The sequence below is a fragment of the Carcharhinus amblyrhynchos genome, chromosome 1, assembly GCF_965287045.1.
Source record: "Carcharhinus amblyrhynchos chromosome 1, sCarAmb.v2.hapA, whole genome shotgun sequence".
NCBI lineage: Eukaryota > Metazoa > Chordata > Chondrichthyes > Carcharhiniformes > Carcharhinidae > Carcharhinus > Carcharhinus amblyrhynchos.
In genome coordinates, this window is record NC_137324.1 from 123,303,699 (window position 1) to 123,447,877 (window position 144,179).

General features: G+C 42.2%; 2 protein-coding genes across 3 annotated transcripts; both read left to right on the forward strand.

Annotated features, from left to right (window-relative positions):
* Nucleotides 1-36,757: 36,757 nt before the first annotated feature.
* Nucleotides 36,758-48,920, forward strand: gpr78b (G protein-coupled receptor 78b). The gene is made up of 3 exons (XM_080199330.1): nucleotides 36,758-37,884; nucleotides 38,964-39,077; nucleotides 48,686-48,920. The coding sequence occupies exons 1-3, from the start codon at nucleotides 37,217-37,219 to the stop codon at nucleotides 48,918-48,920; spliced, it is 1,017 nt and encodes a 338-aa protein (XP_080055456.1). The 5' UTR covers nucleotides 36,758-37,216.
* A 97-nt stretch (nucleotides 48,921-49,017) lies between these two features.
* cpz (carboxypeptidase Z) lies at nucleotides 49,018-106,021 on the forward strand. 2 transcript variants are annotated; one of them, XM_080191926.1, is made up of 12 exons: nucleotides 49,018-49,080; nucleotides 49,930-50,110; nucleotides 76,041-76,070; nucleotides 79,005-79,379; nucleotides 82,306-82,509; nucleotides 84,475-84,671; nucleotides 91,563-91,724; nucleotides 96,384-96,542; nucleotides 96,630-96,765; nucleotides 97,784-97,923; nucleotides 104,569-104,668; nucleotides 104,839-106,021. In XM_080191926.1, exons 2-12 carry the CDS (start codon nucleotides 50,023-50,025, stop codon nucleotides 105,171-105,173), a joined length of 1,926 nt encoding a protein of 641 aa, XP_080048052.1. In that variant the 5' UTR covers nucleotides 49,018-49,080; nucleotides 49,930-50,022; the 3' UTR covers nucleotides 105,174-106,021. The 2 variants fall into 2 exon arrangements, with proteins under 2 accessions (XP_080048052.1, XP_080048060.1); XM_080191934.1 differs by lacking the exon at nucleotides 79,005-79,379.
* The last annotated feature ends 38,158 nt before the right edge of the window (nucleotides 106,022-144,179 follow it).

Consider the following 144,179-nt stretch of genomic DNA (forward strand, 5'->3'; position numbering starts at 1 on the left):
ATTGAACCACCCCACCTCCCCACCAGCCCAACCCCTAAGACCCAATGTGAATAGGTCTACATACACAGATTTGACCAAGTATGGTGACAAAGATATTTATTTAACAGGAGTTAAAAAAAAGCTGAAAGCTTCTCACTGTTTCATATTTCTTGGCCCGTGCTGTAAAAATTACATATGGGAGACCTGCTTGTCTTATATTAGGAGGTAAATTTTGTTTCTGAAAGAAACTTTACCTTCTATCTTCTTTTCTCAAGAAAACATATTTAATAACTTCAAGCAAGAAGAAAAGGTTCAAAGATTTGTAGATCTAAATACTAATGCTGTTTTTTATTAAATAAATTGTCACTACAACTAAAATCCATCACTCAAAATAAATAAAAATCTCGTCGATGACAAAGAAAATAAACTGCAAAAACTCAAGTGGGATGCCAGGTCCCAACACTTAAACTTATTAAAAAGGCACTGGACAAATAAAAGAAGCATAATATTAAAAAACTAAATTATTTAATCATAATATACAGTAAAGATAAATGAGCTTGAATCAAAGTTATCAACAGGAGTATCACAAAGAAATCACTGACTGACACAAGCCATTCACTAATACCACGTGGTTAAAATGAATTAACAAATGTTCCTGAGCAATAAGAATATATGCATTCGATAAAAACTAACAAAGCAAAGACAAAATAGAAAATGGAACTGCTCCAGTCTGCCCAAAAAATGCAAGGGTTGTATAAAATTACAAAAAACCTACAGTGAAGGAAAACTCAAAGAGAAGCAATGATCAAATTGACATGCCAATAAAAGAAGCAACTTCAAAGTAAGTAGTCAAAGAACATAGGTGGGCCTGTGAAGATGAATCATATGTTCAGCACAAAGACGAAGCAGAATCAGTCAAATGATCATCACAGTCTGTTCTACCAAGAGAGTCACTCACTATTTAATTAAATGCAGTTTTTTGCACGGCTATTCTCCTGGTGTCTTGGCCAATATTTAGCCTTCACCTAATACCACTAATAGAGGCTATCCGGTCATCTGGGGTGACATGGAAGCACAATGGTTAGCACTGCTGCTTCACAGCACCAGGGACCCGGATTCCTGGCTTGGGTCACTGTCTGTGTGGAGATTTCATGTTCTCTCTGTGCCTGAGTGGGTTTCTTCTGGGTTCTCCCGTTTCCTCCCACATTCTGAAGATGTGCCGGTTAGTTGCATTGACCTGAACAGGTGACGGATTGTGGAGACTAGGGGAATTTCACAGTAATTTCATTGCAGTGTTAATGTAAGCCTTACTTGTGACTAATGAATAAACTTTAAAACTTTACTTGTGAGACTTGTATCTGGACAAATGGCATACCCCACTTGATGGATGGGTGCAGCTCCAACAACACTCAAGAAGCTTGGCACCATCCAGGACAAAGCAGCCAACTTGATTAGCATCACATCTACAAACATCCACTCCCTCCACCACTGATGTTTAGTCAAAGCAATGTGTACCATCCACAAGATGCACTGAAGCAAATCACTAAAGATCCTTAGACAGCACCTTCCAAACCCACAACCACTTCCACCTAGGACAAGGACAGCAGATACATGGGAACACCAGCACCTGCAAGTTCCCTTCCAAACCACTCACCATCCTGACTTGGAAATGTATCGCCGTTCCTTTGCAGTGGCTGGGTCAAAATCCTGGAATTCTCTCCCTAACAGCATTGTGGGTCAACCCACAGTACTTGGACTGCAGCAATTCATGAGGGCAGCTCACCACCACCTTCTCAAGGGCAACTAGGAATAGACAATAAATACTTGCCAGCCAGTGTCACTCATGTCCCACGAATGAATAGAAAAAGAATTGTTCTCTACAACACAATAGTGACTACACTCCATAAGTACTTCACTAGCTGCAAAGTACTATCAGATGTCCAGATGTTATGAAAGATGCAACTTAGTTGATGGCAATTGTTGTGTCCTTTCAATTCTCCTGGTTGTTATCAGGTACCAGATGCCATAGTCTAGTGGTTATGGTCCTGGACCAGTAATCCAGGAGCTCATATTTCCACTATCAAAATATCAAAACTGAGGATGAAGGCTAAGTATGGCAAGTTTTGGGAACCTTGAATAACGAGAGATATTGAGTCTAGTCAAAGAGAAAAAGCAAGCATTTGTCAAAGCTGAGAGACTGGGAACACACGAAGCAAGTGTGGAATACAAGAAAAGGAGAAATAAACTTAAGCAAGGAGTAAGGAGGGCTAAAAGCGGTCATGAAAAAGCATTGGCCAGTAGAATTAAGGAAAATCCCAAGGCTTTTTATACATATATAAAGAGTAAGAGGGTAGCCAAGGAGAGGGTTGGCCCACTCAAGGACAAGGGAGGGAAACTATGCATGGAGCCAGAGGAAATAGGAAAGGTATGAAATGAGTACTTTGTGTCAGTATCACCAAAGAGAATGACTTGGTGGATGATGAGTCTGGGCAAGGGTGCGTAGATAGTTTGAGATCAAAAAGGAGGAGGTATTGGTGTTCTTGAGAAACATTAAGGTAGACAAGTCTCCAGGGCCTGATGGGATATACCCCAGAATACTGAGAGAGGCAAAGAAAGAAATTACTGGGGCCTCAAGAGAAATCTTTGTATCCTCACTGGCTTCAGGGGAGGTAAAACAGAAAGAAATCCCACAACACCAGTTTAAAGTCCAAACTGGCCCACAGGCGATTTTAGTTCTGTTAGAGTGTACAAGGTGCTTTTCATTTATTAGCAAAGGTAACATAGGTGTTTGGTAGCATAGCATGATTGCAGTAGTAGTTTTAACCATGAAACAGCATTATGTGGGAGCTTGTAAAGTGGAGTTGCTGGGATAACTGGACAGATTTTAGCCTCGACAAAGGACACAACAGAAACTGGTTCAGTCCAGCTCACAGCAGAAGTGAACCTAATGATTAGAGATATATAAGTGTCAGTCATTAAAATGGTAAATAAGATGAATTAGGAAATTCACAACATTTTGCACTTACTGGCTGGAATTTTACCGACACGCAAGCCCCGACTCCAAGGGCGGGCAAGGCTTGAAGAGCAGTATTCTCCACTGGCCTTGGGCAGGATTGTATGAACCTCGGGCAGATGTGCCAGTAAAATTTCTCCCAGTGTGACAATAACTGCAGGCAACAAGCCTGGGCTTCTCCGATGTTATACGTCCAATCACCACTAATACTAATGAGAACAGAGAATTTGGCACTCAGCCAAACCTCCATTTACTGCAGCGGGACCAGAGAATCCCAGCCACAGGCAAGGTTGGAGAATTCCAGCCAAAGAATCAGTCACGGGAATGCCAAGGTTCACAGCAGAATGGAACAGTTGATCTGAAACAGATTGTATCTATTGTGGTAGATTGTGAGCCTATATGTGATGAAATACATACACACAGTCATGGCGGGAAAGGGACAAAATATATAAAACGCAATGTAACAACTCGGAGAGCAAGGTATTGACTGAGATTGGATTGAATAAGGCAAAACTTCCCTGCATTTGCTTGAATAAATGATTGAAAACTTTACCCGAGTTTCCTAGGTGTTTTATTACACCACAACAGTTCCAGATCTTGTGGTTGATTATTGCTGCTCTCAGGACAATAAAAGATAAAATCCTTGCCCACATGCCATGGTCAAATGTAGCCTGCGGCCACCTGGGTCCACATGAGTTACCAGTAAATCCCTGCTACTCTAAGAGTAGAAGTTGGAATCCAAAGTAAAATGGACTCTTCACAGTTAAATCTTCTCTGAACTGTTACCAATGCAAGTAGATCTTTGCTTAAGTGAGAAGACCAGTAGTCTAGTTGTGGTTTCACCAAAACGCTGTTTTAGCAAGACTTCACTGTTTTTATCCTTCATTCCCCCGCATAATAAAAGTCAACATTCCATTTACTGTTCTAATTACTTGTTATTACCTGTATTTTTTTTTGGGCTAGACTCTCTTCCTAGAGGCAGGAAATGGGAGTCTGTAAATTTCCCAGATTGGCCTGCCCACCCTGGGAGAAAGTGCCAGCAAACACAGGAATTTAGTCGATGACGGTGGTGGTTGGAGTGGGGGATAGGATGTGGTAACAGGAATCTGGCCTGTGCACCTCCCTTGCCTGGAAAGAGTTTGGAGGCAGCCACAGTGACTACTGCATGCTGAGTTGGTCTTGTTAAAATGCCTGCTTCGGCACTCTAGCACTTTGCCTCAGTAATGTTGACAACAAAACAAAGAACAGGTCTCAAGCACGTGACATCTCTTAAAACTAGAAGCACTTAAGCACTTAGCATCTTCTTATCAATTGTAAATTAACCATTGCACAATTGAGAAAATTACTGGGATTCTACCACCATGGAATTGGAGCGGGCAAGGGACGGACAATAGAAATGTCTGGTGACCCTGGTCGGGAATTTCCAGTCTCGCTCGAGCGAGGCTGTAAAATCCCATCCAATATATCAGATGGCAAGACATGTCAATCAAATAATATTTTTCCTGTGGTTCAGCTGTTTCAATAAACTAATCGATATCTGGGCTTTCAGTCAAGCTTCATTATGTATTCTTGGCTGACAGACCAGACATCTATTAGATTGTTACTAAATTGTTATTAGATTGACATCTATTAAATTTCACCCCATGGAAAATATTACTTGATTGAGAGCTCTTGCATTCTGATCTATTTTGTCAATTACATAATGCTCATTTACACAAGATCAAGAAGCTTCAACTGCGCACAGTTTCTACTAGTTATACTTAAAGAATCTGGTTGATCAATACTTCTATTGGGCTTTTTAAGGAAGTACAAAATAGTGAATGAATGACTTTAAAAAAAGATTTTCACACATCTTGTTGTTACAATGGGCGTCAATACTCAATACTCATTATAATTGGCATTTGTTGATTCAGAGCTTAGAGGCCAGGAACTACAGCTCCCAGAAGGTCTCTGGCTTCCTGTGCACGCGTTGGCTGGGAGATGGCCTCACAAGCATAGTTTGAGGTGTTTTTTTGCATTCTTCAGCCAGAAACTGGCACTAGGCACCTGCACAGAAGAAAAAAGAAGGAAAGTGATACAGTGTGAAACTGCAGGTCAAGTGACCTGAACAGGAGCACCATTTAAGAGAAGGGGCCCAAAGCGCAGGACATGGGGATGGGGGTGGGGGTGGGGGTGGGGGGGGAGTGGGGCAGAGAAATTATTCCAAACAAAGGAGAGATTATCAAACCAGGGACCGGGGTAGAAACAGATCTCAGAAAAACATCCCAGGTAAGGGACAAGGACAGTAATCAGAAACAGGAAAGTTTTAAGCTAAGTTCAGAAAAAAGAAGGGAACTAGAATTAAAGTGGGAGAGCTATAGGAGCACACTTGAAAGAAAGCTGAAATCAAGAGGGCAGCCAAAGATTGGCCACGCTACAGACAATAAGGGCAAAAGTATCATTTTTCTGCTTGGCACAACCAAAGATCTGATAGTGTGCTTGGAAGATGAAACTCGAGTTTACACAGAGATCCTAAGGAAAGGAATCTCAGAAGATTGAATCTCTGGAGATAGATCCTGGTTGAGTAGAGTAATACTTAAAAAGACTTCTAAGGAATTGTGGAGACTTAAAATCCTTTTGAGAAAGTTATAATTTTATTAAGACTGGTTGGCTCATAATATGATAAGCATTTGGCTGGTTGTTGAGAAATCCATAGAAGCTTCTTTAGCCGCTTCTATCATTTACTTTGGAGTGTGGTATGTCTGACCACAGTTGTTTCATATGTACAGCATAATTATCCTGAATGTTAGAATGTAAAATAGCTGTGGTAAATTATTTTATCTTTCCAAATTTGTATATATCTGTAAAGATACGGCTGAAGTGAAGGAATCATGAATATTTAAATAATTTTCTTGTGTCTGTATTGAGAACTGTCCAACCTTTTTGTAATATAGTTCTCTTTTCTCGTTTAATAAATGCCTTAATCTTTTTGTTACAGTTGCATCAGTAGGCTCTTGTGAATATTTTTAGTAACTTACCTCCTGACAAAAAAGAAATGATAGCATTCATCAAGCCAGGTTTCACTGTGGAATCTGTCTTGCCTAGTAATAATGTCAGGTGGGATTGTAACACTAAACAGAGTGTATTTTCGGCGAATGGACATGGAAGTGTAATACACTGACATGGAGGTTATGAGGGGCCTTAGGGATAGATAGAGGAGCATAGCTTGGCATAACTGTAAGGGGGGGGGCATAGGAATGGATAGAGGGGCATAGCTTGGCATCACTGTATGGGGGGGGTGCATAGGAATGGGTAGAGGGGCATAGCTTGGCATCACTGTATGGGGGGGGTGCATAGGAATGGATAGAGGGGCATAGCTTGACCTGAAAGGTATGAGGGACAAAAGAGGAAAAATGGGGTGGGCATAACTTCGAAAGGGGGCATGTGTAACATCTTTTAAATTTACCTTTCAAATGGTTCCCTTACCCAGACTTTGTTTCATAACATTCCTGAAGTTCTGTGAAGCATGAGTCCTTTAAAAGCTGGCATGACTCCATGAAAATTGCCGAGGGTTAGGAAAATTCCAATCCACAATGGAATTGGCCAGGTAAGGAGCGCAGGGTGCGGGCTCATGACTGTCACCGAACAGCAACCTTAACCACAACGGTGAAAACCGAGGTTTGCACTCACTCTTCACTCACCTGAAGAAGAAGAAACAGCCCGAAACCTTGTGCTACCAAATAAATCTGTGGGACTTTAACCTAGTGTTGTGAGACTTCTTACTGTGAAAGCTGAGGGTACAGGGAATGGGATTTGGAATCCTAAAATCTGATTTGGAATGATATTTGTACACCTGTATGGAATCTTCCCGTCTTGATGAAAATCCAGCCTTTTGTGATTCAAGGATGCCCAGATCCCTCTACACTGCAGCATACTGTAGTCTCCCTCCATATAAATAAAATTATTCTTTCCTTCTTGCCAAAGTAAATAACATCACATTATTCCACATACTCCATTTGCCATTTTCTCCATTCACTTAACCTATCTGTATGGCTTTGAAGACCCCTTTATCCTCCTCACAACTTGTTTTTCTACCTAACTTTCTATCCTCTGCAAATTTGACTAAATACTGTCAATCTCTTCATCAAAATAATTATTATAGATCACAAATAGTTGAGATTTCAGTACTTAGGGCATTGAATTTACCAACCTGGATATTATCCACTTGTGTCGCCTACTCAATTGACTCTTTGTCCCCCATATGATTGACGTGTAGTTAACAGGTATAAAATTAAGAACTCTTCTAAAAATATCAGAACAATATTTAACAATTTTGTAACATATGTTTAATTAAAAAGGACATCACAGCTTCCTTTGTTCTTAATCTCCCAATGCCTCAAATATAAAATTCTCATGTATTCAAATTCCTCCCACTGTCTTTTCTAACCTTCCCCAATCCTACATCTTCCCCAAACTCACTGGCCCTTAAACTTCTGATCAGAGTAGATGCTAATCAGACAGAAAACTACTCACTACCATCCTGATTCTGACTTTCAATCCACCATGCAGATAAGCCTCCTCAGCACAGGAAATGTTGCAGTGAACAGTGAGGAGAATCAGCGGAGAAGTCATAACCTCTTTCTACAGCTCTTGCCGCTGTATTCTGGGAAGGTTTTAAAGGTCCCCAAAATTCAGTGTGTTAGTGAGTGAGTGTCAGAGTGAGTGAGTGAATGGCTTAGTATGTAGATGTGGAAGTAGGTAGGTGGATGGGGTAAGTGGGTAGGGGGATAGTTGGATAGGGGTTGCAGAGGGCTTGGGTGGCAGATGGGCAGAGTGGCAGGTGGGTAGAGTGGTAGCTAGACAGGGTGACAGACAGCCTTGGCCTTTGTCAAAATAATTATTGGCTTGTATGACAGGTGGATACAATTGTTAAGTTGGTAGGGGGAAATTGGATGTGAGGCAGGTGGGTAGGGGCAGCTGGATAGGGATTGGGTTGGTTAGACTGGCAGCTGAATAGGCTGATAAGTGGGTGAGTAAGGTACTGGGGCAATAATTAAGTAGATGAGTTGGGGGTATTCGGGTAGGATCCAGAGGGGTTGTCAGGTTGATCAAGTAGGGTCATGAGGGGGCTGGAGAGGTGTGGGGGAAGGAATAGTGGTGTCAGATTGAGGAGATGTAGGGTCAGGTAGGGATGTGGGGTCAGGTGGGGATGTGGGGATCAGGTAGGGATGCGTAGGTCAGGTAGGAAATCAGGGGTCAGAGTAAGTCTGGGGGCTAGTAGATAAAGTTGGAAGGGAGGATGTTGAAGTTCTAGGCAAGGTTGTTAGTTGTATAGTCAGGATTCAGACTAGAATGTTTCTGTCTCGTATTTCTTAAGTAAATGTCTGGATAAGTATGTCAGAATTTCCCAAAGTTTCTGACTCTAACTTAAAGTTTCTGGGGAACAGGGCAATTGTCATCAGAATCCCCAGGCTATTCTGATGGAGTCATTACATCAGGACTTTCACAGGTCCTCAAGTGCATCTTGGAGGGATACTGAAGACCAGAAGACCTCTGTTCCTTATACTCTGGCTTTTGGTGCATCTTCTTCTCCTTTCCCACCAATAAGGCTGAACCTTTATGCTTTACGCACCAATTGCCTTTCTACCGCTCTTTCCTTTCAGCGCATCCTCAAAAGCCATGTCTTTGGCCAAATGTTTGCACATTCCTGCCAATATCTCCTTCATTATCTTGCCATCTGTTTTTGGCTGATTATACCTCTGCGAATAAACTTGGGACTTTTTTTTGCCATGACAGTTGCTGTACAAAACCAAATTGCTGCTTCTGCTGTAGTTATCATCATTGTCATCATCAACCCTTAAATAGTTTCAGATCGATTCCATTTAGCTCCATTTCTTTTCACTAACGAACTACTTAAATTTTTTATTCTGGATTTCTCCATTAATTTCTAATTAGGAAACAGAATTTGAAAGTGATTCCCAGCCAAAAGTTATATTGAAAAATGTTCTCCCTTCCATTGCTGTAACATTACCTCATATGTACTTCAATCAACTGTTCATCTTTCATGTATATGGCTGGACAATGAAATGCTAAACAACTGTTGCCAGTCCCCCCAGTCTCATTCAGTTGCAGCAGGAGAAAATCTATAGACTCCCAACTTTCCGATGTTAATAGCCTGTTCAAGGATCATAGCTGAGCCAAAAACCATCTCCAATGCAAAACATTGAATACTAATTTTAAATTGAGATTCTTACTCCATTTGTCTGTCCCTAGCTTGGATGTGCTGAGACCAATTGTATTGCTGGTTGAAGTGTCTGGCAAGCACCAATTAAATCATCACAGATTCTGACATTTATTGAATCACAGAATCATAGAATTGTTACGGCTCAAAGGAGATCATTTGGCCCATTGGGTCTGCATTGGCTCTCCAAATGATCAACTCACCTGGTTTCATTCACCTGCCTTTTTCCCAAAACTCTGCACATTCTTCCTTTTCAGGTAACAATCTAATTTCATTTTGAGTATTTCAATTGAACAAATCTCCACCACACTCTCAGGCAGTGCATTCCAGATCTCTTGTTGTATGTAAAGTTTTTTTCTCATATCACATTTGCTTGTTTTATTAATTACTTTAAATCTGTGCCTTTTTGTTCTCTAAACTTTCACAGTTTTCCCTATTTACACTTTCAAGACTCCTCATCATTTTGAGTACCTCTATCAAGTTTCCTCTCAGCCATCTTCTCCCTAAAAATCTCTATAGTTACTTCAAAGTTAACTCATTATAGTATCAAGCAATAATTGATTTATTAACAATACAATTAAGGGTCTGACAAAATTGTAATACAGTCTCTGCTCCTCTCCCCCTCGCTCCAACTGAGGTTCCTTCAAGTCACAGGATGCATGCCCTTACTCCTTATTGGCTCAGCTGCACCGCCTCTCCATAGGGTCCAGCCGATCACATGGCTCTCAAAGGGTCGTCCCCTTAAAAGGGTCCACGTAACCATATAAACAGTCCGATCTTTTCCAATCTACCTTCATAACTAAAATTCTTCATTCCTGGAACCATTCTTGCGAATCTTTTCTGCATTCTCCCCAATGCATTCACTTGGGATCATTGAATTCAAGATCCTTCTGAAAAGCATAGTTCAGTTTGACACAAAGCATTGCATTTGCCAGCTGACCTATGAGAGCAATTAGAAACTAAGGCCTTCTAATTCTTAATGGAGCTTGTGAGAACTAGGTGCCCTGATCACCTACCATAATTCAGGTGGGAGATTTACAGAGCCCCAAGAAAGGGATATTAGTGGTGATTTTGCAGTTTACACCATTTCTCTTTGGGTAATGTTGGTTTTCCACTCGAGATTTGGAAGGAAATGCGATAAAACCAAATGGAAATTCAAGTCCCAGGTTTTTCAGACATATACCCTGTGAGTTTTGCCTTATTTTATTCCACTGCCATAAATATAATGGAAATAAAGTCTACTTGTTTTTCCCAGTCTAAATCCACTAGTTGTGCCTTTAACCATAACTCATGTTGCACAGTCAGAGACATATAAATATTTCAGTCAGGCATCTGCATTCATTTTTGCCATTACCAGACAAAAGAACATTACTGTTACATCTACTGTACCCATATTGGTCTGACATTTAAAAATATTGAAATAGGCTGGTTTCCAAGGTATACACAGAACTTACATTTCCATAGGGCCTTTTGCAATTTCAGTGTATCCCAAAGCACTTCACAAGCAATAAGGACCATTTGAAGTGTCGTTGGAACTTAAGGAAACATGAAGCCAATTTGCAAACTAAGTCATATATATACCAATGAAATGAATGTTTCTGACAGCATTACTCGAGAGAAAAATGTCGACTAGGGCACCTGAAAATCTCTCCAGTGCTTCAGATACCGCCCCATTACTGCTGCAAATAATGGCATCTCCAACTGCATAACATTCCTGCAGTGCAATACCTAACTCTCAGCCGAGATAACAGCCAGGATTTTGCGGTTGCAATGATGGGAACACAGTCATCTTTAGCCATGATTGCAACTTGGAAATGTGCAATCCAGGGGCAGAATTTTATCATCCCCTGCTGATGGGTTCATAGGTGGGGTGGCATGAGCGTAAATTTTCTCGGATGGATTTCACGCTAGCTTCTCTCCTGCTCCAACCTCTGTGTAATTTCAGGCAGGGGTGGATGAGGCCTCAGCTGACCCACCCATGCTTACTACATTTGAGGCCCTGAAGTGGCCAATTATTGACTACTAGGGCCATTCCCCATTGATACAGTTGAAACTCTGAAAGCTTTGTCTGGTCTATCATGGGTGCAAAGTATACGTTGCACCCAGATAGTGGGTGAAATTAACAGCCTTTTATTCATGCTATAGTGAGGAAGTCTGCCCTCCACCAGATGGTGTGCAGACTTATTGAGTGTTACATAGTATGGACAGGTATATTTTTGCTAACCTTACAAGTGTAACAATGTAACAATCACAAGCGTACATTTGTTTTGAAGTCACTGATATCCAATTGTGATGATACTGTGTCTTTAAGAAATGTATTTGTGTCATGTTTCTTGTGCAGGATTTATTTTAGCAGTCAGCTCTATTAACTGGTTCCACTTCATCTGTAACCAGGAGCCCTGTTGTTACTGCAGCAGAATTGATCTTAATTGATCTTAATGCTGCAGTTGTATAGAACGTTGGTTAGACCGCATTTGGAGTACTGCGTCCAGTTCTGGTCATCTTACTACTGGAAGGACGTGGAGACCCTGGAGAGAGTGCAGAGGAGGTTTACCAGGATGCTGCCTGGTGTGGAAGGACTGGGTTAAGAGGAAAGATTGGGTAAATTGGGGCTGTTTTCCTTAGAAAGACGGAGATTGAGGGGGATCTAATAGAGGTGTATAAGATAATGAAGGGTATAGATAGAGTAAACAATGGCAGGCTTTTTCCTAGATTGGAGACAAATATCACGAGGGGCCACGAGCTAAGGGTGAGGGGGGAGAGGTATAATTTGGATGCTAGAGGGAGGTTTTTCACACAGAGGGTCGTGGGGGTATGGAATGCACTGCCAAGTAAGATGGTGGAGGCAGGCACGCTGGACTTGTTTAAGGTTTACTCAGATAGACACATGAGTGAAATAGGGATGGAGGGTTATAGGAGACTGTTTTAATTAAGGATCAGAGCCTCAGGACGTTCCTGGAAATCAACTGTTACATGTGTTGATGTTTTTTCTCTTTTACTCCACAGGTGTGTTTGTCCACCTTGTTGTCTAACGAGGGGCATACACGCAGTGGGTCGTGCATGGGCTGCTCTTGGATGTTTCGAGAGTAGCCTAGTACTTCGCGTCATTTGTGTATGCTTAAACTGGACCAGCAGATGGGCACCATAACAGCTCAGTGACTATCACTGCTAGCTGTGCAGATACATGGATTTGGGCCAGTGTCTGTGGGAGTTTGCGCATTATCCCTATGGTTGCGTGCATTTCCTCCGGGTGCTCCAGTTTCCTCCCACACCCCAAAGATGTGCTCTTAGGCTGACTGGTGTAACAAATTGTCCCTAAATTATTCTCCCCTTAATCTGGTTTCCAATAGGGATACCATAAGCATAAACATGGGTCAAGGGTGGAGGAGGAAAAGCACATTGTTAAATTGGCAGTGCAGGCTCGTTGGGCCAAAGGGCCTGTTTCCCATGCCGTGTTGTTCTTTGTTCTTTGGTGAAATGATTGTTTTAATCTGGGCTAATGCTGTGTTGTTATTTTAGAGATTTCCCTTGAGAGTTTTCTGAGTGGAGTTTGATCAGGTTAAATGACAGGAAAATCACGTAAATGGTTGGGGTTAGGCTCACCAAGAGAGACATAAGCTCAAGTTGCTGCTTGGAATTGTTAAAAAGAAGTGTTCTTCTTTTTCCCTCTAGATTTGGAGACTGGAATTTATCAGGAAATAGATATTTTTCTCTGGAGGTTACTGTATGGGAATCAGAAGACAGATGCCTTTCTGTATCTGTTCAGGGGGCTCAAAAGGCAGGAAATCCATGTGAGCCTTTTTTTTGTGCTAACTTATTCTGAAAAGAATTTATGTCTGTGGGGATATTGCTTACATTGGAACTGTAGAGATAGCTAGTTGATAAGAATTATCATGTTTCATTGTTTCAACTGGTAAAAGTTACATTAATTCTGTTTGTTATATTTTAACAGTATTGATAAATAAAGGTTGTTTTAATAAAAGCTTCCTGGTGGGTCAACAGAATCATACCTGTAGTGAAATACCTTGCGCTCACGCTAATGCCAAAATCAAGAAAGTTGGGGTTGAGGCGAACTTCATAGTATACCTGGAGTTTAGTCCCTAACACAATTACAACTAATAGTTCTTATCACATCATAATATAGTTGACCAGTTACAGCTACTCTATGCTTGTCTAATTATAATGATATAATCACAAATGAAACACACATACATGGCTACGTTATCCAAATATGACACCTATTCTAATGACAATTACCCTATGGCCATCAGAGTTCTCATTTCCCCTGCCCTCCTGGCCTTTGTATCAGCTTGTTTGTGTTTCCAGCTGTAAGTGTGAGAACATATCCATAGCAGCTTCCCAGGGAACTCTGTGCTGTATTCAATCCATAGGGAACTTTGCTGCATTCAAAGATTTGAGTGGTTTTAATCTTTTCACCCATCCAGGTTCAATTTTCAGGCTAGGGGGAGGAGTTTCAGTGGAGTTGAGGACTGTCCAAAAATAAACCGGATTCACGCTTGGACCTCCCCCACCTCCCCCTCCCCAGCCGCTCCACTGACACCCCAATCTTCCTCTATACAGGCATTCCACCATCCACCCCCACCCCCCCTGGTCCCCTCCCCTCAAGGTCTCCCTTATTCCCCCCACCCTGGGGTCCCCAAAATCTACCTGTTCCTGGAATCCCGGGACTTTGGTTCTGGGGATTGACTGCAACTCCAGTCTTGTCCACTGCAGCTTCTATATGTCAAGCAATCAGATTGACCAGCATTCTCTAAGGCAGGGAGGGTGGAAGTCCATTTCCTGTCAATTAACGTTTGCTGGAGTGTAAACTTTCTGCAGGTTCAGCAGTATTGGATAGTGAGAAGGGAAATCACACCATAATAACAATCCTGACCCAGAAGTTGCAGACATGATTTCTGTCTCCTCAATAGGGTACAAGATGAAGATTTCACAGATGGAAATCTTAGAAATTGTTTGCATTGACATGAACGTTCACTTTTACAATAGTCATATAAATGTAAGCATACGTGAAAAAGTTATACCTTGTTGAATGAGGTGCCATTGAGTTTTTAACAGCAAACTATGTTCATTCTAATTCCTGACCAACCTTTCCGTCTCCGAAAATCTAAATTTTAAGGTTATGAAATGTTCAATATCTCCACCGGGGTAAAAATAATTCATAGATTTTTAAGTGTGTTTGTTAATCATGTTTCAGCTTCTATCTTTAATACATGGGTATTTCCCAACCCTTGTCACTAACTGTAGAATTATTAAAAAGCGAAGAATAATTGATGCTTTTTATTTCCTAATTTGCTGTCTGTGAGATTTCTTCAATATTATTGGCTACTCAGCATACTTGACAAATCACTATTACTGCATACCTAGAATCCACTTGCACTAACGTTTTCAAATTAACAACAGGAAATCCATATGGTACAGATGGCTGGATCTATGTGGACAGTTTTCTGTAAGGCCAGTGGCACTTGTCGACACAATATAATTTATTGCAAGATCTGCTGCCTCACAGCGCCAGGGACCCAGATTCAATTCAGCCTCGGGTCACTATCTGTGTGGAGTTTGCACATTCTCCCTGTGTCTGCATGGATTTCCTCCGGGTGCTCCAGTTTCCTCCACAGTCCAAAGATGTGTGGGTTAGGTGGACATGCTAAATTGACTCTAGTATCAGGGGGATTAGCAGGTTAAATATGTGGGGTTACAGGAATAGGGCCTGGGTGGGATTGTGGTTGCACAGACTTGATGGACTAAATGGCTTCCTTCTGCAGTGTAGGGATTCTATGATTCTATGTAAGCATTTAGATAGCAATTATTCTTTTTGTAGTAATATTAAGTGTGTTTACTTTGTCTCGTGATCTCAACGGCAGCACTGTGATGGGCAAGCAATTCAATCCAATATATTTGAATGTTATGCAAAGTAAATCAAGAGATGACCAGAGGTGGTTTACAACTTTGCGCAAAATAATATAAATGCAGATGACTACAGAGCGTTTTGAAGCAGATGGAATTCTTTATTGTCTTTCTTTAATCCTCTTCACATTAGTTTGATTGACAGTGTGTAAATCAAACATAAATAATTAATAGCAGCACAATATGGCATTTGCTTCATTCTTTTGGATTGAAACAAACACTCACGCACATTCTACACACAAAGACCATTAATTTAAATATCTTTTATTGAAGAGCAAAAGTATTCGTCAATATTTCTTCACAATTAACCATCAGAGGAAATTAGACATCAGTTGTGGCACTAGCAACTAATGTAAGAGGGTTTCAGTCTAGAAAACAGCTGAAGAGATTCTATTTCACACACAAAATTAATCTACGATGGTGCAAAGACAGATACAAAGTATTTGTATCATAGTTGCGCCTTTTCGGTATTCCCCATATTAATTTCTCCTGTCTCTGACTTTAATGGATCAACATTCATCTCTTCCTTTTTACGTATCTGGAGATTTTTTTCAATCTCTTTTCAAATCTCTAGCTGTTTTACTCTTTATCATATTTTCACGTTATTAATTTCTTTGTCATCCTTTGCTGAAATTTAAAATCCTTCCAATCCTCAGGCTTACTGGTTCTTTCTGACAGGATTATAAATTTCAATCTAATATCACGTTTAACTTTGTCATTCAGGGCTGGATCATTTTTTCCTCACAGGGTTTTTATTCCTTGAGAGAATAAAATGATTATTGGTTGCAGATTTGAAATAAATTCTTTCAATATTTGTCATTGCTTTTAGTGTAGTTTTCCAATCTCCCTCAGGCAACTCATCACTTATATAAAGAACAAAGAATGGTACAGCACAGGAACAAGCCCTTCAGCCCTCCAAGTCTGCACCGACCATGATGCCTGTCTAAACTAAAACCATATGCACTTACAGAGTCCGTATCCTTCCATCCCATCCTATTCATGTATTCGTCTAGTTGCCCCTTAAATACCGCTATTGTATCTATGTAATTTGCTTTAGATTATTCAGATTTAAGAACCTAATCTCAGAATTAACTAAATCACTTTCAAACTCAGTGTAAAACTCCATCATATTATGGTCATGTTTCCTGGAGGCTTCTTTGCTACAAGGTTATTAGTTTACACAATCTCACTGGACAATACAAATACTTTTTTTAAAAAAAGCCCATTAGCTATTTGGTTCCTTAATGTACTGATCTAGAAAACTATCTTGAACACATCCTCCATACATCTACTGCTGCTAACATAACCCAAGCAGAATGGGGCAGGATATGGAGCAGGACCTGGTTACATCTTGCTCACCTGTCAAAATCTTTAGTACTTAAGGGCCTGCCACAATATCACTACCCACATACAGAACAGAATCAGAGAATCCTTACAGTGCAGAAGGAAGCAATTCGGCCCCTCGAGTTTGCAACGACCACAATCTCACCCAGTCCCTATTTCCGTAACCCCACATATTTACCCTGACAGACCCCTAACACTAGGGTCAATTAAGCAGGGCACTTGAGGCAGCAGTACCAACCACTGTGCCACCATGCTGTATAGGGCACTGGTGAGGCCGCAGCTGGAGTACTGTGTGCAGTTTTGGGCGCCGCACCTGCGCAAAGATATTTTGGCCTTGGAGGGAGTGCAGAGGAGGTTTACTAGGCTGATACCGGAGTTGAGGGGGTTGAGCGATGAGGAGAGGCTGAATAAACTGGGCTTGTACTCGTTAGAGTTTAGAAGAATGAGGGGAGATCTCATTGAGACGTACAAGATGATGAATGGGATGGATAGGATAGAGGTGGAGAGACTCTTCCCGCTCAAAAAAGACAGTAGGACTAGGGGGCACAGCCTCAAGATAAAAGGGGGGCGGTTTAGAACGGAGTTGAGGAGGAACTTCTTCACTCAAAGGGTGGTGAATCTCTGGAATTCTCTGCCCGTTGAAGTGGTGGAGGCTGCCTCGCTAAATATTTTTAAGACGCGGGTTGATGGGTTTTTGATAGGAGAGGGGATTAAGGGTTATGGGGAGAGGGCGGGAATGTGGAACTGAGACACGACAGATCAGCCATGATCTTATTGAATGGCGGGGCAGGCTCGAAGGGCTGGATGGCCTACTCCTGCTCCTATTTCTTATGTTCTTTCTTATGTTCTTATGCCCCATATAGATAAGATATAACATAGGAGTAAGATGAAAACAAATATTTTTGGCCTTAACTTTTAAATTTGTATTAAATACTTTTTGTTGTAATATCAGTACTCTGGTAATGAAGCTACCTCAATCCTACAGGGCGGGGTGTTTCACATTATGCTCCCCTTCCACCCACTCCCTCCCCCCTTCCGCACATAGCATATTTTGTGGCTGTGGAGGATGCCCACCATTGGCCGGCAGCAGGATCTTCCAATCCCACCAGTATTAACAGAGTTTTCCACCGTTCGCACCTTCCACCACAAGGAAACTGGAAGATTCCATCCGTGTATGAGTATAATATGAAGAGATGCTGGAGTTGGTCTTCGATTCCACCTCAAACGGGCTCAAACTCAATGGAGCAGCAAGATGCATGCCCTAAAGCTGACGTCAAGAGGCCTGAACCAGTTTTGCTTTGGATTTCCTTAAGCTCTGTTGGTGAGCTATAAGTATCAAGAAGGCATGAACTGCATTACATTGGAAGAATGGCAAACAAAGGGTGAGCCAACCAGCAGCTCTGCCTTGGGATGGAGAGGGGAGGGAATCTGAAAGGACATTGTCGGTGGGGGGTGGGGAGCAGAGCAAATGAGCCATGTGGTCTGACAGCAAAACTAATCCAAAGATGTGTGGGTTAGGTTGATTGGCCATGCTAAATTGACACTAGTGTCAGGGGTATTAGCAGGATAAATGTCTGGAATAGGGCCAGGGTGGGATTGTGATCAGTGCAGACTTGATGGACTGAATGGTCTCCTTCTGTACTGCAGGGATTCTATGAAAATAAAGTATTTATTAGATCTAGGAGAGTTCCAACTCCTTCTGTTCTCACAAGAATCAATTCAAAATTTTGTCATCTGTTTATCAAAAAGCCTCCTTTGATCCCCTTGAGGAACACAGCTTCATCCACCCAGCTGCAAATGGTCACAGCCACACCAAATGTTCTTCCTTTTTGTGCCTGAACATTGGAATTGAGGTCCTCGAATGAAATTTGTACATTAGAAGCAGATAGGTCCTCCTGAAAAGTGCATTAGATAGGTTTTGAGCATTAATAGATTAACTGAGGTGTCATTCCACCCCACTGCCCCCCCTACTCACCCCTTCATCACCTGATTTTCCAATTGCTGGCCATGTCGTTTTCAGGTGGGAAACAAATAGCAGCAGTTTAAATCATCTTCATGTTGGATCATTCAAAATAGACAAGTCTGATCAAGGAGTTGTAGGCACTGCAAGGGTTAAAACTATTTTCACTTCATAATATTTGAGGCCCCAGAGAGATTACAAAAGCTCTTTGTTGCCCCCAGTCTAAACCGAGGATTCCTTTAAGTCTCAAAACACTGTACAGTCTGATAATTATATCTTTAAAACGAAATTTGATGTATGAAATAGGATCTTTTCAGCTGTTTTGCAGCTCAAGGCCCTCCCTACTAGTACCACAACTGAAGCCTCATATCAGCTGATGGTTAACTGTGAAGAAATATCGACAGCTATTTTAGCTCTTCAGCCAAAATATTTTAACTGTTTGATCCCACTGTATAGCACACATGTGTGTGCGTGCTTCCACTTAAATATTGAAGCAAGCACCATGTTGCTCTGCTATTTATTATTCATGCTTAATTTACTCACTGTCAATCTTTGTATTGTGAAGAAGAAAAACAAAAGAAAAGAAAATTAAATCGGCTAACATTAATAATGAAGTATTTGCATTTATATTCTCTCATTGTGGTGTGGCAAACTACTATTTGGCCCCATATTTTGTCTTGAATAACTTTTCAGAATGGATTGGATGTGTTGTGTTGAATTGCTGCCATCGAGGTCAGAATGGAAAGGGGACAAGAAAGGTATTACTTCAATAAGAATAATAACCATAGTACTGTGGAATAACTGAAGGCTAAATTTTCATCAGATATGGTTCATGTTGTTTTCTGCCATAATGGTTTCAGCCATATGGATACATGAATTGTAACAGATTACAAAACAGGTAACTGATTGGTCAATAGCAAAGAAATGTACATTATATACTTACATTACATTCTAGGACTACTTTCACCATAAGACTGGTTTTCTTTTTATTTAATCTGATGCAATCGTGCATAATTTAATGAGCGGAGAGCTTTGAATTCATTTGGATGTAATAATTCCAAGCCTTAGCACCACAGTTATTTTGAGTAGGCTTATTATTAACCTCTTGACTACTGACATTTCAGATAATCTACATTATCACAAAATTATATGGTAATATGCAATACACATCAGCACTGAAGTACATAGCTGCAAGTATTAATCCATGGGATAATGGCAAGTACAATGACTTTCACAACTTAATTTCGATGTTGGAGTACCACTCCCAATAACATTCATGGAGATTTGAAGCTTCCAATTGAAAGTTGAGAGCTTCTTGTTCTCAAATAATTGAGAAAAAATTTGCAACTTGCTGCCATCCATTTAGAACTGTCCATATGAAAAACGAACACTTCAGAAACTAGATATCTGAAACAGTGGCCTTTACAAATGCTCTGATCATTTCTGACCTCTGGTAATTTTCAAATGTATCAGTGCATGTTCTGCTAAGAAAAAGAAATATAATGTTAATCTAAATGTTCTCAGGATTTATATATATTTGACTGTGAAAGAATGTCAAACAGAAGGAAAGGTATTTCTTTTTGGGAAGGGCATTGGCACTGGGTTTAAATCTGGAACCAGCACCCCATCTTTTTGGATTTAGTCACCTGACATGATTTTTATAAGGAACGAACGCCCAAGGGCACATTCACTGTTCAATTAACGACAGCGGGAGGCTCCCAGGAGGCTGGCTAGGGTGACTGTTGGACTCTTAGAGGATGAGAGGGGGGAGTTAGTGGTGGGGGATGAGGAAATGGCTGAGGCCTTAAATAAGTTATTTGCTTCGGTCTTCACGGAGGAGGACGTGAGTAGTTTGCCGGGTATTAAAGATAGAAGGATGGTAGGAGTTGAGGGCCTGAATGCGATCACTGTCACTAGAGAGGTAGTGCTCGATAGACTAGCGGGACTGATGGTGGACAAGTCCCCAGGACCGGATGGAATGCATCCCAGGGTTCTGAAGGAAATGGCAGAGGTGATAGTAGATGCCTTAGTGCTTATTTTCCAAACCTCGCTGGATTCCGGGGAAGTGCCGGAAGATTGGAAAACGGCTAATGTTACGCTGCTGTTTAAAAAGGGTAGCAGGCAAAAGGCAGGGAATTATAGGCCGGTTAGTTTAAAGTCTGTTGTAGGAAAAATGCTTGAATCTGTCATCAAAGAAGAAATAGTGAGGCATCTTGAGAAGAATTGTTTGATTGAGCAGACGCAGCACGGATTCGTTAAGGGGAAATTGTGTCTGACAAATTTATTGGAATTCTATGAGGATGTGTCTAGTGCGGTGGACGGAGGGGAACCAGTGGATGTGGTGTTTCTCGATTTTCAGAAGGCGTTTGATAAGGTGCCGCACAAAAGGTTGTTACAGAAGGTTAGGGGACATGGAGTTGGGGGTAAGGTGTTAGCATGGATAGAGGATTGGCTGTCTAATAGGAGGCAGAGAGTAGGTGTCAATGGGTGCTATTCGGATTGGCGGTTGGTGACTAGTGGAGTGCCCCAGGGATCGGTGCTGGGGCCTCAGCTATTTACCATTTATATAGATGATCTGGAGGAGGGAGCTGAGTGTAAGGTGTCGAAATTTGCTGATGACACAAAGATAAGTGGAAAAGCAAATTGTGCGGAGGGTGTAGAAAGTCTGCAGAGGGATCTAGATAGGCTCAGCGAGTGGGCGAGGACCTGGCAGATGGAATATAATGTTGGCAAGTGTGAGGTTATCCACTTTGGCAAGAATAATAGTAGGAGGGACTACAATTTAAAGGGCGAAAAGCTGCAGCATGCTATGGTGCAGAGGGACCTGGGGGTCCTTGTGTATGAGTCGCAAAAACCCAGTCTGCAGGTGCAGCAGGTGATCAGGAAGGCGAATGGGATGCTGGCCTTCATAGCGAGGGGGATTGAATATAAAAGCAGGGAGGTCTTGCTGCAACTGTACAGGGCACTGGTGAGGCCGCAGCTGGAGTACTGTGTGCAGTTTTGGTCGCCGCACTTGTGCAAGGATATTTTGGCCTTGGAGGGAGTGCAGAGGAGGTTCACTAGGCTGATACCGGAGTTGAGGGGGTTGAACTATGAAGAGAGGCTGAATAGACTGGGCTTGTACTCGTTGGAGTTGAGAAGGATGAGGGGGGATCTTATTGAGATATATAAGATGATGAATGGGATGGATAGGATAGAGGTGGAGAGACTCTTCCCGCTCAGAAAGGACAGCAGGACTAGAGGGCACAGCCTCAAGATAAGGCGGGGGGCAGTTTAGAACGGAGCTGAGGAGGAACTTCTTCACTCAAAGGGTGATGAATCTCTGGAATTCTCTGCCTGTTGAAGTGGTGGAGGCTACCTCGCTAATTATATTTAAGACGAGGGTAGGTAGGTTTTTGGTAGTCAAGGGGATTAAGGGTTATGGGGAGAAAGCGGGAAAGTGGAACTGAGCCACGACAGATCAGCCATGATCTTATTGAATGGCGGGGCAGGCTCGAGGAGCTAGATGGCCTACTCCTGCTCCTATTTCTTATGTTCTTATGTTCCAATGCTGGACAGCCAATAGGAAGCTAATTTCAAGTCAGATGTGTGCCACCCATCTTATTGTTTCAGGGGCTGGAACCTACATCACTCCTTGAAGGGCCCAGTGAACACCAATCAAGTATTCAAAATATACTTAGTTGAATGTGGAACTGGTTGGAATTAGGGTGCCAAAATTACCTTGGCCACATGCTAAGTAGGGGGTGCATCCAAAATCTACCTAGGATTGCCACAGTTGGTCGCTGATATGAAAATCTTTGGCCCAATATTATTTATTGTAATAACTAGTCATCCATGGTATGTGGATGTTGCTGGCTAGGCCAGCATTTATTCCCCATCCATAATTGCCCTTGAGAAGGAAGTGTTCAGCCACCTTCTTCAACCACTGCAGTCTATCGTATTTGGGCACAACCACAGTGCTGTTCGGAAGGGAATTCTCAGAGTCTGATCCACCAATAAAGAAGTTCCAAGTCAGGATGGTCTGCAGATAGTGGTGTTCACATGTACCTGCTACCTTTGTCCTTCTCGATGGTAGAGATTGTGAGCAGAGGTTTCCACCTCTGAGAAACCCATGGCAGGTCCAACAAGCCACTGAAGTCTCCATTCACAGTGTGAAAGGCTGGAACATTCTGGCCTGTGTGCCTGGAAGCTGCCACCAAAGGAGCATTAAAGAGTTGGTACAGTGCATCTTGTCCATAGTACAGGCTGCTGCAACTGTATGTCGTTGGCAGAGGGACTGAATGTTTAAGTTGGTAGATGGGATGCCAATCCAACTATCTTGGTTGGTGCTGAGCTTCATGAATTTTGTTGAAGCTTCATGCATCCAGGCATGTGGAAAGTATCCCAACATACTCCTGACTTTTTTGATTCATGTACAGGATGTGGGCATTGCTGGCCAGACCAGCATTTATTGCCCATCCCTATTTGCCCTTTTAGATAGAGGGCAGACTTTGGGGAATCAAGGGGTGTGTTATTCTCTACAGAATTCCCAGTGTCTGACCTGTTCTTTTAACCATAATATTTATATAGCTGTTCCCATTAAGTTTCTAATCATTGGTGATCCCCCAAGGTATTGATAGTGGGGGATTCAGTGATGGTAATGCCATTGAATGCCAAAACAGATGGTTAGACCCTCTTTTGTTGGAGATGGTCATTTCCTGGCACTTCTGTGACATGTATGTTACTTGCTGCTTACCAGTCTGAGCCTGAATATTGTCCAGGTCTTCATGCATTTGGACATGAGTTGTTTTAGTATCTGAGGAGTCGCAAATGGATAGTTGCAATCATCAGCAGGCAACTTCATGTTGGAGGGAAGGTCATTGATGAAGCAACTGAAGATGGTTATGCTTAGGATATTATGTTGAGGAACTCCTTCAGTGATGTCCTGAGACTGAGATGATTCGCCTCCAACAACCTTCTTTCTTTGGGCTAGGTATGACTCCAACCAGCAGAGAGCTTTCCTCCTGATTCCCATTGATTTCCATTTTGCTAGGGTTCTCTGATGCCATACTCAGTCAAATGCTACCTTGAATTCAAGTGCAGTCACTCTCATCTCACCCATGGGATTTAGCTCCTTTATCCACACGTGGATCTTAATGCTGTAAAGAGGTCAAGAGGCTAGTGACCCTCTCAAAATGCACTCTGAGCATTGGCGAGCAAGTTACTGATGACTAAATACCTCATGAAAGCACTGTCAATCATATCTTTCATCAATTTGCTGATGAGTAGCCATGGGTTGATGGGGCAGTTTTGATTTGTCCCACTTTTTCTGAACAAGACATAGCTGACCAACTTTCCACATTGTAGTGTAATTGTCAGTGCTGTAACTGCACTGGAAGGGCAGGGCTAGCTCTGGAGCACAACTCTTCCGTGCGTAGGGTTACGGGGATAGAGCAGGATGGGCCTTGGTAAGATGCCCTATTGGAGAGTTGGTGCAGAGTCAATGAACGGAACGGCTTCGTTCAGCGCTGAGGGAATTCTGTGATTATTGTTCTTAATTCAATAAAGATATTTTCCTTATTTTCCATAATGATATAAATAAATACATCCTTGTATCTCAATGAATGGGGGAATCTCACTTTGGTTGCCTTGAGAATTAGAGAAAACAAGCAGCCCTGAAACCAACCTGATTTACAGAAGGCTTAACTCCTTGTCAGAATCACATAATACTTACAGTGCAGAGGGAGGACATTCAGCCCATCAAATCTGCACCAACAACAATCCCACCCATGTCCCATCCCCATAACCCCCAGGTATTTACCCTGCTAAACCCCTTAACCGACACATCTTGGGACACTAAGGGCCCAATTTTACTAAACATTCATGCCTGTTTTCGGGCGTGAAATCACAGTAAATTTGGGTGTCGGGCCTTTAACACAGTGTGCACCTGAATCCGAGCAGATTGCAGCTTTACCGACACCCAGATCATCCTCTGAGAGGGGGGGGGGGGAAGGGTGGGGGGGGGGGGTGCGGGGGGCGGCGGGGGGAGGAGGAGGCGGGTCAGATGTATCTCTTGGTGGGGGGGGGGGGGCGGTCGCAAGCTTGGAATGCCTACAGTGCAGAAGGAGGCCATTTGGCCCATTGGGCTGCACTGACAACAATCTCACCCAGGCCCTATCCCTGCAACACCCATACTTACCCTACTTGCTTCCCTGACACTAAGGGCAATTTAGTATGGCAAATCCACCAATCCCGCACACCTTTGGCCTGTGGGAGGAAACCAGAGCACCTGGAGGAAACCCATGCAGATATGGGGAGAATGTGCAAACTCCACACTGATAGTCACCTGAGGCTGGAATTGAACCCAGGTCCCTGGCGCTATGAGGCAGCAGTGCTAACCACTGTGCCACCATGCCGTTCTACATCTGTCAAACTGTTTAAGAATAAATGAAAACATCTAATGAGCTGATGTAATACCCAATCACACAGATGTCTTTTTCTCTTGTTGCTGGAAGCTGAATTCAAATAAATTTTAAATCTCAACTCTTGCTGAATGATTGCCCAGATAACATAAGAACTAATTAGAAACTTACCTTGCTGTCTTCTCTTTGAACTGTCATAGACTGATGCAGTGTCATGTGCAGTTTTGATCTCCACATTTAACAAAATTTTTAGCTGCATTGGAGATGGTACAGTGAAGTCCCTGGGGGAGGGGGTTGTCCTATGATTTGATTTATTATTGTCACATATATTGGTATACAGCGAGAAGTATTGTTTCTGGCCTGCTGTTCAGAAAAACATACCGCTCATTAAGTACATCGGAGGGAAGGAGAGGAGAGGGTGTTACCAACATAGCTAGGGTGTAGAGAAAGATCAACTTAATATAAGGTAGGTCTATTCAAAAGTCTGATGGCAGCAGGGAAGAAGCTGATTCTGAAATCATAGCATCATGGAATACCTACAGTGCAGAAGGAGGTCATTCAGCTGATCAATACTGCACTGATAACAATCCCACCCAGGCCCTACCTCCATCAACCCATATATTTATCCTAATAATCCCCCTGACATCCCTCTAACACTAAAGGAGCAATTTAGCATGGCTAATCAACTTAACCCACACACAGAAGAGGTTTACCAGGGTGTTGCCTGTTCTGCAGGGTATTAGTTATGAGGAGAGGTAGGATAAACTCAATTTGTTCTCACTGGGACGAAGGAGATTGAGGGATGACCTGATAGAGGTTTACAAGATTATGAGTGGCATTGACAGAGTAGACAGTCAGATACCCTTTCCTAGGGTAGAAAAATCAATTGCCAGGGGACTTGAGTGATGATGAGAGGCTAAACATGCTGGATCTATTTTCTCTGGAGTTGAGAAGAATAAGGCATGATCTCATTGAAATGTGCAAGATTCTGAAGGGACTCCAAAGGACAGGTGATGAGGGATTGTTTCTGCTGCTCAAGGAATCTAAAATGCAGGGACACACCCTCAGGATAGAGAGGGGGGAGGAGGGGGTGGTGCAGGGGTGGATCATTGAGGACTGAGGGGAAAATCCCTTCACTCAAAGCGTTGTGAATCTTTGGAATTCTCTTCCACAGAAGGTTGTGGATGTTTCCTTGTTTAGTGCATTTAAGGCTGGGATAGACACAATTTTGGTCTCTCAGGGAATCAAGGGATATGAGGGAATGGTCAGAGAAGAAAGTTGAAGCCCGATATCAGCTGTGATTCTATTGAATGGTAGAAAGGGTTTGAAAGGCCATATGTCTATTGAAGCCCTTTTTCCTTGTGTTCTTGTGATAGAGTGCCATTAAGGTCATTCGGCCCATCATGCCTCTGACTTGGGAAGAACTATCCAAAATAATCCCATTCCCCTGTCTTTCCCTGAGCCCGGCAATTTTTTCCACTTCAAGTATTTACAACGTTACTGTGACATCTGTTTCCACAGCCCTTTCAGGCAATGTATTTCAGGCACTCAATTCCAGATCATCATAAATCAGACTTCAAAAGATTTCTCCTCATCTCCTGCTGGTTACTTTCCCAATCTGCATCATTTGGTTACTAACTATCCTTGTACTGAAACCATTTCTCCTCAATTCCACCATCAAAACCGTCCTGATTTTGAACATAAAGAACAAAGAACAGTACAGCGCAGGAACAGGTCCTACGGCCCCCCCAAAGCCTGTGCCGATCGTGATGTTTGACTTAACTAAAACCGTATGCACTTGCAGAGCCCGTACCCTTCCATTCCCATCCTACTCATGTATTTGTCAAGCTGCCCCTTAAGTGCCGCTATGATACCTGTTCCCACCACCTCCCTGGGCAGCGTGTTTCAGATATTCACCACCCTCTGTAAAAAAAAAACTTGCCTCACACATCTCCAATAAACTTTTCCCCACACACCTTAAACCTAAGTCCCCTAGCAATCGATGTTTCTACCCTAGGAAAGAGCATCTGACTATCCAGTCTGTCCATGCTACTCATAATCTTGTAAACCTCTATTAGGTCATCCCTCAATCTCCTTCATCCCAGTGAGAACAAATTGAGCTTACCCTACCTCTTCTCATAGCTAATACCCCCCAGAACAGGCAACATCCTGGTAAACCTCTTCTGTACCCTTTCTGCTCTAAGGAGAGTAATCTTAGCTTCCCCAATCTTTCCACATAACTGCAGTCCTTCACTTCTGGTGCCATATTCTCAGCAATGTCTTGAAGCCCTTGACATCCGTCCTAAAACATGACACTTGGAATTAGGACTCAGCTGGAGTCTTAATCTATGATTGATAAACGTTTGGAATAATTCCCTTTCCTTTATTACTCCATGGGTGGAATTTTATGGTCCCCACTGTGGCCAGAAAATGCAGCAATCTGTTCAAAAATCCATTGACTTTGACGGATTGGAAAATCCCGCTGGTGTAAAATGCCACCCGATGACTCTATTTAGAAAGTCAGGAATCCTGTATGTTTTGCTCATAGCCTTCTCAACTTGTCCTGCCACCTGCAATGATTTGTGCACGTGTACCCCAGCTCTCCGTGCTTGTGCCTGTGGCAGCTTTTACTTTACACTGACTCTCCTCTTTCTTCCTCCCAAAGTGAATCATTTCACACTTCCCTGCACTATATTTCAGCTGCCATGTGTCTGCCCATTTCACCAATCTGACTAAGTCCTCCTGAAGTCTGTTACTACCCTCCTCACTGTTTACTATAGTTCTGAGTTTCATGTCATCAATAAAATTAGACATTGTGCCCTGTATGTGAGCTGCAACACAATATGGTACTTTAAAACATGCAGCCAATGTGCTGTATCTCTGACTCTCTCTTTCTCTCACTCTACCTCTTCATTTCTTAAAGTACATTTTGATTCTATCTCCACTTGTCAATACTCATAACAAATGTCTGTCTTTATCTCACATCCTGTATATGTGTTTTATATTTTCATTATGACTCGGTACTCAGTATCCTTCTCACACACATTGGGTGAAATTTAATGCAAGCAACATCGGTCCCTGTGATGGACCTGGAAGTGGGTGGCTTATCACTTGGGCAGAGTGGCTGGGGTGGACACAATTACATGACTGCTGGCCAATTAATGCAATAGAGATGTGGGGCCTGATGGACCAGATGATGTGATTTGATTTATTATTGGCACATATATTGATATACACTGAAAGGACTGTTTCTTGCAGTTGTTAAGTTGTACAGAAAGGCATACCATTCATAGAATATATAGGGGAGAAGGAAAGGAGAGAGTGCAGAATGTAGCATTAAGTTATAGCTAGGATGTAGAGGAAGATCAACTTAATGCGAGGTAGGTCCATTCAAAGATCTGATGACAACAGGGAAGAAGCTGTTCTTGAGTCAGTTGGAACATGAACTCAGGCTTTTGTATCTTTTTCCACCTTCTTCCATCGGGACAAAGGGTTGGGCTTGAAGGTGGAAATGCTGCCATGGCTGATGGGAGCGCATGTGCTGCCACCATTTTTAAATTGGCGGCCCAAAAATTCAAGGTACCCATTCTGTCAATTTGTCACTGTCTGTCACTACCTTTTTGCTTCTGTCCTTGTTTTGGGAATCTCTTTTTCACCATCTTTCTTTGTCTCTGTTTTTCCTTAGCTGTTGGACTGACTGTCTCTCTCTTCCTTGGTTTTGATTTTTTTATGATTTCTTTGGCTCTCTGGCTTCATCAGTTGCATTCTTTGTCTGTCTTATTCAAACACTCTACTTCCTCTCTGTCTGTCTCTCTCTCTCTCTTCCCCTTGCTCACATACAGTAATAGATCGTCAGCAGTAAAAATATCTTCTTGAAAATGACATCTATGTCAAAACTTGCCTCAAAAGAAGTTCCAAGGTTTATGCTTGAGCTTATTTCAATGTCCAAAACAAACACATTTATTGCTATTGCTAGAATCTCGGGCTTCAAGTAGCAGGGAACAATTATAGCTGCTGAAAATGAAACCAGTGCACGCTGAGAATTACCCCACTGTGCAGACACTCAGACTGTGACATACTGGGAATGCTAGGAACAGATGTTTGTTGAGACTTGCAGTTGTTAAGTGCCCTCAGCTGCCAGGTCTCAAAAATAATGCCATTTCACACTCCAGAGATGCAAAAAATAATTTTGTTGACAAATTTAATTATATTATCAAGAAGATAAATACTTTACATTTTGATTGTGTCACAAATCATATCAGCAAACTTATTTTCAGATGTTTCAGTTGCCAATAAAACAAAGAATGCAACCAAAGGAATTTTGAGAATATGTTTTGAGTGTTTGGATATAATTAGACTTGTTCTGGTAGCTGGTGTGATCACTAACTTCCTGCATAATATTTGATCTTCTGTATGTATATATAACGTGGATTTCCTGTGGTATTGCTATTTTGAGTTAGAGATTGTGTTTATTTTACAAGGGAGTTCTGCCATATAACAAGATGTAATATAATTGTCATTGATTCATGCTGATTAAAAAAATCAATAATCACTTTATGGCATAGCATTTCAGGGGCCTCCTTCTGCACTGTAAAGGATTCTATGATATTTAACAGCATTTTAGGCATTATGTTCCACAAAAGACTTAAACCAATTTTCTTCATCAATGTTAAATTCCTTTATTTTTGTACTTTTTCCTTTAACACTTGATAAAAATGGATGTTTTGGACTTGGCGGACATGATACATCAGATTAGAAGTTAAATGTCTGGTGTTTAACAGTAGAAGGGACCAGACATCATGGACCTTAGCATCAGTAGGGTCGTGCTTTGAGCAACAGGATTGCCTTAAGATTAATTCAAAACTGGAATGGTGATTTTGTAGTTTGACAACATTGGACAGATATTGTGAGGCTTGGTAGCACTAAGACAGTGCTGCTTGACATTTAGTAGCATTTTCGTATAGAAAATTTTGTTTAGCAGCATGGGGGGACGGGTGGATTCTTGGCTTGACAGTTTTTGTGGAGTCAGGGGTTGTACGTGGGCAGGGGGGATGGGGAGGGAGGGTCCAGTGATTTGGCAGCAGTACAGAAAGGGAGCTTTTTAGTTAGGAAAAGTGCAGGTGCTGTGTAGTGGGTAGAGTTTGCAGCACTGAAGGTGGAATCTCTGTGTGGCAGTGCACGGAGCAAAGACAAAACAGGAAAGCATTCTTCAAGAAATCAAATCCAAAGTGATGAAGTAATTGAAGAGTTCTTGGAAAGTATAGGTTTTTTTATTTGCAGATACCCGTACTAAAAAGACACATGGTATTTTAATAATAAGAAATTCCCCAGAAAGCATCAGTATGATTTACTTGGAGCATCTGCAAGCATAGAAACCACCCCTGGTATGTACATACTGTTTCCTGGAGCATGAGGTCTGGTGAAAGATTTTAGAAAGAAAATGCCAGACATTTAATCTGTAACATGGTAAATTTTTTTATTGCTTCATGTAAAGTAACTAGGGTTTATTTTGCCAACTGCAGGGGTGCAACAAAATATGTATCTAACGATTGGCTTGAAGTTCTAATTGTGAACACTGAAAAAACAGATACTCTGAACACTTCCCTCTATTTATTTCTCTTTATATTTGTCAATCTCTATTTCAGTCATCTCAAGTAATAAATAAGCTGCTCTACTTCCAAAATTTACCCAAATTCATCTTTCAGATTACAAATTGCTTGGAATAATTTGAATGATTTAAAATATTCTGGTAGCCAATGCGGAAGCAAGCTCCAAATTTGCACTAAGGTGGGTGTTCTGCAAACAGTGGCTGTTTCTTTTTTGAGGGTCTGTAATGTCATCTCTTTTGGGGATTTTTTTTTTGCCAGATCTTTAAAATTGTAAGCCATGACATGAATGTGGAAGACCCACACCCATTTCTGATAGATCAAATTTTTCTCAGGCAGCAGAGGGGTGTGAATCACACTCGTGCCATTTGAACTTAGTGTTGAGTTCAAACTGACCCCATTTTAGCAGTTGCAGGGTTTGAACCTGTAGGGTGGAAGTCTTGAATTGATGAAGTAAATGTAAGCGCTCTTGAAAGACAGGTAAAGTTTGTGAGATCTATCATGAACTGAAGTTCTTTTTTAAGCGCCTCACGCCTTAAACTTGAAAAAAGGCTGCAACTTTCAGTGAGAGATTTAAAAAACCTCTTCTGGACTACTTTGATTGACAGGTGCAGGGTAGGCAAAAACAATAGCATTTGGTGTTGCAGGTTCAATAGAGCTCTTTGTGGACAGTTCAAACACTGCTGAGTTCGGAAAGTTTCTGATTTGAGCTGTCTTTCTCAATGGCCAAACTCCAGCCCTTTCTCTCTAAGCTGAATAAGCTGTTTATAATTTTGTTTTGAGAATTTTACTTCAAAAAACTTTTAGATTCTGTCCTCACTTTAACATAAGATTAATTGTATTACAACCTTATTCTTTAGTGCACTATTTGTAATGTTTTGCTATGTTAGTTAACTAATTAAGATCTTAAACATTCAAATTTGAGAGAAACAATATCAAAAAAATATCAATTTCTGTTTTTTGTTGATCAATTTTTCTCAGTGTTAATATTTTTGTGTTGTGATTTGTCAATGCTTTATGAAAATAAATTTGATTTAATCAAGTTAGCTTTTATAAATTAAGTTGTGACTTTTTCTGAAGTATGAGGAGATTTGAAATGTGGCATTAAAATATGGTAGAAAAATTTATAAAAGACATATATTTTTTTATAAAAGCTCTGAATGCACTGTTTAGAAAAATGTAGTTGAAACTTTTTATCTCCCCATACATTTTCTTAAAAATATATAGCCTCTAAGATTCTAAATTCAGGTGAGGTTGACTTCATAGAATCCTGCAGTGCAGAAGATCATTGACTGATTGGATCTGCACCAACCACAACCCCCACCCACACCCTATCCCCATAGCCCCATGCATTTAGCCCAGTTAGTCCCCCTGACACTAAGGGGCAATTTAGCATGGTCAATCCACCTAACTCACGCACCAATGAGATGAGACGGATTGTTCACAATAACGTGGGTAAAACAACAGAAAATCAGTGGGAAGTGTTCAAACAAAGATACGAACTGGATTTTCCAGCCCAGTCTTGTCGGACTTGCTGTAGGAGATGCAGTAGCGTAGTCAACTGGGTTTTCGGCTATCAGCAGCATTGAACAATCCTGCTAGTAGGCAGTGCCAGAAAATCCCACCCACAGAACCAGATTATATCCCTAAGGGGCAAAGAATGGTCATTATAACTAAGTATATACGAGGTAACAAAGCTGAAAGAGAAAGTATGAAACCATAGATTTCAGTGAGTGGGAAGGATATAAAGTACAAAAACACATTGTAAGAGCAACCAAAAGGAAAGAGTAAAGAAAATTTGCAAGAGAGATTAAAATCAACACAAAAAAGTCTTATAACTATATTCAGAAAAAGAGGATCGTCAAGAACAATGTGGGCCACTTGATAAATGATGTTGCCAATGAGAATAAAGAAATGGTGGACATTGACTGCTTACTTTGCATCAGTATTTACAGCAGAGTGAAAAGTTAACTTCCTAAAATCCCCCCAAAAAAACTCATATTGAATTGGGAACAGAGATTCAAAAATAATTGAAGCAAAACAACAGCAATGAAGAAAATAATGGCATGAAGGAATGATGGATGCCCAGGACGAGATGATTTCCAACACAAAATTTTATAGAAAGTATCTGCAATCTACCAAAATTATCTCAATTTAGGAACTGCTTGTTTGGATTGAATAACTGCATGTCATTGCACAATTTCAAGAGGACTACCAGAGGAAGACAGACTTGTTGGTCTAACCAGAAGTTACTAGAGAAAATAACCAAGGAGAGGGTGACACTACAGATTACATATTTTTCAGAGAGCTAGCATGGACTTGCAAAGGGCAGGTCACACCTGAAGCACATGATGAGGAGGGAATTAAAGCAGTAGACGGGGAAATGTCTATCAAGCTTATTAATATGGACTTTCAGAAAATAAATTGACCATGTTGTGTGTAAGGCACTGTTGGATAAACTTGAAATTCATGACACTTAAGTCAAATTATTGACCTGGTTAGGAAACTAGTTGTGTAGCAGGAGGCAGAGAGTAGGATCAATGGACAACCATTCTTAACTGGCAGCACATGTCTAGTAATGTCTTACACATCTAGTTTGTGTTGGGGCTTCAACTATTCACTCTGATTGTTAATGACTCAAATGATAGGATAGAAAGCCACATCCCAGTTTTGCTAATCACCAAAGGTAGGCAGCATTATGAGGTGAGAATGATTACCTTTGATATCAAGGAGACCTAGCATAATTGAATTCAATGGGAATGGGGGGATAAATATTCACTAGTTGCGGTCATGTCTAGCACAAAGAAAGATGTTTGTGGTGTTGAAGACCAATCATCTCAATCCCAGGGCATCATTGCAGGAGTTTCTCAGTGTAACATCCTAAACCCAACCATCTTCAGCTACTTCATCAATGACCTCTCCATCATAAGCTCAGAAATGGGGATATTTGCAAATGTTCAGCGCCACGTGCAACTCCACAGATTCTGAAGTCATCCCTGTCCATTTGCAGCATGAATCATGACAACAGCAAAGACAAAGCATCCTGCTCGATTGGCACCTCATTTACCAAGTTAAACATTTACTCCCTCCACTAACATCGCACAGTAGCAGCAGGGTGTAGCATACAGATGGTGCACTGCAACAACTTGCCAATGCTCCTTCAATAATTCCTGCCAAATACCATCTAAAAGGACATGGCAACAACACCACCTGCAAGTCTTCCTCCAAGCCACATGCCATTCTGACTTGGAACTGTATCACTGTTGCTTCACTGTCACTGCATCAAAGTCCTTGAACTCTCTTTGGGTGAACCTACACTAAATGGACTACAGTGCTTCAAGAAGACAGCTGACCACTACTTTCTCAAGGGGCTGCGAAAGCAGTTGCAACTGGAGTGTGAGTTGCTAGTCATTATGAAAGCACACAGATTTCTTGAGCACATAGAGTGGGGATGATAAGGCCTGAGTGCAAAGAGATATGAATATTAATTTTAGAATTTGGTGGAGATGAGAATTCGCTAGCGAGTTGGAAGATCGTTCTTCTCTTTTGCCTTTTGTTCAGGCGCCAATATCTGGTAAATGTTCAAAGGCATTAATTAAGTGATCGGTTGATGAGTTTTAAGATGTCATAAACAGGGGCAGTAATTTACACTGGTACTGGAGAGATAGAAGTATTGCATTACATACTTAATATAACTACATAGCAATTAAGTGACATTTCTAAACTTGAAACCTACTTAGATTAAAAACTATACAATGAAGGGGAAGGTGCTGTCTTGCAGCTGTAGCACATAGGAACTGGTGGTCACTAGTATAATCCACAGCAACCACATCTGCAGATCAAGGAACTTTGGCTCAGAGTTGATGAGCTGGAACCTGAGCTTCAGGAATTACAATGTAGTGAGGTCAGGACATTTTGGTCAAGGAGGCAATCACATCCTTTAAGTTAGATATTTCTTATTGGATCCAGGACCAAGTGTGTGACTGAGTGAGGTAGATATGTGTTCCAGAGAGTAGAAATGGAGTAACTTTAGCCACTGCAAAGTGGTTTGCAGGCGCCGTCTGCAGTTTTCTGCACATGTTCTATCAGTATGTCTGGATGATAGCAAGGACTGCAGGAAGTAGCATTAATATACATGGAGATTAAGAAAAGCAAGGGTCAGAAAATTATTCTGAAGGCATTTATAGGACCCCAACAGTAGTGGAAAGAGAATTAAGCAAGAAATTATTGGAGCTATGTAGTAGCTGTGGGGAAGTTTAATCTTGTACACTGGACCAATCAAATTTCCAGAGATAGTCTGGATGGTGAGTTTTTAGAATGTTTATGTAACAGTGTCCTGGAGCAATATGTCATGGAACTGGAGATAATACTAATTAAATCTTGCAATATGCAATGAGGCGGGGTTAATTGGAAGTCTCATGGTAAGATATCCACTGGGAAGTAATCACAATACAACAGAATTTCACCTTAAGTTTGAAAACAACATACTCCAATCACAATCATGGATCATAAAATTACATTACATAAGCATAAGAGTAGATAAATGGATAGTCTAATTCACACCATATCCAGTTCATCCATCACCCCTACACTTGTTAACCTACATTGGCTTCCATAAAGCAATATTTCGATTTTAACATTCTCATCCTTGTTTTCAAATCCCTCTGAAACCTCAACTATCAAAACCCTGGAACCTCCTCCAGCCCTTCAATCCTCCAAGATCTCCACACTCCTCCAATTCTGTCCTCTAGTGCAAGACTGGTTTTAGTTGTTCCACCATTGGCAGTTATGCCCTTAGTTGCAATACCAACCCTAAATCTCTCTTCCTCACTGACACTCCTTAAAACCTCTCTCTTTGGGCAACCCTCTGGCCATCTATCCTAAAAGCTCATAATTGGATTGGTTGAAATATGGTTTGTTAATACTCCTTGAATCATTTTACGATGTTAAAGGTAAAACATTACTGACACAAGTCGTAGACATAGACTTTTTAAGTAATTATTTCAATAAGAAATCAATTAAACATGGTCAACTGTGAAATGGGAAATAAAGAGCCACAAAATATTTGTGAAACGACTTTGCTGAGTTACATATAATTATTTCAGATGTACGTAATACACCTCAGAGATTGCCAACTATTTTGAAAACGTTACGTAAAGGCGGACAAACTCGAAGGGCCGAATGGCCTACTCCTGCTTCCAGTATTCATGTAAATATCAATCACATGAATCTTACTCGAGCGCACCATTCATTAATCTGAAATCGAAAATTCCTAATTTTTGATCATATCTGCATTTATTACAATGTTAATTAAATTTGCAGGCTCTTGTTTATTTTTCAATTAAACTTGAATCAGGTTTTCTTCAACGTTTAATTCAATTAGCGTTGTGTTTTCCGTGTATTAAATAAGAAGTTAATCACAACATGTCTAATTTTGTCGGAATTGCAATGGAGTTATGAGGCTATAAATATTTCCTTCGGGCCATCAGTATATGTGGAAGCGTGTACCATAACATAAATACCAAAATGTAAATACGTTGGCAAAAAGAAAAGACCATTGGCCCCAATTAGAGTGTTCCTTTAGACTTTCACGTCAACTGTTGCAGTCAATCATTCTAACATGACATTTCCGTGCATCTCAGAATAATCAATTACCCTGAGGTTCTAACCCAGGCGATTACCCCATATCCTCACGGTGCAATTATATTCAAATCAATGATATTGCATAAGAGGTCGCAAAACAAAAACAGTATAAATACCTATTGTTGGGTGTGTGGCTGTCTATCACTGAAGTAGATTTAATTTGAAGTGTTGTAATGCATGTTACAGTCAACGAGGTGACACCGCGTATCAGTCCACGGTTGTGAGAATGTAGACAGTTTACAATCATTCGGCAGCTTACCGTTCATTCCCCCAATCCCAACCAACTCATACAAAGCAACAGAAACAGGTGGCCAGTGTAAACTTATTGTTTTTTAATGCTCTATTACAAGTTAGTAGTTTCTTTTTCCTTTTTTTAACTAAACAAGCTAAAGCACACCCTCCGGTAGAATTTCCCCTGTTGTTACCAAGCTTATCCTGTGCTACTTCAAAGCGTTATGATTAAATGATATTCCTGTCTACGTGCGCTTCAGTAAGGCTACAAAACGTCACCGCTGGCATGGAAATAAGACAACTCCAATGAGGACACAAGGCGCCACCCTGACTTGGCGAGCAGCTTGGTGTCTTCAGGAGAATCCTCTCTCCCACTCTGGAAGGTGACAAGGAGCTCTCGCTCACTGTCTCTCTGCAATGCCACTCAGTCTGAGACCCAGGCTCCCTGTGCGCATGACTCGGGCGCTGTTGTTGGACCGAGCTGGTGATGGGAAGGCGACAACCGCTGTCTATTTTGGGGAGAGATCAACACTCTGTGGGCTCAGTTCGGCGCTGCTGAGGTGCGGATAAAGGCTGAGCAGGAGAAGCTGTGCGGTGCATGAAGTCCTCGTTAAAGGAAGCCGGCTGCGCTGATGAGTAGAGCAGGGACTGAGGCGAACGCCACTTTATTCCAGCCAACAACTGGACCTTTCAAACTCTTCACTCCTCCTTCCTCCAGTCGGGTCCGGCACTTTGGACAGCTCCGCTTTCTTGGGCATCTGTTGAGCGCGATTTCAGAGAGGGAAACAAAATGGGCATTGGGGAAGGTTATTAGTGGCTGATGTGCCAATTGAATTTTTCTGCAGGTAAAAAGGATGGGCTTTGACCTGTTGCTATAAGGCGACCCTTTGAGAGATGGACTTGGCAGAAGTTCTTCTGGTGCTGTTCATCATTGTGGTGCTGATCGTCTCCTTGTTGTCTAACTTGTTGGTGTTGATATGCTTCATCTACAGTTCCGACATCCGCAAGCAAGTGCCGGGCATATTTATAGTTAACTTGTCTTTCTGCAATCTCCTTCTCACCGTTTTGAATATGCCAGCGACACTGCTGGGGATTGTCAAAAAGCAGGCGCCGTTTGGCGACTGCATCTGTCAAACAGTGGGCTTTTTGGAAACATTTCTCACCACGAACACTATGCTAAGCATGGCAGCGTTAAGCATCGACAAGTGGATTGCCGTGGTTTTCCCCTTAAGCTACGCCAGCAAGATGAGATACAAGGACGCCGTGCTTATGATGAGTTACACTTGGCTCCACTCTCTCACTTTCCCCGTGGTGGCAGCTTTCTTTACCTGGGTCGGTTTCAATAACATATACGCATCGTGCACTTTGCATCTGTCAGAGGAAGTGGAGAGGAGACGGTTTACAGTGTTCACCATTGTCTTTCACGCCACCAGCTTTATGCTTTCCCTGGTAATATTGTGCTTTACCTATCTGAAGGTCCTGAAGGTTGCACGCTTTCACTGCAGGAGGATAGACATTATCACCATGCAGACTTTGGTTTTACTGGTGGATATCCACCCCAGGTAATGCCATCTGACTTCTCAAACTTTTTTTTTAATAATCTGTAACATGCCGGTTCCCTATGATGTGGGCAGCGTGACTACTGAAGGCAGTGTGGGTGCCACACGATGTGTTTCAAGTGAATTGTTTTGACTTGAGCACAAGCACGTCTTGTGTTCTAAGAGAGATTCGCGGTCCTATGGAACATCTCCGTTCTGCATGGCGTCCAGTTATTAAATAAGGTTAAAGAATCATATAATCTTCTCTGGAAGGACACCATTCTGTTCCTCTCCTTGCGCTGACTCGTTGAAAGATCTATCCGACTAGTCTGCACTTTCCCCATAGCCCGCAATGTTTGTGTTCCCTTTTTCAGGAATATATCAAATTCCCTTTGGAAAATTACTATTGCATCTGCTTCCAGCAATCTTTCAGGCAGTGTATCCCGCTGCCAAAGAAGTGATAAACTTCTTATCATAACGTTTCCGAACATTCCGAAGATTAATATTCAACGGTTGTTGACTTATACTCCAGTGTTTATTATTGCCATTGCGTGTGTTTTGTGTGTGTGTGTGTGTGTGTGTGTGTATACAACGTGCCACAAAAAAGTCTCACAGTATATTGGTACCTTTGTTCCCCTTGGTAGTAGTTGATGTGGGAATTTTGTTATAAAGTGCATCCCCCTCCAAAACAAAAACAATAAAATACAACAAACTATTATTTTGAAGATGGAGAACACAAAACAAATTGGTTTTGCAAACGCTTCAGCATCTTCTTGCGTCGAGACATCAGAGGATTTGGGTTGTTCACTGAGCAGTCATACCTATCCCAACCACTTGTTGGGAAACACAGTCATGGCTACATTAAGGCAACAATGTGTTCACAGTGAAGGCATGAAACCATCTGATTAATATTTCTGGCTTGGGGGGAATTGTGTCCCTTAGTACTGACTGGGTTTTTTTAAACAAGCAAGACGAAGTAAGAAGTGTTATTTGCTGAGGTGATTCTTGTTATGGTGGAAAGGCCTCGGGACTCCCCGCATGGAGGTAGGAAAGTACACCTTGGCACAATGTGGAATTAAACGCTCTTTCTCTTGTCATTTTAGTGTGAAACAGCGTTGCCTCGCGGAGCAGAAAAGTAGAAGACAACGCGCAACCAAGAAGATCAGCATTTTTATAGGGTCGTTTATTGTCTGTTTCGCTCCATATATTATAACCAGGTAAACAAAAAACCAGATATCGATAGTGTGATCATTGAGATTTTCTGAATTAGGACGTCTGGGGAATAATCTCGTCTGATTGAGACTTCGCAAAAATCAGAAATAATGCATTCGTGAAACAGCTGTCGTGACATCAAGCAGTCACTTTGCTGTGTATTAATTCCCGTCTGGGGAGGGCAGATGTGGGGTTGGGGGCGGCGGGGCGCTTATGCACAGTGAATAATACAAGCATTAGTCCCAGCGGTTGGACAATTCTGGGACTGTATTCGGGGCACACGTCTAACCCAATGAATCATATCCAAGTTAAGGGGAATGATTGTCTCTCTGTCAACCCCTCCCCAATAACGGTACCTACCTTGAGCCCATCGCTTATTTGTCCCTGTTAAACAAGCAGCCCGCTGCCTATTTCTGAAAGTCAAGAAAGTGGGTCTTCGTTCAAGTGTAAGTGTGTAGCTATTGATAGTCCTCCTGGAGCTGAAAGTATGAAAGTGCCTTTCCTGAAGATGTATTGACAGTGAAACACCACTACAGAGCTAACATCACACTGTTGCGTCGCAAAGACCAAGTACCGCGCTGTCATTAGTTGAATACTTTATTCACAATTCACCACTTCCCCATGAACATTTCAATGATCCGGCCTTTATTGATTAACATTGTAGCTACGGTGTGACTATTTAGGAAATATTCTCTACTATCTAGTGAAATATACAACTAGTGAAAGGCACCTTGGGTGGTAGGAAATCGGGTGGTAAGTCAAAGTTCACAGCAAAACAGCAAGTTTTGGCTACATCCCATGCCTTGACGAATGGTTTGCAAGGCATCAGTGAAAATGCATTGAGATCCCTTCCAGAACCCATAATAATAACACATATTGATCCTGCCTTTTAGACTGAACCAGAATCCCCTGCCAATAGCAATATGGACCGCAAACGCTGCATCATAACTTATCTGTCGCAGCTAAGAGCCGACCATTCTTAATAGGTCATGTCAACTGCAGTCTAAGAAGAAAGCGGGTGTGTGGGTTGGGGGGAGGGGGGGAGAGCTTCAATTGATGTATAATGGATGTGTGAGCAGAGTGTAAATCACTGTCACAGAATTACAATAGCATGCGAGAGGATCAGTGCAAACTGCCATGTGTTAGACTGGACGGAATGCGGGGCATCACAAACAAACGCGAGCCATTCCTCGTCTAACATCCGCTTATAGATACTTGCAGCTTGACTCACCAGACCTGGAATGTGGCTATTTCTGTTCCTCATTGAAACTCTTGGTTCAGAGACTGAGCGCGGTGTCCCCACCCGGGACGGTACTAGAAGAGATCAGCTAAATCAGGAAGAGAGAGATTAAATATGGATTTTTTCAGTTCATTATGGAGGTCATTTTAACCTGATCCAACCTCCACTAAAAAGTAAAAGCCAGCAGTGTGTGAACTGGACAGCCAATCCGACCCCATCAGTTGCAGCAGCTAGGTTAGGTTACAATTCTCCTGAGGCACTGCCCCACACTACAGGACAGTTACAATCGACCCACTGGGTGGTGTGAGTTTTATCTCTCTTTTAACATCTGAATCAACTTTGTGAAGTATTGTTTGGAGACAGAATCTTACTCAGTGTGATAGGAACAGCATACACCCTTTTCAGTTAATTATAGCTTATTACTGAAAATATACAAGCTGGGTTTCACAGCACCATGTCCAGTCTCAGACAAAGATAGTGACCTACCTCTGTATTTTCCTACAGGGTCATAACAACCCTCCTCTTCGCTGACAAAAAAGCGATCACAGTCCATGAAATATGGCCATGCCATTTGAATCATTTCAAATGAATGCTGACAGTCTCTCTTAAGTGCCTCACAAGCGTATCGACAAGGCTTCAGAATCTTATTGTTTTCACAACGTGGAGCAATGATGGAGCAGCCCAGCAACTTGAGATCAGTATTGCACTCTCCATTCAGCAAGTTGTCCAAGACACTGATCAGAACATACTCTGCACTGATCTCAGCTTCTGTTCTTGATACTTGACCAATCAAGTTAGGAAACATAGTCTGTGAGTAAGACCCACCAGAACAGGAACTTAGATAGTTAATCGAACACTCTCCTGTAGAAATATAAAATGGAACAAATTAGTTAAATTAGCTGTTCACTGCCATGCTCTGAGGTAAATTATGGTAAAGGATTGAACAAGTCCTACTTTTGAAAAGTATGCATTGGCCATCAGTACAGAAAAGAAACAGAAACCAAGTTTGACTGTGTGGAGTTTGCACATTGCATGGGTTTCCTCTGGGTGTTCTGGTTTCCTCCCACAGTCCACAGATGAGCAGAATAGGTGGATTACCCATACTAAAATTGTCCCTTCATGTCCCAAGATGTGTAGGTCAGGGGGATTAGCAGGGTGACTACACAGGGTGACCAGGGTAGGGCCTGGGTAAGATAAACAAAAGGTGGGTCAGTGCAGATTGATGGGCCAAATTGCCTCCTGCTGCACTATAGAGATTCTATGATTTTGGTTTTGTCAGGCAACGCTAAATCTAAGCTTCAAAAGGTTCACATTTACATACATTCAATTTATTTAAGTTTTGCAGCTGGAAAAAAATTGGAAAGGTTAAGCATATCACAGTGACATTATCAGAATTATTGTAATTATATTTTACAAGGTAATATGCTGTTTGACTTCAATCTTCATCATAACCGGCTGTCTTTATACAACAAAGTCACGGCAATCTTGAAGTTATGAAATTTGTACTATAATTTTTATTTGTGTGAGAAATTTAGAATTGTGACAGGTTATTTGCCTTTCTGATTGATAAAGTAAAAATATCATTTCTCGGCCTTTTGGCTAAGATTAAGCATAGAATCAAGCCCAAGATCAAGTGTAATGCCAGCTCTTGTCAGCTTGGATCTAGTATGTCTCTTTTGTGGACACCATGAATTGGATTCAATACACATTGATTTTTGGAGCAAGCAAGGAGATGGATTAAGGGCTTGCCTATCTATTCTACACACCAGCTTAGTAACTCTGAGAAAGGGATAAAAATGGAAAAAAGATCTAATATCATTTAATTTGAATTTTTAGTATCTATTTGTTCATGGGGTGGAGCTAGGCCAGCATTTATTATCCATCCCTAATTGCCTCAGAAAAGGTAGTCGTGAACTGCCTTCTTGAACTGCTGCGGTCTTGTGGTGTAGGTTCATCCACAGGTTCATCCACGGAGGGAATTCCAGGATTTTGACCCTGATATAGTTCCAAGTCAGGTTCATGCCTGACTCGGAGAGGAACTTGCAGGTAATGGTATTCCCATATAACTGCTACCCTTCTCCTTCTAGGCGGCAGAGGTCATGACTTTGGAAGGTGCTGTTTAAGGAACTCTGGTGAATTGCTGCAGTGCATTTTGTAGATGGCACACAGTGTTGCCCCTATGCAGTGGTGGAGGGAGTGAATATTTACTGTGATGGATGGGGTGACAATAAAGCAGGCTGCTTTGTCCTACATGGTGTTAAGCTTCTTTTGTGTTGTTGGAACTGCACTGATCCAGGGAAGTGGAGAGTATTCTATCACAATCCTGACTTGTCCTTGTCGAGAGTGGACCAGCTTTGGAAGTCAGGAGATGAGTTCATCTCCACAGAATTCATAGGCTCTGATCTGTTCTTGTAGCCACAGTATTTATATGGATGGTCGAGTTCAATTTCTGGTCAATGATAATCCACAAGATGTTGATAATGTGGAATTCAGCAATGGTAATGCCATTGAATGTCAAGAGGAGATGGTCAGATTCTTTCTTGCTGGAAATGGTAATTGTTTGGCACTTGTGTAGTCTGAATATTACTTGCCACTTATTTTACTAGCCTAAGCTTGAATATTGTCCAGGTCTTGTTACATTTGTACATGAACAGCTTCAGTATCTGAGGAGCTGTTAATGGTGGTGAACATTGCAAACAATCCCACCTCTCACCTTACGTTGGAGGGAAGGCCATTGATGAAGTGGCTGAAGATGCTTGGGCCTCGGACACTAACCTAAGAAATTTCAGCAACATTGTCCTGGGACTGAGATGATTGATATCCAATAACTGTCTTCCTTTGTGCTAAAATTGTTTGTTTGGATTGATCTTAAGTATTGTGGGTCTGTAGCATTAATTCTGGTGTGTTCTGATACAGGATCATTTTGCTTCTCTGTAGCCACTTGACTGAATGCCTAGATTGTTGGAATTTTAATGCAGCTGGAGAATACAGGTGTGGCCAATAGGTTCACTTTATAATTATTATTTAATACCTCATTACAATATTTCCAAGTCCAGAAAATGATAGTGAGATTGATGAAAAGCATTTCAACTGTGCTATCGTGTCTGTGAAAATTAACTCCTTTCTCAGAATATGAATCAAATCAACACAACAGTAAGCAAGAACAGTGTTTGAGTTAGAAGTGTAAGGAAATATTGAACAGACTGGGATACGTTTTTCTAAGGCAGAAGGGTAATCTGAAGGAGGTCTTTAAGATAATGGAAGGTTTGACAGAGTAGATGTGGCAAAAATGTTTCCACTTGTAGTAGAGGCCATGGATGACTTGTCCAACATCCACTACTGCCTGAGCACAACTTTCCTGTAACTAAATATTTGGAAGACCAAAACTACTTTGACCTTCGCCAAAAGATATTCTCCTCTTGCCACTGACTCCATCTTTATCCTTTGGCAATTGTCTAAGGCTACGTCAGGATGTTCTTAATTTTACTGTCATTTTTCTTTTACCCTGGAATGGTTTCCATTACATATCCATGCCATTACTAAGATAGGCCATCTTCATCTCCATAACATTACCCAACCTTTTCCCCCCGCCTCAGCTTGCCTACTGCTGAAATGACCACCCATACTTCAGTTACATCTAGTCCTGACTATTCCAATGCTCTCCTGGTCTCCCAAACTCTACCCTGCATAAACATATGTTCATCCAAATCTCAGGTGGCCATTTCTTTACATGTACCAAGTCATGTTTAGCTTATCAACCCTATGCTTGCTGACCTGTATTGATCTCCCTGTTAAACAAAATCTTAATTTAAAACTGTTCATCCTTGGTTATAAATTCCACCATGGCCACATCTATTAGTAGCTCTGTAACCTCCTCTGACCCCTCAACCCTCTGAGAATTTTGTGCTTGCCAATTTAGACCTTTTGCATGTTGCTGATTTTAACCACAACATTCATGGGCTATGCTTTCAGCTGATAAGGCTGTAAATTCTGGATGTTCCCTCCTAAATCTTTCCATATCTCCATGTCTCTTTCCTCTTTTAAAGCAATCCTTAAAACCTATAATTCTGACCAAGCTTTTTTTTTCATCTGACCTAATATCTCCTTATGTGGCTCGATGTCAGAGTCTGTTAGATAAATGCTGTGGGACATTTTTCTGCCTTAATGATGTTATTTTTGCTGTTGAAAAGTTCCATCACATGAGTTGGATAAGAACAGTCAGTCTCACCATGACTTGATTTGAGATTCATTGGCTGATTCCTTGGGATCTGTTAAATCCAATTAAAAATGTGTGAAGTGTTATTAGCCCATAAGGTTGTCATTTGGTATTTCTGACCTTGCCTTGTCAGGCTGACAGCAATTTTCAGGAGGTGAAATGTGACAGAAGATGAAAATAGCTAACAGAAAATATACACGGAAGAAACTATAACCACACAGCAATTCAGGCAACATTTGCAGAGAGGAATGACCAACCTATAATTTAAGCTTTGGGTGAAATTGGCAATCCTAACACAAATTGCACTAATTAGCTCAATAAACTTTTGCTCAAGCTTCCACGCAAACATACTTGTACATTGACAGATGTAAAATCTTCCACAGACTAGCACAATCAAGCAATATTTTAGAATGTAATTGTTTGTTCTTTTTCTTGCATTAAGCAATATTTCTTGATGCTTTTCGAAGTTGTGATCCATAGCAATTTTAGCTGAAAAGTAGCTGAAAATGAAAATGACTAGGCATTCTTGCTAATTAATGTTTTTAGCAAGAATGCCTAGTCCACCAATTGTAAGTAACTTGATTTCAACTCACTGAAAGTTGTGTTAGAAAACAGTACAGAATGAGTTAACAGTTTCCTTTTCATAGTATTGTAACAGCACAGAAGGTGGCCACTCAGCCTATCTTGCCCATTCTGTGCAATCCAGTCAGTCCTATTTCCTATTCCATCCCAGGAACCCTGCAATTTATTCCTTTCAAAGTACTAACTCCATTTGCTTTGATAATCATGAATTATCTCTGCTTCCACCATGCCCTATGGACAATGAGTTCTGGGTCATTATTATTTGCTCTGTGAAATATCTCTTCCTCACATCTCCCCCTGCTTCTCATGTCTAAATGATAGACATCCGTTAGTCTTTATAGCACCAACTAATAGGAACAGTTTTTCTTCCTCTATCTTATCTAAACCTGTCAGAATCTTGTATACCTGTATCAAACCTCTTCTGCTTCAAGGAGAACAATTTGCAGCTTCTCCAACCACACTGTATAACTAAAAATCCTTCGTCCCTGGGACTATTCCACATCTCCTCTGTACTCTCTCTCCAGGCCCCTCGTATCTTCCTGAAGTATTCTGACCTGAACTGGACCTGATGAGTCAGTTGTGGGTTAACCAGAGCTTTATAAAAGTTCAGCATACCTTTTATCCTTTTTGTAAACTGTGACACAATGGTTAGCATTGCTGCCTCGCAGAGCCAGGGACCCAGGTTCAATTCCCGGCTTGGGTCACAGTGTGTGTGGAGTTTGCATGTTCTCCCCATGTCCGCGAGGGATTCCTCTGGGTGCTCTGGTTTCCTCCCAGTCCGAACTATTTGCTAATTAGGTGCATTGGTCATGCTAAATTCTTCCTCAGTATACCCAACAAGCACCAGCGTAATGATGACTAGGGGATTTTCCAGTAACTTCATTGCAGTGTTACTGTAAGTCTACTTGTGACACTAATAAATAAACTTAAGTATGTCTGTTTAGGAAGCCCAGTTTCCCATATGCTCAGCTAACTAATCTTAGAATATGTCCTCTCACCTTCACTAATGTATGCATATGAACCCCAAGGTTCCTCAGTCTCTGCACCTTCTTTAGAACTGTGCCATTTAGTCTGTATTGCTCGCTCTGCCAAAATGCATCATGGATATTTCTCTGTGTTAAATTGCATCTGCCACTTGGCTGCCCATTCTGCCAACCCAGTTATATCTAATGGGCTGGTATTATCCCTGCTGTTTATCAAACCTCCAAGTGTGGTATCCTCTGCAAATTTTGAAACTTTACTCTGTATTCTGCATTGGTATATCCTATTCAGTTCCTTATAGATTACATATTTAAATACTTTCCAAAGCTGCCTATTAGCATCCCGTGCCAAAATGTATTTGTATTTTAAAGGCTGCCTCAAAGAACAATAGTGTGGTTAATGGAAACTCACAATAATAGTTCATTGACTGGGGGTAAGGCCAGTTGCGTGGGTGAGCCAAATTCTAGTATCAACCAGCTGCCAAGATCGCAGAAACTGCTGTGGCCTGGACGGAATTTGCGCCCGAATTTGAATGAATCGTACTGAAAACTCCGGCATAGAGCCCTGTTGCACACATTGTTCACACTTCCTAAAGGAAAGCACTTGGAGATAATCGGTATTGATTTAGTAATTTCCCCAGTCAACATCACTGGTACATCAGAAGCGCAATTGAAACAAGGAAAATCGCACGTGTGGGCAACAACCACATCGAAATGGACCAACAACCTGGAAACTAGCAGACAAGGTGGTAGTCCATTTAGGTTACTGACAAGTAACACTGAACACATTATGTTCAGGGACGAAAATACCCACCTGACTTTTTGTGAAATAACTCTGCCGTTTCTGCAAACGGAGTGTTGCTTTCTTCAAACATTATCGCCAAATTACAGCTGAAGAATGGCAGACAGGACGCCCGGTGAAAAGTCACTGGGTGAGGGTGGAGTCAGTCTGAAAAGACGAATGGCAACTGGGAGAATAGCTTGGCGTAGAGGGAGTGGGGAACACGGCAGACTGAAATCCCTGAGGGGGTTGGCATTTAGTAACCCCGGGTGGTAACACTCCGCCAGCTCTGAGCTGTTGGTGAATGAACCATGTCGCACCATTCTAGCTGTGTGGAACACCCCAAGGGGCCAGAGAGCCTACACTTTACCTCGATGCTCAACGGGGCCATGAGGGGCTGATGTGAATCTTAAATTAAAGCCGGAGGACTCGCCCAGTATGCGAATCGCATTTCTGAAGTAAGATGTTCACTGCAGGTTACAATCACTCAAATAACAAGCAGGTTTTATCTCTCGGGTTTGTTTAGAGAGAGTTGGGTGTACTCCTACAAGGAACGCAGAAAGTTAGCATGTTGGTGCAGTAAGCATTTAGGCATGCAAATGACATCTTAGTTTATACTGCAAGAGCATTGACGTACAAGAATAATAAGTTGTACAGGGTTTTGGTGAGAGCACATCTGGAACATTGGCCAGAATTCTCCAATGCCAGCGAGAATTTCATGCTCCGCCAAATCTCCACTCACTGCAGCGGGACTGGAGAATCCCAGCTGCGGGCGGGGTCGGAAAATTCGGCCACTGGACACTCTTGGTCTCCAGATTTGGGAAAGGATATACTGGTATTGAAGGCAGTACAGCAAAGGTTCACTAAATTAGACCCTGGGGATGGGTGGGCTGTCTATTAATGAAAGGCTGGATAAATTCTCTGGAGTTTAGAAGAACAAGACGTGATCTCATTGAAACCTACAAAATTCTGATAGGATAGATACTGAGAGATTGTTTCTGCTGTTTGGGGAAACACTGGAGCACAGTCTCGATGTGAGGGGCCAGTCATTTGGGAATGACATGAGGAGAAATTACATCACTCATAATACTGTGAATCTTTGGAAGTCTCTACCCCGGATAATTGTGGATGTTCCATCATTGCATATATTTAAGTCTGGGATAAACACAAATTTAACTTATTGGGGAATCAAGAGATATGGGGAGCCCGTAGAACAATGGAAATGAAACCCAAGATCAGCCATGATCGCAATGAATGGCAAAGCAGGCTGGCTGGCAAAGTGGTCGAATCCTGCTCCTGTCTCAAGTGTTCTTGTGTATCAGAAGCAGATACTACTCAAATGGATAATTTCGTCTCCTAATTGGGGAGGAGGGATTGCTTATGCAAGGGAATTAAAGATGCCAGTGGCCCCTCCAACTGGGAAGACTAGATAAGGATACGCTGATAGATGGAGTGGGCTGAGAGGAAACGAGTGGGGAGCTTAAACACTGGCAGAAATAAAAGGTACCCAACAGTCTCTTTCAATGCTCTAGTGGGAAAGAGCAAGGTACTGTTGGTGATTTGATTACATATAGTTACAAAGCCAATGAGTTGAGTGGACCCAGCACGTCTTTAATGCATCTCCTTGCTTGCCCTAAAAACCAATTTAAATTGAATCCGATTCATGGTCCCCACAAGACAGGCAAACAAAATTCAAGCTGACACTACAAGGCACTGAACATGATCTTGGGCTTGATTGCATATACACCACAGGACTTGAAAGACATCACTAACGAAGTCTGGTTTTCTGTACCCCCCCACCGCCCATTTTACAGGTTGATAGAGCTGCTTCCCTTTGTGACCGTCAACCACTACTGGGGAGTTCTCAGTAAGTGCCTCGCCTACTCCAAAGCTGCTTCGGATCCTTTTGTCTACTCGCTGCTGCGCCAACAGTACAAGAAAGTTCTACTCAACATCGTCAACCGGATGCTGAAGAAGGATTTGTATCCTTCCTCTGGACACAACAGCTCCTTGGATACGGAGAACGACTACTGTTTGCAGAGAATCTGATTGGGGGGGTGGGTGGGGGCGGGGGGGGCTTGAGCCGTCCAAAAGTGATCCCTTAATTTCACCAACTGTAAATCAAAGTCCTGGCAGTTGGAAGCCCGTGAGACTGCATTGCACTTTTTGATCATTCCAGTGTTATGAAGAAAACTACGAAGAGCCAAAGGCAAACGTCTTTTTATGATATTACCTATTTTATTGAAAGAATGTATTATGGTCCGAGTTTCCGTCTTTTTCCGTAAATATTTGTATTTTCGCAGTTTTGTGCAAATTACTATTATCAAGCTTGAGTATTTATATATACATATATATATGGGGAAGGGTTGTCTGTTGAGACTAGCTGTTTGCACTGTATCACTTAAAACTTTGTTAAGGCTTTCCATAGAGCAGTTACAGACTGGATACACTTATCGAAGAGGAAGATATTATTCATTAGAGTCAGTCCTGTGCCAAAAAAAATTAAGCATCCACAATCCTGTTTAAAATGACAGCAACGACACAAAGGAAAACGCGGTTAAAAGATCGAGGGCAACTCCATCAAACATTTCAGTTGAACGGTGTCCACAATGTAAGTTCAAAGTTGTTGTTCTTAGAGTAGATTTCAGGGCGGCGGAGGCCGTTGTGAGATTAATACTGGACTTGTTTACGGTGTTTACATTCGATGTGAGCTTCGCCACAGATTAATGGAACAACAATAAAACTTTCATGAGACCACTTGCTGCGTGCACAGGAATTTTATTTAAATCACGAATCTGTCGTTTGAAGAAACATTTCTTTAAAAAAATGGTAACAGTTGCAACAAATGTTACAGTTACTACCGATTGTGAACTATGTGTACATTTCGCGCACTGGTTTCAGAGTTCTGTAAGTGTGTGTGAGTGAGGACAAAAACAGTTACATTTCCCATCCAGACTGACTTGGTTGTTATTCCCGATTGTAATTGTACCTCCACGTGGCAATACGGTAATACGATATTCCGCCGTAATTCTTATAGAACATGCACATTGCCTTTCAGATGCTACTTCAGATGCAAGGGGTGCACACATATAATTGAAGGCTGACGTCTTAGTGCCATTTGTCAGAGAGCAGTGCGGACAAACGGAGCGAAATGAATTGGGTGGTGTGCGCTCTGCCTGTCCTTCTTGTGACAATAGCGCGCTGCGCTCCCAAGTGTGAACTGGCTGATCAAGCACGAGGTAAGAAAGAGTGATAACTGTGTGTGTGTATGTATGTGTGTGTATGTGTCCATTTACACCGCATTCCGAGACTTACTGAATTAACCAGGAAGCTTGCTTCACTGCATCTTGTTACTCCCTCCACGATGCCCGGCTGTTGGTTAAACTTTGCAATTGTTTCTAAAGCATCAGTTTGTATTTTGGGGGTGAATTGTTTGCGGGACAGTGACATCGCGGACTGCAATCTCAGGCGAGGACTTTTACTGCCTCCATCCATCAGACAGCACTGTATGCGAAACGTATGGACTTCTCTCTGGGAGGGGGGGGGGGGGTGGTGGTAATTAGACATCATATTAAAAATGTCCAATTGCCAGGGTTGTAACGCTCAATCTGGAGATTCTTTCCTTCTGGGACATGAAATAAAAATGATAAATCCGAAGGGTTTGCACGTTAATCTTCAAGATGGCCCAAGTGTTCAATTACTTGTGCCATCGTGGCGATTTTGAAATGCAGGAATTGCAATCAGGAAACCTTTAACTTTGCAACCCCGGCGCAAAACAGCCTATGTAATTCTTAAAGCTCATACCACATGGATTAGGATCCAGTGGCCCAACGCGTATCGACCTCCAGCAACAAACCTTATATTCGCTGTTATAGTCGTTTCCACATCTGGCAGGCACAATCCCAGTCACATCTGGGGCATTGATAACCGGCGTGCCCCCCCCCCCCCCCCCCTCCCTCAACCATCACCGCGTTTGCTTTTACCAGATGTTCGCAGACTGCTGGAGAAGTTGGACTTCTCCAAAGTGGCCGAGAAGCGGTCCCTCCGTCCCCCGTTATTTGGCAATTGCCCAGCCGTTTGAGAGAGTGTCCTCAGCATTTAAACAGGGGTTGCGTTCAAATCGAGAGAGCATGAGCACCGCATCTGTGCTGGAGTCTCACTTCTAGGCTACTTTTGAGTGTTTAAAGTGGAACAAACCGTTGCAGAGACAGCTCAGAGGATGTAATTTCTGGACTCCGTTCCTACAAACTAAAGACACGCTCTGGATACCGATCACTGTTCCAATCGGATTTTCCCCTTGCTTCACTTTTCCAGCAAATGCTGATTTCCTTCCCTGCTTAAAGGCATTTCTAAAACCTGAAGTCAAAAGGAAAGAAGCAGATATCACATCGGCACACTCTTTTTCCAAATCCAAATCAAACGCTTCAGTTCTGCGTTGGTCTGTGGAGGTTTCACTTCCAAAAATCCTGTGCCTTGTGAATAACTTTGTTTTTTTGTTCCTTTTCCTCCAACTTCGTGGGCATAGCCTCTGCTGCCACCTGCTGCCTTTAGGGCAAAGTGCAGAAAAATGTCAGGGTGTCAAGCCAGGATAATTTTAATGATCGCGCCGCCGCCTGCTGGAAAACTGAAATAAAAGAAGGAAAATGCTGCAAAATTCTCTGTAGGCCAGGCAGCATCTCTGGGAGAGAGAGGGCGGAATAATATTTGTTCTTAAGATTATTTACTAGTGTCACAAGTAGGCTTATATTAACAGTGCAATGAAGTGACTGTGAAAAATCCCCCAGTTGCCACACACTGGTGCCTGTTCGGGTGCACTGAGGGAGAATTCAACATGGCCAATGCACCTAACCAGACCGTGGGTTAAAACGGGAGCACCCAGAGGAAACCCCACACAGACACAGGGAGGATGTGCAGATTCTGCACAGATAGTGACCCAAGCTGGGAATTGAACCTGGGTCCCTGGCACTGTGAAGCATCAGGGCTAACCACTAATCTGTCACAGAGAGCTGGAATTGAATACTAGGCATGAGTTAAATCCCACCAAAAGTGTAGGAAATCCAAAGTTTCCACTCTCCTCTGCATCGAATGGGCTGGAATTTTATCCTCAAAAATAATTGAGGGGACCAACCAACTCCGTCATTCCCACAGTTATTGGGTGGGTTCCCAATGCTGTAACCTCAACCAGAGAATCTGCAACCTTGGAAAGGATGGTAGTCCCACAATCTGAGGTGGATGTGCCTGCTGAAGGATGGTGATCGCAAGTGTTATAATTTATTTACTTGTGTCACAAGTAGACTTACATTAATACTGCAATGAAATTCGTGTGAAAATCCCCTAGTCGCCACACTCCAATGCTTGTTCGGGTACACTGAGGGAGAATTTAACATGGCAAATGCACTTAACTCACACATCCTTGGATTGTGGGAGGAAACCAGAGCACCGAGGAAACCCACGTAGACAGGGGGAGAACGTGCAAACTCCACACAGACAGTGACCCAAGCCGGGGATCGGACCCGGGTCCCTGGTGTTGTGAGGCAGCACTGCTAACCACTGTGCCACTGTACCATCCTAGGGCATCAGTATCTTGAGATGCCCCCCCCCCCGCCAAAGATTGAAATTTGAATTACAAAATAACTTGAGCCACAGTTGACAGGTCAAAATTGTAATGTGGTAACCGCTCCAAAGGATGGACAGCGGTTATAACTGTGAACTGCTGATCAATGTTGCTCCATCCACAGGCACTTGCCGGATTTCACACTCACTGTCTGTTGCCCAGGCAGCATCCACAATCAATAGGATCCTTACAGTGCAGAAGGAGGCCATTTGGCCCATCGCCTCTACACCAACTCTCCAACAGACCATCTTACCCAAGTCCACCCACCTCCCCTCGTCCTAACCCCACAATCCCACATATTAACCATGGCTAATCCACCTAACATACACATTTGGGGACACTAAGGGCCAATTTAGCATGGCCAATTCACCTAACTTGCACATCTTTGGACTGTGGGAGGAAACTGGAGGAAACCAACGCAGACACGGGGAGAACATGGAAACTCCACACAGACACCCAAGGCCAGAATCAAACCTGAGTCCCTGGAGCTGTGAGACAGCCATGCAAATCACCATATGCCACCCTATCAGCCCATTAGTAGGCAGTTGAATATTCAGATTGCTGCTGCATGGGAAATCTGTGCTGGTGATGACGAACTCAGAAGCAAGAATGTCTGGACTGTTGACCTGGCACCAGGATCTCTGAATTTGCTGCCTTTAGGCCCGCCCCAGCTGGATAGGAAAGATTCCACTCAACAGGGGCAAGTTCAGAAGCAAGCAGGTTCAGCTCTTTCTGACATAGGCCTCATGTCTGCAGCTAGTGTGGCCTTGGGAGAACTGAGGCCAATCACAATTATTCATGGGAGGGAAAAAATAGTTGAGACCAGAGCGAGAGGAGGTAAGTTCAAGAATGAGATGAGGAGAAGCTACTTCTGTCAGAAGAATGGGGATCTGTGGAACTCACTGTCCCAAAATGTAGCGGAGGCAGAACCAATCAACAGACTCAAGAAAGAAATATATATGTTTATAGTGAAAAGTGAGATAAAAGGCTATGGGGAACAGACAGAAAAGTGGAGCTGAGACCAGTATAAAATCAGCTATGATCAGGTTAAACGGTGGAGTGGGTTCAAAGGGATACTCCCACTCCTAAATCTTATGTTCCTATATTCAGTTCAAACTGAACACAGGTCAGAAACATGTTTTTCAAAATGTAGTTTTGAAACCCAGCTCTGCTGTTACTGGTATAATTAGAATTCCATTTTGGAGAGTACAGAATGAGTTCAGACCAGTTCACACATGGAGACAGGGGACATGGCAATCGTATTAGATAAATAGTTTGCCTCCACCCTTACAAAAGAGATAGATTCTGCCCAGAATATGATGAGAGATGAAGAAATTCTGTCCCTAAAAGAGTTCAAAACTGATAACGAAGTGTTGAATAGACTGTCAGTACTGAAAGTTGACAAATGCAACCGGATGAAATCCATCCAAGGGTATTGAAGGAAGTGAGAATGGAAATTGCAGCGGTGCTGACTGTGATCTTCCAATCTTCTCTAGACCCAGGGGAGGTGCTAGAGGACTGGAGATTTGCAAATGTTATACACTTTTCTAAAAAAGATTGTAAAAATCGCCCCAGCAATTACAGGGCCAGTCAGTTTAACCTCAGTAGGCAAGCTTTTTGAAACAATTATTTGGGATGTAATTAGTGGGTTGATTAGGAAGTGGCAGCATAGATTTCTAAAAAGGAAATCATGTTTAGATGAACTTGCAAGAGTTTTTTTGAGGAGGTAACAGAAAGGTTTGGTGAGGGTAGTGCTGCAGATGTTGTGTATATGGACTTTCTAAAGGCATTCAGTACAGTGCCACTCACAGACTTATGAGAAAAGTTATTGCTCATGGAATAAAATGGACAGTACCAAAATTGACTGAATAATAAGAAGCAGAGAGTAACGGTTAATGGATATTTTCCAGGCTGGAAGAACGTCTAGAGTGGTGTTCCCCAAGGGTTGTTGTTGGGACCCTTGCTTTTCCCAACATATATTAATGATGTAAATCTTGACAATTTCAAAGTTTGCGGATGACACAAAGTTGTAAATTGTGAGGACGTAGAACTTCAAAAGGACATAGAAAAGTTGGCGGAGTGGGCAGATGGGTGGCAGATGAAGTTCAATGTGGAAACGTGTGAAGTGATGCATTTTGGTGGGAAGAACATGGAAAGACAATATAAAATAAAGGGTAAAATACTACAAGGGGTGCAGGAGCAGAGGGACCAAGGTGTATGTGTGCATAGATCATTGAAGATGGCAGGACAGGCCAAAAGAGCAGTGGCTTTATTAATAGCAGCATGAGCAAGAAGATTATGTTGAACTTGAACAAGGCACTGATTAGAGTTCAGCTGGAGTATTATGTATCGTTCTAGACACCTCACTATAGGAGATATGTGAACACATTTTGAGAGTGCAAAAAAGGATGGTTCCAGGGATGAGAATCTTCGTTTACAATGATAGATTGGAGAATTTGGGACTGTTCTTCTTGGAGAGCACAACCACAAGATCCCACTGGCTGTAATGGCAGGGAAAGTTCAGCCCACGAGGGGACTGGACATAATAGATAGGGAGAAACTGTTCCCACTTGTAAAAGAATCAGGAAAGACAGAGCATAGATTTAAAATGATTTGCAAAGGAAGCAAATGTAATGTGAGAAGAAGTTTTTCACACAAGTTGTTGAGGTCGACAATGCAGTGCCTGGAAGTGTGGTGGAGGCAAGTTTAATTGAGCCATTCAAGAGGGCATTAGATGAGTATTTGAGGGTGTTAGATGATTGCTTGAATAGAAACAATGTGCAAGAGTGTGGGGAAAAGACAGGGGAATGATGCTGATTTGGATAGCTGCTGCAGACATGATGGGTCAAATGGCCTCTTTCTATTCCATAACAATTCTGTGATGTGGAATTCAAGAACAGTTATACTGGTTTCATTTCTAACTGAACTTGAAGATTAAATTTGTGACACAGGTATCTCATTCAGACCAAATGCTTGAAATTTGTGCAGTACTGATATTGGGTATTTAAATATCGGGCAAATCTCATGCCTGCTGTCTCCTCTGCATGACTTCACTCCAGACAGAAACAATCAGTTTTTGGGACAGGGAGAAAGAGTAAGTAAGAATACATCTTGCCGGGGAACAGACTAGGAGCTGTTCACTTCCCTACAGTTTCAAGCTGCTATTATGCAGAGTCTGAATGCAGTCAGGGAAGATGGAGGCTTGGGAAAGTGTCTGTAACCTATCTGTAACCAGCTATACTTCGCAAAATTCAATAACCAGCACATGGACAAGAGTATTCAAACTGTGTCCAATATGATTAATGAGACATACTAATAGTTAACAATGCATGTTGTGACACAGAGATCAGTGTGTGTACAGTCTGATAACTCGCACACAGGAATCGTAGAAACCCTACAATGCAGAAAAAGACCATCTGGCCCATCTGCACCGACCACAATCCCACCCAGGCCCTACCCCCATATCCCTATATATTTACCCATTAATCCCTCTAACCTATGCATCTCAGGACACTAAGGGGCAATTTTAGCATGGGCAATCAACTAACCCACACATCTTTGGACAGTGGGAAGAAAACAAAGCACCTGGAGGAAACACACACAGACACAGGGAGAACACGCAAACTCCGCACAGACAGTGACCCAAGCTGGGAATCAAACCCAGGTCCCTGGTGCTGTGAAGCAGCAGTGCTAACCATTGTGCTACCATGCCTGGCATATCACTGGCAATGGAAAACAGTGTGTCTGCAGTCTGATAACTGACACCCAAGAATGGGGAACAGTGTGTGTACAGTCTGATAACTGACACCTAACAATGGGGAACAGTGTGTGTACAGTCTGATAATTGACACCCAAGAATGGGGAACAGTGTGTGTACAGTCTGATAATTGACATCCAAGAATGGGGAACAGTGTGTGTACAGTCTGATAATTGACACCCAAGAATGGGGAACAGTGTGTGTACAGTCTGATAATTGACATCCAAGAATGGGGAACAGTGTGTGTACAGTCTGATAACTGGCACACAGGAATGGGGAATAGTGTGTGCACAGTCCAGTAAGTGACATACAGGAATGGGGAACAGTATGTACAGTCTAATAATTGATACACGGGAATGGAGATCAATGTGTGTAGTCTGATAAGTGACACCCAAGAATGGGGAACAGTGTGTGTACAGTCTGATAAGTGAGGGCTATAAACATATCTGCCTTCAAAGAGTTTGTTCATTCTGGTGTAAATTGACAGAGTGTACAGGCTCTTGGTGTGAGCTAACAGGCACTCAGTATCTTGCCACCTTTAACTCTTTCACTCAAAGGACGTGTTCATCATTACACTCTTGCTAAAGATGGACTGCTCTATTCTTCATGTAAGGGTGGACACTGCTTGTGGAAAGCCTGACTGATGCACACACTTTTCCCATTGCTGCTCCCTAAGTATCCATTTAGTGAATCAGCCCAGCGGCTCAGCTTCTGAGTCCAGCTGAACAGAGCTCTGGGTGTCCTGTGCCCGCCAAACAGTGATTTCTAATGCAGTTCCTGTCTTCAGAACCAGTTCCTGCTCACATGTGATGTGTGATTGTCTGTGTGCCATCTCATCATTGTGCCATCGAGGTGTATCGGCACTGGTGGCGGATGTGCAGCGATCATGTGATAGTGCATCCGCAGAGTGCTGATCCACCTCCTATATCTTCTCCCTCAGCTCCTGAGTGGGGCCCTGCAGTTACCTGTGGGAAATAAAGGAAAGGAGTTAGCCTGAAAGTAGGGGGAACAAGGTTCCAAGTTAGCAGAGTGCAGATCATATTTAATATATTCATAACATCATATGAGGAATGGCTCAATGTCAAGTCGTAGTGTTTTACCTAATGCTGTCTCCAGCTTTCTGGACCTCCTCCACCTCTCCATCGCCGATAGTTAGTCCCAGTCTCATCCTGTTGGTCTCAGGTGCTTCGTCCTCCATGATGGTCAAGGTAGTCATGGATGGTCGGAGGAGTGCTGTGTGGGAGAATGCTAGAGAAGTGCGAAAGTGGTGGCTGCCACCCATCTTATCCTCCTGCTGCCACTTGTGAGGCCATTAAATCTTTGGTGGCGCCCGGACCGAGATCTTGGGCTCCAAACTCCTTCAGGTGACTGTCTCTGCAAATTAAAGCCACGCCTGCTTTGTGATTGTCTCCCTGTCCTCAGGGAATAGAACTTCTCTTCTTGTCCTCAGTGCATTTAACCCCTGACCTCCAGGGATGGATCTGAGGGCCTGGCCATCCTTCCCACAATTTGCCGGCATTTTAGACCACTTGAATATGAACGGTTCCCTCAGACCTGCCATTGTGTGGCAATTTAAATAGAGATCCTTCATTGCTCATTTAGGCAGTCTGGTTCGCTGGGTAACTAGGGGGGCGGTACGGGGAGTGAGGCAGGATAATAATGCCCAGGCTCAGTGAATGAGCCTCAACAAAGCCTGCTAATTATTCAAACTCGGGTTTATCACCCACAAATGCTCCCACCATTACAGCGGGGTCGAAATTGATATCATTCCATCCGCAAACAAAATTATTGAGGGAAATTTTCCCAGGCAAGGGGAGGTGGGATTATTGTGCACACAGGAAGTGAAATGCCCTCATTTTTGTGTCCATGTAAGGATATCGTCTGGCCCTCTTCCAGATTTCTATAAGGTGGGATTAAAGGTGAGCAGGGACCCTAGGATTTCTCAAGAAAGCAATTCAGATAATTAAAAAAAAACAAGAACTGAAGTTTCAATTGCAAAGTTCCCATGCAGGGCACCGGTATCCAGATTGACTGGGGTCATTGAGGGTAGTGCACGGTCGGTACAGCTTTTTCAGTGAAATTGACAGACAGGGAATGTTTTGAACTAAAGAGTTTAAGCCATGGCCAGATGCTAGGCTGCTGCTCACAGCAACTTTTCTCCCAACAGACTGATTTCAATGCTTCTCACGTGATTGCCAATTTCCTGCAAGGCATTTCATCTACCATTCTGCTCACCTTCAGTGCTTTTCTTCCCTGTCAGCTTTCACCACTGACTGGGAGGAGTTTACCCACCTCCTCCTTGCACCTCTGATGAGGCACAAGAGGAACAAGGACACCAGGATAGAATCAGCACTAGCTGCAGTATCTGAATCCAGCTCCTCAACCACATGCTATTCCACAGACCAGAGAGGTGGACACCATGATTCAGCTAGAAGAAGGTGAAACTCCCAAAAGAGGGGTTAGAAGTGATGGGTCAGCTCTCACAACATATCTGAACACCTCTAGCTCAGCAGTTTCAGGTTTTCGTGGCAGTATGGTCCAACACCACCTTAGAGTCATCGAGATTTACAGCATGAAGGCAGGCCCTTCAGCCCAACTTGTCCATTCCACCCTTTCTTTAACCATTAAGCTAGTCCCATTTGCAACATTTGGCCAATATCCTTCTATACCCATCTTACCCATGTAACTGTCTAAATGTTTTTTACAAGACAAAATTGTACCCGCCTCTACTACTACCTCTAGCAGCTTGTTCCAGACACTCACTACCCTCTGTGTGAAATAAATTGCCCATCTGAACCCCTCTCTCCTTAAAAGTATCTCTCCCCTCTCACCTTAAACCTATGTCCTCTAGTTTTAAACTCCCCTACCTTTGGGAAAAGATGTTGACTATCTAGCTGACCTGTGCCCCTCATTATTTTATAGACCTCTATAAAATCACCTGTAAGTCTCCTATGATCCAGGGAAAAAAGTCCCAGTCTATCCACCCATTCCTTATAACTCAAACTATCAAGTCCCGGTAACATCTTAGTAAATCTTTTCTGCACTCTTCTGGTTTAACAATATCCTTTCTATAATATCCTTTCTATAATCTTTTCTGAATGAAACAGGTGGACATGCATCGCCAATGACTGACAAGCTGTCTGTCCTGGAAGGCTACCCTCCCCATGATAGACCTCTGCATATCATCACTTTCTGTGCTCTCTTCCCCTGTAGGTGGTCTGGGTGTTTGTAATGACCTGTATAGCGAGGTGAGAAAGGAAGGGCAATACTGGTTGAGAGTGACTTGTGAAGCATGGATGTGAGAGAGGGCGTGTGGGTGTTGGTTGTTCAGGTAGGGATGTGAAAAGGAGACCGAAGAATGAATATAACTGCAAGTTGTGTTGTCCGGAGGCGTGCTGTGCAGGAGAATGGTGGTAGGTCAGAGGGAAGGGTTTGAGGGACTTGGCATCTGAAAATGTTATGACCCGTTATGCATACATCTGCTGCTGGCTTCCATGATCACTTCCAGCCACACTTGTTTACAATTTATTCTCTTCCCCCCATCCTTGCGAGTGTTCACCTCATTATTTTCCTTCAAATTCCACAGTCGACCCTCCAGGTAAGGATGAGAGATGTGAGGAGCACCCTTCCTAGCTCTGTTCCTAGAGTTGCTGCAAGCACAAAAATCCAAGAGTTACAGTCAATATGTTTCACTTTCTTCTATGATCCTTTTTCTGTGGGGATTCAATTTTGTTGTTCGTCGTCTTCAACATGCAGTAGTATGAATTTGTTGGGCAGGTATAGAAAGGCGAGTTGGTCCACCAAACCACATTACTGAGCAAAGCATCAAGACTAAACCCTTCCACAGACAAACCATCTGCACACCTGCTAATGCTTATGGTGTTCTCCCACTTGATGGGAATGTATAATCATATGATAAGGATTGGTAAAACAATATTGCATGTTCTTTATTAGAAGATAGGACCATATACTTACAATGTTAACTGTGAGATTATGTAGGTACATCTGCCTTGCAAGTCTGCTACTGTAGACTGAGGGGCGACTACACCACATCCTGTCTCAGTGGCAGTGATTGACAGTAGTGTAAGATACACGTCCTTAAAGGTGCATGCACATCATACCACAACAGTGCAATGATGGTGTACCTTGTCAACTACATTACGTTATAACTGGCAGCAGTCAATCCTTTAAATTATGCATTTTTAAATGCCACAGAAGGACCATATTATTCAATTAAAATTGTTTCCTGGATGAAGCTACTGATGTGTTATCAAGAAACATTTGATTATGCACCATCCACATTTTGCTCTATAGGTCAGACTGTCGGAAGATTTCCTTTGATTGAATTACAAGTTGCAGCATGTTCCAAGTAATTGGAAAGAAGATTTGGTTTTCTTTCTAGAGGTATTCAGTATTGCTGTTAACTTAAACAAGGCTGCCAAATTGGAAAAGTATATGGTTTACACGATAAGCGCAGCACAAAGACCGACCACAAATTGACAACACCACAACAAAACACGCATGCAGCATATACTTGCAAACTGTAAAATAGTTCATAACAAACATAGAGAGAACAGCAATGTCTGCAACTGTATCAGTTAACTGTTTGAGCTGCAGGAAGTAAATGACCTGCTACGTTTCGCTGCCTTTCAATAGTAATTCAGGAATCTGTGAATAAATCATAATTAATTCCAGTAAGAAATTAGTAAAACATATTGGGGTGGCACAGTGGCACACTGGTTAGTATTGCTGCCTCACAGTACCAGGGACCCGGTTCGATTCATAGCTTGGGTCACTGTGTGGAATTCGCACATTCTTCTCGAGTCTGCATGGGTTTCCTCCGGGTGCTCTGGTTTCCACCCACACTCCAAAGATGTGTGGGCCAGGTTGATTGGCCATGCTAAAATTACCCCTTAGTGTCCTGGAATACGTAGGTCAGAGGGATTAGCGGATAAATGTGTCGGGATATGGGGGTAGGGCCTGGGTGGGATTGTGATCAGTGCAGACTTGATGGGCCAAATGGTCTCTTTCTGCGCTGTAGGGTTTCTATGATTCTATGAAATGCAATCCAGAATAGTAAAATAAATAATTTGCATTTATAGAGTACTTTTCACAACCTCAGAATGTCTGAAAATTCTTTACAGCCAATGAAGTGCTGTTTAAATATCCAGTTCGTGTTACAATGTAGGAAATGTAGCAATAGTCAATTTGCATTCAGCAAATTTCCACAAAAACCATTGTGATAATGACCTATACAATCTGACCAAGATACCAGGGATTTTTTTTTTAAGTTCCTTTATTAGTGTCACAAGTAAGCTGACATGAACACTAATGAAGTGAAAATCCCCTAATCACCACACTCCCGCACCTATTTGAATACACTGAGAGAGAAACTAGCATGTCCATCGCACCCATCAGCATGTCTTTTGGACAGCGGGAGGAAACCAGAGCACCTGGAGGAAACCCACTCAGACACTGGGAGAATGTACAGACTCCACACAAACAAGCTGGGAATTGAAAGCGGGTCCTGGTGCTGTGAGGCAGCAGTGCTAACCATCGTGTCACCATGCTGCCCACATGATAGTACCATGGCATCTTTCACATTCACCTTAAAAGGCAGATGAGACCTTTGTTTAACATCCCATCCAGAAAACAACTCCCTGCATAATGCATTGTAGTATCTATGTCAACTTTATGTTTTACATCTCTGAGTGGGATTTAAACCCACAAATGCCGTACCCTGAGTTACCACTGGGGCCACAATGGACACCTAAAGCTGATGAAAGGACACAATTCTTGGAAAAATGTCAGGTGTTCTTCTTTTTGACACTTAGATAAATTGTTTGGTTGAGAAGTGACTAAAAGAAAAGAAAAATACTGTAATGCTATTAGTGTTAGTAACGTGTTTTGCTTGATTTCAGTGAGCCATGAGCCTCTAGTATAAAACTAGGTGCTCATGGCTGATCTGATGATAATTCTCAAATCCAATTTCCCACCTTATTCCCATTACCCTTGATTCCATGACTGATTGAAAATCTATCCATCTTAACCTCTATAGCCCTTTGCTGTAAAGAATTCCACAGAATCATTACCTTCTGAGAGATGAAATTCCTCCTCATCTCTGTCTTAAATGCATGACCTCCTTACTCTGAGATTATGCCCTTTGATCCAGACCCTCTAACAAAGCAAAACAACCTCTCAACATTTATCCTGTCAAACCCCCTGACAATCTCATACATCTCAGTAAAGTCATTTCTCAATCTTTTAAACTGCAAAGAATACAGGCCTAACCTAGTCAACCTCTCCCGTAAGAAAATCCCTCAAATCTCTCAGATTCCATTTAGTTAACTTTCCCTACACTGCTTCCAATGTCAATATATTTTTCCTTCAAAAAGGGGACCAAAACTATTTACAATATTCCAGTTGTGATCTAACTATTGCCTTGTATAGTTTTAGCAAGGCTTCCTTTTTTTAAATATTCCATTTGCTTTGAAATAAAGGTCAACATTCTATTTGTCTTCCCTATGACTTGCTGAACTTGCATGTTGGCTTTTTGTGATTTATGCATTCAGAAGTCTGCTGGCAGCAGGGGAGAAGCTGTTAGGTGTTATTAAGTCATTCCTACCAAAGTGCATAACTTCACATTTCCCTGCATTATATTTCACCTGTCAAGTTTTTGCCCATTCACCTAACCTGTATATATAGCTCTTTAGACTCTTTATATCATCCTCACCACATGCCTTCCCCTCTATTTTTGAGGCATCTGCAAACTTGGCAACAATATATTCACTCCCTTCGTCCAAGTCATCAATATATAAATAATTATGGCCCTCGCACTGATCCCTGTGGCACTCCACTAGTTACGGGTTGCTATCCTGAAAATGCCCCTCTTATCCCAATTCTCTGTCTTCTATTAGTTAGCCAATCATCCATCCATGTTAATATACTACCTTCAACACTGTCAGCTCTTATTAAATATCCTTTTGTGTGGTATCATATTGAATGCTTTCTGAAAATTCAATTATATTACATCTACTGGTTCCCCTTTACCTACCCTATTCGTTACCACCTCAAAGAACTCGAATAAATTTGTCAGGCATAATTTCCCCTTTATGAAGCCATGCTGACTCTGTTTGATATTATTGTGTATTTCTAAACGCTTTGCTATTACACCCTTTATCATGGGCTTTAACATTTTTCTAATGGCAGATGTTAAGCTAATTGGCCTATGGTTATTTGTTTTTTGTCTCCCTCCCTTTGGCAGTTTTCCAATCCCCTGGGACATTTCCAGACTTTAAAGATTCTTGGAAGATTACTATCTTCCACTTTCTTTGTAGCTATTCCCTTTAATATCCCAAGATGTCACTTATCATCAAAGGTCAAAGGGTTTATCAAGTTTCTAGCCAGAAGAAGTAGTTTCTGAGTCTCAGCTACTGAAAACTAGAATAAATGAACTAATGGACTTCACACTGGAATAGTGGATTGACAGCTGATTAATATCATTATTACACAAAACTGCTCCAACAGGGATTCTCCACTGCTGGCCCTGTCATCGCATAGCCTCTGCTCACATGTAATGCACACCTCCCCATATGACAGCTTGATTATCTCTATTAGGCACTCTACCAAGATGTTGTGTGCACTAGTGAAAGGATGGACATTAATTCTGTGATGAAGTTACTCTGAGTGTTTTTTTAAAGTTTATTTATTAAACATGCTTACATTAACACTGCAATGAAGGTACTGTGAAAATCCCCTAGTTACCATGCTCCAGCGCATGTTCGGGTACACCAAGGGAGAATTTAGCATGGCCAGTGCACCTAACTAGCATGTCTTTCGGACTGTGGGAGGATACTGGAGCACCCAGAGGAAACCTATGCAGAAATTTGGGGAACGTGAGGATACTTGACCTCCAACCAGTCCAGTCTTACCATCAGCCTTGAAGGACCTTGGGAAATGAAAGACATGAAGTAGAACTGACATGGGGAAAGAGTTCAGAGTCTAAAATTAGCAGATCTTGGCATTTCATTCATTGGTGACAACAATTCAACAGGAGAGACTGTTAAATACCAAGGCGCAGCTTGATAGCTAACCCTGTCACCGAATATGGGTGTGTCCCATCTCCCTATTGTCTACGTCCATTAACTCGGCTGATCTCAAGGGCCTCAGTCTCTGCAGTGGTCAGGTGCCTATCATTGGCTAGGGTTCTCAGGCTCTGCCTGGGCACCTTTTACATGGAAATCCCCCCGTTGACATGGCAGAGTATCAAGCATGCATCCTGTGATTGGCTATGAAACTGGGAGGTGGGAGGTAAAAAGCTATGGCAAACTCCATTGCTGCAGTAGGCTGGCTCTAGTCTGGCTCCCTTACTGCGAAGTGGTTAGTTTCTTAATGTCAGTTCATTAAACTGCAGCTGACCACATGACTTTATCACTCAGTCAACACCTTGGGCTGGTATATAAGAGAAGAATTCAGCACCTGATTTGGTCATAGTAGATTGAGTTTTTTCCATGATTTGTTTTCTGCTACTCACAAACGCAGAGCAGCAATCCTAATCTACCACTGACATAAAGCATATGGTGATAGACAAGTGAATTAGTCCACTGTTACGACAACCTACTGCTGATGATTCAAAGTCCCATTTTGCACCAAAAACTCTGAATTATCAAATAATTTCAATAGAACCAATTAAAATGAAAAACTGAATGATCAGATTGGGATGTAATGAGATGTTAAGGGGTTAACATCCCAAGATCATTTGAATTAATAGCTTTGAATTAAGAGAGGGTTGGTTTCAGTGCTACATGCAATAGATAATTTATTGTGTTTAATAGTCGTACATTTTAAATCCCAAATGAGGAGAATGAAATGTGAACATGGATTAATTCTGGACAATGAGTTCATTTTACTGAAAAAATAATTTATCAGTGATTGTTAGTACCGAGGATTGAAATGAATCACACGGAGTAGGGTTTGTCTCTTTCAAGGAATTACTTAGCTGCATTATTTTATCTGGCAATGATTTCTTAATCAGCTGATTTACTAGGCAACGTCACAGTTGATTAACAACTCCACCTCAGACTTGGAACAACAAATCGATAATCAGTTTCTTCAAACCTTCTTTGGTTTAGCAAGCTGTTTTTACAACCAGCCACATCTCTTCGAGCTGACAGTAAATCAGTTGGTTTACGTCTACACCATGAGCTCAGTTAATGTCTCTCCTAGCTTAAGAACTTCTGGAACAGAAACCTGGCTGATACTAAATGACACTTTACGAATCTGTTACTGTCACTGCATCACTAATGTTATTAAAACAGTCCAAGATGAAACAAAGGAAGGCCTAAAATGTTAAGTATTTTGGGTTAATCAGGCTTGACTACAAGGAAATTTGTGACAAGGGTGGAGTATTTTTGAAACATATTATTTGGATGAAAGGAAGAGCACATATGTTATGACACGTAAGAAAAATAATTCCTTGCATTACCTGCGCACTTCATAAACCCAGACAAAGAATTGGTAAAAGAGAATCATAGTTATAATCACCCACTTAATTAAACAGAAATGACATTAGCAAAAATTGTTACACAGAGGGAATCTGAGAAGAATCACTGAAAATTAGTGCAAACAAAGCTTAGAATATGTGAAAGTGAAATCAAGTTGTTTTCTTTGACCTTGTTCCAATTTTACATAGAAAGGTTCTTTCTAAATGTTACATTGTACCCATTGCTGATAATAATTAATGCCAAACTTGTACATGCCTTTCCAAAATACTGTCATAGAAGAGTCACCAGCATAGTCTTGTTTACAGAACACAGGATCTGGGGAGTGGACGGGGAAGTGGAGTTGAATCAGATGATCAGCCATGATTGCATTGAATGGTAGAGGAGGATGAAGGGGCTATGTGGTCCTACATTCTTACCTGCATCCATTTGGTCTTCTTCAGAAGCAAGACCTTCTTTTGATTTGATTTATTATTGTCCCACGTGTTGGTATACAATGAAAAGCATTGTTTCTTATGTGCTACACAGCCAAAGCATACCATTCATAGAGAAGGAAAGGAGAGAATGCAGAATGTAGAGTAACGGTCATAGCTAGCATACAGAGAAAGATCAACTTAATATAAGGTAGGTCCAATCAAAAGTCTGATGGCAGCAGGGAAGAAACTGCTCTTGAGTCAGTTGGTATGTGAGCTCACACTTTTGTATCTTTTTCCCAATGGAAGAAGGTGGAAGAGAGGATGTCCAGGGTGTGTGGGGTTCCTTCTGCTGGCTGCTTTTCTGAGGCAATGGGAAGTGTTAATAGTGTCGATGGATGGGAGGTTGGGTTGTGTGATGAACTGTGTTATGTACACAACCCTTCATTCACGACCCTTTGTAGTTTCTTGCTGTCTTGGTCAGAATAGGAGCTATGCCAAGCTGACACATCTGGTATCTTTCTATGGTGCATCTGTAAAAATTGGTGACAGTCATAGCAGACATGCCAAATTTCCTTAGCCTCTTGAGAAAATAGAGGCTTTGGTGGGCTGTCTTAACTATAGCATCAGCATGGAGGGACCAGGAAAGGTTGTTTATGATCGGGACATCTAGAAACTTGAAGCTCTTGGCCATTTCTACTTCATTCGTATTGATGTAGACAGACTCTGAGTTATGCAGATAACCTGCATTTCATATTGTTCCCTAAATTCTGTAATGGAATCTCTGCACCCTTAAGGGTCTGTAAAAAAGTCTCATGGGTCTTCAAGATCATCACATTTCTATATTTCCATATTTCCATGAGCACCTTAGTTCTGTCGCTCTGAGTAGTGCAGTTTGGTTATAATGATTAATTTGAACAGCCCCCAAGTGATTACCATAGCTGAACAATCACTAAATCAGAAGGTAACAATTCCATGATGTCTTGTAAGTCAGCTGTTAACTGAAATGTAGACTGAACTCTGGCAATTTACACAACAAATCAATATGCAGCTAATGATGCTGAACCTGCTAACATGGAGCACAGGATTATAACCATTTCCGAATGTGTTAGGGATACACAACAGGTCCATTAACATCTATAAAAAGGCTTACAGTTTGAGCGCACACCATGGCAACCAGGAACAGAAGGATAAGGGAACTCTGCAGACAGGTTTTTGAAAATGTTAGAAATTAGTGAAAATTCATGGACATTGCAGGAAAATCATCTCAAGAAGACAAGAAAAATGCATTAACAGAACGAAATGAGGTGAAAATAGCCGGGTGAGGTGTCAAAAAAAGGCAAAGAGGAAATGAAAGGGGGTGTAATTGATAAGAAATAAAGTGGAGGAAGAACAGATAAAAAAATGGAAGTCTGAAATACGAACCTGATACATTCAGTAGACCTGCCAGCACTCACCAAGAGCAGCCCTGTGTGACTATCTTTGGTGCTTGCAAAAAGGTGTATTTCTCTATATGGAAAATTACAGCCCTTAACACAACAGAGAATTCAGAAGAAATTCTATACCCTGAGAGTGGTAAAAATGTTGAACACATTTTGCTAGATTTGCTAGAGCCACTCAGGGGGTTTCAAACTAATTTGGCAGGGGGGTGGGACCCAAAGCAGTAGGGAGACAGAAGAGAAGTTTGAGGACAGCACAGAAGTTAAAGAGCGCACATTAATTAGTAAAGGCAATGTCAGTAATCCTAGTACCAGACAGATCAGGCAAAAGCAAGACAGAGGATAAGGGAAGTCCAGATTTAACTGCATTTATTTCAATGCAAGAGGCCTGACGGGCAAGGCAGATGAATTCAGGGCATGGATGGGTACGTGGGACTGAGATTTTATAGCAATTACGGAAATATGGCTAAGGGAAGGACAGGCCTAACTTAATGTTCCAGGGTACAGATGCTATAGGAAAGATAGAACAGGAGGTAAGAGAGGAGGGGAGTTGCAGTTTTGATTAGGGAAAACATCACGGCCGTACCGAGAGGGGATATATCCAAGGGTTTGGCCATTGAGTCTATATGGGTAGAACTGAGAAATAAGAAGGGGGAAATCACTTTGATAGAGTTATATTACAGGCCCCCGATTAGTCAGTGGGAAATTGAGGAGCAAATATGTAAGAAGATTACAGATAGCTCCAAGAAAAACAGGGTGGTAATAGTAGGGGACTGTAACTTTCCCAACATTGACTGGGATAGCCATAGTATTGGAGAGTTGGATAGAGAGAAATTTGTTGAGCGTATTCAGGAGGAATTTCTCATTCAGTATATGGATGGCCGGACTAGAGAGGGGGCAAAACTTGACCCCCTCTTGGGAAATAAGGAAGGACAGGTGACAGAAATGTGAGTGAGGGATCACTTTGGGACCAGTGACCATAATTCTATTAGTTTTAAGACAGTTGTAGAGAATGGTAAGTCTGGCCCCAAAATTAAAATTTTAAATTGGGGCAAGGCTAATTTTGATGGTATCAAGCAGGAATTATCAACAATTATCTGGGGTACTCTGTGGGAAGGCAAAGGGACGTCTGGTAAGTGGGGGGCTTTCAAAAAACTGTTAACCAGGGTTCAGGGTGAACACATGCCTCTTAAAGTGAAGGGCAAGGCTGGAAGAAGTAGGGAACCCTGGGTGACTCAGGATATTGAGGCCCTGGTCAAGAAGAACAAAGAACAAAGAAAATTACAGCACTGGAATAGGCTCTTCAGCCTGCACCATCCATGCTGCCCGACTGAACTAAAACCCCCTACCCTTCTGGGGACCGTATCCCTCTACTTCCATCCTATTCATGTATTTGTCAAGACGCCCCTTAAATGTCACTATTGTATCTGCTTCCACTACCTCCCCCTCAGTGAGTTCCGGACACCCACCACCCTCTGTGTAAAAAATATGCCTCGTACATCTAAGGAGAAGGTGGCACATGACATGCACTGGCAGCAGGGATCAAGTGGATCCCTTAAAGAGTATAGAGGGTGTAGGAGTAAAGTTAAGGGAGAAATGAGGAGGGCAAAAGGGGACACGAAATTGCTTTGGCAGATAAGGCAAAGGAGAATCCAAAGAGCTTCTACAAATACATAAAAGGCAAACGAGTAACTAGGAAGAGAGTAGGACCAACAAGGTCATCCACGCGTAGATCCACAAGAGATGGGTGAGAATCTAAATGAATATTTCTCATCTGTATTCACTGTTGAGAAAAGCATGAATATTAGGGAACTTGGGGAAATAGTGATGCCTTGAGCAGTGTACTTATAACAGAGAAAGAGGTGCTGGAAGTTTTAAAGTGCATCAAAGTACATAAATCCCCAGGACCTGATAAAATGTATCTCAGGACATTGTGGGAGGCTAGGGAGGAAATTGTGGGTCCCCTAGAAGAGATATTTGAATCATCGATAGTCACAGGTGAGGTGCCTGAAGATTGGAGAGTGGCAAATGTTGCGTCTTTGTTTAAGAAGGTCTGCAGGGAAAAGCCTGGGAACTACAGGTCGGTGAGCCTCACGTCTGCAGTGGGTAAATTGTTCGAGGGTATTTTAGAGACAAGATCTACAAGCATTTAGAGATGCAAGGATTCGTTAGGGTTAGTCAGCATGGTTTTGTGAGTAGAAAATCATGTCTCACAAATTTGATTGAGTTTTTTGAAGGGGTAACGAAGAAGGTAGATGAGGGCAGTGCAGTTGATGTTGTCTACATGGACTTTAGCAAGGCCTTAGACAAGGTACCACATGGTAGCTTGTTGTATAGGTTAAATCTCACGGGATCCAGGGTGAGGTAGCCAAATGGATATAAAATTGATTTGATGAAAGAAGCCAGAGGGTTGTTGTAGAGGGTTGTTTTTCAAACTGGAGGCCTGTGACTTGTGGTGTGCCTCAGGGATCGGTGCTGGGTCAACTGTTATTTGTCATTTATATTAATGACTCGGATGAGAATTTAATATAATAGGCATAGTTAGTAAGTTTGCAGATGACACCGAGTTTGGCAGCATAGTGGACAGTGAAGAAGGGAAGAAGGTTATCTAGGATTGCAATAGGATTTTGCTGATGAATGGCAGATGCAGTTTAAAGGAGATAAATGCAAAGTGATGCATTTTAGTCGATCGAACCAGGGCAGGACTTACTCAGTTAATGGTAGGGCATTGGGGTGTGTTATAAAACAAAGAGTTCTAGGGGTGTGGGTTCATAGCTCCTTGAAAGTGGACTCATAAGTGGACAGAGTGGTGAAGGTGGCATTTGGCATGCTTGGTTTCATCAGTCAGAACATTGAATAGAGCTGGGATGTCTTGTTGAAGTTGTACAAGACATTGGTAAGGCCACAATTGGAATGTTCTATACAGTTCTGGTCACCCTATTGTAGAAAGGGTATTATTAAACCAGAAAGAGTGCAGAAAACATTTACCAGGATGCTACTGGGCTTGATGATTTGAGTTGTAAGGAGAGGCTGGATAGACTGGGACTTTCTGCTCTGGATAGTAGGAGGCTGAAGGGTGATCTTATAGAGGTCTATAAAATAATGAAGGGCATAGATCAGCTAGATAATCAATATCTTTTCCCAAAGGGAGGAGAGTCTAAACTAGAGGGAAGGGAGAGATACAAAAGAGTGCAGAAGGGCAATTTTTCCACACAGAGGTTGGTGAGTGTCTGGAGCAAGCTGCCAGAGGTAGTAGTAGGGGCAGGTGCAATTTTGTCTTTTAAAAAGCGTTAGACAGTTATATGGGTAAGATGTGTATAGAGGGACATGGGCCAAATGTGGGCAATTGGGACTAGCTTAGAGGTTAAAAAAAAGGGGTGGCATGGACAAGCTGGGCCAAAGGGTTTGTTTCCATGCTATAAACCTCTATGACTCTACGGCTATGACTTTGACATTGCCACAGAGAGTGGCTGAACCAAATATTAGAGATTAATTTAAGGGGAAGCTGGACAAGCATGTGAGGGAGAAGTGAATAGAGGATAGAGGGTTACAATAATAGATTAGAGTGAGGAAAGATGGGAGGAGGCTCAAGTGGCACATCAATGCTGGCATGGACCGTTTGGGTAGAATGGCCTGGCTGAATTTTTCTGTGTCTGTTTCTATGTTGTAGATGCTATGTAATGTTTGCTACCTGTGCGTTGTGTTGTGATTGGCTTTTTCAACATTAAAGAGTGAGAGTATTTTGGCTCACATTTTGCTGTTCGAGGTGAAGCAAAAGCTGACCTTGAAGATAGCTACCCAAGATCTCAGAGTCTCTGTAGTGTGGCTTTCATACTTTCTGATATTTTAAATGCTGACATACTCTCAAGAGAGCTTCTAGTATCTGCAATATTGTTGTCATCAAGGAAACTAAGCCATCAATACGTCAGTGAATTCTCATAGGCAGGAGGGAAACACACTGATCATCCTTTACGTTGAAATAACCTTACAATTGGTGAAATAAAAGATCAGGACATAACCATGGGAATTAAGGTAGAAGGTGAAATATCATAAACAAAGATTTTAAAAAAGTTTTTAAAAAATAAATCTGAATGTCTTACATTTAACATTTAAGAAAAACTTGGATAGGTACATGGATGAGAGGGGCGTGGAGGGATATGGTCCAGGTGCAGGTCAGTGGGGCTAGGCAGAAAAATGGTTCGACACAGCCAAGAAGGGCCAAAAGGCCTGTTTCTGTGCTGTAGTGTTCTATGGTTCTATGGTCTACAGTTTAAAAACTGTAATGGAAGCATTTAACATTCCACAAATATAATAATAGCTTTTCAAGATCACACAGGTTGTTCCACATTAATTATGAACTTAGTATGCTGTTAAAACATTTTAAACATTATTCAACAAGGCAAAGAGAGTCTTTGTCAAGGGTTTTTGCGGTGAGATTAATAATGTGAAAGTGAAAGTCCACATTAATTCACACCATTACGAGGATTCCTACCTCTAGGGCTTCAGTAGCTTTCCTGCGGACAAACATGGATTCACCGATAGCATTTTCTGGGATTTCCTCATTTAACAGGTCAGAACTTTCCGGCCCTTCCTACTAGAGGGATTTTCCAGCTCTGCCGATTGCGACCCCAACCCTCCCCAGTGGTGGAGGGTGCAGGTCATGCAAAACCCTGTCGACATCAGCAGGCCCAGAAAACAATACTGTGGGCCAACGGGAGTTCACTGCCAGAAGGAAATCCCTCCCTTCCATTTGAGGGTGCCAAAAATTGTCGCCAGTTTCATAGTTGTGACAACAGCGAATGCTGACAATTTCATCACAAGCACAAAATCCAGACTCTTAGACTGAGATTTTATATTTGGACCATTAATTACCTATTGCTCAAAATCATTCCACAAACATTTACCTCAGTTACATTGTTTTCTCAGAATATTTTAAATTCAACTTTAAAAAAACACAATAAAGTGTCACATTTGTCCACTATGTTGTCCTTTGGTATTTTCCAATGCTTTGTATTAAAGTTTTTACCTGAAGGCCTGATCTCCCAAACTCTTGAAAAGGGACTTGATAGTTTTGGCCGGCTCTGCGATCCTGCAGACTGGATTGTGAGGTCTGGCATTTACAGTGCCCGTAATTGCTCTGAACACATCAGTATCATTAGTCAGCTACAGTGATGGAATTCTTTTTTTGAACTTGGATGACTCTCTGCCCAGTAATTCTTCAAATTTGAAAAACAACAAGGCTGTAATGGCCTCAACAAAGCCCATAAGATCGGCCTCTTGGACTATGAGCTCCCTGATTGAGGTAATGATTTCCTGCCCAATCAGGGAGGCTTACCTTGTAGATAATGAGGAGTGTCAGCGCTACTGACACTCCGAATTCTGACTTAGCCATTGAAACTAAAGTGAACTTGGTGACACCAGCTTCTGAGGAGTTATTTCAAAGACAAATAGCTGTAATGAGATGCAGCTCATTTTGAATGATTTTGTGAATATTACAATTCTACATCGATTTAGTTGAAAAAATATATTTATCAATCCAGGGGCCTCTTTCTTGATTTATTAGCTCAAGTTTGAAATATCTTCAATGTGTTGGTGGATGGGGTGAGTGACAGTGAAGAAAGAGGAAGAAGAGAATGTAAGCGTTGGGTAGGTAGTACAGAGTTCATAGCGAAAGAATTGAGGAGAGTGATGGTTAGGATGCGAATCAATGGGAACCAGTAGATGGGAGCAGTCTGAATGATGGGGAGGGGATAGGAGGGAACCATAGGCACCACATTTCCCATCCATCCATCACCAAAAACAGATTAGCAAATGAGGACAGAAAAGCAAAACAGTACTAAAGAACAAGGAATAAAAATAAGAAGATAAAAGCAAGAGAGGCATAGAAAAATTACAGCCATCAGAGATAGGTAAGAATGTGATAATATTCTCTTATTGGTTATGTGAAATTTCATGAGGGACTGACTAGTAACCATAAAACCTAATAGGTTAGCTTTAAGTTTCTTTTTGCCTTTTTTCTCTCCGTCATGGAGGTGATTCCTTGCTATGGCTGCTTTGGACTCAGAAGGTCCTCTAATGCTTTGCCCATCGTAGCAGAGCTTTGGATTTAAAGATTAGCCACCCACCCGCATTCTCCAAGCAGTTTGGAGAGTGGATGGTGTGGTTCAAATCCTGGAATTGTGCAACCCGACTCCAACTTACTGCATCGACAGCAATTCCCATTCTGGAGACCTTCTCTACAAAGAGCGGAGACGGAAGTCACCGCTTATTTATTTTGTCAGAGCTGTGACATTTTTAACCACACCTTGCTTTCTTAAAAAAAGGTGGCCGGAGGAATTGACTGGTCACAGGAGGCTCAGCTGAACTTTACAATGCCTGTCTTTAAGCTCCTGGTGACAAAGAAAAGTGACCCCCCCCCCCACCCCCCGCCGCCCAGTCCACATTGAAAGCCATTAGCCTCCTCAGCCCCAACCTTCAGCCAGATGTGCCCAGACCTACCTCACTGTGACCACAATCATACTCAGAGCCTTTCTCCTCTTATTCCCATTGATTGCCAGTTGTGGCCAACTACTGCTAAATTCCTGCTTCCTCCAGTGATCAGCTGTTAACTTGTTGTGCAGTGGGTTGCAGATGTGTATTTAAAGAAGGCCTTCCTATCAAAAGCTAAAAGTTTACTTTTTTGTCACAGTAGGCTTACATTAACACTGCAATGAAGTTACTGTGAAAATCCCCTAGTTGCCGCACTCTGGTGTCTGTTTGGGTACACTGAGGGAGAATTTAGCATGGCCAATGCACCTAACCAGCACATCTTTTGGGTTGTAGGAGGAAATACAGAGGGAACATGCAAGCAGACAGCGACCAAAGCCGGAAATCGTACCTGGGTCCCTGGTGCTGTGAGGCAGTCACCCTGACAGGCCTCCACATGACTGGAGTTTGCTGGGTTATTCAGCCACTATCACACTTCCTTGCATCTTTCCAGCGATTTGTTGAGCCCTAAGTATTATTTGATCATAAGGTAAAGCACAACCAAGGCCAAGTACCCATCATCTGTGACATGACTTCAGGGATCGCTGGATCACTGTTCAGTTATCCCCTAGTACATCAGGAACTAATTTCAGAATTTCTCTCCACATATTCACTGGAATGAGATAGCACAGCATAACGTGAAAGGAACAACTTGCTTAATTTGGGGAACAAATTTAAATTCCCTCTGTTAGTAACAAAGTGACAGGACATTTGACCCTGAGGCAGTGTCACTGACATTTAGACATTGCTCAGCAAGATACCATGCATTTATGAAGCATGTATGTGCAGAGCTCTGCATAATCTGAATTGAATCCAAATAGGGTGGCACACTGACACAGCGGTTAGCACTACTGCCTCACAGTGCCTGGGATCCGGGTTAAATTCCAGCTTCAGAACATTGTCTGTGCACAGTCTGCGTGTTCCTCCCATCTGCTGGGTGCTCCGGTTTCCTCCCACAGTGCAAAAATGTGCAGATTAGGTTGATTGGTCATGCTAAATTGCCCTTGAGTGTCAGGGGGATGAGCAGGGTAAATGAGGGTTGAGTAGGATTGTTGTCAGTGTAGACTCGATGGGCTGAACAGCCTCCTTCTGTACTATGGGGATTCTATGGTTCTATGATGAGAATAATGCAGAGTCCAGAAATAATTGCAGCAACAGGAGTCGGCCATTTGACTCCTCAAGCCTGCTCCACCGTTCAATAAGATTATGCTTGCCCTGATTGTACTCTTAGCTACACTTTCCTACTTGTCCCCAAAAACCCTTAATCTGCAGTCTCTTGGGACCATTTAATCTGCCAGTGTTTGCCATTCTAAAGCAGATCCTCATGTGAAGCCATTATGTGTTTTATATTTTTTAATTCATTTACGGGATGTGGGCATTGCTGGCTGGCCAGCATTTATTGCCTGTCCCTAACTGCCGTCCATTTCAGAGGGCATTTGAGAATCAACCACATTGCTGTGGATTTGGAGTCACATGCAGGCCAGACCAGGTAAGAACAGCAGATCTCCTTCCCTAAAGGACATTAGTGAACCAGGTGGGGTTTTTTTCTGACAAACTGCAATAGTTTTATGGTCATCATTAGACTTTTAATTCCAGATTTTTATTGAATTTAAATTTCACCATATACCATAGCGGGAATCCAGGTCTCTAGACCTTGGTCTGGCTCTCTGGACTACTAGTCAATGTCACTATGCCACTGCCTCTCCTCAAGAAATAAGCAATGGCAACATATTGAAACATGTTTCAAATCCCTTAGGTAGCTTTGACTTCAGGTGATAGTGTAAAACTGATCACATTGATTCAGCTGTCTGCTGTACACCTCTCTCAATTTTCATTCCCATTGACCTCAGATGACTCATGCCCATGTCTGGCACTGGTACTGTTCTATTTTACTGAACGCAAAATCTTTTTTCTCTTCCAGGACTATGTAAGGTTGAAGCTACAGAGCAAGGTAAGGGTCATTTTTTAAAAAATATTCCTCATACCTCTATCAGCAACTTTGAAATTGCCAAATTCACTAAAAATCGAAGCAGAAATGTTAGTTTATGTACAAGATGAGAGGTCACACCACACCAGATTATAGTCCAACAGTTTTATTTGAAATCACAAGCTTTCGAAGCGTTGGTCCTCCATTGGTGAGGTATGCCGAGGTGCGCAGGCACAGAATGTATAGGCGGACTGATGATGGCTCGACACTCACTTAACTGATGAAGGAGCAGTGCTCCGAAAGCTCGTGATTTCAAGTAAACCTGTAGGACTTCAACCTGGTGTCATAAGAACATAAGAAATAGGAGCAGTAGTAGGCCATCTAGCCCTTCGAGCCTGCCCCGCCATTCAATAAGATCATGGCTGATCTGTCGTGGCTCAGTTCCACATTCCCGCCCTCTCCCCATAACCCTTAATCCCCTCTCTTATCAAAAACCCATCAACCCGCGTCTTAAAAATATTTAGCGAGGTAGCCTCCACCACTTCAACGGGCAGAGAATTCCAGAGATTCACCACCCTTTGAGTGAAGAAGTTCCTCCTCAACTCCGTTCTAAACCGCTCCCCCTTTATCTTGAGGCTGTGCCCCCTAGTCCTACTATCCTTTCTGAGCGGGAAGAGTCTCTCCACCTCTATCCTATCCCATTCATCATCTTACGTCTCAATGAGATCTCCCCTCATTCTTCTAAACTCTAATGAGTACAAGCCTAATTTATTCAGCCTCTCCTCATAGCTCAACCCCCTTAACTCCGGCATCAGCCTAGTAAACCTCCTCTGCACTCCCTCCAAGGCCAAAATATCCTTGCGTAAGTACAGCGCCCAAAACTGCACACAGTACTCCAGCTGCGGCCTCACCAATGCCCTATACAGCCGCAGCAAGACCTCCCTACTTTTATATTCAATCCCCCTCGCATTGAAGGCCAGCATCCCATTAGCCTTCCTGACCACCTGCTGCACCTGCAAGCTGGGTTTTTGCGACTCTTGCACAAGGACCCCGAGGTCCCTCTGCACCGTCGCCTGCTGCAGTTTTTCGCCACGTAAGTAATAATCCTTCCTACCATTATTCCTACCAAAGTGGACCACCTCACACTTGCAAACATTAAATTCCATTTGCCATTTCCTGGCCCATTCGCCCAGCCTATCTAGATCCTTCTGTAGACTCTCCACACCCTCCGCACGATTTTGTGAGACTTCTTACTGTGCTGACACTAACAGGTAATCAAGAGTGTCAAAGGATAAGTACAGACATTGTAGTGCAGTATAGGCCAGCTGAATAACAAGTTTTTCCAAGTAATCAGGAGTTATAATAGATAAATGCAAGCAATTAAGTATAATCAGTATGTTTAAAGTGTTGACAGGCTGTATAACAAATGAATGGTGACCTAAGAACCGATAATACTGGCAATTGAAGTAACTTGTTTGACATCTCTTTAAGCAATATGATTACCTTTGTATGTGTAAAAATGCAATTGTTCACATATTTACATCAGTAATGTAGACCAATTATTTTATTTTTATACTAATGTTTTTCATTACCTTTCATTACACCAGCAGCAGTGTGTAATATTGACTTACATTGAGGGAGAGAAATTCATTTGAGTTCTAACAGTCCTGTTCAGACTCACCTCAATTCCTCAGGACTTATCTCAATTCCGCAGTGAGATCATCACATGAGCCATACTGCTTGCCCCTGGGATGTTGAGCTAATTCTCCATAGTGCCTGAGGTTCTATGAACAAATTTCTCCCCGCAAAGTCTACAGCCCAATTCCCCCTAACTGGTCCACTCTAATGTTTTTGTTTTACACGAACATCCTTCCACTCCTCTTTATCAAATCATTTAAATATACCTGTTTATTCCTTTCTCTCTCATGCACTTTTGCACCATACTCTTAAATGTATCCAATTCATCTCATCTACTCCTTGTGGTAGATATTCTACATTTTTACTCCTCTTTGGGTAAAGATGCTTTTTAGGAATTCCCTATTGGATTTGGCTTGTGGGAACATTTTCTCCATTTCTACTCTGTCAAACCATCCATTATCTTAAAAATCTCTAACAGGTCACTCCTTAAGCTTCTCTTTCCTAGACAAATAAGCTCCAGCTAGTTCAATGTTAACTGATACTTGTAACTCACACATGTTCTCTGTTGGTTTAATTCACAACCGAGAAACAAGTTTGATTTTCATCAAACCAGTTGGTAAAATGTCATGATTATCTTTCACTTTTTATAAATCTTACAAAACATATAATAAAGACTAGAACATACACATTAAAAGTTGAAATAGCAAAAAAATTTAAAAATATATATTAAAAATCACACTTTCACGATTACTTTAACATTGACATTGCACACAATAGTAAAATTAGTTGTCCAGGGTCAAATAATTTTTCAACATTAATTGTGATTTAATTGGCCATTAAAAAAATAATTTTACCTCATTAACAAATTGTAACCTTTTCAGAAAGGTGGGTTTCCAGCAATATTAAAGCATAACACTGGGCAGTTCTTGCCAGTTCAGTGATTTCTAAAAGATTGCCACCAGCAGTAACTCCAACAGCACACAGCGGAGGAAGAGTGAAATACTGATTGCAACTTCTGGATTTCCATCATTCACTGCACATGTGTGAATCCATTAGTAGCTGTCAGTTTCACAAGTTAATGACAACATATGTGGATGGTATTATTATCATTACTTATACAAAATTCAGGCCATCTCAAGCTAAACTATTCAAATCTTAGATCAAACACCTCTGATAAAACCAAAGTGAAATTTGTTTTTTTTGTGATCTGCATTCCCTAATTTTAAAAGAAGACTTGATCGATCCGTTACCATAATTAACCTCAGAGCATGGCAGTGAACGGCTAATTTAACTAATTTATTCCATTTTATGTTTCTACAGCAGAGTGTTCGATTAACTATCTAAGTTACTGTTCTGGTGGGTCTTACTCACAGACTATGTTTCCTAACTTGATTGGTCAAGTATCAAGAACAGAAGCTGAGATCAGTGCAGAGTATGTTCTGATCAGTGTCTTGGACAACTTGCTGAATGGAGAGTGCAATACTGATCTCAAGTTGCTGGGCTGCTCCATCATTGCTCCACGTTGTGAAAACAATAAGATTCTGAAGCCTTGTCGATACGCTTGTGAGGCACTTAAGAGAGACTGTCAGCATTCATTTGAAATGATTCAAATGGCATGGCCATATTTCATGGACTGTGATCGCTTTTTTGTCAGCGAAGAGGAGGGTTGTTATGACCCTGTAGGAAAATACAGAGGTAGGTCACTATCTTTGTCTGAGACTGGACATGGTGCTGTGAAACCCAGCCTGTATATTTTCAGTAATAAGCTATAATTAAACGAAAGAGTACATGCTCTTCCTATCACACTGAGTAAGATTCTGTCTCCAAACAATACTTCACAAAGTTGATTCAGATGTTAAAAGAGAGATAAAACTCACACCACCCAGTGGGTTGATTGTAACTGTCCTGTAGTGTGGGGCAGTGCCTCAGGAGAATTGCTGCTGCTGCAACTGATGGGGCTGGGTTGGCTGTCCAGTTCACACACTGCTGACTTTTACTTTTTAGTGAAGGTTGGATCAGGTTAAAATTATCTCTATAAAGAACTGAAAAATTCCATATTTAATCTCTCTCTTCCTGATTTAGCTGATCTCTTCTAGCCCGTGCTGGGTGTGGCAGTGTGGGACCAATCTCCAAACCAAGAAGTTTGTGAGAGGGACAGAAATAGCCATATTCCTTGGATTGCTGAGGCATAACCCTGGGGAAATTGCTTTGACTGTAAGGAGTATAAACCTGCTGTCCTGTCTCAGGATGAGTTAAAGGCACAATTTGATGTTAATAGGAGTAATCTTAGATTCGTAACAGAGACGTGGTTACAAGGAGATCAAAGCAGAGGACAAGATATTTCAGGATATGTGACTTTTTGTAAGGACAGGCAGAAAGGAAAGTGTGATGGGGTAGCTTTGTTACTACGAGATGGAATAAGTATAACAAGGATTGATCTTGAATCGGAAGATATAGGGCCCTATTTTGCCATTTTGATACTTAGTGCTGTGAGGACTTGAAACTGGGAGTGTTTCAGATCCAAATTTTAGACCCGGTTGCAGGCGCCCCCATATGCAATCTGCCAGCAAAAATATCAGCAATTCCAAATCACACTGCGGAAGCCTGTGGGTGGAGTGTAATGGGCCCAAAGTTCTGCAGCTTTGATTGGCGCCTGTGCATGCGCAGAAAAAAAAGATAGAAAACAACATCGCTCCCAGGCTGCATAATGCCTCCCCCTGGGTCCCACAGACATTGCCCTACCCCAATAACATTACTGACTCACTTATCCCCCCCACCCCCTGCACCACCCGGACTGATCACAGGCCCCTCCCCCCTTCCCTTCACCGATCAAGGCAGAGTGGTCGCAGATCCCACTTCGCCCTCACTGATCAAGGCAGAGTGGCAGCAGAACCCCCCTCCCCCCTCAATGATCTCAAGCAGAGACCCGTCGACACTTGGCCCTTACCTGCTCTGTAACCAGAGTGCCCGAATTGGACTTTTGTAGAGCATGTCTGTTTTGCACCAAATCTGGGTGGTCAAAAGCATCACACTACTTGCCTCACGCCTGAATTTATCAAGTTTTCATGCCCGAAAACGGACGCAACTTGATGGTAAACTCAGGCCCATAGAATCCATATGGGAGGAGGTAAGAAATAACAAGGGGAAGAACACACTGGTGGAGTAATCTATAGGCCTCCTTAACAGTAGCTAAAGTGCGGGATGGAGAATAAATCAGGAGATAATGAGGGCATGTAAAAAAGACAGTACAATAATTATGGGTAAATCTAAGACCGGATTGGATTATACACTTTCAAACTTAATGTGAAATTCTATCATATTATGGTCAGTCTTCCCTGGAGGCTCCTTTACAATGAGATTATTAATTAGCCCTTTCTCATGGCACAAGACCAGATCTAAAATAACTTCTTTAGTTGGTTCGTCAACATACTGTTCTGGAAAATTATCTTGTTTACATGCCACACCATTTCTTGTCGACTTCACCAAATTTAAGCAGCAATGAAAACCAGAAAACTGCTTTAGTAACTGAGCAACAGCCAGTAGAAATCGGTCAACAACTAGCCTCAAACTGTTTGATGATACTTTTATATAGCAGTGGTGCAGGGATCCTTTCTGTTGCTGATTGCATGTTCAACTGTGTGAGATTGTGAGGGACGTTAGCTGGAGCATTGAGGCAATGCTTGAGTCAAATCAGCTTTACGAATTGGCTGACACCATAAACTATCTACTCTGCCTACTTCTGCCCTGCACTTCTAGACTAATGACCTTAACAAAATGTCACCTGGCTTGGCTGGCACATATAAATAAAATTTAAAAAATAAATTTTATTTATTAGTCACAGCAGTGATGTTACTGTGAAAATCCGCTAGTCGCTACCCTCCGATGACTGTTCAGGTACACTGAGGGAGAATGAAGCATGGTCACTTCACCTAACCAGCACGTCTTTGGAGTGTGGAAGGAAACCGAAGCTCCCGGAGGAAACCCACGCAGACACAGGGAGACAATGTAAACTACACACAGACCGTGATCCAAGCTGGGAATCAAACTCGGTTCCCTGGCCCTGCGAGGCAGCAGTGCTAACCACTGTAAAAGTTGCACCCATAATACCAAAAATACAGGTGCTCTGCAACCAAATTTTCCAATCTTTTCGACATAACTCTCTTCAATTTGGTGTTTACTATCACTGCCCGATATTTAATTACATGAGAGCATGATTCAGGGCTATTGCAATGAAACCACTTAACTTGTTCTTTGAACTGGAAATTGTACGCCTGTACAACTCCTGAAAGGCAGATTCAAAAAACCAGGCCAAATGTAAATTCCCAACTACTTTGTTTCATAATTTAGAAAAAAAGAAAATGCTGAGAATAGAAGGTCAGCATCTGTAGAAAGAGAAACAGAGTTAATGATCCAGGTCGATGGCCTTTTAACAGAACAACTTTTTAATATTTTCAGATTTGGAGAGTGAACATCGTGCATAGAGAAAAATCCAGACTGAGAGGATTGTACACCTGTATGGTCGCATACTCCTTTCTTGTCCATTTAAAACTGGACATCTTCTCTGTTGAAATCACAAAGATACCAAGTTTAGAATGTAACTCGTAGTCATCTGTTTTGACAGATACAAGTTTGACGGATGAGGATGAAACACCATTTGCAATGTTAAAATTCAAATACCACAGTTATTTGGAAATGAAAAGATTGCTGAAACAGACTGCATCTGTGTGTGCATCTATCTCAACACTATACACCATTGGTCGCAGTTTTGAAGGCAAAGACCTTTATGTGATTGAATTTTCAAATAATCCTGGGGAGCATGAATTGCGTAAGTGGCTCTTTAATCCATTTTGCCCATTTCTTCTTTCACCTTTCAATCTCAGTGCCTCTGTTGCTTCACACAGGGAAGTGGCAGGAAGAGGTAGACTGTCCATTTCCTACCTGAAACATTTTACTTTCCATTGACTCAACTGGACTTGAGTGTAAAGCAGTTGGGGGGAGCCTGGTTATGCCAAAGGTGAGGGGCCCTGCTGATTTTAATAAGAGGTCATCATTTAAATCGCTGTTCACTGACAACTGGTCAAATTGACGGCCTGGAATGTGGATCGGAGTAGAAATGACTGGGAGGAAGCTGTAGCCAACTGCCCATCAGGATAATTCCCTGCAGCCAGTGGAAGGCAAGAGGACATTGCAGGAGATCAGAAGCTTCAGTGAGATCAGAATCATAGAATTGTAGACTCCGACAGTGCAGAAGGAGGTAATTCGGCCCAGTGAGTCTGCACTGACCACAATCCCACCCAGGCCCTCTCCCCATGACCCCATGTATTTCCCCTAGCTAATTCCCCTGACATTAAGGGACATTTTAACATTTCCAATCCACCTAACCCTCACGCCTTGAGGAAATCGGAGCACCCGCAGGAAACCCATGCAGTCACGGAGAGAACGTGCAGCCTCTGCACAGACAGCGACTCAAGCCGGGAATCGAACCTGGGTACCTGGCGCTGTGAGGCAGCAGTGCTAACCACTGTGCCAGGAGGCAAAGACTGGAGAGGAACACTAGGAGAGCAATCCTGCTACACCTGGTCCAGAGAGAGTTCCTAAATTTTTTCTCTCTTAGTAGGGCAATCATAGAATCCTACAGTGCAGAAACAGGCCCTTCGGCCCATCGAGTCTGCACCGACCACAATCCCACCTAGGCCCTATCCTCACACATTTACCCGCTAATCCCTCTAGCTTACACATCCCAGGACACTAAGGGGTAATTTTAACATGGCCAATCAACCTAACCCGCACATCTTTGCACTGTGGGAAGAAACCGGAGCACCTGGAGAAAACCCACGCACACACGAGGAGAATGTGCAAACTCCACACAGACAGTGACCCAAACCGGGAATCGAACACAGGTCCCTGGAGCTGTGAAGTAGCAGTGCTAACCACTGGGCTACCGTGCCGCCCTAAATGTAGCAGAACTTTAATAATTAACTGAACCAGTCACCACCTTTCCTCTCACTACCTTGGGTTCACTGCCAGGCAACTAATAGTGCCAAAGCCTTTAAGTTGTGTGACTTTTGATTGCTAATTGAGCCACTGCTTGCTCTTCAAGGGAGCTCTGTTGAAGGGCTGGTTTAGAACTGAAAAATTTAGATGATCTGGAAGTTGATGAGTTGGATCCGTGGGGTAGAGTTTAACCCTTCCAATTCTCCTTGATCGGGGGTTTAAAATTGGGGTCATTGAGTTTGTAATTTTACAAGCAGTGTTTTGTGTTGTGTTAAAAAAGGATGTATAAATCCTTTCAGATAAACTTAATCTAACCTGCTTGGTAGGAAGCTGATAGGTTCCAGTCAGTCTTGCTTTGAGTCTGCTAAACTGACCCTAATGATGTGGGTATGCCGGCGTTGGACTGGCGTAAACACAGTAAAAAGCCTGACAACACCAGGTTTTAGTCCAACCTATTTATTTGATAATATACTCACTAGCTTTCGGGTTAGCCCCTTCGTCAGGTGAATGGAGAGTTCTGGCCTCAGACAGAGCTTTATATGCTTTATATGCTCTGTCTGAGGCCAGAACTCTCCATTCACCTGACGAAGGGGCTAACCCGAAAGCTAGTGAGTATATTATCAAATAAATAGGTTGGACTAAAACCTGGTGTTGTCAGACTTTAAACTGACCCTAGGCAGAAAATAGAGGTCGATCCAATCCTGTCAGTAAGTCAGGTTAAGTAACCCCTCCACTGACCACAGAAATATCATACATTTTTTACTTGATCATTTAATAATGAATCTTTTTTTCTCAGTTGAGCCGGAATTTAAATATATTGCAAACATGCACGGCAATGAAGCACTGGGGAGAGAGTTGCTGATTTACCTGGCACAGTATCTGTGTTCCGAATATTTAAGTGGAAACCAACGGATTCAGACTTTAATCAATAATACCAGAATCCATCTACTTCCTTCTATGAATCCTGATGGCTTCGAAATAGCTTCTGAAGAGGTAAATTGTTTCTCTTTTTAGGCTCCTAATAGCATAAATGCCAGGAAATCTTCCATGGCATTGCTCACAATTAGCTCTTTATTTAAAGTTTTTTTACTAGTGTTGCAAGTAGGCTTACATTAACATTGCAATGAAGTTACTGTGAAAATCCCCTAGTCGCCACACTCCGACACCTGTTCAGGTGCATCAAGGGAGAATTTTAGCATGGTCAATGCATCTAACCAGCACTGTGGGTTGAAACCAGAGCACTGAAAGAAAACCCACACAGACATAGGGAGAACATGCAGACTCCACACAGACTGTGACCCAAGCTGGGAATCAAATCCAGGTCCCTAGTGCTGTGAAGCAGCAGTGCTAATCATTTTGCCACTGTGTATTAGAGTATGGTATGATGATTTTAATGCTGTTTTTTTAAAGCCACAGAATTTAACTTAAGCTATACAATTTATTGCTCTATTAATCTATTGAGAGACCAATAATTTCATCCTGCTCCTTCTTCTTCATCACTTATATTCTCTTACTGTGACTCTATCACCACTCCCCTTCCCCACCGTCTACCTCAGGCTCATTCTGAACCTACTGACATCCTTAGCTCTTTTGGTACCCTCTCCCATTTTAACAAATCACAATTTTCTGACCGCAATAATCTCCTCTCCCTTGTGCACGTACAGTCCCTTTACAATGTCATCTCTTCATCCGTCCTTCCATCATAATGTCAGAAGTGAAGATGTTCACTGATGATTGCACACTGCTCAGCACCATTTTCTCAGCTCCTAGCCTGCTGTGCTTTGACAAAAGCAAAGTACTGCGGATGCTGGAATCGGAAACAAAACCAGAAAATGCTGGAAAATCTCAGCAGGTCTGACAGCATTTAAAGATAGAGAACAGAGCTAAAGTTTCGAGCCTGGATGACTCTTCATCTGAGGTGAATACAGCTGGAAATAGGATGGGATTAATACTGTTGTGGTGAGGGGGTAGAGCTGTGGGAGCTGATAGAGGGCCAGCAAAGGGTGGAGATAAGGGAGAGTTTGATAAAGCTGTCCTGGACAAAAGAACAAAAGGAAGATAAATGGTGGTGATCATGGCTAAGAAGGGTGCTGGTAGTGGCACATTAAAAAGTCAGAATGTGCAAGAACAAAAGTAAGCAGTGTTACAAAGGGCAGCCCGAAACAGATAACAGATAGCCCTACTGGGGAGACGATGGTAAGGAGAAAATATGGAAAGCAGAATAAAAAATGGTGGAAAATAAATAATTGGAAGAAATGAAAATAAATAAATAAATATACGTTTATAAATACATTTTTAAAAATGATGAAAATGGGGTGAAGGTGGAGGAGAGAGTTCATGGTCTAAAGTTGTTGAACTCAGTGTTAAGTCTAGAAGGCTGTAAAGTGTCTAATCGGAAGGTGAGGTGCTGTTCCCGCAGTTTGCATTGCTCTTGACTGGAACATTGTAACAGGTCAAGGACAGACATGTGGGCAGGAAAACAGGATGGTGTGTTGAAATGGCAAACGACAGGATGAACATAAGAACGTAAGAAATAGGAGCAGCAGTAGGCCATCGAGCCCTTCGAGCCTGCCCCGCCATTCAATAAGATCATGGCTGATCTGAAAATGGTTCAGTTCCACTTACCCGCCTGCTCCCCATAACCCTTAATTCCCGTACCGAGTAGAAACCTGTGACTTAAACATATTCAGCGAGGTAGCCTCCATGCTTCAATGGGCAGAGAATTCTAGAGATTCACTACCCTCTGAGAGAAGACGTTTCTCTTCAACTCTGTTCTAAACTGATCCCCCCCCTTATTTTGAGGCTGTGTCCTCTGGTTCTTGTTTTCTGTCAGAAGGTCTGGGTCATGCTTGCAGATGAACTGAGGGTGTTCCGCAAAGTGGTCACCCAGTTTGCATTTGGTCTCTCTGATGTAGAACAGATCGCATTGGGAACAGCAAATGCAATAGACCAAATTGAAGGAGGTGCATGTGAAATGCTGATTCACCTGCAAAGAGTGTTCAGGCTCTGCTGCTCTTCACCCAGTTTTCATGCTGTTACCTGGTTTAAAGTTCTCAGCTGTAAGCACATCTTTCCAATCATTGCTTTGTGCCATTTAACCTTCCTCTGTTTTCTGCTGAAGTGTTCTACAGTTTGTTCTATTTCTTGTATTGTGTGTGTGTGTGTGTGTATTAGCTTCACAATCTTTTCCTTATGTTTTCTTTCTTTTTAATTGCTGTTTGTCTAGCTTATCCTCCTACGTAGGACATAGTACAGGACCTGTGTTTTGTTTACTACCGCAGTGTTGCAGGTCGAATTTAATATGATACATTTGTGCAGCAGAAGTAAGAGCAGGTTTTGCAACCACAGTGAGCTATTTGCATCAATAATTCATGCAAATTAGTCTTCATAATGAGATGTAAAATCTCTATTAGGGAAGAATTTTGAACAGCAATTCTTCTATAGCAATCTACATCTGAACTGTGTTATACATTCAGATACAATCATTTCTACATGATATTAAATATAAAAATTCTCAGGGGTGTGGTGACTCAGAGCCATCTCTTACTGTAAGAAGTCTCACAACACCAGGTTAAAGTCCGACAGGAATATTTGGAATCATGAGCTTTTGGAGCACTGCTCCTTCATCAGGTGAGCGACAAAAGCTTGTGATTTTAAATAAATCTGTTGGACTTTAACCTGGTCATAGAGTCATAGGGTGTTGTGAGACTTCTTATTGTGCCCACCTGAGTCCAAAGCCGGCGCCTTCACATCATCATTAACTTTCCCTAACTGGAAGGATTTGGGGGCAAAATCCATTTGCACGCGGACTTCGACACTTTTGTGTTTAAAATGCATGTTGTGATCAGGGATAGACACTCCTTGCAGTGCCCCATTTATATATAAACCTGAGTGAAGAGTCAATGTTCAAGAAATGATTTCAGTTCCTAAAATACCATAACTTCTAGCTGTAGTGTCCCAACATAATGAAGCTGATGAACTTATAGGCCATGATTTATAGGCTGGAGGAAGTAGGGCCCATCATTATTTGGTGGAATCATTGGCAAAGTAGACATTTTAAATTGACCACTTTTAAAACGTTGGGCTGGATTCACCAGAAGCTGTCAGGATCCTAGCCTCAGCATCAAATGTCCCAAATTCTGAATCCATCCTTATAGTCAGCATGCCCACCAGTTCAGGAGGCCTGTCCTATTAAGGTCAGTGGGCAGAGAGAGTCCAGACGCTGCAGACCCAATCAGAAGCAGCAATGTTAGGTCGACAGCCCTGTTGAGAGTGACAGACAGTGCCAAGGCAGGCAGGTGAACACAAGGGTGTCTCAACATGGAGGCAGCTTCAACTATCTGCATTGCATTTATAAATTAAAAGGCCTGAGGCTGATACAGCCATCAAGTTGAGGAAACTCTTTGGCTGGACTATTCATAGATGGGGTTGCAGCCTTTCCTCCCCATGACTCTGTGGCCTGCTTGATTGAGTCAGGTATATGAGAGAGTGTGTGTGTGAGTGGCACTGATATGGGAAAATACCAGTGCCTGTGAAAAATGGCCTCTGAATCGGGTCTTAATTGCAATAATTGGCTGCTGACCACACTTCCAATCCCACCCCTGTGAACGTCCCAGGGAGATTTCCACCCTATTTTCCCACCCTCCCTTCCCCCATCTCCAATCCCATCTCCATGGGGTCAGGTGAATTCAGCCCATTATTTCAGGGACAGAATTTGAACCATGGCACACTGTTCCCCACAGCGGAACTTGAATATCACTCCGGCTCTCTTGCTCTTTGCCAGTTCCCATATGATTACAGTTCAAATTTTCAGTGCCAACAGCAGACACAGGAGACACGAATAATCATGTGGCAGGAGAAGCATTTCAGTAGTGACAATGCTGCAGGGTTCATGCGAGATATAACAGAATCTCTTGGTCAAAGAAGGCTTTGCATCATGACCATAGCTTTCCTGCTACACTCTATTGTCGTTCACATGAAACTTATTGAGAGCACAAATCTGGCCTTGGCTCCATATCCTATAATACCTTTGCCTTGCAAAAATCTATCGACCTCAGAATTAGAATGACTAGAGCTAGCATCTACCTCTGTTTGTGTGAAAGAGTTGCACATTTCTACCACCCTTTGTGTGAAGAAGCATGTGCCACCTAGTCTCCTAAATGGGTGTGTGCGGATTTTAAGATAATGGCCCCTTGCTCTAGATATCCCTCCAGCAGAAAAATGTTCTATCAATTCTGTCACATTCTTTTAAGATCCTAAAGCTCTCAATCAAATTGCCCTTTAGCCTTTGATATCATGGGACTAAAAGCTTAAATTATGTAATTTTATCCTCAGAGTTCTGGTGAATGTAACAAAACATTCACCCCGTTATATAACTGATAACACTTCCAGACATTGAGATCTATCTGCTGAAGTTTTTCCCACTCACTTAATCTATCAATGTCTATTTGTAGACAAGCAAAGAATGGATCAACTAGGACTTTATAGACTACACTACTTACTATGCCACTAATCTTTGTGCCAACTGCATAGTAGTTGGCCCTTTAAGAGGTGTGCAGCGGAAGAGTCATGTGACCTGATGGGGAATGTGTGTGGGGATCTCAGGCAAAGTGTACGGTTTTGCAGCCACATTGTCCTAGAGCTGAGAATGAACGCATCAATTGTAACACCCCATACATAATTGCAAGTAGTAATAAGCCCATTGTTGTTTATTAGCTGACCAGTAGTCATCAGTTATTGTATTTACTACACAATGGCAAACTTGGATATATGGCTGTCCATTCTGTTATCTAAATGATTAATAAATATAATGAATAGTTGAAACTCCACCACAGATACTATTAGTCACATGCTTCCAAAATATATACAGAAATCAAGGCAGTATATCTTTGCAACTACCGCATCAAGAACAACACTTTCATAATAACAGTTATGAAAAATGCAGTAAATATGGCTTGTCAAATATCTTTAAATCTAACATAATATGTTGACATTAGGCAGGCTGCAAAACAAGGAAGCATTTTCTTTGAACTGGTGACTAAATGAAAATCCCAGTTTGAATTGCTAAATTTTTATTTGATGTCAAAACATTGGACTTCAAAACGGCGTTCTGATCATTGTATTTTTGTGTTTTGTATCCTTTGTGATTGCTGAATTTGCTTATGCTTCATTTTCTTCTACTAAATGTAATGCCTATTTTAGCCACTAACAGTTTTGATCTTATGCTGAATACTCTACCTATGCAGAAGACAATGATGCCTTTTCCAATCTGCAAATTACTCCAGCAAAAATAATTGCTAATCATGCAAGAGTAGGATACTAAATGATATAATCATGGTTTAGAGGTTGGTACATAAGTAGCAGCTCTGAAATGCTTCACAAGGAAAATGATATTCTGAATATCTCAAACACTGTGCCAATGGAATTAAAAGTTTTGGGCAAGATTTTCTGGCCCTTTCTGTAGGTGCGATCTTCTGGTCCAGCTGATGGTGAGCCCCTTCTCTCCCCCTTCCCCACCTATGGCAGGTTCCTGGCAGCAGAGCAGGTAAGCCACCCAAAATGCCAACAGTGGGACCAGAAGATCCCTACCATGGCCAATGGCAATCCGCATCTGCAACAGGAAAACTTGCCACGTGGGGGCTGGAAAATGCCACCCCATGTTTTGTCTTTAGTTGACACTATCTTGGATACTTGAATATCCATTTTGAACAAATGGAGGTATATAAAGAAATTTTGGTGGGTGGACAGTGGAACAATAATAGATTCACAAAATATTTTTTCACTCAGTACATCAATGCCACCATTGCTTTTATACTGACAGCCACATTATAAACAACATTTTGGAGTTGCAATAGGCTATGTGTAGAACAACAACAGCCTATATTTATCTAGCATCTGTCATGTTGAAACAAAAATATATCCAAGCTGCTTCACAGAGGAAAGAGGGGAAAATGAGTGTGTATCCAAATAGATGTTATGAAGAGTGGTTAATAGTTTGGTCCAAGAGGGTGGGCTTTTATAGGGATCTTGAAGGAAAAGAGGGAGGGGTGAAAGGGTTTAGGGAACTTCCAGTGTGTGAGTCCTAGCCGTCTGAAAGCACAGCTACCAGTTATGGGCATAAGGGAACAGCAGACAGAACAACTAAAAGGGAAAGTAATGATGGATGCAATACCCAGATTCACTGGGGATGTAAACTGGTGGCATCAGATCTGTCCTCAATTTTATACCTTGCCTGATTTTATTTTCCGTAGCAAAGATAATTGGCATCCGCTTTTAGGATTCTGCTGCCCCTCTGCAGTGAGTTTTTTTCTACAGTTGAGGCAGCATGTCATCAATTACCGGTAGGATCTTCTGGTCCAACCAAAATCAATAATGATTTACATTGTTGGCCTGCCAGCAGGGGTTGATTTCAGCTGGACCAGAAGATCCTGCCAGTGGGAAGGGCTAGAGAATTCCACCCTTAGCTTTATAGAAGCAAAATGAGCTGTGGCCATGACTTCTGCTAGCCAATAAATGGTTGGATTTATACCCAACAAAGTTCAAAGTTCCACCAATGGGGGGGACTATGCCATGGAGGATATGGAGACAATAGTAAAAATATTTAGGACAAAAGTAGGCCAGGCTGTCTCGGTGATGGGTGAATGGGGCTTGGTTTAGGATGAGGTACAAGTAGTGTCATTTTGGCTGTCTTGGGCTTTTTGGGCAAGTGGCAAAAGGTGAGTGGTTGGAAGGGATAGAAGGGTAAAAGGCCACTCAGTAGACTCAGTGGCACTAATACAAATCAGTGAATGACAGAATCAATTTAAACTCAATTGCCACTGTCCTGCGGAACTATACATGTCATTGTAATAATGTCTAATAAAATTCATGTTCTGAACAATGCAGGGTCCTGGGTACAATGGATGGGCCAGCGGACGGTCAAATAGTCAAAGTATTGATTTGAACAGGAATTTTCCAGACCTAACAACAGTATTTTATCAAGAAAGAAGAAAAAGAGGAGGCCAAATTGATCACATCCCAATCCCAAGGTCATACTGGAATGGTAAGGTATGAACTGTTAACATATTGCCTTGTATTTGACACTTTTTCAATATTCCTTTCTGTTGACAACAATGTTGAATTTTGTTTTACATTCAAAGGCTACTGCTCGTTGTTCTTGTTGTTCTGGTTCCCAAATGTTGGTAATAATCACACTTTTAAGTTTGGAAAGATGAGATCTCTTTACCTTTAACTACTCCCACTGCCTTGTACTGTTTTGAACCCGTTCTGTTCCACATTACATCAGTCTCAAGTCTGGCTGTGAAATGTGGCCCCTGGAACACTTACACTTAACAATTAGCTCCTACCTAATTACTTCTTAGCTTTACAGATATTTACAGATAATACAACAGTAGATAACATACAGTTGTTGAATTTCACCTCAAATTCCACTGATTGTGGGTTATTTTCATTTCTTTTACATACAGCTAAATGGACACAAAGCTGGCTTGATGACAGAAGCCAGAAGGTGGTTGTAGGGTGTTGTTTTTCAAACTGGAGACCTGTGATCAGCGGTGTACCTCAAGGATCAGTGCTGGGTCCACTGTTATTTGTCATTTGTATCATGATTTGGATGAGAATACAGGAGGCATGGTTATTAACTTTACAGATGACACCAAGATTAGTGGCATAGTGGACAGTGAAGAAGGTTATCTCCAATTACAACGGGATCTTGATCAATTGGGCCAGTGGGCTGACAAATGGCAGATGGAGTTTAATTTAGATAAATGCGAGGTGATGCATTTTTGTAGATTGAACCAGGGCAGGACTTACTCAGTTAATGATAAGGTGTTGGGGAGATTTACAGAACAAAGAGATCTAGAGGTACATGTTCATAGCTCCTTGAAAGTGGAGTCACAGGTGGACAGAGTGGTGAAAAAGGCATTCAGCATGCTTGGTTTCATTGGTCAGAACATTGAACACAGGAGTTGGGACGTCTTGTTGAAGTTGTGTAAGACATTGGTAAAGCCACACTTGGAATACTGTGTACAATTCTGGTCACCCTATTATAGAAAGGATATTATTAAACTAGAAAGAGTACAGAAGAGATTTACTAAGATGCTACTGGGACTTGATGGATTGAGTTATAAGAAGAGGCTTGATAGACTGGGACTTTTTTCTCTGGAGCATAGAAGGCTGAGAGGTGATCTTATAGAGGTCTATAAAATAATAAGGGACATAGATCAGTTAGAAAGTCAATATCTTTTCCCAAAGTTGGAGGAGTCTAAAGCTAGAGGGCATAGGTTTAAGGTGAGGGGGAAGAGATATAAAAGTGTCCAGAGGGGCAATATTTTCACAGAAAAGGTGGTGAGTGTCTGGAACAAGCTGCCAGAGGTAATGGTAGAGGCGGGTACAACTTTATTTTTTAAAAAGCGTTTAGACAGTTACATGGGTAAGTGGGATATAGAGGGAAATGGGCCAAATGCGGGCAATTGGTTCTAGCTTACGGGTTTAAAAAAAAGGGCAGCATGAAAAGTTGGACCAAAGGGCCTGTTTCCCTGCTGTAAGCCTCTATGACTCAATGACTCTATGAGTCACAGTTCAGTTGCTTGTAGAGAATTCGGAGATTTTTACTAACTTGGCACTTCTGGTCGGGAAGCTTTGCACATCAGAAGCAAATGTGAAATTATAGTTTTCTTTCTCAGGTCCTCTATAATGAGTGAATTAGAAGTTGTCATTTGGTAATACAAAACCTGAGTATTGCTGAGAAAAGAGACATACTATCAAAACCTTTCATCTCACATTCATCAGGACTTGTCAACTAATTGACACCTTCTTTTCATGCACTATGGATTATTGTGCCTTTTATTGTTGGTTTATCTTGCTGACCTGATGAATGCAAGATGAAAAGTTTCAATGGCATGTCTCTTTTTCAGCTGTATTATTAATCATTAGGAACAAATGAAAGAAAGAGAATGGAATTGTGTAATATACTTACAGTGAGCTTTAGTGTATCTCATTTAGATGGAATGTGCTCGCCCTGAAGAGTAACTCTTGCGTAGGATTAATGTGTATAGTTTTGATCTAATTCCTAGTGAACATGATTCCAATGAATAAGGCTGCTTTGAAATTGGCCCAATTGAAATGCCAATTTTGACTTGAGCAGCAGTACAGATGAGGTGAAGTGAGGTGAGTGCCAAATCCTAATCTGACTTCAGGAGAGTGAAGCCTTATCTTGGTGTCCTTAATCATAAATGACAGAGATTAGCAGGAAATGACTCCACTGAAGAGTTCACACTCCTGGCTAAAATCGGATTTGGGAGTGGAAAGCCTCCTTAATTGTAGTTATATGCAGGATATAAATCAAGAACTGATGGGGACTTGTAAGAAAGATATTGCAATAATCATGGCAATTTTAATCCTCATTTTACTCAGACATATACAATGCTTTGGTACAGACGAACACTAACACACAGAAGCACTGAAGATAAGCACTAAGGGGATGCCCAGGGTGATTAGTTGGCGTTTGAAGAGAATATGAGATGGTGTAATTTCATTTTTTTATTGAACAATAGATGGTTTGATTTAGTTCTTTGTGTGGAATTTTGTTCTGTGGTGGCTTTCGTTGCAGCATTTTGACCAAATGGAAGCTGTAATAGCCAACTACAGAGGGAAGCTATGAATATTGATGGAGAAGTAGGCTGGTGTTCTTTGGTGCTGCAGTCTGACGAGTTCATCATAGACAGTTAAGCCAGAAAGGGATGAGGATTGGTTGTCTCCTCCCTTCCTCTACCTTCTCCTCCTTAGCTAGTCGCTGTATAGCTGATGGTAAGGTTAGCATCTATGTGATGACAAAGTTATGCAGCATGCATCCAACAAACGTGAAGCGTGGCATGTGTTCTGTCAAGTAGTGTAGGGCTCCCCAGTCTGGTCCAGGTAATGGAAGTGTTGTATAAGTACCGCAATGGTTTGCTCCATCACAATTTGTGAGACAGCATGGGCTGCACACCGGAATGATGAGCTTGATGGTGAGCAGATTGCACTTGTTGTCCAAAAGTCACCATTTGGTTTCTTGTGATGATTGAAGTGCAGCATTTGCTATGGATTGAAGGTATTGCCAGGATACTAGGCATTAATCTGCATCATATATATACAGTCCATATGATCAGACACCAGCTAGACATTGAGAAAGTGGTGTCCCTTTTAGTTGTGGTGCATTTCAAAATTAACATGCACAACCCAAAAGTGATGCACATGCAGTAAGTAGCTCCTTGTGGAAATCTGTAATCTTGTTGAAGTGCATCTGAAAGTTGCTCATGATCCCTTCAAGTAACATAAGTGGTTGGGGGTGGTGTGGAGCTGAGTGGGAAGCCTCCCTACTGCTAAACAAATACTCAGCAATGTAATTTTAAGAGAGGACACTAGCTGGAAAGCTGAGGTCCAAATTGGAAACACCAACATCAAATAATTGTCACATATTGATTGGAATCACAATCTGCCTGCTTTAGTTCTGTCGAATGTTCCTTCTGCATTTGCTACCAACCTCACCACAATAGTGTCTGGCATAGCTAGCACCGAAAGGTGCACAAATAGCATCTAAAGTATTGAAAACCCGTGCATTGTGGAGTTGAATCTTCTGTACAAGAGGTTAAATAAAGTTTGAGGTAAGATAGATGTGATTAAGAAAGGAAGAGATGATGGAGCCAGGCAATTAAATTTCCAACACCAATTAACTTCTGAAGGAGCGAGACTCCACATTGGCAAAATTGTTTTTTTATGGCCAGTGAGGTCAGAAATTCACATTCTTTTGAATATGTCTAATTTGTTGACATTTTTACTGGAGACCAAATAGGAAAGCACTCCAACTTCAGAACATTACATTGAATTAATGCAATGGTGTCAGCAAATTGCAAAGATTCCTGACAGAAATTTCCAGATTTCTGTATACAATTATCCACGTACAAATGCTGGCAGCTTTTTAATTTTTACTCCATCTTTAAAGTTACAAAGCCAATACTCAGAATACAATGGGTGGACCCAAATACATTCCTTGCTTGTTCCAAAACCAAATTCAAATTCCAATTGAATCCAATTCAAGTTCTCCACAAGAGTGACATACAAGATCCAAGCTGACAATGTAAGGCATTGCACCTGATCTTGGGCTTGATCTGATGCTTGAGTTAATGTCTGATTTACTCCATAATAGTGAGCATTGATAGCCTCATTGTTATTAGCTATGCAAAATCCAGGCCTTGCCAATTATTCCTAGCTAATAAGAAGTTATTCCCAATAATGAAGAGTCGATAAGCGAAGATCATAGATATAAGGTAATTGGCATCATAAGAAAAATGATATATGCAATAGAGGGGTTAGGATTTGGAATGCACTACCTGATAAGTTGGTGGCTGTAAGTTCAATAGTAACCTTTAAGAGGGAATTGGATACTTGGACGGTAAAGAAAATAGCAGTGATATGGGGAAAGTGCAAGAGCGTGAAACAAGATAGAAAGATTTATGAAAGAGCTGCTATAGATTTGATGGGTTGATTGACCTTTTCTATACTGAAGTAGTCCATGAATCTATGATAATTAATATTTTTGACTTCTGGCAAAATATAACTTATGCAACACAATTTACAATAAATAAAGTCAAATGAAATGTTAATGAATTCCACACTGGATTAACTGTTATGTTTCAACATGTACTTCTTCCTTTCTAATATCTTTAGGTAGCACCTGAGACAAGGGCAGTGATAAAGTGGATGAAAAAAATACCTTTTGTTCTTTCTGCAAGTTTGCATGGTGGAGATTTAGTAGCGAGTTATCCTTTTGACTTATCGCGACTTCCAGAAGAAGACAAGTTTTATTCGCCCACTCCGGATGATCAGGTATATTTATGAATGACATTTGAAATGTTCCTTATCAAAAAGTAAATTAATTTTGAAACAGTTTCATTGTTGCATTTACGATTGCAGATGTTCAAGATGTTGGCTAAGACGTACGCTGATGCGCATCCTGTTATGTCAGACACAACAGATGAAAGATGTGGAGGGAACTTTGCTAATAAAGAAGGCATTATAAATGGAGCACAGTGGTACAGTTTTGCTGGAGGTAACTCAGTTCCGTGAGCTTATGTAAGATTTGGATGACTAGCATTTAAATGTATTTGCATATGAATTATTACGATTGTGCAGCAACCAATGTGGATACCCGATTACTGATATAGTCTTTGGACTAAAACTTTGCTCTGATTCCAATTTGACTTCCAATACTTACAACAAGCTTTCTCAGTTTTTAGTTCTGTTGGGTTCAATTTGAGCAGCCCATCCCTTTCTGAAGGAAATCCTTATCTGCATTCCTTAATTTTGGGTAAAACAACCTAAACCATGCTTGGAATGAGGTATCCATTGTGAGGTTGTGTCAGATATACTCTCCTATTTATTTCAGTGTTAAAACTGCCTCCAAAATGTTTGGTTTCCTCTTTCAAGCCAAATATTTCTTTAAGACCCATGGGGTAAAATTTCTGGTCCCTCTGCTCAGGAATTGTCATAAGTGGGACAGAATATTTGATGAACCATTTAAAGGTCCATTGACCCAAAGTGGGCACAATCAGAAAATTCAATCGAGACTTGAATACTTTTCTCATTTCTTGGGAATCTCTTCAAATAGCTCTTGTGTTCTTCTACAGAAGAGACAAGTACTTCTCAATTAAAACATGATTCCCACCCAGCATTTCCATAACAACCTTGTTCTCTCCCTCATTCTATTTTATTGGTATTACTAGATGAACATTCAGATGAACTTACTTATTCTCGACAAGCTGCACGTACACACTATTCTTTCTCCCTGCATCCTCATTGTGTTGATGGACCTGGATGGGATTTCCTCAATGTTTTGAGATGGGAAGGGTAGGAAAGCTGCCCCAAACACACTTCCCTCCTGCTGATGCCCCAACCACTCTCCTTCTCATCATACCGTTCAATTAGATCTCAACAGAAACACGTTCCATTGCTCCTCCTAATCTTTTGTGCTGGCTTACTGTGTAAATGTCATAAAGAGTCTCATGAAACAATTCAGCTTTTGCACATGTCAGCATTTATTTAAAGTACTGTATATTTTGTCATTCCAGGGATGCAAGATTTTAATTATCTGCACACAAACTGTTTTGAGACAACATTGGAACTTGGGTGTGACAAATTTCCTCCTGAAGATGAACTCCACAGAGAATGGCAAGAAAATAAAGAAGCCCTTTTGACATACATTGAAATGGTACGTTTTTTAAAATTTTATCACTGAATCAAGTATCGAATATGAATGCTGACTAAAATCGCATTTAAAAAAAATCAACATCACAACTAACTAAATTTCTTTTTAATTTGCTTTGTTTTCTTACCTGAAAATTCAGTATCTCAAATCTCATGCGTGTGCCAGTTCTTATTGATCTTATCACTTTTAGCCAGGCCAAAAATTTAAAACTGACTAATTTGCCTTTGCTTCACTTTCCCTCTAGCTTTGGTGAAGTGGCAGTCATGATGAGGAAACCTTGTTTTTTTGCCAAGTGTCTGCTGGGAAACTGAGAACAGGTTTCTGGAAAACAGCTCCCTGAGTTTACATGTTATTTAAAGTGGCTGACCTGCCAGCATGGCAAGAAAGATGCTCCACATTTTAATTTAAAACTAAAATAATTACACTCACTACATTAGTCTGGAAATCGCAAGATGGTTTTGCATTTATAAAATAGGAGAAATCAGACATGGGCATCGCTGGCTGGCCAGCATTTATTGCCCATTCCTAGCTGCCCTTGTTCAGAGGGCAGTTGAGAGTCAGCCACTTTGATGTGGCTCTGGACTCACATGTAGACCAGATCAGGTAAGGACAGCAGATTTCCTTCCCTAAAGGACATTAGTGAACCAGCAATCGATAATGGCTTTATGGTCATCAATAGATTCTTAATTCCAGATAATTTCATTCTATTCAAATTCCACCATCTGCCATTGCGGGGTTCAGCTTAAAATAGTTTGCAGTATAATAACTAAAAGGAAAATTTTAGAGAAGATAGTTAAGCGAGTGGAGGACTATTTGCCAGGGCCTTACAGATAGATCTAAAAATTCTGAGGAAATGGGGAAACAAATATACAAGGCCAATGAAATTGTGAGGTAGATTTTGATGTTTTTCTGCTTGATGGAAATAGAGCGGTGGTGCTGTCAAAGATCTTGGGTACCACCATGCATCCAATGCAAAGCCTTTAATTACTTGTGCACAAGGAGAACTCCCCTCCTTCATTGAAATGGCTGGAGTGGTTCTGACATTACAGAAAAGCAACTTGGCAGTTATAGTCAATTACAGCAAATCGAGAACAAGCATTTTGTTCACGTCCTTCATTGACATACATATTTGCCAATTAAATCCTGGCTTTTTGCCTTTCCTCATTCGATGAAAAATTGACTTCTGCTAATCCTTCATTTGCATAGCATATCACCATATCTTGCCTTTGGTATTTATTGTGGAAAAATCCAGTCTTGCTCACTCTCCAGTGAAGGTAAGAAAGCAGAATGTTATGAGGCCTATGCAAGTGAAGATTATCCTGAAAGCAGACAGACTCCCTTGAAGGTCTGCAACTGATAACATTCCCACAAGCTGTTACAGAGCTATTACAGGGAAGACATGATATTTTAATCTGAGCAGTTTAACTTCCACAATACGTCTAAGATGACAGTATTTCCCCCTGTCTCATTCCTGCCTGGCGCTACCTTCACATGGGACAACCATTGAACTGGTGGAGCATTCACCCAATTTAGACTGTAAAACTTTTAACATACAAATTGAGATTCAATGATATCAATAGGACCTCAATCATTATTTGGGTACTCATTTTTGAGTCCTTTCTCGATCTCTGCATTATGTGATCAAAATCAGTACTTTTTCCAGTCTTGGGACATTTTCCCAAAGTTCTTCTCCAAACCTTCCTGAAATGTGTATGATATATGCAGAGTTTAGAGTAATGGTTTGAAGCACTTGTGTGTATTCCTAGAACTAGAACACTTTAGTGTACACTGAAAGGCAATTAAGAGTGGCCCATAGTCATAAAATAAAATTATAATCCAGAAGCAGTCACATGAATGCATGCATGGAGGTTGCAGTCGTAAGCAAACTCATGAAGATAGGCCTACTGAAGATCTCTTGGCATCCAATAACATCCTACAAACAGCAAAAAAGTGAGTAAAATTTGATAAAGGTCAAATTTGATGAGAAGCTTAAGTTTTTTAAATTGTGTTTAAACGTAATATTCCAAAATAATTTTGTTTTGGTTTCATAAGTTAAATATTATTGGCCCGATATTCCTCTCAGTGAAGGTTTTGCCATTCACCTCGTGCACAGTTGCCCACAAATCTTTCAAGGGCTTGTCAGCAAAGACTTTCAGTTATTGGCCATGATTTTCAGTGTGGTGTCCTCCACAGGGGATCTGTGGAATAAGTGAACATAAGAAATGTCAGAAAACCCCGAACAGCAAATTCAACTACGGGGTGGGTGGGGATGGGGGGAATGGGAGGTGGGTGCAGAATTTGACCGAAGAGTTGGTTTAATGTCAAAATGAATTTCCCACCGGATCTTCAGTTGGTCAAATTGGAGAACCCACCAGTTGCTGGCGTGATGCTGATTTGCATCCGCTAATGGGGTGCAGACGAAGGCCTGACTGGAATCTTTATTCCCTCCCTGATACTCTGTGACACCAGCGGGAAAGCATGCTGGTCCAAAACACATCTGTGAAAATGTGCAGAAGTTGGAACTTACCTGGGACTGCCTCCAGAGTTCAGGATAGAAGCCGCCAGCAATTCTGGGCCCTGGTTTGGGAGAGTGTCTACAAATTGATATTCCAGCTTTAGTGCAATGGAGGCAAATCACCTTCCTGCCTCAGGTGTTCTTGGAGATCCATCTTCTTTCTTCCGAAGGTCCAATTCTTTTTTCAATTTTGGTCATGATGTTGGGTGCCTTTTCAATGCGGCACCCAGACGTGATGGTGGGACACATGGAATCCAATTGCCTCGCCACGGAATAAAGTGCCAAAACCCCGATGCATAATTAATGATATAGTGAGATTTCTCGTCAGTCTCCACAGTGGAAAACACTCCCCACCACCATCCCTGCCCCTGCCACAGAACTTTGTCCCAAATGGGAGAATTCTGCCCAGTAAACAACTCAAATTGAAGAATCCTCACTAAATCATGCAGAGACTAAACCAGGAAGTAAAAACAGATAATATAAATTGCTTTGAAATCATTTAGATAAATAACAATAAAGATTGAGAGATACAGATGCAATGAAGAGAGCTAAATACAATAGGCAGACTTTCAAAAGATTAATTTAATTATTTTTAAAATATCTCCAGCATTAATTTCTCCAGAAGCAATGAAACTTCATAAATTGCACGTTAGTTTTTCAGTGCTTAAGAGGTTTTTTTAGCACCAATAAACAGTGTTTCCACCATTAAAGACACTCACCGACACCTAAATGTACCAACTCAAACTTCCTCAGCTGTTTTTAGTGCAGACGCAAAGTGATTATCCCAAGTTCATACCCTTGAAATTATTGAGTGCCAAGTCTATCAGCGAGGGCCACATGAGGGGGATGTTTGACAGCTACTTCTGGATTTCCATGTTGAAGTGCCCATGCCCAAGTGCCAGCTGTTGAATTTTGTCAGATTTGCTGTGTAACAATGGCGAAACACTTGTAGCTTCATTGTTATCTTTACAGCCAAATACGAGCTATTGTGTTCCAAACTCTTCTCATGATAACATGAAATCAGTAACATAGAATGACTACACTGCAGAAGAGGCCATTCTGTCCATCAAGTCTGCACTGACTTTCTGACAGAGTAACTTACCTATACCTTTTCCTATGCCCTACCCTTGTAACCCTGCACACTTCCCATGGCTAATCATCTAACCTATACATCCTGGGACACTAAGACAAATTAGCATGGCCAATCTACCTAACCAGCATGTCTTTTGGACTGGTAGGAGGAAGCTAGAACACCCAGAGGCAACCCATATGCATACAAGAACACACAGACTCCACACACAGTGCCCCAAGGCTGAAATCGAACCTGGGTCCCTGGCGCTGTGAAGCAGCAGTGTGAACCACTGTGCCACAATGCCTTCGCAAAAAGCATTAAGAAATCTAACTTTCTTGGGGCCCTGTCCTAGATCCTCTCATGCTTTTAGGACTCAAGTCATCCTTCAGAAAAATTCTACATCCACCAGTGCATGAAATACATTTTAGTTGTCTCCTGCAATATAAATGATGTATATTTTGGATACACTTGCTGCTTAAATTACAAGTGCGTATCCCACATGCTCTCAGCATTTTTATTTCACATCTCAGACAAAGCTTTTACACTTCTGTTTTTGTGAAGAATTTCTCTGGATCCTACAATATGGTTTCCAAACAGATGAAAATCCAGGATTTTCACGTAATTCCATTCCATATTCAACCACCATCAATCAATAGCCGCAACTAGTTGCACAGTAGTTGGCTGTTCAGTGAGTGGGAAACATTTCTGTTGATACACACTCCAGTGTGCCATGCTGGAGCACACTGGACATGTACACACAGTTGATGATGCCCTGCACCTTCTCAACTTTTGCAAATCACAGTGTCAGGCTTTACTGCTTTGTGGCCACCGTAGGCGTAATAAGTCTACAGAGACTGAAGTCCCTTCACCAAAATCTCTTTATTTACTACTCTAACAGCAGTACACAGTATGCTATCAGTCAGCAGTCTACCTCTGGGGATGTCAGAGGAACTGACACTCCCGGTTTAATACAAGGCAAAGACTTCCCGATTGGCCCATCAATTGGATCCTTAATCAGGGAGTTCATACTCCAATAGGCCGACCAAAATGGCCTGGTTGAAGTCATTACAGCAGGGAAGAAGGTGAAGTTGTTGGTTACGACAATCCGATGAATTTTCCCATAATTCGTGTCAGACTAAAAATTGGCACATAACTCTCTCGATGCGCAGTCAAGTTGTCGGACCAGATCTCCAGCCACTCAGACATAAAGGTCCGGGGGTGGGGGGGGGGGGGGGGGGGGGGGCGGGGAGGCCGGGGGGGGGGGGGGGGAGGCCGGGGGGGGGGAGGTGGAGATGGGCAGAAGGCATAGCTTACACTGTCAGTCTGGTGGGGCAGGGCCTGCTAGATCAGGGCGCCCCAATCAGTACTGAAGTTGAACACTCCCCACCCGTATAGACATGGAGGTGCACCCCCACAAGGATCAGGGCAATGACCCCACTACCACTGTTATTGAGAGCTCTATACCCCCACCCCCTCCACCCACCCAATGACGTGGCAGTGTTGTGGATACCTTCCTCTTCACTAGCAACCCCCCACCACACATAATGAGAGCCCCCATCCAAGGGTGCTCCCTGGAGGGCCTGTCCGGCTTGTCTATGGGGTATAGGGCAGTTCTAGGGCATGTCCCTCTCCTCCCCAGGAGCTATCCTTATCTTGATGCCCCTGGCAGGATCCCCTCAACTGAATCCTATTCTTATAAAGCTGTTGTAAGCCACACCGACATGACGTCATATCAGCAAGGTTTGGATATTTAGTGAGGAAGGATCACGTGGTGGGAAGGCCCGTTAATAATATTAAAATGCATTCAAATTAATTACGTCACCGGCGAGCGGCAGGGAAAATTGGAAAACAAGATTTCACTGGCGAGAATCTAATTTCCAGATTCCTGTGTGATTTTGCACCCGTGTCATCATTTAAACTTACAGCAAACATAGGTGCACAATTGCCTTTCAGGTCTGCATCGACCACCTGTTTGATACAGGCTTGCACTAATAACTGACTAATGCTGTTCATGTCACCATTTCAGGATCTGAAATAACCCACGATGACTTTAAGCGATACGACAAGGATAAACAAGGCTTGGTGCAGGTCTGCACTTGATATCATGGCAAGTGACATAGCTGTGTGACATAGCTGTGTGATAACCTCCATGCCAAAGCTCTGTCTCCATTACTGCTCCTTGCTGAACTGCATAATGAAGTTCCTGACCTGTACCCTTGTGCAGTGTACCATCTTCTGCAAGGATTATCCCGCGGTGCCTTGTCTTTCTGAAGTTGCTGGCCTCCAAACTGTTGCCTCCTCCTCTTATTCCAATCAATGTTGTGCCAGTTACCAAACTCAGAATGCAAAGTTTTCCAAAAACTCCAAGTTAAAATTCTAATCAAGACTCAGCAGATAAACCTTTGGGAAGTTTAATGTCAACTGCAGCAGTCAACTGAATGAAGAAAAAAGCTGCACAATATTAATCAACGTGAACAAGCAGGTGATTTACCTGAGAGCACCCCTTTAAGTAGGAGCTGGAGCTGTTGAAATGGCATTGAGCTTCTTACACAAGTGCAGGAGCTTTATATGTGTGGATTAAATCGTTGTTCACCAATCCCAGGCTAACTAGTCTCGGTGGGGGGAAGAGAACCTAAAATGGCATCCGGTGCATCTTTGTGTGAAAATAAGCAGATTAGGTTCCCAGGTCTTTAACTCGTTTTCTTAAGGTAAAGTAAAACATAGAAACTAGAAATAGGAGTAGTCCATTCAGCCCTTAAAGTGTGCTCCCCCATTCATTAATATCATGGCTAATCATCAAATTCAATATCCAGTTCTCTCCTCCCTCCCCTATACTTCTTGATCCTTTTAGCCCCAGGAGCTGCATCTAATTTCTTCTTGAAATCAGACAACATTTTGGCCTCAATTACTTTGTGTAGTAGTAAATTCCACACATCACTACCCTCTGGATACAAGTGGGTGGGTACCCATTGAAATCCTCCCCATGAATCTCCATTACAATGGGAACACTGTTACTCAGCCACAAATGGAACTAAATCACAATGTTGTCTTGGTCTTGTAGGTGCATCGAGGAATAAAAGGAATTGTAAAGGATGACAGAGGAAGAGGAATTAGACGGGCACAGATCAAAGTTAGAGGGATCCGACATAATATCCATTCAGGTAAAAGTGACGAGTTGGAACACATTGCAAGGATAATAGTCTCTTTGGTTTTCATATGTAGCAACATTGTAAATGTTTCTTATTTCTGTCACAAAAAACGTGATACTCTTCGAACATGTTTGTGCTTTCAGATTTATTAATATCACATTGTTTTCCCTTTTTGTCTTTAGTTACTAATGGAGAGTATTGGAGACTCCTGCCTCCAGGTACACATTTCGTAAGTGCCTATGCTCGAGGTCACACACGCGTTCTGAAGAGAATATATCTACCAGCAAAGATGGAGGGAGCTGGTCGTGTGGACTTTGTTCTGCGTCGCCTGGAACCTGACATTGATTTTGAAGTGTTCGAAGATGGAATGGATGAATTGGATCTGATGGAACACCTGGAGAGGACTGGAGATGAAGATGAAGAATATTCATCTTCACGTCAAGAAAAGCCTTGGTGGTGGCCCTTCTTTAGCACTTTGGGGACAAATTCACCAGACTGGCTTCTAAGGGACAATTAATTGCCATTGTAAGTATTATACTAAATGGAGGATACATCAGCGAGTTGGCATTGATGCATTGTGCTCTCTGTGATTCTTACTTTAGTTAATTACATTAACCATAACCATATCATCTTATGATAGGAGGGAACAATATATTTTGAAAACATGTTTTTGTTATTCTTTTAGCCCTGAAGGAGCCAAGTATAATTCCAGGCCCTCAACACAAGAGGGCCTCACAGTATGATAAAGTGAACATTAAACCACGTGCATTTCTTTGTGAATCAATGTGTGCCTGCATTTTATGGCATGGATGACCTTTTCTGACGAGAAGGATTTAGAAGACATAATTCTGTATCTTTTTCCAATTAAAAGACACATTTTCTGTCTAACTATTTGATTTGCTTGAACCAGGTTGTTACTCTAACAAATGATCTGGATGGGATAAATCTATCATTTTGTAATTATTTTGGTCACTTTGTCCTTGTTATAGGCGATCGCTACATCAGTGGATTCTTTTCAACCTTTACCAAGAATAAATACAGATTCTAAACTAACAAATTACAATGGATAGAAAATTTAGTTTACTGTCTGCAAATAAATATTTTCACAGCTAAATATATGCAATACTTTTATTTCCAAGTGTTTTTTTTAAAGACTAAGTAGACATTTATGTAACATGTTAGCACATTGAGTGACTCAAGCTGGCTGTATGACTAGTAATGACAGAGTAATGCTAGAAATGGGAGTTACTTTGTGTTTGGCAATACTCTACATAACGTCCTCTCTCTTTATCCAAAAAAGTTTAGTCACAACTCGATTGCTACTGATGCTCAGTTACCAAACTTTTATTAAAATTGAATATTTAATACACATGAACAATGGAGCTATTTCTGTGCAATCTTTTATCAACTGTGTTATTTGAATGATCAAAAGTGACATGAAAGCATATCCAGAAGCACGTGATTGTGGCATGCATCAATGTTTTAAGCTTATTTATTAGTGTGAGAATAGGCTTACATTTGGAGGGCTGAAGGGCCTGTTTCCTGTGCTGTATTGTCCCCTTCAACTGCAATTAAGTTACTGAGAGAATCCCCTAGTCGTCAAACTCATGCTGGTCAGTGGGAATGGGAGGAATCCCAGGCACAGTCCTTCTGCATGGCTGGCAAGGTCGGTGTTAGGGTGTTGAGGATGACTTTGTCTCAGTGCTACAGAGGCTCAATGTTTCATAGAATCCCTACAGTGCAGAAGGAGGCTATTCGGTCAATCGAGTCTGCACCAACCACAATCCCACCCAGGCCCTATTACCATAACCCCACATATTTATCCCGCTAATCCCCCTCACACTCGGGTCAATTTAGCGTAGCCAGTCAACCTAACCCTGCACATTTTTGGACTGTGGGAGGAATCTGAAACATCCGGAGGAAACCCATGCAGACACGGGAAGAGTGTGCAAGCTCCACACAGACAGTGACCCAAGGCCAGAATTGAACCCAGGTCCTTGTAATTATGGGGCAGTAGTGCTAATCACTGTGCCACAGTGCCATCCTTTCAGGTAGCTAAATCTGTATGTCCTCAGGCAGCATAGGTCTCTCTGTATCTCTGCTGAAAGTTTCTGGGCTCCTCTTGACTGCTGGGTCAGTTGTTACTCTGTCTCCTTCCTGAAAAACCATAACATCCTGAGCCTCCCTGTATTCCCTTCTCCCTCTCACCCTTCTTCTCCTCTTCCTAATCTTCCTGACTGGTGGTTGTACCTCCAACTGAGGCAACAATCCCCATTTGTGTCCGATACCTTTCACACATCAGCCCTCGGTGATGGACAAAGGAACCCTCTGAATCAGAAAATAGTCCTCATGAAAAAATATCTAGAAGGTTTCTCTGTCCACTCAAATCAGCCTCTCTACAAACTGCAAAGCTGAGGCTCTGGCTTCAGTTTCTAAACTCGTCCAGACAGGTTTGCCCATGATAAAAAGGGTTCTCATCCTATTGGGGTATCATTATCTTGTGGCTGGACTATTACAGTGAGATGTGTAGTTAATTAGCTGATTGTCTTTTAAATCAATACTCAAATAATGTGCTTTTGATCTGTCCACATACTGTATTATCCAAACCAGCATGATAAGGTCTTAAATAGTGCCAAATGTAGGGATATGGGGGTAGGACCTGGGTGGGATTGTATTCGGTGCAGACTCGATGGGCCGAAGGGCCTCTTTCTGGACTGTAGGGTTCTATGGTTATGTCATATCCCATAATACATTCCGCAAAGTGTGAAATACTCCTGATCTCAACGTCCATTATTCTATCCATCACCTAGTCAGAATTCCTGCCTTCATTTCCAGCCTGCCTGATACTCAAAAGAGTGGAGGAGAGAGCAGATCTCACAACTCGCCCGCACCAATTATGAGACCAATGAGCAATATCCAGTGGTCATTAAAAGACCATCTACAAGGCTTCCAGTTGAGAAGGTCATTCCCCTGCTAGCATCACTCGATTACTATATGGGAGTCACCCGCTATTATGTGGGGATCACCCGAAATCATGTGAGAATCACCTGATATCATGGGGGAGATCACCCACTATCATGTGGGAATCACCCAATATCATGTGGCAATCACTTGATATCACCTGGGAATCACCCAGATATCATGTGGGAATCACCCAATGTCATGTGGGAATCACCCAATATCTTGTCGAAACACCCAATAACATGTGGGAATCACCCAATATCATGAGGGAATCACTCAATATCATATGGGAATCACCCAATATCATGTGGGCATCAGAGCAGTGGACACTGATTTTGGACTTTGCCTGAGCCTCAGAAATGTTTCTGCTGGAAATGAGTCCTTAGAATATGTGGCCATTCAAGATGAGAAACAACAGGCTGTGCAGGAAAAGCAGCTTGTCGGATATCAGGAGACAAGAAGAGAGGACAAATGACACAAAGGAGATTGGGACACTATGAGCACAGGATCTACAAGCAGAGGCACAGATTCCCGTCGATGATTGTGAACCAGTGCACAAGAAGACTGACTCTCTGGGCAAGATGGCCACAGACATTATGCCCTGCTCTGCAGCATCCCACAGGCAACTGTATACCAATGCATCATCCAGGTGACAGGTGCTCTCTCTACCAATGCTGAACAACACTTAATAAATGATGAGTCATCTTGGGCTCAGATGGCACTGTACGTGGTGCCCGATTCCATATATTAGTGTCCTGCAATACACTCCTGCCAGGGTCAGGGTCATTGCATGCTGTCCATAAAAGTTTATTTATTCATTTATTTATTAGTCACAAGTAAGAATACATTAACACTGCAATGAAGTTATTCCCCTAGTTGCCACACTCCAGTGCCTTTTCGATTCAATGTACCTAACCAGCACGTCTTTCAGACTCTGAGAGGAAATCGGAGCACCCAGAGGAAACCCACTCAGACACAGCAAGAGCGTGCAGACTCTACACAGACAGTGACCCAAGCTGGGAATTGAACCTTGGTCCCTGACGCTATGAAGCAGCAGTGCTAACCACTATGCCACCACGCCACCCTGTGACCTAACATGACCTTGAGGATGCTGAGGCCCTGGAAGGTGACAGTTCATAAGGGGAGAGACAGGAAGGGAGGAGGAGGAAGTGGAGACAGACAGAGACAACACTGAGCAATAAGTTACATGATGTGATGGCCTCCTCCTGGCCATCTGAGTTCTGAGAAGAGAATCTCCCTTGCGGGTGTCAGTCCTCTGGCTCCCTGGTTCACCATGGTGGTACAATGGCGGACTTTGACACATACTTTCTCCTTGGGAGTACAAAAGCTGCCACCAGTCCTGTCCCCTTTAATTGGACAGGAAATCTGTCTCCAGAACAATTGAAGGCTCACCTCCAAGGAAATACTGGAAATTAGTTTCCCATTGGAAGTGAGTTGCTGCTGCAAAACCACAACTGGCATCTGCTTCCTGCCTCCACAGGAAAACAAGAATTCAAGAGCCTTTATTAATGCTCTTAATGACAACTCAACAAAATAGTCCTTATCAACATGATTGTTTCAATTGGATTTCCAGTAGGAAGCCTCATTTGATTGTTACCCACATTGGAAATTTAATCATGTTGGCCCAATTCTCCATGAATTAAAATAAATGGACAGAAATCAGGGAGCATGTGCATATAAATTATCCATATATATTTTGGACAAGCAAAGCTATTGCCAGAAGCAGGATTTCATGAAATAAGCAAAGACTTATTAGTTGCTGGTTTGTTATTTAACTTTATTTCTTCATCTGTCGACTTGCTCTGGGAAATGAAGTTTGTCTACTGAAGATTTATAAGTAGGGTGGAATTCTCCCAAAATAATTCAAAGTGCTGAATTTGCATAAAAACTAGAGTAAATCCTGCTGCTTTTTCAGCGGGACTTTCAGAATGAATCTTCCACACTCTGTGCATCACAGAGTGCCCGAGTGTGAATCACTCTAAAAATCAGTGGTGGTGGCAGTGGGGGTGGGGAAGGCTATTTCCACTGGACAGGCCGGAAGGATAGTGCTGAGTGGGCCACTGGACTTGCATCAATCTGTCAGTGTGGAGATTGGCATATGCGCAGTAGGTCCGCACTGCCAGCCTCCCAATCACTGGCCAGCTCGTTTGTGAGCCAGCTCTGTGACCACGCATCACTGTCGCTGACCTCTCTCCTTCTGTCTACAGTCCCATAAGGAAAATGTAGTGGATCCCCCCCCTCATGATCGCAGCTCCCCCTCTGGCTCAGCCCTTTGGCACTACCCGATGGCTGGTGGGCAGTGCCAAAGTGTCCTCTGGGCATTTCCATTTTGCCCCTTGCGCCCTGGATCAGATCAGATCCATGCTCTGCAGTTCTGCCACACCAAGTCATGAATAGTGGTGACAATTAAACAACTTATTGAAGGAGGAGGCTCCATAAATGTCCCCATCCTCAATGATGGAGGAGCCCAGCACATCAGTGCAGAAGATAAGGCTGAAGCTTTCACAACAACCTTCAGCCAGAAATGCTGAATGCATGATCCATCTTGGCCTCCTCCAGTGGTCCTGAACATCTCAGATGCCGGTCTCCAGACATTTCGATTCACTCCACATGATATCAGGTGACAATTTGAGGGACTGGATATTGTAAAGGAAATGGGCCCTGATAACATTCTGGTAATAATACTGAAGACTTGTGCTCCAGAACATGCCGATCCCCTAGTCAAGCTCTTCCAGTACAGTTACAGCACCTGAATCTACCTGACAACTGGCCAGGTGTGTCTTGCACACAAACAACAGGACAAATCCAACCCGGCCAATTACCTCCCAATCAGTCTACTCTCGGTCATCAGTAAAGTGATGGAAGGGGGTCATCAACAGTGCTATCAAGCAGCACTTGCTCAGCAATAACCTGTTCAGTGACGGGTTTCACCAGGGTCACTCAGCTCCTGACCTCATTACAGCCTTGGTTCAAACATGGACAAAAAAGCTGAATTGCAGAGGTGGGGTGAGTGACCACCCTTGACATCAAGGCTGCATTTGACCGACTATGGAATCAAGGAGCCCTAACAAAACTGGAATCAGTGGGTGTCAGGGGGCAAACTCTCCGCTGTTTGGAGTCATACCTGGCACATAGGAAGATGGTTGTGATTGTGGAGGGTCAATCATCTCAGTTCCAGGACATCTCTGCAGGAGTCCCTCAGAGCAGTGTCCTCGGCCCAACAATGTTCAGCTGTGTCGTGAATGACCTCCCCTCCGTCATAAGGTCAGAAGTGGCGATGTTTGCCAATGGTTGCACAATGTTCAACACCATTCATGACTCCGCAGATACTGAAGCAGTTCATGTTCGAAGGCAACAAGTTCTGGCCAATATCCAGGCTTGGGCTAACAAATGGCAAGTAACATGTGCACCACACAAATCAGGCAATGACCATCACCAATAAGTGACACTCAAACCACCACCCCTTAACATTCAATGGTGTTACCATCACTGACTCCCCCACTGTCAACATTCTTGGGTTGTCATTGATCAGAAACTCAACTGGACTCGCCACATGAATACAGTGGCTACAAGATCAAGTCAGAGTTTAGAAATACTGTGGTGAGTAACTCATCTCCTGACTCCCCAAAGCCTATCTTTTGTTCTTTGTATCCAGCACCTACAAGTCAGTAGTCAGGCATCTGATGGAGTACTTCCCCACTTGCCAGGATGGGGCAACTCCAACAACACTCAATAAGCTTGACACCATCCAGGAAAAAGCAACTCACTTGATTGGCACCATATCCACAAACATCCACTCCCTCCACCACTGACACTCAGTAGCAGCAGTGTGTACTATCTACAAGATGCACTGCAGCAATTCACTGAAGATCCTTAGACAGCATCTTCAAAACCCACGACTACTTCCATCTAATAGCTCAAGGGCAGCAGATACATGGGAACACCACCACCTGCAAGATCCCCTCCAAGCCACTCACTATCCTGACTTGGAAACATATTGCTGTTCCCTCATAGTCGCTGGGTCAGAATCCTAGAATTCTCTCTCTACCGGCATTGTGGGTCAACCTAAGGACATGAACCGCAGCAATTCAAGAAGGCAGCTCACCACCACCTTCTCAAGGACAGTTAGGATGGGCAATGATTGCTGGCCAGCCAATGATGCCCATGTTCCACGAACGAATGAAAAAAGTTAACTATGGTAAATGTACGGGATTATGGGGATAGGGTGGAGGGGAGGGCCTGGGTGGGACTCTGCTTTGCAGAGTTGATGTGGGCTCGATGGGCCGAATAGCCTCTTTCTGAACTGTAGGGATTCTGTGGGTCTAGAGATCAGGTGTGATCACTTATTTCACAGATATTGTTGTATGTAGTTTAATCTATTCAAATTAAACAATCCACCTAACTGAGTTACTCGTCATCTTTGTGTGAGGTTTGTGTAGGGTAGGAAACACAATATGGTGGCAGCTGGTGGTGCTTGAAGATTTGAACTGAAGATTTTGCAGAATTTGTGCAACATTGGATCCCTTCCCCACAGGCAACATAATTAACGTGGAAGTTTGAAGGGCTAACACGTGTATCTGCAGTGGAGACAGCACTGTGGAAATTTCTATGTGAGTGATTCTGCAACCATTTAAGCATCTATTGAGCATCAGATCCGCATGGTCACAACACATCACTCTCCAGCAGGCAGGCACTGGGTTGTGGTATAGCAGCTTCAAATCGGGGGAGTGTATTTCTCAGTTTTACTACTGAAACAGCTTGCATTGAAACAACTGTTAGATAGGCAACTCTGTGAGATGCAGCACTAGACAGGCTCCATTAATGGGAGTAACAGTGTCTGCTGTGGATCACCAGATCAGGAGTAATGTGGTTCAGTGTGTATTGCAGGGGGATAGGGGAGTGGGGGGTGGTGGGGTGGGGTGGAAGATGGTAAGTGGTAGGGATGTCTTCACCAAAATCCAGACTGAACCATATTAACCCCAGAATTCTACAGGACATCAACTCCTGTCAGATGCTGCAACATTCAATAACCTACACCTGAATGGAAAGGAAAGGAATCAATTGCATATTCTTGTAACTTTTATTGGACACTTAAATTTCTTAATTCTGATACTTGTGTGTGTGTATTGCTGCATCTTAATTATTTTTTTCTTAGGTTAGTAACTCTTACTCTTTCTTTGACACAAGAAAATCTGGATTGTTTGGTTCCTGGTGTGGCACAGTGGTTAGCACTGCAGCCTCACATCGCCAGGGACTTGGGTTTGATTTCAACCTTGGGTCACTGTCTGTGTAAAGTTTGCATATTCTCCCCGTGTCAGCCTGGGTTTCCTTCGGATGCACTGGTTTCTTCTCACAGTCCGAAAGATGTGAAGGTTAGGTGCATTGGTCATGCTAAATTCTCCCTCAGTGTACCCGAACAGGAGCCTGAGTTTGGCGACTAGGGGGTTTTCATAGTAACTTCATTACAGTGTGAATGTAAGCCTATTTGTGACACTAATAAATAAACTTTATCCTTTTTGAAAAAATAAATGCATTTGTATTGGAAAAGCCATTTACAGGGAAAAGGAATTTTAAATATTTATGTTGCAACCAACTGATGAGCCTGAATGGAATGGGACTCAGTTCACACCTCCTCACCCAGTTGTAACAGTGTAGAGTAGATGGTCATCTGCATGTGAGTTACGGGTAAGTCAGAGTTGTAGTGGTGAACTTAAGGAGAAGACAATGTAATGAATTGTGGTGTAGTGATCGCAGGACAGTTTGGAATATAGGAACATAGGAATTAGGAGCAGAAGTGGGCAAATTCAACCCTTCGAGCCTGCTCCACTTTTCACCAGATCATGGCTGATCTCTCCCTGGTCTCAAATCCACTTCCCTACCTGTTCCCCATATCCTTCTTTCCATTTTTTATTAGAAACATATCTATCTTCCTCTTGAAACCATTCAACGATTCAGACTCCACAGCGCTATAGGGCAGCGAGTTCCAAAAATTCACTACCCTCTGCACCTCATCTCAGTTTTAAATCTATCACCTCAACCTATACCTGTGACCTCTTGTTCTAGATTGTCCCATAAGAGGAAACATTTGGTCTACATTTACTTTCTCAATCCCTTCTAAAATTTTATATATCTCGATCAGGTGCCCTCTCAGCCTTCAAAATTCCAGCAAGTATAAGCCCAAACTGTTTAATCTCTCCCCATGGGTCACCCCTTTCACCTCCAGAATCAATCTGGTGAATCTTCACTGAACTGCCTCCAATGCCACCACATCTTTCCTCAAATAAGGAGACCAAAACTGGACACAATACTCCCGATGTGGTCTCACCAACACCCTATACAATTGCAATAACACTTCTCTACTCTTCAATAACACTCCTCTACTCTTATACTCCAGTCCTTTTGCAATAAATGCCAACATACCAATTTGCCTTTTCTATTACATGCTGTGCCTGCGTATCGACTTTCTGTGATTCATGAACATAGACATTCAGATCCTTCTGCCCAGACGTATTTTGAATTTCCTTTCCATTTAGGTAATAATTTGCCTTTCTATTTTTTCTGCCAAAATGGATAACCTCACATTAAACTCCATCTGCCACATTTTGACCCATTTTCCTCATCTGTCCACATCCATCTATAAAATCTTTATATCCTCTTCACTGCCTGCTTTCCGACCTATTTTAGTATCACCTGCAAATTTTGCCAAGTTATATTCTGCTCCTGCTTGCAGATCATTTATACTTAACCGTTAAAGGATGCAGGGGACAGAAGTATTGTGAGTGCCACTAGACAGGGTAGATGTAGGGAAGATGATTCCCCTAGTTGCAGAATCTAAAACCAGGGGGAGTAATTTCAACATAAGAGGAATGCCACTTAGGACCGAGGTTAGCAGAAATTTCTTCACACAGATGGTTGTGAATCTTCCAAAGATTTTATCCCAGAGGGCTGTGGAAGCTCAGTCATTGTGCAGAGATTGATAGATTCCTGACTAACAATTGTCTAAGGGGTTATGGGGATAGTGGATGTAAAAGGAATTGAAGTGTCCAATCAATCATGATCATAGTAAGTGGCAGAGCAGACTCGATGGGCTGAATTGCCTACTCCTGTTCCAGTGAGTTTTGTGCGAATGTAAGTGGAGAAAGAATGAGCATTGATTACAAGAGCTGTATTTTGCCCATAACAATACTGGTGAGGTCATTGATTGTTTTTAGCATTGCACTAAGGTCATGAACTCTGCACTCCTGTCTCGTTGCACTGACATGTTCTGAAACTTTCTCCTACTATTGGTGGAGCTGATACCTGGAATGTGTCTTTGACTCCTGGGAGCAATAACATGTCCATACTCCAGTTCTGCCCTGGTTCAATCTACCAAAATGCATCACCATGCATTTATCTAAATTAAACTCCATCTGCCATTCATCAGTCTACTGGCCCAATTGATAAAAATCTGTTGCAATTGAAGATAATATTTTTCATTGTCCATTATGCCACCAATCTTGGTATTATCTGCAAACTTACTATCATACCATCTCACATTCCCCCACGTTCATACACACCAACACATGCCAGCCCATACCCTCACCCATCTCAGTGATTACTTATAGCCCCTTCGCCAACTTAGTGTCAACCCATGATGAATTATAACACTCTGCCCATGACCCTTGCCTTTACACCCTCCATGTTGACTCATTCAAGTATGCACCTTGTGTAGACTTCAGGATTAAACAAAATACATATCTGAATATCTATTGTAGAGTGAAAAAAGAGACATGCTGACAATACGTCTTATCTTGCACTTGTCAGGACAGATACAAGAATGCCAAATTTCAAAGTGAGCAGTAATCTATACTACAAGAGAAAATGCTGCTGAGCAAAATTTGATTGGTTAAGATGTTTCCATAGCGAATACACCAGGATGATATTGTTCCCTGTGCTTTCTTAATTCAGAAAAGATGCAATGCCTGGGACATGCTTTTTTTGCCTTTAGAGAACAGGTCCTTGCATGAGAATAAATGTAGCTTTTAGCAAGCATCACTAAGTTACATTGTGAGTCTGACTTAAATTGCCTTAAATTGATTGTTAGTGTAATTCATAGCTCACTCAAGATTTTTCAGCAAGTGCTGCTCGATCATTGAATCACACCTAATGTTAGACAGTCTATCGGTTGATTATGGTTAGTATCAAATTGTAACACCATGCCCATGACCCTTTACCATTTGGGTTTGATGTAGAGACTAATAAAAGACCATGAGGTCAGTGGAAGTAAACTACGTGGAACTGTTTATTAACACATCTGTATCCTAGCACAGTCAGCACAAGACTGAGTGCTGAGTCACCTGACCCATTCTCTTAAAGGGCATATCCCAAAAAACACATTACAAACAACTGCATGGGCGTGCTGTTTGATAAGATCTGTTGCCAGTCATTGAGATATATAGTTATGTAACTGGCATCACACTGGCACTGAAATCCATATGCTCCACTGCTCATTTATATAGTAGGAAAATTGCCTTTTTGGCTTGACACCAGCACCTTGTTAGTGGAAAATACCAATTGTGTTATTATTGCATAGTAGCAGTGTGAAACAACTAGCTTTGCCTATGCTCAAATGTTTGAGACACTTGTAATCTTCCAGGATAATTAGAGGTAGACTGGGTACTTTTCAGGTTCAAAAGCAGCAGCCTTAGGCCCAATGATGAGAATGTGTGAAATGTTTTGAGCAATGATCCAATAGGGGTAGCCATTATCCCACAGGATAACTTTGATTAACTCTATTTAGGCATCAGACTTTCATGGTGAACAAATGGCTTTGGCCCTGTTCACAAGATGGCTGATTTGGAGCTGTAGGAATCCTAATTTTTAGTGAGGAAACCTTTCAAGAAACAGTCCAAATAGACTAATTCCAAAACTAACAGAATGATGAATATTCTTGAGTAAATATACGCATGAAATATAGCTACCTGAATTATGTGAGTTAATGAAAGGTAATTTTTTTAAACATGAATGGATTTGGCTAAAGCAATGTCACATTTGTTGCAGGTCAATGATTTCTATTTCATAACACTTATCTAAAACAAAGTGTTGAACTCATGTAGTGAGTGCGCATTTGCTGCAATTATTAATAAGATGTATCCCTAAAATTTACTGAAATAATTCTACTGCATGCTGAAGGTAGAATGGATGTGTCCTCAAGACTTGTTTGTTCATTGCCAGCTGTCTGAAGGAACTTCTGAGTTTCTTTTTTAACTATGGCTCAGGCTTTCCCCACTGGGTTTTGTCTCTTCTAATAAATTGGATGGTTGTTTTTGCTGTTGGAGGAAAGTTGAAGGGGATGAGGGTCATTAGGTGTGTAAGTTACACCATAATGATACAAGTACAACTGTTTGGGCATTTTCTATTGTCCATTTTCACACTTAAAAGGCATTTGGATAAGTACATGAATGGGAAAGAATTCAAGGCATATGGGCAGGCAGTTAGGACTAGCTGGGGGTGGGGGGGCACCATGGTTGGCATGGACTGGTTGGGCTGATGGGCCTGTTTCTGTGCTATATTGCTCTAATACTCTATGACTTTGTGTTTGCGTGTTTGGAACAATTGTAAGAATGAAGTTTTCGATATATTCTTGCTGTTTGCTCCTTGCCAGATTTCATGGCACACAAGACAGATATAATGAAGAGGATTAGCCTCACGTAATGGTGTAAGGTCAATTCACAGTGCTACAGATGTACCTGTCCTACAAACATCAGGATTGCCAGTGTATTCAAGCTACAGCTGCATTATCAACCCCAATGTATTTTTTAACGTGAATGTGTGGTAGCAATTTGTACAATTTATGGCACCACAACATTATTATTAAATTCTCTTTTTATTTACTGATCTGAAGGCCTCTTCTGTTCAGGAATGTTTGACTCCACCAAGGACAATGTGCAAGGGATATATATGTACGGCTGATTTTCATAAATTGTGAGATGTCTTTATATCTGTTTTGAGCTGGTGGTTGAAGTGGATGAGATTTGATGTATTTTGGAGAGCTGTGGTTGGGCAATGCCTTAAAGTCTGTGAAGCTGATATTCACCCTTTGGCTAGTGTAATATTATCCTTCTTTACAAGGGCAGATTAATAAGCATAATACATTCTTCCGGAGTTGGGGGAAGGGCATGGCCATCATGCAGCTTCTCCAGGAGGCCTGGGGCTATCACACAATTCTCTTTTTTTCCAGAATAATAGAGATCTTTCCTATAATATAAAATCAGATGCAATTAAATGGGAGCATAACATCGACACTGATTCCGACTGCTTTTGTGTCACATCACAGTTGAACATATACTTAATTAGTACATTGCATCACTATCTGTACAGATTAAGCTTTTAAATTTAATACATCCTTTGTTATAATTACTCCAGCATGACATTCTGCTAATTGGAAGACATCGGATGCAATAGTCTAAATTGCTGGCTTCACAATCTCGCTACAGCAGTAAAATTTACTGATGTTGTGCCACAATTAATTACTTACAATTGACTACTTAATAAAGCAATCAGAGCCTAAAATGCCTCCTAGACATGGGACTAGTGTATCAACAGATGCACCATATTATAACGCAGGGATGCAAAGATTTGTTCAATGACAATGTCTGGTCAAGTCTTCCAGATGGGGTAAAAGAAATAAAATCAAGTCTGCAGCAAAACCACTGTGAATGATTAATCCAACTATTATATCTGCTTTCTTCATAATTCTGTTCCAGTCACTGTAATTTAAAAATGCATTTTAGTGCTGGCATTTTTTATAATCATTGGGCGTGATTCCTTATCAAGATGAGGAGTAGCTGAGGTTTAGAAGGGAACATGTCTTTCACTACATCTGGGAACAGCATCAAGGACACACACAGAGTAGGAGTGAACATGATATGGAGCCAAGTGCTTGCCTGGCTGTAGTGGGCAGATTCAGTCAGGGTGGTCTGCGACAAGGTTTTAATTGGCTCTGCTTTGGTTGGCATTAGATTTCTTGTGCATGGTAAGACAACAGCCTAGGAACTTTAGGTTCATGTTCCATCTGTTTCTTTTAAAAGGTATATGGAAAAGCAAAGCAAATTCAAGAATTTATCTGCTAATTCTATAATCAATTGGGACACGCAGTCTGAACTTTACCAGCACCTTTCATGGATTGGGTCAAATTGCAACGCCAAATAGCAACTGAAGTAGAAATGGACTGATGAGTGAATTGATGGCAATCGTATTAATCTTTATATAGGATAACTGAATCTGTGAATTGAGAGATCAGTATAGAAAACAAAATGATCTTGTCGCTAAATATGTAGTGCTTCAATGTTTTTCAGTGGCTTAACATTTTCGTGCTTCTCAAATTGGTTTTACATAAAGAGTGGTGAGTGTCTGGAACTTGCTGCTGGGGGAGGTCGTGGAAGCAGATTGGATAGTGATTTTTAAGGGGTGTATGAATAGATTGGAACAGAGGAATACGATCTCTGGAAGGGTAGAGAGTTTTAATTCAGTTGTTCAGCATGGTCAGTGTAAGTTTGGAGAGCCAAATGGCCTGTTCCCGTGCTGTAAAATTTCTTTGTTCTTTGTTCTATATGAAAAATGCTCAAAAAAAGATTTGCCGTGGAATGTCATTATAAATATGGTTAGAAACTTCAGCAACAAAACAGAAAATGCTGGAAAATCTCAGCAGCTCTGACAGCATCTGAGGAGCAAGAATTGAGCCAGCATTTCAAGTCTGGATGACCCTTCGTCAGAACGTCATAGAATCTGAGGGCTTGATTTTAACTCGCAGGTGGGACTGAGGCCTAGCAAGTAGTCAGCCCACTCAGGAATTATAGCAGGCAGGCTTGGCCTGCTTCAATGGCTGGGCCAGATTAACATGCAACGTGTCAAATTTCTGACCAAAGCAACCAGGAAGCAAAACTGCTACATGGCAGTTAAAATAGGTAGCATGGTGAAAAGTGGCAGGCACAAGCTATGTGTTCCTGATTGGAGAGAATCATGGCGGGTGTGGGGAGAAGCCTCTTGTGAGAGCAGAGGCTCCCGATTTCCTGGTGGATATGTAAAGTGAAATGCTTCTTCTCTCCCACAAAAAAACTAAAATAATAATTTTTAAACTTACCATCCAGACCTCTTCTCTCCTGACAGGGCTTTGCCTGGTCGTGGCACCATCATTGCTCCACTGCTAAAGTCTCAAACAAACTCTTCCAAACAGAAAGCCACGCAGCTTCAGGGAATGTACTCTGCTCTTGCCAAGGGAGATGGCAAGGTCAGTCGCATATTGTCAGGACAAGGTTATTGCCCGTACAAATACACTGTCACATTTGTAAAGTATTAGACAAGTGAAACCTCCCACCACTTGTGTCTTTCCCCTTAACCCTGAGGATGTAAGGCTTGGCCAGTCTTAACTTCTACCCTCATTCCTGTAGATCCATTGCTAACAGCAACAGCATTTATGGCAGTTCCTGTCAACTTGTAATGTGTCCCAAAGCACTAAACAAACAAAGCCACATGTGATATTAGGACAGGTGTCCAAAGGTTTAGCCAAACAGCTGGGTTTTAAGGAGCACCTTAAACAAAATGTGAGTTATACAGGGGCAAAAACGTTTTGGGATGGAATTCCTCAGGCAGGGTTTTACAGCCTCGCTCATCCCAAAACTGTAAATTCCCGCCTGAGGTCAATGGACCTCTCCATGGTCAACCCCTCACCCGCTCCAATTCCTGTGGCAGGCGGGGCAGTAAAATTCCAGCCCCTATGTCACTTATTCACTTATGTCAGACTTCTATTTATTGACTACAGTTCAGCTTTCAAAACCAATATCCCAACAAAAATTATCGCCAAAATCCATGGCCTAGGGCTCCCTTTGCAACCAGATCCTCGGCTACCTAACCCACAGACCGCAATCAGTGAGGATGGGCAATGACACCTCCTCTACGATCATCCACAACACAGGTGTCCCACAAGGCTATGTCCTCAGCCCCTTACTGTACACCTCATACACTTGTAACCGTGTAGCCAAATTCCACTCTAACTCTATTTGCAAGTTTGCTGATGACACCATCGTAGTGGGTTAGGTCTCAAACAATGATGGAGATGGAGTACAGGATAGAGAATCTGGTGAAATGGTGCAACAATAATAACCTCTTGCTCAATGTCAGTAAAATGAAGGAGATAGTCATTAACTTCAAATAGCAAAGTGGAGGACATGCCCCTGTCTACGTCAAGGGGAGGAAGTGGAAATGGTCAAGGGCTTCAAGTGTCTAAGTGTCTAGATCACCAACAACATGCTGATGCAATAGTTAAGAAAGCCCAACAACCCCTCTTTTCTCAGGAGGCTAAGGTAATTTGGTATATCCATTACAACTCTCACCAACTTTTACAGATGACCATAGTAAGCATCCTTACTGGATGTACCACAGCTTGGAATTGCTTCTGCTCCGGCCAAGACCACAAGAAACTAGAGTATCCCAGTCCGTTACACAGTCTAGCCTCCCATCCATTGACTGTGACTACACTTTTTGCTGCCTCGGAAAAGCAATTACCGTAATCAAGGCCCATACACACCCTGGACATTCTCTCTTCCACCTTCAGGAAAAAGATATGAAAGTCTGAGGTCACATACCAACCAATTCAAGAACAGATTCTTCCCTGCTGCCATCAGACTTTTAAATGGTCCTATCATATATTAAGCTGATTTTTCTCTACACCCTAGCTATGACTGTAACACTATATTTTGCATTCCCTCCTTTCCTTCTCCCCTATATATCTGTGAACAGTATGTTTTGTTTATATAGCACACAAGAAACAATACCTTTCACTGTATTCCTATATATATATAACAATAATAAACTGAATCAAATCCAGAGCTTAGGACAGCATGGTGGCATAGTGGTTAGCAATGCTGCCTCACAGTGTCAGAGACCTGGTTTCAATTCCAGCCTCAGATCACTGTCTGTGTGGAGTTTGTACATTCCCCCCATGTCTGCGTGGGTTTCCTCTGGGTGCTCTAGTTTCCTCCCACAGTTCAAAGATGTGCAAGTTAAGTTGATTAGCCATGATAAATTGACCCTTATTGTCAGGGATATTATCAGAGTAAATAGAGGTGGAGTTACAGGGATAGCGCCTGGATGAGATTGTTGTCTATGCAGCCTCTATGGGCCGAGTGGCCTTCTTTCACATTGTAGGGATTCTATGATCCTAAGACAGTTGAAGACATGATTGACATAATGCTACAATGGAAATCAAGGATATACAAGAGATCAGAGCTTAAAGGGCATAGATACAGAGATCTCTGAAGGTTGTAGGGCTGGAGTAGATCATGAACGTAGGAAGGGGAAAGGTCATGGAAGGATTTGAAAACAAGATGTGAATTTAAAGTCAAGGTGTTGCCAAAACAGGAGTCAAAGGTCAGCGACAACAGGGTGATTGGTAAGTGGGCTCAGTGTTAATTTGAGTATGCAAACAATGGTAGTGGTTTGTCTCCCAATCATAAGTTTCTCTAGAATCCTCCTACCCATGTTTCTTGGCCTCAACCCCTCCGATTACCACATGTCACTTGTGCTTTCACTCCCTATATCAGCTTAAATGTTCCACCTGTTTGCATTTCAAAATTGCAATTGGGGTCACACAACAAATTCGAGCTAGGCCATGAATACTTTTGATCAATCCTGACAAAACTCACCTAACCAAGTTCATTTAGAATGATAAAAAGGGATTGAACATGTGGCCTTTTGCTTGGGGATCTGATATTCCCTCTGCTTGAGCGGTCAAGACAACCATAACCCACAAATGAAAAAGAAATGGTCAGATACCTCTTTGCCAGGGATTATTATAAAATGAATGTAGAAGATTCTGGAAATACGTTACAGATCTGGCGATAATCCAGAAATTGTTGATAAAGGTTCTACACTTCTCCAGTAGGCTCACTGTTCAGATGACCCCCAGACTGTTATCAATGGAAAATCAATCGCATTGTATGACATTGCTGTAAAAATCCTTGAAAAAGGTGCACCTTATTAAATGAAGTGCAATTAGATTTTTAATGCCTAACTTCATAATTACTACACTTGTCCTGAGCAGCATATTTAACATTTGTAGAAAGTTACTTGCATTTACTATAATACATTTCCACATAATTTTGATTAAAAAATAAAGGGTGATTATATCTCTATTTTAATTTGTCTTAATTCAACAATAACCCTTTATTTGATTTTGATTTGATTTGATTTATTATTGTCACATGTATTAGCATACAGTGAAAAGTATTGTTTCTTGTGTGCTATACAGACGAAGCATATCATTCACAGGGAAGGAAAAGAGACAGTGCAGAATGCAGTGTTACAGTTATAGCTAGGGTGCAGACATTGATCAACTTAATGCAAGGTAGGTCCTTTCAAAAGTCTGATGGTAGCAGGGAAGAAGCTGTTCTTGAATTATTTGCATGTGACCTCAGACTTTTGTATCCTTTTGTTGGTGATCTGGACATCTAAAAATTTTGGTGGGCGATTCCCCCATTGTGACCTGCAAATTTTCTGGTGGGTTGGATTAGGAGATGTGCATGCCAGCCATTTTGTGGGATTCGTCTGCGACACATGCGCGTTTCCCAGAGCCGGCTAACAGTTACAGTTGGGACTGTGCTGGAAACTGGTGGGAAGAGAGGTAAAAGATTTTAATCTTTTTAAAATGTATTTTATATGTGATAATTGGGCCCAGCACGGAACTTGCTGGGGCTGATAGCATCTCCAGGAGTATTTCACTCTGGTGGGGTTTAGAGTAGCTCCCCATGTTTGGGGAACTAGCGGGAGATCCTGCTGGAGGGAAAGGGGGCAATTGGGGCCCCCCTGGGTGGGTGCACACTTATGGATACTGCTAAATGGGCACATTACTCACTGTAAACTTCCCCAGAGGCAAAACTGTGCAATATCTGTACTCACAGGAACCTTAATCTCCACATACAAACCATTGAGCAGCTTACTAAAGAAATAGTTCCAAATATTTTTTAAATCCTGAAATAAGTCCAGCAAATAAAGGCTTCTGCTATTTTTTAAAAACCTTGGTAATGATATTTTCTGTTTTCTGGTTTCTAAGAATCACCTGGAACCGAAGCACTTTAGAAAACCATTCTGAATCATGTCAGTGATAATAGGACACCTTATTATTACATTACCTGACACCTTTCCTAACAATGATACCATGCAACCTGATCTGCTGAGTACAGCACACAATCAAAAGCTTTATGTTTCAGCAGGTGTGAGAGAGTTAGTTCTTCATTGATGATGTTCGCGTCAAAAGCCTCCTAAAAATAATTACCAAAGCCTGTGTTTTATATCTTTTGTCTACCTACTGTTAGAAGAGATTGCTAGTGTTTCTCCTCTCTATGTTTTTGTCAAAGTTCGCCAGACAGCTATTTTATGCTTGGCCTTATTTATTTCTCATTGTTAACAGTCAGTGTCCTTGCCTATAGACAATAAACTCCAGTCTTTTGCAAGGCAGTTTGCAATAATAAGATCCATGGTACTTTCTGATCTCAGTTGAATTAACAATTATCTAGCATGCGTTCTGATTTTGGTCAACTTTAATATGGTCCAGTCATGTTTCAGTGGTGTTGTAGCCCTTCAAGTGGTGTTTCCCTGAAAGGGTCATGTGACCATCTGTTCCAATCAGGAGCCAAGTTGGGGATTCACTCAGACTTGCCTGGGCTTGTTTCAGGAGTTGGAGTTTTGGGCCCACTGTGGAGTTTAAGACCTGAATGCTTGTTCTGTAATGTGTATAGTTGTTCTGTTAATAAAACTTTGTTAGTTCATTGAACAGAGTTCGAGCCTTACACTATTGCACTGCAGCTTCAATAATGGGGATCTAATCATTGCTAGGTTACTAACCCCAAATTAGTCCACCCTACAACTTGTGCTACGATCTTGATTGTGTTGACTGTGTGAATTATGATTAGGGAACTAGAAATTGAACAATTAGCAAATTTATATGAATGACATTCTTTACAAATGTGGCCAAAGATTGTTATAATGGGGAAAAAACATGCAGACAATAGAAAGGAAAAATTGATGAGATATAAATCAAGCAGTTCATTTTTTAACTATTTGCTTATTACCCAGCAATAACATTTAAAATCATCCTCCCAGTGTGTAATGCCATGGGAGTTCAGCTGTGTAACAATCATTGAACCTGTTTGTAAAGAACAGGTTTAAAGTGCCGTTCTGTGTAGTTTTCTGGGAGTATCCACTCCGCATGGTAATATAGGCGTCACAATGATACAGTGGTTAGCAGTGCTGCCTCACAACACCAGGAAACTGGGCTCGATTCCCTGCTTGGGTCACTGTCTGTGCAGAATTTGCATGTTCTCCCGTGTCTGCATGGGTTTCCTCTGGGTGCTCTGGTTTCCTCCCACACTCTGAAAGACATGTTGGCTAGGTGCATTCGCCATGCTAAATTCTCCCTCAGTGTATCCAAACAGGTGCACAAATGTGGCAACTAGGGGATTTCCTCAGTAACTTCATTGCAGTGTTAATGTGAGTCCAATTGTGACACTAATAAATAAACTTTACTTAGAGATTTTGCATTTAGCAGTAAAACTCATTGCTGACCACAAAATAACTCTTGATGAAGGATCCACTGACATCTCTGGTGGGAATTTCACCTCTATAGCATGCAACGATACTGCAGCTGATTGCAGCATTCTTTCCAGAGCTGGATTTGCACAAACATACAATATGGAAACAAAAGGCAGTGGTGGAATTGTCACAAAAATAGCCAGAGGCTGCCATTTGTGACCATGCTAGTCTTGGGTACAAATACATAATGGCTACTAAATCCCGCGAGAGACGAAAAAAGGGATTTGAGCTAGCAATATTTTGGTTAGGAATCTCCCCACCGCCCGTCACTTTCAATGACATGACATGGTGGCACAGTGGTTAGCAACGCTGCCTCACAGCATCAGGGATCCGGGTTCAATTCCAGCCTTGAGTCACTGTCTGTGTGGAGTTTGCATGTTCTCTCTGTATCTGTGTGGGTTTCCTCTGGGTGCTCCGGTTTCTTCCCATAGTCCAAAGATGTGCGGGTTGGGTTGATTGACCATTGTGTCAGGGGGATTGGCATGTTAAATATATGGGGTTACAGGAATAGGACCTGGGTGAGATTGTGGTCAGTGCAGACTCGATGGGGCGAATGGCCTCCTTCTGCATTGTAGAGATGCTATATATGACTTGATCTGGACGTGAGCCTGATTTGCATACATTGTGATGTAATCTGGGGGCTTGATGTCGCTACGTCTGCCCTCAATGCATCTTCCCACCCAGCTGGCATGATGTCATGCTGGTGTGAATCACTACTGATGTTCTGAAAAAAATTGTAAGCATTTCTTAAAAAAGCTTAAGAATCTACTAATTAATCCTCTAACAGCACTTTTGCAGGTGAGTTCTGTTATCCATCCAATTTTATTAATGACATCACTATTAAAAACCCAGTTACACATGGCAAAAAAACATTGTCAGTTTTAGGCATTCCTGCTTATAGATTGGTACTTTCAAGAAAATTTGAAGATATTTGAAATGGTGATATGGGAGCAGGAGAACCCACTTCCTGACTGTTGGCTCAGGTTGGAGGGCTCAGTGCAGGGGTAACATACGCAGAGGCCTGAGTGACAGATACAATCTCAGCATTTCTGTAATAATATGAACCGCTCCAGCACGCTGAAATTGCGGTCAATTTCAGAGGGGTAAAGACGGCGGGCACTGACTTTCCCACTGAGCCTTCCTCCTGAAAAATCTGCTCCCAAAAAATCTCCCCAGAACAGGGCATTGCAGAAAGAAGGATTTAAACAATTAACAACCCTGTTGTATTCACAGAACTGTTACAGTGCAGAAGGTGGCCCTTTGCCCCATCCTGTCTACAATGGCTCCCCACCAAATATTAAGGCTTAGTGCCATTTCCCTGCCTTTTTCCCATACTCCTGCACATTGTTGCTATTCAAGTAATTGTCCAATGCCCCCTTGAATGTTTCAGTTGAACCTGTTTCCACCACACTTCCAGGCAATGCATTACAGACCTGACCACTCATTGTGTGAAAAAGTGTTTTCTCACATCACATTTGCTTCTTTTGCAAATCACCTTAAATCTGTGCCTTCTCATTCTCGATCCTATTATGAGGGTAAACAGTTTCTTCCCAAATACTCCATTCTGCCCCCTCATGATCTTGAACATCTGTATTCTTGTGCAATTGACACAGTGGTTAGCACTCATACCTCCGCGCCAGAGGCCCGGAAAGGAACAGTTTCCTGCTGGGGAATTGGGGCTGCAGGGTGAGGTGTCAGGAGATCAGGGCTGGGGGGTTAGGGGACGTTGAGGCGGTTGTGGGTTGGGGGAGGGGCGACATCGAAGCTTGCCAGACACATCTGGGATGCCAGTGATCGGGCCGTGGGGGCTTGGAGGGGCAGCGATGAGGGATCTTGGGGCTGGCCAGTGGTGAATTTCAATGTGATTCATGTTGAGACACTCTGCAGTGCACAATGTGTGGAAGATTCATTTTGGAATGCTGCTGAAAAAGTCCCAGCAGGATTTATTCCAGTTTTTACATGAATTCAATATTAGAATTTCTTTGGGAGAATTGTCCCCTACATTTGCCAGCACTTCCTGATCATTGTTGCCCTTATAAATAAATGATCATGTTGACAGCAATAATAGATATTGCCTCTGTAAACGTCACACATTGTAACTACATTCCCCCTCCTGAGGGTGTAATGAAAAGCTACAATTTAGGAGGGAGTGTGATTAAAGTATGCCAAGTTTTCATGAGCAATTTCCATTTAAATTTGGAATTTCTAAAAGAAATCAAATTGAAACAGAAATTAAAGACAGATTGGATGTCTTTGAATGAGGGAGTGAATTATGTCAAATCCCGAGGGGCATAAATTCCAAAAACGGAACAGCAAATTTAAAACTGTCATTAGGGAAATGATTAAAGGAATAATCTACCAAGCAAGTAGGTTTAAACATACAAGGGATAGTTGGATGCCAGACTGGATGCCTTGAAGTAGCGGCGAGACAAGCTTTGATGGGCCAAATGACCCCCTCTTGTCCTTGAAGTTTTCTCAGGTTCTTATTGGTTTCTTATGCTCTTAATAGTCAAACACCAAAGTAAAACTGACAGGGTCAACATGGTATTGAAGGTTCCATCCTGTTATAAGCAGTGATGATCATCTGCTCTGGTTGCTCCGGGCACACACCGTTACAGTTGAGTACCATTTATTTTATAGAAAGTGAGAGCTTTCAAAGCTACCGGCTGTAGCTTTAAAAATAAGCAGCGATAGGAATATTTAATTATTATACACTAGAGATTGTCTCTTTACAATTATTTTGTTGAAAGAGGTAAGTTTTGTAATTGAAAAATTTGTTTGCAACATCTAACCAGATAGAAAGAGATGAGTAAGGCTCGTTTATCTATTCCTAATTCATTCATCTTGAAAGATTCTACAGTTTAGCTTCATCAGTGTCCAAACGATTCCGATATTTAACCTCCGTCGCTCTGCTCTAAGATTTGTTCCATATGTTAATCACTCTTTCTGGGAAGCTGCTGATTTCAGTGCTAAATTTTCCTCCTGCTAATCAATCTATGTCTGTCTGCCATGGTTCAGTTTGAAGCAGTTACCTTTGCATCTAATGGACAGGATTCTCCCAAAACATTCCTAAATGTCAAAATGGTGAGAATAATGGAATGATCTGTGTTGGTCTCCCAGGGTCGATCCACGCCGCACTCAGTAACTATTTTGGAGAGTGGGGAGTTCTGTGTTGGTAACACACCAGAGAGCCAGGCTTCAGAGGAAGAATCCTTGGGTGCTAGTCTTTCAGTGCACTGGGAGAACCCCCCTCCCCCCATCTCATCAGTGGTTGTTCCCCCATCTCCTCCCGAACATGGGGCACTGGCACTGGGGATCAGGGACCACCCAAAGGCTCCCCCTACCTGACCCCCAAAGTGCCCCCTCATCAAGCCCCTCAGCTTGCCGCCATCAAGAGCACCTCCTCGATCCACCCCTGCACGAGCCCCTGTCAGGTCCCCTACCCTGTATCATGTCCCTCATGGCCACCACTCATGCCCCACCCCCCTCAACACTGCCCCGGCACACTGGCAGTATTCAAATAGCATTGCTGGGCTGTCCTGCGGCTGCAGCTGGGCTGTCCCCTGGCCATTTCTTGGCTGTCCAGTGGCATGCCCTGCCAGTGTGCCAGTTGGGCCCTGTCAGTTGGATACTGCCCGATGGGCATGCCCCGACCATCTGGGGCATCCGTGGCTTCCTAACCCCAAGCATAACCATCGTGCCTCCACCAGTGGAGCAATAATTCTCACCATTATCACATTGTGCCTGAAGGCCGGTGAATACCATGCATTGGGATTTGAACAGGCTATACATATTTAAATTATTCTTTAAATATGCTAATTGGATTCTCGCCCAGAAAGGGCGTGAGATTGTCCGTGCCATTAGGAAGGGGCAGGGAGAAGCACAAACTGCTTGGCGCCAGACCCACATGCTCTAGGATTGGCACAATCTGTGCCAGGCGTGGGAAGGTCGGAGAATAGCCTTCCATATGTTGTATCTCAGTTTACAGTTATCACTCATAACCTAGATCCTCTGATGCCAGTAGCCAATCTCAAAACTCTTATACACTCCACCTCAATAGTTAGTTCAACAATTGCTTGCTTTGATCATGCAATTATAGGAACATTCACTGATTTTTGTATGCGTGACTGTACATTCAGGATTACCTACTGCCAGGGATCCCAGAAATGCAGCTGAGTGAGGGAGATAGGATGTTTACATTGTCAGGCTGTAATATGACAGAAGTGTGATGTGGTGTACCTTTCCAAGAAATAGAGCCAGATTCTCCAGTGCTCCAACTCTCAGGAAAGCTTCATATTCCCTTTTCCGATTGGTATATATTACAAATACTTTTCCATATATTTGTGCTGTGTAAAATCATACAATAGATTCCAAATAATACAATAGAATCCCTACAGTGCAGAAAGAGGACATTTGGCTCATCAAGTCTGCACTGATAATGTTTTGATTTGATTTATTATTGTTACATGTATTGGCATACAGTGAAAAGTATTGTTTCTTGCATGCTACACAGAAAAAGTATATTGTTCATTGAGAAGGAAATGAGAGGCTGCAGAATGCAATGTTACAGTTATAGCTAGGGTGTAGAAAAAGATCAAGTTAATATGAGGTAAGTCTACTCAGAAGTCTGATGGCAGCAGGAAAGAAGCTGTTCTTGAGTCCATTGGTATGTGTCCTCAGGCTTTTGCATCTTTTTCCTGATGGAAGAAGGTGCAAGAGGGTATATCTGAGGTGCATGTGGTCCTTGATTATGCTGGTTGCTTTTCCAAGGAAGTGACAACAAAATCAACACATGACAGACTGGTTTGAGTGATAGACTGGGCTTCGTTCACAACCCTTTGTATTTTTGGGGGGTCTTGGCCGAGCAGGAGCCATACCAAGCTGTGATACAACCAGAAAGAATGCTTTCTATGGTGCATCTATAAAATAGTAAAAAGTCTGACAACACCAGGTTTTAGTCCAACCGATTTATTTGATAATACTCACAAGCTTTCGAGGGGACTGCCTCTTCGTCAGGTGAATGGAGAGTTCTGGCCTCAGACAGAGCATATACTCACAAGCTTTCTGTCTCGAAAGCTTGTGAGTATTATCAAATAAATCGGTTGGACTAAAACCTGGTGTTGTCAGACTTTTTACTGTGTTTACGCCAGTCCAATGCCGGCATTCCCACATCGCATCTATAAAAGCCCTAGCCCCGTAACCCTATATATGTAGTGTGCTAATTTCCCAAAGGCAGAACTTAGCATGACCAATCAATCTAACCCACACAACTTTGGAATGTGGGAGGAAACCGGAGCACCCGAAAAAGTTCCATGCAGACACAGAGAAAGTGCAAACTCCACACAGACAGTGACCGTGGCCAGAATTGAACCCAAGTTCCTGCCGCTGTGAGGCAGCTGTGCCTACCACAATGCCGTACAATTGGAGACACTTTTTTGCCACTAGTAGTGACAATTGTGTAGGATGTATGCCACAGGAATCTTTAATCTCCAGCAACAGATCGACTGTTCCACAGCACTGCCTGGAGCAGCACTGTGTGCGGACATGACTAATGTCTCAAAAGATGCTTCTCTTCTCCCTTTAATTCCTCTCTGAAAAAGGTGTACAATACATTTAATAAGAATGATTGATGGAAGTTTAGATCATAAGAGTCAGATGTTCATATTTCCAATTTCATTTCATAGTGGCAGAAAGGTCTTACTCCAGTCAGCATTATTTGTATAATTTATAGGATGTGAGGGAGGATGTACTGTTTGTTTCCTACCACTCCTCCCCACTATTTCTCAGTAAAGGAAAGGCCACCCCACAGCAATAGTTTGATGCGAGTAGCCTTAACAATATGAGTGGTGGACTTCCACCTCTCTGGGGAAGGAAATCACACCTTCAGGAGCTGTCAACTCAACCAAATGCGGAAGAGCTTTCAATATTTCAAAATTTCTATGAACAATCTCAACTTTTCAAGAGCCATTAAAGAGTTTATGCAATATATTAATACTAAACAACCAAAGGATTTTTACATGAGATAATCATAGAAACACACAGTGAAGTCCTACAGCTCATTGAGTCTGCACCAACACGCATGAAACACCTGACCTTCCACCTATTCCCATTTACCAGCACTTGGCCCATAGCCTTGAATGTTATGTTGTGCCATGGGCTCATCCAAATACTTAAAGGACGTGAGGCAACCTGCCTCTACCACCATCCCAGGCAGTGCAATAGAATCGTAGAAAGTCTATAGTGCTGAAGGAGGCTTTTTGGCCCATTGAGCCTGCACTGACAACAATCCCACTCAGATCCTATCCCCATAACCTCATGTATTTACCCTGCTAATCCCCCTGACACTAAGGGGCAATTTGGCCAATCTACCTAACCCACACATTTTTGGAGTGTGGGAGGAAATCGGAGCACCCAGAAGACATTCACGCAAACATGGGGAGAACGTGCAAACTCCACACAGACAGTGATGCAAGGCTGGAATTGAACCCAGGTCTCTGGTGCTGTGAGGAGCAGTGCGAACCACATAATGTTATGACAAATGAACAATTTTTTGTATATGCAAAATATTATCACTGGCAAATCTGTTCAGTAATGAGGGGAGATACATCTAAAGATAATAAATTTTGGAACAAAAGCTAATGTAGTTATTCTCTTAATTCTTCTCAATTACCTAAATCAGACTTAACTTCAGAAACGGACAATAATCCAGAAATTATTGTTGGTGCAAAAGTTTATGCCAGTGGTAATTCAGGATAATAAAGTCAAAAATGTGGTGCATTTTCCAATGAATCTGTTTCATTTTTTTTTGACTTACAGCATTCTGTGCACTAAAATGAAATCAAGGTTAATAATAATTGGAGCTGAATCGCAAATGAATCAAATTGCAATAGCTTCATGTAACACATGTAATGCATTTCTTCTGCCCGTATAATATTGCATCTGTGTGTAAGGCCTGAGCAGGAAACTCTTTCTTTCCTGAATTACCAGGAGACTTGTTCTGTGTACACAGCACAGTGGGGATTGAATTCAATGCTCCCTTAAGCACTCGACTTGCTGGAGGAATCCTCTACCGGTGAAGCTGTGGAAAGTATCTGCCATCTGCTACTGGTGACAATAGAGGCCACCGTAGGCCTGAATTATCATGCTTTCTGCTCCTTCCAACTGGCACTTGGGACATGTGTAATGTCATTCAGTTTGCTGTTCACAAATGCATCAAAGTGATTTGCTCAGGAGAGTTAACACTTTCATGATGTTTATCACTGAACAGTGACAGCAGCATCAGAGAGATGCATCGTGTTAAGGACTGCTGTATATCATTTCTCAAAATAGCAGGGTTGATCAACTCAAGCAGCCATTTGAACCCTATTCCATAATCCTGTGCCCCATGTGAACAGAAGGGGATTTCACTCACTTAATGTCAGCTGCTCTGTCAGAACAGAATTGTGTGAGTCAATGTCCAGTTTTCCAGCTGCTTCTAAAATACATTCTCTGGGTAAGCGAGATCAACTGATAACATGATATGGAGCTGCGGGCACAGTAAGTAGTCTCACAACACTAGTTCAAGCCCAACAGGTTTATTTGGTAACACAAGCTTTCGGAGCATTGCTCCTTCATCAGGTGAGTCATCATTATGCATGAACCGCTTGGAGCCGGTGTCGGTGGTAGTCATGATGTGGAGTTGATGAAGGAGCAGCTTTCCAAAAGCTCGTGCTACCAAATAAACCTGTTGGATTTTAACCTGGTGTTGTGAGACTTCTTACTGCGGTGACCCCAGTCCAATGACAGCAACTCCACATCATGGCTACAAACGACAGTGCAAACTGCCGACTCAAAGTAGAGAGAATCTCCAAGCAGATCGCGCATATTGACAACTCACCTGATGAAGGGCAGCGCTCCAAAAGCTTGTGTTACCAAATAAACCTGTTGGACATTAATCTGGTGTTGTGAGACTTCATACTATGACTAATAACAGGAAAATCTTAGGAAATGAAACTGACTCCTAGCCAGTTGGGTGTACGAATCCGATTTTACTCTGCCCCCTTTGTCTCTGGATAATGCTTTGCTTGTGGCAGTCCCAGGACACCCCCTGGAGCAAAATGCTAACATTTGGTGAATGTGGAATTTAATGATCCTTTAATCTCATCAGTGGAGTGTATGAACCACACCAGGTTGTGTTTTAACCATTAAACCATCAGGCAAATTACAATTATTATCTCGTTTAACATTTATTGATATGTGTGTGTGTGTGTGTGTGTGTGTGTGTGTGTGTGTGTGTGTGTGTGTGTGTGTGTGTGTGTGACATGAAGGGAGATTTTCCAGTCTCCCAGTGTTTCCAGCCGATGGGAGGTGGCACATTGTTTGCTGGCGGGAAGGGTTCTTTGGCCCTGCCGCTGTCAATGGGAATTCCCGTAGATATCATCCCATGCCGGTGGGAAACCTGCAGGTGGAGATGTGCCGTTGGCAGGACCACAGAATCCTGGCCATTGTATTTGTTCATGTATGTGTACCAGATCTTCCAATGGCAACTGTGGTGATGTTCGCTGCTGTTGTACGTTGTGACCCTGAGGAAGTCCCAACCCAAGTATTCCACGGTATTTATCTGGGAAGTTTAAACTTCTGAACGGCAGATGAACACTGCCTGAGTCAATCTGAAAATGTCTTTGATATTGACCTTAGTGTTGGAGATTTGGGCTTGCTGCCCCATATTTATGCAGAAAATTGTCCAGGATTCTCCCACTGTTAACCACAAGTGTACAACCTGGGTTGATGGTGATTAACAGCAAGAGCTGTCTGGGGAAGGTCTAAAACAAACACCCATCACAACACCCCTCAGCCCCTCTTCCGACAATCTCCAGGCCCCCCACACTCTTGAAAATACTCATCTTCTCATTACCCCACCCCTGAAACTGCTGATTGCTGACACTGCTCAATAACATCCCCCCCACAACACTTAAAATACTCACTCTTGTTCATTACAAACAGAAATTAAAATGTTTGGAGTTTTTTTTAAGATCTCAGTGAAGATCCCACAATAACATTGCATGCATTCTGATCTTAAGGGCCTTGACCCAGTGATATCAGGAAGGGGCTTGACCTCTAGGCTTGTTCTCCTCATCACTCCTGCTTATGTATTACTCTGGGGCAGGAAGCCAGGGCTACAATAGCAAGGGCGCATTTTTAATTGTGATGACTAGTGACTGGCAGGACACCAGTGTTCACTGAATGATCTGGACTATAATATATAAAACCTAGCTCTGAAGTTTCACTGGCTGCAATCCTGGCACTTAGATCGATATCGTAGAATCATTGAATCCCAGTGTAGAAGGAGGCTTTTTGGCCCATCGAGTTTGCACTGACAACAATCCCACCTAGGCCCTAGCCCCTTAACCCCATATATTTACCTTGCAAATCCCCCTGACACGAAGAGGCAATTTAGCATGGCCAATCCACCTAACCCACACATCTTTGGAGTGTGGGAGGAAACTGGAGCACCTGGAGAAAACCCATGCAGACACAGGGAGAACGTGCAGACACAGACAGTCACAAACAGAACCCGGACCCTTGGCACTTGGAGGCACCAATGTAACCACTCTGCCAGAGAGTTTAGGCATCAGGAAGAGGGCATCTTTCTTGTTTGGGGCCTCCAAACGCAAATAGCACTTTGTGCTGATCTGTGTCACTTGTGTATTCCAAACCAATGAAAACTTGGACACCTGCCAAGCTTCTAATCTTGGAAATATATATGTGGGGAGCACAAGTTGCACTGTGGATATAATTCCAACACCTGCCCGTTTCGATGCTCGGAGAATCTTGTACCTGCATGCCAACCATTGGATCGATGTTGAGTGGTGTTGTGAGTGGTAGGATCATGGCCAAGATCACTTACAGCTCCCCCTAGACTTCCTGTGTACAAGAGCTGACACAGATTTTATTTACAAAAAATACCTTGATTCAGAGCCATGCCTCACTTTAACCTAGATTGTACCAGTGTAGCCAATTTGCATTTGGTTGGAGGCCATAATTGTATCTTATATCTCTTGACGTACCAGCCACGAATGATATATGCATCCCTTTTGAGCTGAGGAATTTAAGGGAGAAATATTCTTGGAAGGTTGACTGGGAAATCTGACAATGGGTGGGGATACGTTGTAACTGAATCACATTTTTCCCTCACATTTCAGCCACATTTCTTCCCAAATTACAATGTCAGAAAATTAGAGGAATTACAAGGCCTATATCTTGATCTCGCTGCCATCTACATTTGGATGAATTACGTATTTTCAACCAACTCTGATAAAACCCATTAAACAGACAGAGACATCAACTGTATCTCAGGGATGTTGAGTACAGTGGTCGTCAGCTAATGTTCCTGCTCAGGTCTGTGGTAGGCACTGTCTACATATGGGCAGCTATTGCATTGCCAAGGGAGCGGAGGAGAGGTGGTCTGGGAGAGTCACTGTGAAAGAACCACCACCGCTCTGCAAGGGACATCAAGACTGGGACACCTCTAACAGGCAGGAGCAGCAAGCACAGGCAGTTGGACTCCTTGGTCTAGAATTCCAGAAGCAGAAAAATAGAACCTCTTCAGGATCCTCCTATCCAAAAACACAAAGGAAGTTCCTTTGTCAAAATATGCAGCAAATTGACATGAGAAATAGCAGGACAAAAAGACGGTCAATTGTTGACCAAAGACTATGATTAGCCAGGGATGGAGAGCTTCTCAAAACTTCCCATCAGTCTCTTCTCTATCCCCCCAAACACACCACTGATTTCTTGTATAGGAGACAGGCAGGGAGCCATAAGCACATCATTATATTCCATCCAGACATCCCCATCAGATGTACCTTTGTCAAGGAGAGATTTTGGTCCCATTAATCAGGCAGCACAGTGGCACAGTGGTTAGCACTGCTACCTCACAATTCCAGGGACCTGGGTTCAATTCTGGCCTCAAGTGACTGTGTAGAGTCTGCATGTTCTCCCCGTGGCTGTGTGGGTTTCCTTCAGGTGCTCTGATTTCCTCCCACAGCCCAAAGATGTGCAGGTTAGGTTGATTGGCCATGATGAATTGACCCTAGTGTCAGGGGATTAGCAAGGTAAATACGTGGGGTTGCAGGAATGGAGCCTGGGTGGGATCGTGATTGGTGCAGACTCAATGGGCCAAATGGCCTCCTTCTGCACTGTAAGGATTGTATGAATTGAGCAGCAGAGGGAATAGGAAGACCAAAGACTTCTCTTTACCTCTCTGTCTGCCTGACTGTCTCGATTTGTTTTTCTCCCTGGCTGCAAAATGATGCTGCATTTCGGTGGCATAGGATTTCACACTGCTGATGTATTTTTTTTCATTGTTGGCTCTTCATTAGTCTGTGATTTTTTTTATGAACCAGCAAATTTGCTGCAAATTTCCAAATGGACAACGAAACTCAAATGGAATTGAATTGAATTGTTTTAAATGATACAACAATGTCTCTGGACTACTCTGGAGCAGAATTTTAAGGGTCCGCACCAGTGGGTTTGCGGGTGGGATTGTCCATAAAATTCCCTAGGTGGCCTTCCCCACAATCTCCATCCACCCCGACCTATATGGAGCTGGCAAGACCCAGGGTGACCCACTCAATGTTGCCAAATTGAGGCCTTAAGTGGCCAATTAATGTGCACTTTATGGACATGTCCAACTTGGCCTCAGTTTTGGGACTTGCGGGAGGAGTTCAGGGGCATGGGTAGCCAGGCAGGTCATTCTGCCTTGGGTGTGAAGGGGAAGCTAGGAGTGCCTTCTTCATGGGCTTTCTTTCCATTCAGGCACCTCTGCCCAAGGTCAGCTCCCCTATGATGCTCCCTCTGCACTGATCTCTCCATCAAGACGCTCAACACCTCTGACAAACTCCCCACCCCCACCCAGGCATGTGATCCACTCACTCCCCCACATTTACCTGGTCCTGGACTCTGGGATGTAAAATTCAGGGACTATGCGAAGTCTCAGTTCTGGCCATTGCTGCTGGTGAGAATACAAATCTCCAATCCTCAATTGTTAAATGGCTGCAGAGAAACCCTTGACATCTGAAAGATCATAAGGACGTATATGGATGGCTGGTCATTGAAAATTGAAGTGGGTGGTGGGGGCACACCAACCGATGTAATTTTCATGTTATCTTGTAAAGGACAAACAATGTACATTCTTGAAACAGAAAGGAAGTTGGGTCCTAAGCCTATCCTAGAAGAACCATTTTCGGGTATAAACGGGCAGAGCATATGTGATGCAACTTGCCCCTGTATCCGACATTGACTCCATCCATACTTTAGCCAGCAGAATCAAGGACTCCATACATCCCGGACATTCTCTCTTCCACCTTCTTCCATTGGGAAAAAGATACAAAAGTCTGAAAACATGTACCAACTGACTCAAGAATAGTTTCTTCCCTGCTGCCATCAAACTTTTGAACAGTCCAGTCATACATTAAGCTGAACATTTTCTTCACCCTACCTGTAGCTGCAACACTATATTCCGCACCCTATCCTTTTCTCCTATGTACTTGATAAGCACAGAATAAACAATACCTTTCACTATATCCAAGTATATGTGACAATAAATCTAATCAGCACTGGCCAGCTCTATCAAAGCTCTTGACTCCTTCCAGTTGCTTCTCCAGTACCTGACTTGCCATGTGTCTCAGAAGTGGCAGTTGGTCCATCTGATGGACAGCTGTGTTCTGGGGTTGGGATATAGAAGAATTGTGTGAGGGAATAGTGAGATTGAGGTGGGGGTGGGGGAGCTGAAGAGACATTGCCTTTGAGGTAGGAGAGCCCAGAAGTGTAAAATATTTCTTTGTTCAAAATATAATTCAGACTGAACTTTTGGGTTTCTCTGAAGTTTGGCATATATTCCATCCAGCTGAGATCCAAAATGGCATCAGATTCCTAGTAGTTAATTAAGAGCCCAGTTTTAAATATCCCAGTCAGCAGTGTGTCTGCTTAAGACAGCCGGTTCTGAATTCCCCGGCAAAATGACAACGGCTATGTTGATGATCGCTGGAGCTGCACACTAAGATTTTCTCATGAGTTTTGAGGGTTAGTGCCATGAGTGGCCTGCTGACACAGTGGTAAGGACAGCACGGTGGCACAATGGGCAGCATTGCTACGTCACAGCGTCAGAGACCCAAGTTCAATTCTGGCCTTGGATGATGGTCTGAGTGAGAGTTGAACATTCTCTCCATGTCTGCATGGGTTTCCCCTGGATGCTCTAGTTTCTTCCCACAGTTCTAAGATGTGCTGGTTACCTGGATTGGCCATGCTAAATTGCCCCTCAGCATCAGGGGGATTAGCAGGGTAAATACATGGGGTTACAGAGATAGGGCCTGGGTGGGATTGTTGTTGGTGCAGGCTGAATGGGCTGAGTGGCCTCCTCTACACTGTAGAGATTCAATGATTCTATGATGGTTACATAGGACAAGCATGGCTGAGCCCCTCAAGATCACACTAATCTGAACACTCTGAAAGGAGTCTGAAGTAAGCAGCTGAAATTCATGCATTTGCAGTTAATGTACCAGACCAGCAGAGGATGCTAATGCAACAAAGATTGCCAATGGTTACTGTTAATGCTCTGTTGTTTGATGTAGGGTCAATTGTCTGACCTTACTTGGCGCAAAAATCACACTTGACCAAGCAGTGATCCAAAATTTGTACAAGGACACCTTTACTTATTTTAAGCTTTGTTTCTTGATTCATTTTTCTCCAAATACACATTAATTGAAAAATGACATTTTTGCTTGCTAAGTTTGTGTGCAGGACATTAATGGGAAACTAACATGGCTTTCTTTAGCTACATAGGCAAGAGGCTGGAGGTTAGGTGCCTCGGCTGGGTATATTTTCAGTAGGGACAGGGGGAACGTGTAAAAGGTTGCTAGCCCACCACCCTCCCACTCACTTCCAAGCCTAACTCAATAATATGTTGGGTGGGCAGGCAACAAAAACAGCAGCCAACTTACTATTTGTGAAAAAACAATTAAAGGTTATTTACGTTTGTTGGTTCAATTAATAAATCTGGAATTAAAAGTTAGTCTGTATAATGGTAACCATGAAACTATTGTTAAAAGCTGAATAATACAGAGCCCATCTCAAAATATGGTTGAGTGGCAGGAGATCTCCCAGCTCACTGGAAGAGTGGGGCATCTGGGTAATGGTGCCCCGAGCACTCTGTACTGGCTCACCGGTGGGCTTAGGCTCCATCCTCCCCACACCCCGCCCCCCAATTCTACTGGGGAGAATCACACCCTGGCTCTTTTTTTGCCCCAAGTGCCGTGAGATTGTGACTCACAGCTTGCTGAAAAAAAATTGGTGTGATTCTCTCCTGTTTTCTCACCCCTTTGGCATATCAAATTTCTTTTGGAAGTCCGTGCACAACGTGCATTTTGCACAAAGTGGCCGGCAGCAACTTCGAGTGAGGAAGAGATACCCTGGCCAGAATTCTCCGGCCGTTCATGCCAGTGAGAATTTCTGGTCCCATTACAATGAACGGAGATTTGGTTGAGCACGAAATTCCCCATCCTTGCTTGCAGTGGCGATGGGTCATGAACAGCTAGGCAATTCTGGCCCCTATCTATGCAAATTGTCACAAGTTAGTGACTAATTTGTGCTGCTTTGCTATTTGTGATGGAGACATTCAAGATCCTGAGGGATGGACAGCAAAAATAGTGAGAATCTGTCCCCCCTCCAGAGTACATCAGGGACTAAAGGGAACAGATTCAAACTAATGGGTCAATAGAAGTGATGCCAGGGTTGTTTTTCTGCCCAGAGGGTAGTTGGAATCTGGAACCAGCTTCTTGAAAAGATGGTGGAAGCAGGTTCGATATCCAGGAATTCAAAAGGAAATTGGATTGCTGTCAGAAAGAATGTAAGAGGTTACGGACATAAGGCAAGGGAGTGGGATTAGGTAGAACGCTCTTTCAGAGAGCCAGTACAGGCTCATTGGGCCAAAAGGCCTCCTTCTGGACTGTAAAGATTCTGTGATTAACTTTGCAAAATAGCATTTCACCCTTAAACTCCTTTATGATTTTCATGAAGTTGTGGCATTTGCACATTAATTGCACATTAAACTCACTATAGAGTATTAAGTGAAGTAATTCATGTCATCTGTACTCTTTTAACAACATAATTGTTAATGACTACCAATGAACATCCTTTAGCCAGAAACTGAACAAGTGTGGATCTCATCCCTTCAGATTGTGGATTGTTGCTGGAGATTTTAAAGATGTCAAACTTAATATATTTTTCCTTATTTTTCCACTAACTCTTGATCTAATATTTCTTTATTTAAAGTATTAGACTGACATTGAGCATTCTAATTCATGCTCTTTGCCCTGTTTGTTTTTCAACCGTGACTCACATTAATCCTAGAGAAACACTGTTTGTCCCACCAATGGGCAGCACAGTGGCACAATGGCTAGCACTGCTGCCTTACAGTGCCAGGGATCCGGGTTCAATTCCCAGCTTGGGTGACTGTGTGTGGAGTTTGCAAATTCTCCCCATGTCTGCAAGGGCTTTCTCCAGGTGCTCTGGTTTCCTCCCACAGTCCAAAGATGTGCAGGTTGGTGGATTGGCCATGCTAAGTTGCCCCTTAGAGTCAGGGGGACTAGCTAGGCTATGTATGTGAGATTAAGAGGATAAGGCCTGGGTGGGATTGTGGTCAGTGCAGACTCGATGGGACAAATGGCCTTCTTCTGCACTGTAGAATTCTATGATCCATTGACATCCTCGTTGTCCTGCTGTCTTTATGGCACCCTTATCACATTGCATTCCCAGCAAAAAACAAGATTTGAATCCTAAACTTTCACAACAAGTCAATTAGGGCATTCTGCAAAATGGCTTGTCCCAGCAAAACCCAGGCCTATTGTCTCCACTCAGCAAAAGAGTAACAAAAGAGCTGCCTGAACCATTCGTATACAGTTACTGGGATATTCTAATATAAAACATGTTGCTTCACTTTGGTGCGGTGGAGGGCAGCTAGGCATAATGTGGAATTCCCCCATCATCATTTTATATATACATTAGGTCAGATATTAAATTACAAAAGGTTGGAAATAGAATCCATTTTATACTTGGACCAAGTATCTCATTTAATGGGTTCATCATTGTGGTATGTATTAATGGATATTTTTATTATTAACAATAATCCAAGATATATGGCTCAGATTCCCTCAAGTCAGATGCTGTACACAAGGCCCTTGTCTCTTATTGCATTGCTGTCGAGAAACCTGAAAACAACCTTGTTAAAATATAAGCATTTCTGAAACAACTTTTACAAAATTATTAAACTTTGTATTTGTAGATTGTGAGCGTCAGTTCAAGCATGGATTGCTTTTTAAAATAAAACTGGGACAGAACTTGGAAGAAAAATATCTGGAGTATCCCTAATCATACGGAACAACGCCATTCATCATCCAAAATTTTATATTCATTTCCCCAAAGCGTATTGAAAGTAAAAGATTTATAATGAAATATTCAAATCAACCATTCTTATAAAATAAAATCTGTTTCACTCACCTGATGAAAAAGCAATGCCCTGAAAGCTCTTGGTTCCAAGTAAACCTGTTGGACTTTAATTTGGTGTTGTGAGACTTCTTACTATTCCTATAAAACTTGGAAAATGATCAAAATTGTGATTTTGAACAAAATAAGGTGTATATAAGTATTTGTAAACACCTATATATCAACACAGATATAGTAACATGTCCTGTACATTCATATCCACACAAGTTGTGATATATTTATTACTATAGAAGCCAAACTTCCTAAATTTCCCAATGAAACCAAAAGAGGTTATTTTGCTTTTAAAAGTGATCATGAATCTAATCTCAGGAAAAAATGACTAAAAGGGAAACAATTTAACACTAAATGATCAAACCTTTCCCAATTGTAATATTAGCTGATTTATTCTGATTATCATTCCAAACATTATCTTTAGTTCCTTACGTAATTATTTGCCATAGAATTTTTATAGGGGTAAAGGGGGAATAATTTGTGCGAAAGGCTCTGTACAGTTTCACAATTCTTATTCATAGAATCATAGAACCCTACAGTGCAGAAAGAGGCCAATCAGCCTATCAAGTCTGCACCAACCACAATCCCACCTAGGCCTGACCCCCATATCCCTACATATTTTACCCGCTACTCCCTCTAATCTATGCACCTCAGGACACTAAGGGGCAATTTTAGCATGGCCAATCAACCTAACCCGCACATCTTTGGACTGTGGGAGGAAACCGGAGCACACTGGAGGAAACCCATGCAGACACGAGGAGAATGTGCAAACTTCACACTCCGACCAATTAATAGAAATATCCAGAACTTCGTTTAAATGCAGAGAATTTCCATCTTTTTGACAAACATCAAATTACCTGCAACAATAAATGCATTAAGAATCTGCACTTACTAAACTATTGAACAATCTATTGCCTGGATTTCTCTCTTTAACATTGGTTGTTGCCAGAATGGTGGCCAACTGCTGGACTGGTCAATACTGCCCTCAGTGCAACCTTCTTGGAAAGTTCTGGATGGTCTTCTGCTCTGCTTAGGAGCTCACCTATTTGGAGTTGGGAAATAGTAGGCTGCTGCAGGGTTGCAATACTTGCAGCAGTTTCAAATGCCAGGTTCCAATATGGAATTTTAATTTGGAAAGATTGCCGAATGGTGAGAGGTGAAGAGCTGGGCAGACAACTGGCAAGTTTTTGGGGTCTGCATTGAAAGTGCCGCCTGTCAAAATAACACAAGAGGAAGGAGGCACAGTTTCCAATTGATTGGAAGGAACTATCTGAAGATTGTGCCAAGAAGAAGTAAAAGGATGTGGAGAGCAAAAGTAATAATTGCATGACATCAACATGGCAACACAAATGTGCAACCATTTCATTGCTATATCGATAGCTCCAGAACCAGACAGGAATATATTCAGAATATGCTGTTGTCTTTTACATACATACCTTTTCACTACTGATCTCAGATACACATATGGCACGAAAGAGAAAATTTGCTGATGACACCAAAATTGGTGGAAAGGCAAATTGTGCAGAGGATGGTGAGAGTCTACAGAAGGATCTAGATAGGCTGGGCGAATGGGCCAGGAAGTGACAAATGGAATTTAATGTTGGCAAGTGCGAGGTGGTCCACTTTGGTAGGAATAATGGTAGGAAGGACTATTACTTACGTGGCGAAAAACTGCAGCAGGCGACGGTGCAGAGGGACCTCGGGGTCCTTGTGCATGAGTCGCAAAAACCCAGCTTGCAGGTGCAGCAGGTGGTCAGGAAGGCGAATGGGATGCTGGCCTTCATCGCGAGGGGGATTGAATATAAAAGTAGGGAGGTCTTGCTGCGGCTGTATAGGGCATTGGTGAGGCTGCAGCTGGAGTACTGTGTGCAGTTTTGGGCGCCGTACTTACGCAAGGATATTTTGGCCTTGGAGGGAGTGCAGAGAAGGTTTACTAGGCTGATGCCGGAGTTGAGGGGGTTGAGCTATGAGGAGAGGCTGAATAAATTAGGCTTGTACTCGTTAGAGTTTAGAAGAATGAGGGGAGATCTCATTGAGACGTATAAGATGATGAATGGGATGGATAGGATAGAGGTGGAGAGACTCTTCCCGCTCAGAAAGGATAGTAGGACTAGGGGGCACAGCCTCAAGATAAAGGGGGGGCGGTTTAGAACGGAGTTGAGGAGGAACTTCTTCACTCAAAGGGTGGTGAATCTCTGGAATTCTCTGCCCGTTGAAGTGGTGGAGGCTACCTCGCTAAATATTTTTAAGACGCGGGTTGATGGGTTTTTGATAAGAGAGGGGATTAAGGGTTATGGGGAGAGGGCGGGAATGTGGAACTGAGCCAAGACAGATCAGCCATGATCTTATTGAATGGCGGGGCAGGCTCGAAGGGCTAGTTGGCCTA

Bases quoted from the DNA above. Each gene is read 5' to 3' on its own strand.
- gpr78b (XM_080199330.1), top strand. From the start codon at position 37,217: ATGGACTTGGCAGAAGTTCTTCTGGTGCTGTTCATCATTGTGGTGCTG. The intron at 37,885-38,963 runs GTAATGCCATCT...TTGTCATTTTAG, and splicing joins CTGGTGGATATCCACCCCAG to TGTGAAACAGCGTTGCCTCG. The intron at 39,078-48,685 runs GTAAACAAAAAA...CCCATTTTACAG, and splicing joins GCTCCATATATTATAACCAG to GTTGATAGAGCTGCTTCCCT.
- cpz (XM_080191926.1), top strand. From the start codon at position 50,023: ATGAATTGGGTGGTGTGCGCTCTGCCTGTCCTTCTTGTGACAATAGCG. The intron at 91,725-96,383 runs GTATGAACTGTT...TAATATCTTTAG, and splicing joins GGTCATACTGGAATGGTAAG to GTAGCACCTGAGACAAGGGC. The intron at 96,543-96,629 runs GTATATTTATGA...TTACGATTGCAG, and splicing joins CGCCCACTCCGGATGATCAG to ATGTTCAAGATGTTGGCTAA.